Genomic DNA, 143,709 nt, shown 5'->3' with positions numbered 1-143,709 from the left:
GGTTTTCTTTAAACAAACAGCGGTCATGCATCACCCTTCTATAATCCTTCTCTTTACCCCAGCAGCCCGTGTGGAGTGGGCACTGAGCTCCTTCTTGTTGGGAGGCACTGAACCAAGTTGAAAGATTGAGCAGGTCCTCCTGTCTTAAGTTTTCCCAGTGGTGTCTCCCACTCCTTCAGAAGTTATCATCGCCTCCTGCCATTGGAGATATTCAGCCTGATCTAGGATCAGCTCTGGCTAGCTTGGTAGAAAGGCATTTATTACAGGTATTAAATGGCTTACGGAATCATGGAGAAATGGGTTCTACACTATGTTTCCAGGAAGAACCTAGAGCCACCCTCACGGAAATGGCCCAGCAAGAACACTGCTGCCGGGGTGACATTAAGGATGCTGCCTGTGGGGCACCTGGGTGGCTCAGTGGGTTAAGCCTCTGCCTTTGGCTCAGGTCATGATCTCAGGGTCCTGGGATCGAGCCCGACATTGGGCTCTCTGCTCAGCAGGGAGCCTGCTTCCCCCCTCTCACTCTCTCTGCCTGCCTTTCTGCCTAGTTGTGATCTCTGTCAAATAAATAAATAAAATCTTTAAAAAAAAAAAAAAAAAAGATGTGCCTGTGAAACTGGAAGCAGCTGTCACAGCTGCTGGCTTGAGACCACATACATCAGGAAATTGGGTGTCACGTGACCTGCCCCTGTCCCCAAGTACCCTGCTTACAGATTCAAGGCTTGCACCAACGTGAGAGATCAGCCAGACTTAGATCACATCCAGAACCTAGCTTTCGGGGAGGCTGGGAAAAATCCTTAAATTTGTAGTCTAGGGCTCCTGGGTGACTCCGTTGGTTAAGTGTCTGACTCTTGGTTTTGGCTCAGGTCACGATCTCCACGTCATGAGATCCAGCCCAGAGTGGGGCTCCACACTCAGCATGAAGTCGGCACGAGACTCTCCCTCCCTCAATCCCTCCTCCAGCTTGCACATCTCTCTCTCTCTCAAAGAAAATGAATAGATAAATAAACCTTTTTTGAAAAAGAAAAAAAAAAAAAGGCTTGTAGTCCCTGCAATACGGAAAAGCTGCTGGAAGAGGGTTGAAGGAGATTTTGAATGTGCAAGTCGTGGTGCTCATCACACCACGTCTCAGAGGAGCCAGATTTAAATGAGAGCCGCGCTTTCGAAAGCCTTCCAGCTCTCACTTCAGCTTTCGCAAACCCTGTACTTTCTGTATTTATTTTGTGCAGAATCGACTCCCAGGCCACAAGCTTTTGTTTCTTTAGTTTCTTCTAAAATATCTTTTTCTTCTGGGTGAGCTCCTCTTCTGGTTTGGGAAAAACCTTCTCTTTTTCAGTAAGGATCATCATCTCAGCATGGCAGGGAGAGCTCATGGCTGGGTTCGTTTGACCAGGAGCCCCATAAGTTCTACGCTGCAACTTTGGGGCTTTGTGCACTTGGATGTGCTCAGTGACTAGAGAATCTACCTCTAAATCCTTAAGTTCAGCATTACGCTATGCATTTTTAAGCACACGTGGTAAAAATCCAGCACTACTTTTGAGCCTTCCAAGCCTGTGCCCAGTCCCACTGTTTGGCCCAGACACACCTGCCAGGTCCACCACTATAGCAATGGAATGGCACACGTGGCTTCTGCAAAGTGACATCTTTCAGATACCTGGTGGCTTCTCAGATATGCATGCCCTTGATGGCCTGGGCAGTTTCATGTGGGTTCTTAAAGTGAGCACGAAGATTTGAACCTCTTGATTTGCATGATTTTGTAGGGTTTTCTGGGTCAAGTGACTGGCAAACCATTTTCAGAGATCACCTGAGGCCACTTAGGGGAAGCTGAAAACCCTGTATGTATCTAGTGCTGCATTTCTTGTCTTTGGTCTTTTCTCTGCCAAGAGTGAAACCACCGTATTTCTCCATTTCTTCCGCATTTCATCAAAGCATGTTCCCTTCTGTTTATCTGTTCTCTATGTTAGGAATATAGAAGCTATATAAAGACAAGTTCATCAAAGGTGAGCTTTGTCAGAACTCAGGGCTGTGTAACGTACATACACATGCTTATCATACAAATGTTTTTCTCATTGAGTTCCTCTGTCAGGCAGTCGCTCCAGACTGCTTTGAAGAGGTTTAAAAGGGAGCATAAGAAATGCAGCTGGGGGGCGCCTGGGTGGCTCAGTGGGTTAGGCCTCTGCCTTCTGCTCAGGTTGTAATCTCAGGGTCCTTTAGAAAAAAAAAAAAAGAAAGAAAGAAAGAAATGCAGCTGGAATGAGCTACATTGAGCATCTAGCTTAAGGACCAGAGGGGAGTAGATGTTTCAAACCTCCCTGGACCTTTATTATTTTCTGTGACTAACTGAACAGCTAATTACAGCTCTCTAATTATCTTTGGACTTTCTTTACCTTAAGCTGATTTCACAATCAGGATTTGTCTAGATCGACCTCCGAGGCTTGGGATTTTGTCTGAGTTTTAATGTTTTCCTGGTGCAGGGCACAGGGGAACCCCCAGACTGTTGTCCAAAGTGATTGTGCACCCCCTCAAAAACAAAACAAAACAAAATAAACCCAAACAAAAACAAAAAAAGCAAAGTGCCATTTTGCCATTTTTGCCATTTTCTGTTCCAGCCAGCAGTACATGCAGTGTTTTAAATTCTCCACATTGTTATCTGACTTTTTTATTCTAACCATCCTACTGGATATGAAGTGGTATCTCATCCTAGTGTAGATTTGCATTTCCTTGGTGACTAATGATGTTGAGTGTCTTTTCATGAGCTTATTGGCCATCTGTCTGTTTTCTTTGGAAAAACGTATATTCATATCATTTGCCCATTTTAAGTTATGAGTTGGGTTAGTCTTTTTAGTATTGACTTGTAAAAGTTCTTTACATGTTCTAGATCTAAGGATTTTTAAAATTATTTATTTGACACAGAGAGAGAGATCATAATTAGGCAGAGTGAGGCAGGCAGAGAGAGGGGGGAAGCAGGCTCCCTGCTGAGCAGAGAGCCCGATTCAGGGCCTGATCCGAAGACCCTGAGATCATGACCTGAGCCATAGGCAGAGGCTTAACACACTGAGCCACCCTGGCGCCCCTAGATGCAAGTTTTTTTTAATCACATAAATGATTTATAAATATTTTCTCCATTCTGTGAGTTTTTTCATTTTCCTGATAATATCCCTCAAGGCTCAAAAGTTTTAAATTTTGATAAACGCCAATTGATCTATTTCTTCTCTTTGCTGCTTTTGTTACTCAGGGTTTTGGTATCATATCTAAGAACTGGCAAGTCAAAAGTCACAAAGATTTACTCCTATGTTACCTTTTAAGAATTTTATAGTTTTGTCTCTTACATTTTTTAAAGATTTTATTCTTTTTTTTAAAAATATTTTATTTATTTATTTGACAGACAGAGAAATCACAAGTAGGCAGAGAGGCAGGCAGAGAGAGAGGGGGAAGCAGGCTCCCCGAAGAGCAGAGAGCCAGATGCGGGGCTCCATCCCAGGACCTTGAGATCACAACCTGAGCTGAAGGCAGAGGCCTAACCCACTGAGCCACCCAGGTGCCCCTAAAGATTTTATCCTTATGTAATCTCTACCCCCAACAAGGGTCTCAAATTTTAAAACCTGAGATCAAGAGTCACATGCTCTACCAACTGAGACAACCATGCACCCCACCTCTTACATTTTAGGTCTTTGACGTGGATGGAACTAGAGGACATTATGCTAAGTGAAACAAGTCAATCAGAGAAAGACAATTATCATATGATCTCACTCATGTGGAATTTAAGAAACAAAACAGAGGCACATAGGGGAAGGGAGGGAAAAAAAAAACAAGATGAAATCAGGGAGGGAGACAAACCATAAAAAAACTCTTAATCATAGGAAACAAACAGGGTTGCTGGAGGGGAGGGGGTTGGGGAGATGGGGTAAATGGGGCATTAAGGAGGTCACATGATATAATGAGCCCTGGGTATTATATATAAGTGGTGAATCACTGAAGTCTACTTCTGAAACTAATAATACACTGCATGTTAATTAATTGGATTTAAATAAAATAAAGTTTTATGGACCATTTCCTTATACCACACACAAAATAGACTCAAAATGAATGAAAGACCTCAATGTGAGAAAGGAATCCATCAAAATCCTTGAGGAGAACATAGGCAATGACCTCTTCAACCTCAGCCTCAGCAACTTCTTCTTAGAAACATTGCCAAAGGCAAGGGAAGCAAGGGCAAAAATGAACTATTGGGACTTCATCAAGATCAAAGCTTTTGCACAGCAAAGGAAACAGTCAACAACACCAAAAGACAGCTGACAGAATGGGAGAAGATATTTACAAATGACATATCAGATAAAAGGCTGGTATCCAAAATCTGTAAAGAACTTATCAAACTCAACACCCAAAGAACAAATAATCCAATCAAGAAAAGGGCAGGAGACCTGAACAGACATTTCTGCAAGGAAGACATCCAAATGGCCAATAGACACATGAAAAAGTGCTCAACGTCACTCAGCATCAGGGAAATACAAATCAGAACCACAATGAGATACCACTTCACAGCAGCCAAAATGGCTAAAATTAGTAAGTCAGGAAATGACAGATGTTGGCAAGGATGCAGAGAAAGGGGAACCTTCCTAGACTGTTGGTGGGAATGCAAGCTGGTGTAGCCACTCTGGAAAACAGTATGGAGGATCCTCAAAATGTTGAAAGTAGAACTACCCTATGACCCAGGAATTGCACTACTGGGTATTTACCCTAAAGATACAAATGTAGTGATCTGAAGGGGCACGTGCACCCAAATGTTTATAATAGCAATGTCCACAATAGCCAAACTATGGAAAGAATCTAGATGCCCATCAACAGATGAATGGATAAAGATGTGGCATATATACACAATGGGATACTATGAAGCTGTGGAAAACCCTGAAGTCTTGCCATTTGCAATGACATGGATGGAACTAAAGGGTATTATGCTAAGTGAAATAAGTCAATCAGAGAAAGACAATTATCATGTGATCTCAAAGATATGAGGAATTTGAGAGGCAGGGCAGGGGTCATGGCAGGTGGGGGGGGGAATGAAACAAGATGATATTGGGAGGGAGACAAACCATAAGATATTCTTAATCTCAGGAAACAAACAGGGTTGCTGTGGAGTTGGGAAGGGGAGGGTTAGGGTGGCTGGGTTATGGATATTGGGGAGGGTTTGTACTATGGTGAATGCTGTGAATTGTGTAAGACTGATGATTCACAGACCTGTATCCCTGAAGCAAATAATAAAAAAATTAAAAAATAAAGGATATCTTAGTTGCTCCAGTAAATAAATAAATAAAATAAAGTTTAAAAAAAAAAAAAACACCTAACTGAACCACAAACATACAAACAAACGCCCAAACCACTTTAGGTCTTTGATTTATTGAAGTTAATTTTTGTAATGATGTGAGATTAGGGTCCAATCTCATTCTTTTGCATGTGGGTACTATTGTTCCAGAACTATTTGTTGAAAGAAGCTCTCTTTCCCATTGAATAGTGTCAGCACCTTGTTGAAAATTATTTGACCATAAATAAGTGGGTTTATATCTGGACTCTCAATTCTGTTCCATTCATCTATGTGTCTATTATAATGCTGGACCACACTGGCTTGATTATTGCTACTCTGTAGCAAATTTTGAACAGGGGAAGCGCGAGTCCTCCAACTTTGTTCTTTTTTGGCTCTTTAGGGTTCCATGTGAGTTTTAGGATCAGCTTATCAATTTCTACAAAGAAGCCAACTGGGATTCTGATGGTGATTATGTTAATCTGTAGGTCAATTTGGGGAGTACTACCATCTTAACATATTAGGTCTTCTGCTTCTTGGAAATGGAATATTCTTCCATTTATTTAGAGGTTCTTTAGTTGTTTCAAACAATGTATTATAATTTTTAAAGCATAGGTCTTACACTTCTTTTGTTAGATTTATTCCCAAGTGTTTTATTCTTCTGGTAGTATTATAAATGGAATTGTTCTCTTAATTCCACTTTTGGATTGTTCATCGATAAGTGTATAGAAATTCAATTGATTTTTTATATTGATTGTACAACTTTGACAAACTTGTTTAATACTTCTAATAGTTTCTAATTATTGCTGCAGTTTATTTTTTTTTTAAGTATTTAGTGAACAGATAGTATAATATTAGTTTCAGGAGTGGGATTTCATGAGTCATCAGTTACCTATAACACCCAGTGTTCATCACAAGTGCCCTCCTCAATACACATCACCCATTTAGCCTATCCCTCACCCACTTCTCCTCCAACAACCCTAGTGTGTTCTGTATAGTTCAGAATCACTGCAGTTTAAAATTTGCTTTCTGTTGTACTTATTACTAATTCATGCACAGATTCTGGTAGAGCTTCAAAACTCCCTCTAATATGGCCAGATAAATCAGAAATCACTCTTGCCCCAGTTTTGTTTTGTTTTTACTGAAATATCCCTGGTTTTGACCACTAATGGCTTGGGTGACCCTAACCCTAGTACCTGTCATTCTGGGATTTCCCTTTGTAAATATCTTGGGACTTTTTCCTTTTTGGATCCTATGTTTTCTTTATCTTGGCTAATTGCCTCATTTGGTGTGCAGTACATAATCCATTGGCCTCCTGAGAAAGTATACATGAGAGGGAAATTTTTTTGAGACTCAATTTGTTCAAAATCTCTATCTCTTACCTTCCACAAGACAGGTTACTTGGGAATGTAAAATTCTACATTGGAAATAACTTCCCATAGAATTTTGAAGACACTATTCTATAGTCTTTTAGCCTTTTTTTAAAAAAGGTTTTATTTTGTCAGAGAGAGAGAGAGAGACAGAGAGCACAAGCAGAGGGAGTGGCAGACAGAGGGAGAAGCAGGCTCTCCACTGAGCAAGGAGCCCAGGGTAGGACTCCGTCCCAAGGCCCTGGGATCATGACCTGAGCCAAAAGGAGACTTTTTTTTTTTTTTTTCAGTGTTCCAAGACTCATTGTTTATGCACCACATCCAGTGCTCCATGCAATACATGCCTTCCTTAATACCCACCACCAGGCTCACCCAACCCCCCACCCCACGCCCCTCCAAATCCCTCAGTTTGTTTCTCAGTGTTCACAGTTTCTTATGGTTTGTCTTCCCCTCCTATTTTCACCAACTCACTTCTCCTCTCCTTCTCCCAATGTCCTCCATGGTATTCCTTATGCTCCACAAGTAAGTGAGACCATATGATAATTGACTCTCTCTGCTTGACTTATTTCACTCAGCATAATCTCCTCCAGACCCATCCAATTGATACAAAAGTTGGATATTCATCCTTTCTGATGGAGGCATAATATTCCATTATATATATGGACCATATCTTCAAAGGCAGACATTTAACTGACTGAGCCACCCAGGCGTCCCTTCAGTCTTCTAGCTTTTAAAGTTAATGCTGAAAGTCCAACGTCAGTTTGAGTCCTGATTTTCTTTATGCATCTAAGTTTTTCCTCTATAGCAGCTTTTAGCATCCTCTATTAGTCATTGTTTAGAAATGTCAGGAACGGGTGCTTTGATACAGGTGTTCTCTTCTTCATTCTTTTGATGACTACTTGGGAGGCTATTTCAATGTAGAAACTCACACTTTCCAGTTCCGTGAAGTTTTCTTATATAATTTCTTTGCTTTTTTTCTCTGTCTTTCTGGAGAGAATAGACTATTATTGATCATTTTACTTGCAGCTATTTCTTTTAGTTTTTTCCATAATACAGAAATGATAGTCTGTTATACTATAGGGCTATTACTTTTTCATAGGTTTCATAATTTAATATTCATACTGTCAGAGCACACAACCATTAAATACTTGGTCTTCCTTAAATATATCAATTATTCTTAGAACCACATGTAAGTATATATTCAGTGATCAACATCAGTTAGGCCTTATGCTGATGTCATTTTCATTATTTTTGTTGTCCAAAGATAAATCTTTAGATTAGGATTTCTCAGGAAGAGTTCATGGCAACCACATTTCCTTATTCTTAAATGCTCATAGCCGTATGCCTACAGAGTTCAACTTGGCTAATTATTAAATCCTTGGCTCATTTTCTTCCTTGAGTGTTTTAAATATGTATCCCACTGTCTGGGAAAAATAGTAAACTACTGTTGAAAAGTCTGCCGACAGTCTGATTATTTTCCCTTACGAATGACCTCATCTTTTTGCCTTTTCTTTCTTTCTTTTTAAAGCTCATTTGTCTTACTGGTATATGTCTTGGTGTTATCCATTCCAGGTAACTTGTCCTAGGTATGCTCTATGCCATTTAAATATGCCGGTTTAAGTCTTCCTTCAGATGTAGTTTCACAGGGTGCCTGGGTGGCTCAGATGGATAAGTGTCTGCCTTCAGCTTGGGTCATGATCCCAGGGTCCTGGGATTGAGTCCCACATCCCGGCTCAGCAGGGAGCCCGCTTCCCCCCTCCACTGCTCCCCCTGTTTGTACTCTTTCTCTCTCTCTCTCTCAAATAAATAAATAAGATCTTAAAAAAAAAAAAGTAGTAGTTTTATGAACTAAAGGTTTTAGTATTTGCTTTGAGTTTCTTCTTCAAGAAATCCCCTTTCTTCAGGGAATCCCAAACATGTTGGTTTATCTTTGCCTATCATCTATTTATATCTCCCACTTTCTAATTTTTTTTGTAGGACATTTTAAATGTCTGCAAATTCTTTTGTATTCCTCCCTTTAAGGGGTAGAACCTAGTTTCCCTTACCTTGTGTGAGGGCTGGACTTAGTGACTCACTTTTAACGAATAGAATATGTTAGAGTGCATGATGAGCGACTGGGTCACCACAGGCCTCACAGCTTTCTCCTTGCTCTCATTCACGAGTCATGTGCTCTGGCAAGCCAGCTGCCATTTTGTGAGAACACATCAAGCCAGCCCCATGAAGGGGCCCGCATGGTGTACCTTAGGAGAGAGAGTGGGCCAGGACTGCTTCCCTAGCTCTGTGGCTAGTCTATTATTATTTTAGAGTTAGACATGGACGCTTGGGTGACTCAGGCAGTGAAGCTTTTGCCTTCAGCTCAGGCCATGATCCTGGGGTCCTGGGATCGAGTCCCACATCGGGCTCCCTGCCTGGTAGAGAGTCTGCATCCCCCTCTCCCTCTGCTGCTCTCTCCCTCCCTTTCTGTCAAATAAATAAATAAAGTCTTTACAAAAAAAATAAAGAGTTAAACAATATTGCCTTGTGCTTTCTGAAACTAGTTTTTCTGCCTCCTCCCCCACTTTACCTGGATCTTCTCTTGCTTTTGCCCACAATGTCTCTGTGCTGCTTCATTTAGATTCCACCCCAGCAGACTCTCCTCTGAGAGGGACTTTGTTCTGCAAAAGAGATTCCATTGGTTAGTGCTGAGGCTTAATAGGGCCAAACAGCCCCATATAATCTAACCTTTCTTTTGCCTTCACCCCTAGGAACCCCTTTCCAGTTCTAGCACCACTCCCCAAAAAGTTCAATTAGCTTTCAATGCTGAGTGTGGACATTTAGATTTTGGGATAAATACCTTTGGCAGTTTTGATAATGAGTTTATGGGCACTCAGTGCCACCAGAAGATCCTAGCTTTGCCTGCTTTCTACTATCTCCTGCCACTTGCTGATATCATGTGGGTCTTGCTGCTGTCAGTTAATCAGCCCTCTCCTTGTACTTGGGAATTCACAGGATACCTTATTAATTTCATAGTAGGTCACTCTTATGCACTTGTGGTGGTGGTGGCTATTGCTGGAGGATTAGGTAGATTCAAAATGATACCACTTTATTCTTGCACAGAAAGTATCACTTTCTTAATTTCTAGAAGGTCTTCTCTTCTCTGGATTTTCCCTTTCTTACATCTGGTTCTTGGTTTATGGACCCTCCATCAACACTTCACTCTCTAAGTACAATAGTGAGTTTTAAAAAATCTTTTATTCTCCCTACATTGTCCTTATTCTAATTTCCCTTTTTCTTATTGTTTCTGCATCTCATTTTCATGACAGTCTTCCCTCCACTATCTTGAGATCTTTGGCCCTTGAAGCATATATAGAATTGGGCATTTTTTTTTTTTTAAGATTTTATTTATTTGACAGAGATCACAAGTAAGCAGAGAGGCAGGCAGAGAGAGAGAGGAGGAAGCAGGCTCCCTGCTGAGCAGATAGCCCGATGTGGGACTCGATCCCAGGACCCTGAGATCATGACCTGAGCCGAAGGCAGCGGCTTAACCCACTGAGCCACCCAGGCGCCCGAATTGGGCATTTTTTTAGGAGCTCTGTGTATATATGTAGGACTTCTCAGTAAGTGAACATCTCTGTAATTGCTTGGTAGAGGCAAATTTATGTAGTTAAAGGACACCGCACAGTCAGTATTGGTTTCCTTAGATTGGTGTCCTCCCATATGCTGCTATGGGGTGGGGGAAGGGGAGGTTCAAGCTTGGTTGCCAGTGTGTTATTAGAGGAACCGAAGGGGAAGTTGTCACTGTTCAATACACAGACCTTACTCAACTTCCCTATCCAAAAAGGTACTCAAAACATGACCAGTGTCTGAGTCCAGATCTTCAATGTTTCAAACTGTCCTGAAAATAAACTTTCTATCTTCTGCCAGGGTAGGGAAGAGGTCATCTCTGTCTGCCCTGGTGTGAGAAATAAAATTTATTTATTTATTCTTGAGAGTGGGAGAGAAGGTGAGAAAGCATGCGAGCACGAGTGGGGGTGGGGGTGCAAGGGGGAGGTGCAGAAGGAGAAGCAGATTCCCTGGTGAGCAGAGACCCGATGTGGGACTCAGTCCCAGGACCCTGGGATCATGACCTGAGCTAAAGGCAGATGCTTAGTGGACTGAGCCACCCGGGCAGAAATAAAATTTAATTGTTTAGGTGGGGACACCAGGCTGCTCGGTCAGCAGAGCATGCAATTCTTGATCCCGGGTTTATGGGATCAATGTAGAGATTACTTAAAAGTAAACTCTTAAAAAGAAAAAAAAAAACAAACTTCTTACAATTTTTAACTAATCACTCTGTTCTCAGTCCACCCATACTCACCTCTTCCTTCAGAGTTACCTGGTACAATTATTGGTTCATTTACTGAGTCTGTTGGTATACTGAAATTTTTAAAAAATTTGTTCCTCAGCACTTACATGCACTTAACTATAAAATCAGTTAAATTCTTCCTTACCCTCTCTAGATTCCAAAATTTTGTTGACATCTAGCCTGTTGTCATCATCCTTAGAGATTTATGAAGTGGTTTAGAAAAAAAAAATCGCTTAATTATTATTTAAGTGGGGTTCAAAAGGAGTGCAGGCAAATACTATTTATCTCTGCCATACTTTTAATAAATTCCATTTCTGCTTAAACTGAGAATAGTAGTACTAACAATAATGCTAGAAATATATTTACAATAATGTGTTTTCTAGAGAAGAGTTCTGAGTAAGTCTCAACTAAGACCATCAGATATATAACTCAAGACCCTGCATGCCACCATAATACTTTTGAAACAATTACCTAGGATTTTTACTTTATACTCATGAAAATATATTTAGGCATGGATATTAAAAAATCATATCATATCACACTTGTACATACATAAGGAAAATAAAAGCTGAAATTAAGGTGCGTCTAAAACTTCCTTACATTTAGTGTTCTAGTTCTCTGTATCATATATATAAAATATATATATTATTACGTAAAGTTTAAAACCCCCTTATTACGTAAAGTTTACCGTATTAACCATTTTTTAAAGATTTTATTTTAAAGCAATCTCTATATCCAATGAGGGGCTTGAACCCACAACTCCAAGATCAAGAGTTGCATGCTCTACCAACTGAATCAGCCAAGTGCCCCTCATCTTAACCATTTTTAAAGGTACAGTTCAGTAGTTTTAAATATATTCGTATTGTTGTGCAACCTATCTCCAGAACTTTGTCATCTTATAAAACTCTGTACCCATTAAACAACTTTTCATTTTCCCCTCCACTCTGTCCATGGTAACCACCGTTCTATTTTCTGTCTCTATGAATTTGACTATATTCCCCCCACCCCCACCCCATAAGTGGAATCACACTGCCTTTGTCTTTTTGCGACTGGTTTATTTCACTTAGTATAATGTCTTTAAGGTTTATTCATGTTGTTGCATGTGTCAGGACTTCCCTCTTAGTGAAGCACCTTTTGTCGAGAAAGAATGATGCATTTCCCTTTAACAAGCATCAGGGAAAATATGATTCACTCTGAAACACTGGGTCAGAAACGTTAAGTAATGTTAAGCCCAAACCTGAGGATGGAAAAGGAAGAAAAGGCATTTCTCATTTTAAATATAAATAAATAAATACAGCTTAGATGCAAGAAAACAACATGCCAACTGCATATTATCCTTGGAGTTTCATGGCAAATAACCTTATCTAGTGATAATATAGTACACATCCAAATAATAACTGCTCAATTAATGTTGTTAAGTCAAATTGAAGTGCCAGCCCAGTTTTCCTAAAGGCCTCTTAAATGAATGTGTCTGATCCTAGAAAAAGAGACAAAGCCCAGTTTTCAGCGGCTGTAGTCTGGTTGTTGTGTTGTGATCTGCAAATTTCCCAATTCTGCTTCCAGGCTTTGCCTTCACACTGTAAAACCCAGTGCAGGGACAAGGGGAAAATGGAAGGTTGTGTAAGCCTGAGTTGGTACGGGAAGCTGGAGTACTTGTTCAAGTTTGTATATAAAGAGGAATTTCCGGAACACATTCTGGAAAAAAAGAAAAAGCAAAAAGATGTTTTTAGAGTGAGCATGGTAACCTACTTCTTACCCACTGTATGTTAAGTAATGTGCAAATGCTTTCTGCTTGGCACTCACACGTCTGCCTTCCTTATACTTGGTCCTTTTCTACCTCCCCAGCTTCCTGTCTGTTGTTTCTTACCCTTGCCTTTCTCTTCTTTCTGCCTTCCCCTCCCCCATCCCCTCCAACTTCTGTTTCCTCTTCTGTCCCCAGAGTCCTGAATCCTGCATCCTGGGTTGTATCTTGCCTCCCCCACCCCCCAACACCGCCCTTCCCATTCTGCTCACAAGTGTGCTCCTCCTCAGAGGACCTGGAGGGGCCTCCCAAGCTGGGTGGGGTTTCACTTGGGTAAATTACCACATCCTGGAACACCATCCAGCAGTGTTTTCTTAAGACTTGGGAATTGAAGTCAGCTTATTTAGTGGAAGAAAAAGTGAAACCATTTAGTGGGATGACACTCCAGAGAAGGGCTGTGTCCACCAAAATCTGCAATTGCATGACAATGACCATGGAGGTAAATCTTGGAGGGGGAGGCCAGAGGACCAACCAAAGGACAAGGGCCCCTGAGGTGACGGTGGAATCAGGATGGGATGGCCAGGGCTGCTGGTTGTGGCTGGGTTCATTGCCAGAGGTCTCTTTTTCTTTCCCACCCAACCCACTGAGGCTAGGTCAGCTGTGGGCCTGCAGCGGGGGGCTACTGTTTGGTTCCATTGCTGTGTTCCTGGGTAAACCTGGGCTGCCCCCTGCTCTCATTTGAAAAGAAAATGCAAAAAGCAAAAGATGCCCAATTGTGACTTCTAAAATTTTAGTGCTCCAGGTCTATAGAATATTGAGATTCCCTAGCATGGAAGGGGGCTCTCCAAGGTCATTTTTTGGAGCCCCTGTGCAAAATGTTCTTGAGTCCTTCTAGAACATACTATTACAGAAAGACCTATTTTATAGGAAGAAGCCATGAACATTGTAATTTCAAAAATACCTATTAGGGGAGTGCCTGGGTGGCTCAGTCATTAAGCATCTGCCTTTGGCTTGGGTCATGGTCCCAGGGTCCCTGGGATCGAGCCCTGCATGGAGCCCTATATGGAGCCCCACATTGGGCTCCCTACCTAGCAGGAAGCCTGCTTTTCTCTCTCCCACTCCCCCTGCTTATATTCCCTCTCTTGCTGTCTCTCTCTCTCTCTGTCAAATAAATAATAAAATCTTAAAAAAAAAAAAAAATAGGTCCTGTCCCAAGGACAGGATCTAAATTTTATTAACGAAATCTAAAATTCTAGGAGTGGGATAGGGATGGGGTAACTGGGTGCTGGACATTAAGGAGGGCACAGGATGTAATGAGCACCGGGTGTTGTATGAGACTGATGAATCACTGAACTCTACAAAACTAATAATATACTATATGGTAATTAATTGAATTTAAATTTTTTTAAATGTCCCCCAAAATCTAAAATGCCATTGGCAGTTCAAGTATTTAACCCTCTCTTAAAATGTAGGCAAATCCCAGGAGGGACAATAGATAGACCCTTATGACTCTTTAGCCTCAAATCACACCAGACCCACTCCTTACCTCCATCTCCACATCTTTTGCTCCAGGAAGATCAGAATTCACTGCTGGAGCCAACCCCAGGCTTTTCCCAGCCTTTATTTTTGGAGACTTTTGAGCTTGTTTTTTTCTGCCTGGACCACTCTTCCCTCTCTTCTCTTTTTAGCTAACTCCCCAGGCTAAAAACCCGGGCTCCAAGTCTGTTCTAGGAGGCAGGCGCAGTCCATCGGAGCCTTCCCTGACTTCCTTGGTCCCTCCTCCCGGGCAGCCCTTAGCCCAGTGTGTTCTCCGACTTACAGGTTAAGCCTCCATCAAAGACAGGAGCTATGTCTTGCTCCTCATGGACTCTCCCATCTAGAGCTGCATCTGACCCAGAGTAGGCTCTGTTTATGGAGTGAGTGAAAGTTTTACTGCCAATGTGTTTTCCATGGGGGAACCGAGGGGGGCTGGAGTGGAAAAAGGGAAGATGCCAGAAGAAAAAGCAGCAGTGTGCGGAGAAAGGAGCCTGGGCTCACTGAAGGCAAACTCTTCCTGGGCAGCAATTCTGCAAAGGGCCAGACAGTTGAGAGGTGTGCTAAATCCTCTTTTACTGTCGTCCCTTTGAAGGTAACTGTAATTGACAGCTGAAATTTCAACTGTATTGACACATCTGATGCATTTGCCCAAGTGGTTTTTAATGACCCGTATCTCACATAATAAAATAGGGCAAAGTTAAAAACCAAGTTTGCTTTAGATTTGTATCTGCCACCATCTGTTGGTTCCCGGATCCTGGGTTACGTCATTCTTATTTTTACATTAAACATTACCAGTAGTAAAAACAAAGGAAAGGGGGAAATAAAAACTCATGCAGGGAAATTCTGATTTCACACAGGCTTGACAGAGTCTTTTTCTTCTCAGTAATCCTAGAAACAGAAAACAACAGGAAGATGTCTTACTGAGACAGGCCCCCTTCAACTTGACCATGAGTCAAACACAGAAGAAGAATTCCTCAAATGGAGAAACTAAACCCCGGACCTCATTTCTCAACAGATTCCTTAGGAGCTCAAAATTCATGTCCTCCAAACCTGAAAGCCGAACAGAGAGCAATGACCTTGAAACAACTGATTTCCAACCCGGCAACGAGGCACAGAAAACAGCCACCTTAGATACTGGTAAACTTCTGACTGCTCTTACTTCTTTAATTTTTAGAATAATGCTTTCTCCTAAAGAGACTGTATGGGTTAAACTAAAACTAATCTGAGTCTCTATTCTAAGCGTTTACTACGTGACTTAAATGCTTTAAATATTTTGCTAATTTGACTTTTAATGATCAAAAGTAACACTACTGGAAGGTATAGAGAAGATACCTTGTTTCCTTTCATTCTAACACAAAGGATTCTTTCTTCAAGATTCTTTTAGTCTTTTGTTCATATGCATGCATTTATGGCCAGTCAGGCAGTCAACAAACCTGGAGTCACTACCTTTTGTATGACAGCTACTGTTGTGTTACAAATGCGGCCACAGAGAAACAGGACCTTGTGTACACAAAGAACCGAATGCACACACTTTCAGTGTGATAAGTGACCGGAAGAAAAATACGGCAGGCTAAGGAGACAGAGGATGGATGGGGTCCTACTTTAGATGGGATTGTGGGGAAAGAGTCTCGGATTTGGTGGCATTTGAGCAGAGGTCTGGATAAAGTAAGCCAAGGAAAATGGAGGAATAAAGCCAGTCACGTGGACGTCAATGGCAACAGGTTCCCAGGCAAAGGGACCTGTAAATGCAACGGCCCAAGGTGGGACTGGGCCTGGCATGCTTGAGAGTGAGCCCAAGGTCGGGGGTGCTGAAGCAAGAGGAGTGAGGAGAGAGGACAAGAGCAGGAGGACGGTCATGGAGGTGCCTGGGGGCCAGAGCAGGCAATTTTTACACTTATAATAGCTTACAAATCCCTCTTGAGCTTACATGGATCTGTGATATTACTTCTGCAACATACGATTATATTGCTTAAGCCTAGCATGGCAGACATGCATAAAATGATGTTCATATGCCACCTTTAACAGCTATTCCATGCATATGCCATAACTACTTAAGCTCCTTTTTTGTCCTTCAGTGACTATTTTTGTCTTTCCCTCTTGCTTATACCTGGCTTCATTGTATTTCAGCCTTTTTTTTTTTTTTTTAAGATTTTATTTGACAGAGAGAGAGATCACAAGTAGGCAGAGAAGCAAGCAGAGAGAGAGGAGGAAGCATGCTCCCCACTGAGCAGAGAGCCTGATGCAGGGCTTGATCCCAGGACCCTGAGATCATGACCTGAGCCGAAGGCAGAGGCTTAACCCACTGAACCACCCAGGTGCCCTTCAGCCTTTTTAAAAAATATAAATTCTTAGAACAGAGATTATAGATTCAAGGGTTATGAAAATAAATAGTGCCAAATCTCTCCCTAAAGCTATATGTCATACACAATACCATTGGCATATTATTAGATTAAGTGTATTTTTTAAACATCTTAAACTTCTTATGCAAACATACACAGCAGTAGAGAGAATAGTCTAAAACAAGTCTCGAAGGAGTCCCCATGATCACTTCCCCCATCAGTGATCAACCCATGGCCAATCTTTCATTTATACCTACCTTTAATTCTGTCCAGTTATTTGCATCAAATACCAAAAATAATATCAATTTATGTGAAAGTCAATTAAGTTTATATTTAAATATATTTTGGAAATAGGAAGTTAAAGTCTACTTTAAAAAAAAAAAAAAAAGGACAACCTGTATCACAAGATTGTTGATACTTGTTCTAAAATAGGAAACAAAGCTTCGGGAACCTGGGTCATGAATGCCACAACCATGATGAAATTGACCGTGCAAGGCCAGGCACTGGTTATCCTGGCTGTGCAACACTGGCCACTCAACCTTGCATGGCTTCTCCATTTCCATTTCTCCCCAAATTCAGTGGCTCCTGCAGTCATGTCAATTCTGCCCTCAAATGGCTCTGAGAACTGGTTCCTCCTCTCTATTGCTGTTCTGGCTTTCACTGTTTTTTGCCCAGACTGCTGGGACAGCTTCCTAACTAGTTTTCCTATTTCTGGTCCAGCTCTCTGGCCAGCTTGTCCTCCACTCTGCCACGGCTTGCTCTCTCTAAATCACAGACATGATGTCTTTCACCTGCTTCAAATCTTTCCCCAAGTCTCTCTTGCCTTGGAGAGAGTCTACACTCCCAAGCACGGTCTTCAGGGTGCTTATGATCAGATGGACCTCTCTTCGTGTCCTCTGCCTTCCCCCAACCTCATGTTCATCCTCTACTCCTGACATTGAGATTCACTTGCAGTTTCCTGAACTGGCCATACATATTCTTTCAAAGGGGTTCCCTGGGCTTATAAAGACCTTCCCTTATGTCACCATGCTGCTTCTGCACCCCTCCTCCACTTATCTCTCCCTCATGTCCACCCACCTGGTTGACTCTCCCTCTCCCTTAAGGTGTAATTCATGTATCCCTTCCTCTTGAAAGCTTGCCAAGACCTGTCCTGGGACCTGAGGTACTTATTGTCATACCATGTGTTCCCAGGTACCCTCCACACACCTCCACCATTGCATGTCTCCTCTGTGCGGTGGGCATGGCTTTCGTGTTTATCTCTTCCATTAGACAGGTAGCTCCTTAAAAACAGGAACTTGTTATCTTGGTTCCCTGTACAGTGCCACCCATGTTACAAATGTGTAATCTGTTTTATGAAACCACTGGGATTCTTGGTTGTTCATAAGCAAGAAACCAACCCTTACAGATGTAGGTCGGAAAGAACTTAATGTGAAGATACTGCTTAGCTCACAAGATCACGTGGAGAAGGCAAAATCTTGGTTCAGCAGTAAAACAGCCAGGAAAAGTCTCTTAATCACTCCACAGAACTGCTCACATGTGACAACTTTGTCCTCCTCATGGCATGTCAGTCATCCTACCTCAGCCAATGGGGAGCAGTTCTGACTCAACTGTTTTATGTCTTGAGCTGTGACATTTGCTATCCTTTAAGGAAATGGGTTTATGTATTAAAAAAATGATATGTGTGGTCTGCAAGGACATGTCCAAGGACCTCACAAATTGGTACTTGTATTTATACTTGGGAGTTTGATAAAGATTTATCATGTTGACTTATTTTGGTCATTAAGGAGTTTAAAGCTAATATTCATTCATTCATTCAATTATCTGTGCATTCAACAAATATTAATAGAATACCTCTCACATAACAGGCACTGCAGAGTCCCATCTCCCTTGGGAGGCCCCAGTAAATGAGAAGTGAACCAGGCAGGAATTATAGTATCTCTTTCCAGACGAGTAAACCGAGGCTCAGAGAAGTTCAGTGACTTGCTCACCTGAGGGACCCATGATTTGAACCAGGTCTTCCATTCATGCTATCTTAGACCTGCCAGTCATATCCAGGATTACAGAGTGCCCAAGTAGGATGCGGTATGAGAAGAGATTCCTGAAACTGTCAATTGGTAGGTCACTGCTGGTGACCTTTGAGAAACAATTTGTTGGGATAGGTGATTGTGGTCACCAGAACATAGAGGGTTAATTGGCAAATGGGGTGACGTGGGACCAGCAAGCCCAAACCACCCTTTCCAAACATTTGACAGTAATCATTTCCTAATGATGGACCAAACAGTAGCTTGAGAAAACAGAAGCTTTGGTTAAGCTGGAACTTGAGCATGATTGTAGGTTGAGCCTATGGAGATAAAAAGCTCAAAAACAGAAGGGAGAAAGCATCAGATAGCACACACAGAGATTTTTTTAACATAGAAACTCTAACACAAACATTCATATAATGGACTTTGGAGCAGACCGTTCTGGGTTCAAATTCTGACTTGCTACTTACTAATTGACAGGCTCTCTGTGTCTCGTGTTCCAAACCTATGAAATAGTGTGATTGTGACTCCTTGCATGAAGTTTACACAAAACATCCTGTACCCATTGGCACATAAATGTTAGTCTCCCAGGGTGCCTGGGTGGCTCAGTGGGTTAAAGCCTCTGCCTTCGGCTTGGGTCATGATCCCAGGGTCCTGGGATCGAGCCCCACATCGGGCTCTCTGCTCTGCAGGGAGCCTGCTTCCTCCCCTCTCTCTGCCTGCCTCTCTGTCTACTTGTGATCTCTGTCAAATAAATAAAATCTTAAAAAAAAAAATGTTAGTCCCCCACTCACCACTCTCTTCTGCTCCACCCCAAATTAGAATTGCCAGATAGAATACATGCAATATTTGGGACATACCTTTACTGAGCAATGATTCCTTGTTTACTTGAAGTTTAAATTTTTCTGTTTCTTGAAGTTTCTGTTTTTCCTAAATCTGGCAATCCTGCCCAAAATAAAATGCGATCTATCCAATCAATGCACAATGCAACTGGAAGGCCAGAGTGAATCGCAAAATGGTGGATGGTGCTGCCTCCTACTGGCATAGTGTGGTAACACCAACCATCCTGCAAAGATGAACGCAGTATAGGTGTTCTCTTAAAAACAGCCAGCCAGTGGTGATGGTGGACATCCCAGCCGGGTTCCTGACCTTAGCGGAAAAGCTCTCAGTTTTTCCCCATTGAAAATTATATTTGCTGTGGGTTTTTCATAGATGGCTTTGATGATATTGAGGTATGTACCCTCTATCCCTACACTGTGAAGAGTTTTGATCAAGAAAGGATGCTGGGGGCGCCTGGGTGGCTCAGTGGGTTAAGCCGCTGCCTTCAGCTCAGGTCATGATCTCGGGGTCCTGGGATCAAGTCCCGCATCGGGCTCTCTGCTCAGCGGGGAGCCTGCTTCCCTCTCTCTCTCTCTGCCTGCCTCTCCATCTACTTGTGGTTTCTCTCTGTCAAATAAATAAATAAAATCTTTAAAAAAAAAGAAAGGATGCTGTACTTTGTCAAATGCTTTTTCAGCATTTATTGAAAGTATCACATGGTTCTTTTTCTTTCTTTTATTAATGTATTGTATCACATTGATTGGTTTGCGGATGTTGAACCAAACTTGCACCCAGGAATAAATCCCACTTGGTCATAGTGAATAATTCTTTTAATATACTGTCTGATCCTATTGGCTAGTTACTTTGGTGAGAATTTTTGCATCTGCGTTCATCAAGGATATTGGTTTATAACTCTCCTTTTTCATGAGGTCTTTGTGTGGGTTCGGGATCAAGGTAATGCTGGCCTCATAAAATGAGTTTGGAAGTTTTCCTTCCATTTCTATTTTTTGGAACCGTTTCAGGGGAATAGGTATTAGTTCTTCTTTAAACATTTGGTAGAATTCCCTTGGGAAGCCATCTGGCCCTAGACTCTTGTTTGTTGGGAGATCTTTGATGGCTGCTTCAATCTGCTTCCTGGTTATGGGTCTGTTCAGGTTTTCTTTTTCTTTCTTTCTTTCTTTTTTTTTTTTTTTAACATTTTATTTATTTATTTGACAGACTGAGATCATAAGTAGGCAGAGAGGCAGGCAGAGAGAGAGGAGGAAGCAGGCTCCCTGCCGAGCAGAGAGCCCTATGTGGGGCTCCATCCCAGGATGCTGGGATCATGACCTGAACTGAAGGCAGAGGCTTTAACCCACTGAGCCACCCAGGCGCCCCCTGTTCTGGTTTTCTATCATAGTATTAGAAGTCCTAGCCTCAGCAATCAGACAACAAAAAGAAGTAAAAAGCATCCAAGTTGGCAAAGAAGAAGTCAAATTCTCACTCTTTGGAGATGATATGAAACTTTATGTGTAAAACCCAAACTCCACTCCAAAACTGCTAGAACTCATATACGAATTCAGTAAAGTGTCAGGATATAAAAATCAATGCACAGACATCAGTTGCATTTCTATGCACCAACAGCAAGACAGAAGAAAGAGAAATTAAGGAGTCAATCGCATTTACAATTGCACCCAAAACCACAAGATACCTAGAAAAAAACTTAACCAAAGAGGCAAAGAATCTGTATTCAGGAAACTATAAAGTACTCATGAAAGAAATTGAGAAAGACACAAAGAAATGAAAAATCATTCCATGCTCATGGATTAGAAAAAAAATATTGAGAAAGTGTCTTTGCTACCTAAAGCAATCTACACATTTAACACAATCCCTATCAAAATACCATCAATTTTTTTCAAAGAAATGGAACAAATAATCCTAAGATTTGTATGGAACCAGAAAAGACCCCAAATAGCCAGAGGAATGTTGAAAAGGAAAACCAAAGTTGGCAGCATCATGATTCCAGACTTCAAGCTCTATTAAAAAGCTGTAATAATCAAGACAGTATGGTACTGGCACAAAAATTGACACATAGACCAGTGGAACAGAATAGAGAACCCAGAAATGAACCCTCAACTCTATGGACAACTAATCTTCGACAAAGCAGGAAAGAATGTCCAGTGGAAGAAAGACAGTCTCTTCAGCAAATGGTGTTGGGAAAATTGGACAGCCACATGCCGAAGAATGAAACTGGACCATTTCCTTATACCAGACACAAAATAGACTCAAAATGGATGAAAGACCTCAATGTGAGAAAGGAATCCATCAAAATCCTTAAGGAGAACACAGACAGTGACCTCTTCGACCTCAGCCGCAGCAACTTCTTTCTAGAAACATCGCCAAAGGCAAGGGAAGTAAGGGCAAAAATGAACTATTGGGATTTCATCAAGATCAAAAGCTTTTGCACAGCAAAAGAAAGAGTCAACAACACCAAAAGACAACTGACAGACTGGGAGAAGATATTTACAAATGACATATCAGATAAAAGGTTAGTATCCAAAATCTATAAAAAACTTATCAAACTCAACACCCAAAGAACAAATAATCCAGTTAAGAAAAGGGCAGAAGACATGAACAGACATTTCTGTAAGGAAGATATCCAAATGGCCAACAGACACATGAAAAAGTGCTCAGCATCATTCAGCATCAGGGAAATACAAATCAGAACCACAATGAGATACCACTTCACAGCAGCCAAAATGGCTAAAATTAATAAGTCAGGAAACAACAGATGTTGGCGAGGATGCAGAGAAAGGGGAACCCTCCTACACTGTTGGTGGGAATGCAAGCTGGTGCAGCCACTCTGGAAAACAGTATGGAGATTCCTCAAAAAGTTGAAAATAGAGCTACCCTATGACCCAGGAATCACACTACTGGGTGTTTACCCTAAAGATACAAACGTAGTGATCTGAAGGGACACCTGCACCCAAATGTTTATAATAGCAATGTCCACAATAGCCAAACTATGGAAAGAACATAAATGTCCATCAACAGATGAATGGATCAAGAAGATGTGGTATATATACACAATGGAATACTATGCAGCCATCAAAAAAATGAAATCTTCCCATTTGCCACGATGTGGATGGAACTAGAGGGTATCAGGCTAAGCAAAATAAGTCAGAGAAAGACAATTATCATATGATCTCCCTGATATGAGGAATTTGAGAGGCAGGGCGAGGGGTCTTGGGGGATAAGGAGGGAAAAAATGAAACAAGATGGGATTGGGAGGGAGACAAACCATAAGAAACTCTTAATCTCACAAAACATATATAGGGTTGCTGGAGGGTGGAGGGGGGTATAGAGTGGCTGGATGATGGATGTTGGGGAGGGTATGTACTAAGGTGAGTACTGTGAATGGTGTAAGCCTGTACACAGACCTGTACCCCTGAAGCAGATAATACCTTATATGTCAATAAAAATAAATAAATAAAAATAAAATTCAAGTTGCCTTAAAAAAAAAAAAAACAGCCAGTGAATGAGAGACATTGGGGAGGGTATGTACTATGGTGAGTGCTGTAAATTGTGTAAGACTGGTGATTCACAGACCTGTACCCATGAAACAAATAATATATTACGTGTCAATAAAAAATCATAGCCAGCCAGCAAACACACTGCAGAGGAGAAGTAGAGTTTGTGTTCCTCTCCTAATATTTAAGTCTAGGCTGATTACTACTGAAATCCTACTATTAATTTTCACTGGTACCAATACATTTCTCTTTAGCTATGTGGTTTTGTACTTCGTAAAGGTTAGAAGAGTATCACTGCATATTTGGAACTTACACTTTCATTGTGGATTCCAGTGTACTCTTTTTATGTTTTAAATTTTACATTTTCATCTACAAAACCTCCTTAAAGTCACTGTCAGTACCTGCATATTTGTTTTTCCTTACAAAAGTATGATGTGTTTTATATGTGTCTTTTTTTTTTTTAAGATTTTATTTATTTATTTGACAGAGAACACAAGTAGGCAGAAAGGCAGGCAGAGAGAGAGAGAGAGAGAGGCAGGCTCTGCACTGAGCAGAGAGCCCGATGCGGGGCTCGATCCCAGGGTCCTGGGATCATGACCCGGGCCGAAGGCAGAGGCTTCAACCCGCTGAGCCACCCAGGCGCCCCTAAATGTGTCTTAAGTGCTGACACATACTGGGACATAATAGGTGTTCAATGAAACTAAAGTTTTTCTTAGCTTAATGTTCGCCTTAGCCCAGCATTAGTACAGAGGAACTTGATAAGAGGGCCACATAAGTCGTCTCTCATAACAAGAAGGACAAATGAGGCTTTTGGGGTGTATTCGCTGGCAGGGGTGGAGAAAAGCTCTCCCAGCCACTCCGCCCTCTGGATCTGTCAATTGAATGGTCTAGGAGCCGCGTTTCATTGGCTCCCGTAGCCAATGAAGCTCCAGGCGGGTGAGGGCAGGTGACTGCAATGCTTCCCTTTCCTCACTGGTTTGGTCAAATACCTGTATTCCCCACCTGGCGTGCACCAGGCTGCCCGTCCCTTAAAGGGTGTGCTAACAAGTTCGCTACTTTGTCCAGGAAGACAACCGTTTCTACATGCTGACAAGCTCCTGTCAGGCGGTAAAGGAAAAGCACCTGAGTCCTCAGTTTCCTTGCCAGAAGAGGGTCACTGCAGTGATCAGTGTCCAGCACTTGGAGGCAGGACAGTGGTGAAGTTCTGTCTCTGCTTAGCGCTTCCCTTCTGGGCGGAGGTTTGCTCAGGACTGTTGTTAGTCTTGTTGACTTGTCTTATTGCCATCACTGTGCCTCTTTATCACGGTCTCACTCAGGGCACGTTCTTCTTTATTCTCACCATGTAGCTCAGCCTCTCACTTCAGAAATGGAATGTGGACCCAGCATGGAGGAAAAGGAGCAGTTCCTGCAGAAGCTGGGCAGAACAGCCGTGGACAAGTGTCTAGATCTGAACAACTGCAGGCTGACGGCGGCCGACTTGAGGGAAGCGGGTCTGTAAGAGCCGGCACGCACGGAGGGCCACGGGTGCCCTCGGGTTGCCACCGGCGGGCAAAACACGCTCATTACTCACCTGGCAACCCCGGGTCTCAGGGTGGCCCCAGACAACTCGGGAATAGCAGCTGCACCACTTTTTTTTTTTTTTTTTTTTAAACAAGTTAATTGATCCTTCCTCAAGCTTCAAAGATTTGAGCCAAGTGTAGGAGGAAGGTTCCTTTGTCTGTCAGTTCTCCCTGAGCATTTCACCTCCCCTACTGCTGGCTCCTTACTCCCTGAAAAACATTTGTCTCGCCCACAGCATGAGATATAAACTCTTGCAGCCCGTCCATGAAGCCCGAGCCCTGCTGGGTGCGTAGTTATGAGAGAGGAGCCGCCAGCAGTCTTTGCTCACAACCTACACGCTCAGCAGCGTGAGCGGCAGCTGCCACACGGAAGCAGCAGTCTGGTTGCAAAGGTGCCCCTCCCCACACAATTATGACCACCTTTCTTTCCCTTTTTCTTAGAGACCTTAAGCCCAGCCTTCCCTCAAACTAGTTGTGTCTCCCAGCACAGAGGTATCAAAAGAACTGGATCGTGAGTGAGCGGTCCTTGACCATTTTAACGGAAATCCATGTCATTACATTTTGGCCACTGTCTTCAGCGAGAACCTACCCTTGTCTGTGTTTCCAGATGCCCGTGTGTCAGAATCACTCGCAAAGTTTGTGTTCACTTGGTTTCAACCCAGACCACTGACCTGGAGTCTCGGAGAGCGGGCCCCAGCAATCTTGTTTTTAATTTTTTTTTTCCTTCTTCGTGTGTTCAGTGACTTCTCTGCTCGATAAAGTTAGGATTTGGGTAAACAAGTTGAAATTGAAGGCTAGTAGAAAAAAAGCAAAAACAAATTTCACTCCTAAGCCTGGCCTCAGAATATTGGACACTGCTGTGCCTTAAACTGTAAGAGCTCAGCTTGCTACTTCTGACTGCTGCCCTGAACCTTCAAGATAGATATTTAAAAGCAAATACTCAAAGATTCTTTGCCTGCTCCAGGTTGGCATTTCTACTCTTGAGTATCATTGCTTCAGGACACAGAGACAGCCTTAGCGAATCTTTATCACAGACAGTAAGGTCACTGTTAATGGGCAATGGCAGATACTCAGAGAAGGTTCTGGTCAGGCTTTGTGCCAGTCTAAACCTCCACATATTGGTCTATTTAAATATAATGGGAGCTTTCTAAGGTGGTGACACCCAGGAAGTCATGATCTAAAAGAAGGGGTAACATGGACCCCCAATCTCGGCAATCCTGGCCAACGGAGCAGTCCTCCAGCTTTCAGCCCAAGGATCCAATAGGATGAAGGGGTGAGGAATTATTTTTGCAAAATAAAGGACTAGTATGCATATCACAGCAGCAGTGGTAGTTAACAGTAGAATTACCATTTCTGCTACAATAAAGGAGCTTCTATGCTATGAAATCTTATGAAGATACCACTACATTTTTGGAGCGCATTTATTTGGCAGAAATAGGAAATATCCTAGGAAATAGGAAATACAAAAGTCATTCTTCCCAATTGCATGGCTGAGGGACCCCTGCTTTGCTGAAGGCCAGTATGGCCACCGCTCCTTCGTGTAATTACGTATGCAACCCTGTATATCCTCTTGTTCATTTCCAGTTGCTTTGCTGCCTCTTCTCCCAGACTTGGAAAAACTGGATATTTCCTGGAATGATTCTGTAGGCGGAAACCTCCATTCAGTTACACAGCACCTGCATCTCCTCAGCAAGTTAAAAATCCTGAGGCTGGGAAGTTGCAGACTTACCACGGATGATGTGCAAGCCCTGGGTATGGTCAATGTTTCACTGGAAGCGGCTCTGAAGTGTCAAGGGCAAACTCCCTGGGTCACCCCCACCCCCCAGGTGCTTGTGAATGAGAGCGCCTGGATGATCTAGCACTTGCAAAACTCCAGTACACTTGCAGCCTGTACCTACTAGCACTGTAGTAAGCCCCAGGACAGAGTAGGGAACAAGGCTGGCCAGAAAGACATCTGCTCTCAATGGAGATAGTTTGTCAAATTTGCTTACTCTCAGTCTGCTAATTGTCTGTAAAATTGAGGAGTTGGAGTAGATAATGATTATTTTCCGATCCCAAAATAATCTCTTCTATTTTTCCATTCCCATCTTTAAAAAATGGATCAAAACAAGATCTTTAAACTAAAAGCAATGGTTTAAATAGAACTAGGGCCTCAATTAAGTTAATTTATATACTGGACACAGAATGTAGGATAAAATTTGTCACTCTATTAACCCAACTCTTTATACGATCCTTGCTGGTTTCAGATGCCATTCAGATTTTTAAATATTCTTTTGGTCTGAAGTTTCTTATTTCAGCGACTATTTTGATCATTTACATCTCTGCAAAAAATCTCTGTAAAAACAACACAGTTCACGTCAAATGTCCTCTCTCTAATCCCTCTGTAGGAAATCAGGGTCATTTGACGCCCCCTGGCCCACCCTTCCTTTAGCTGAGAAACACCACATAAGTGGCCACGTGTTAGTTCACATTCTAGCCCCCCATCTAACTAGTCTTGTGACCATGGACAATTATTTAAACTTCCTAAGCCTCAGCTTTCTAGCTTTCTTTTCTCTGAAATGGGTTGGATATCTACCTCAAAAAACTATTGTGAGGATTAAATAATTTCTATGAAGCACTTACTACATGCCTGGCGCATAGTACATGCTCAGTAATGGGGAGGTCCGCCTTTCAGTACTCCCTCATTCGAAATTGACTTTCAGTGGTTTGATGTGGTGAGTTGAGCCCCACTGGTTAGCAGCTGATTATTATGTAGCAGGCTGCAAATTTAACTCACTGCTACTCAGGGGTGAAAAGAAAATGTAGTTTCTCTATTTTCTGTGATTTATCTAAATTTTGTTCATGATCTTCCAACATTAAGAAATGGGGAAATGGGGGGGCACCTGGGTGGCTCAGTGGGTTAAAGCCTCTGCCTTCGGCTCAAGTCATGATCCCAGGGTCCTGGGATCAAGCCCCACATCGGGCTCTCTGCTCAGTGGGGAGCCTGCTTTCTCCTCTCTCTTTCTGCCTGCCTCTCTGCCTACTTGTGATCTGTCTGTCAAATAAATAAATAAATAAAATTTAAAAAAAAAAAAACGAAATGGGGAAATGGGAATTTCTGCCCTGGAACTCATTCCAAACTTACCTGGTTCAGGAGAGAAGCTACATCCTTGTTGCCGTGATGTTTTATAACCCGCTCCCTCTCCCAGACTCCTTCTCCTCTCTGGAAGGGCTTCTGCATCTTCTCCCATAAGAAGGGACCTTCCTTAGTATTGAGGGCAGATGTGGTACAGGGAGAATAAACGGTTTAATGAAAAGAGACCATAAATCAGGGGGCACGCCAATGTTATCATACCTGTTACAATTGCTGAGTGTAGGATGATCGATGATGGCTCCCCCGTACCATGTACACAGCAGACATGGCTGATCAGTCCTGCACTCTCTGTCCCTGATGCTGAGGAGGGCTTCCAGGTATAGAAAGCCACCCCAGCTGACTGGCGATGGCACACACAATGGCACCTGGGCTGAGAGAACATGCATTTTAACATGAGGCTCCTGGACTCCCAAAACCTCAGTCCACACAAAGAATGGTCAGTGGCAGAAGTCCAAGGCCAGTAGTGGACCGTGGAGGAGAGGCTTCTAGACACAGGGGACTTTCCATTACTCTTAATCATTCAGTGTGGAGATTGACTCCGCACATCGAGGAAGTGCGTTTTCCATGTGTGTGCCTCTCTGCCCTGTTCTACCCGGGACAGTAGAAGTTATTCCTAAGGCTGCTTTACCTGGTCGCTTCCCTGCTCTCCGCCAGCCTCCATTCCAGCCCTTAGATGCTTTCCACCCTTTTCTCACTGCACCCTCCTCCACTCTCCAGGGCTGCACGGCTATTACGAGCTGCTAGCATCTTGTGCTTAATTACTGATTCTCTCTAGGGCTCGGTTCAGTTGTATATTCTTGATGTCTAATTGAGCTTTGCCCCCACGGTGGCAGGTGCCCTGCTTGGCCTCTCCTCATCCTCTGGTCCAGCTTCCCAGTGATGCTGACCCCAGACAAGGTGGATGAGAGAAAGCAGTTGGAATAGTACACGTATTTACTACCACAAAACCAACTCCACGAAACCACCCTACTGACAGGTGGGATTTTCTGGACAATGATTTTTGTACAGAGGTCCGGCTTTGGAACCTTGGAGGGACTAGAATCACTGAGCCTCTAAATACAGGGGCTCAGCCTGCTGGGACCAGGCAAGAACTGGGTCTACTCTGTTCTTTGGCACCTGACCAGTCCCTGGCTCAGCCATTATCATTCCATAAATAACATTTGTGCTGATTTTGAGGCAGACTCCCTGCTTTTCAGATTAGCAATCGACCCAATATTTGGGCTGTTTTGTAACAGGAGAAGCACTCGGGGGCATAACTGACCTGCAGGAGCTGAACTTGTCCTGGAACAGTGAAGTGGGGGGGAACTTGCCTCTGACCCTCCAGAATTTCCAAGAAGGGAGCAAGATACAAACGCTTGAGCTTGTGGATTGTGACCTCACATCTGAAGATGGGGCATTTGTGGGTAAGTGGAATTTGGAAGGGTCCTTCCCAGAAAACAAATGTGAAGATGCCCATGAGCAGACAGTCTGAGGGTCAAAGGGTCAAAGTTGGCTGTGCTTTATCTCTCCCTAAGTTGGAAGAAGGGCTCATTATACCCCTGGGATCACATGAGGCCGCCCTCCCCCTCCTGCCCCAACAGTCACACCCTGCATTTTTATTGAGTTGCTCTTCTCATTTGGATTCACTTCCCTCTAGGTCAGTTGCTACCCATGATGCAAAATCTCGAAGTCCTTGACCTTTCCCTTAACAGAAATATCGGTGCCAGTCTGAACAGTATTGCTCAGGGATTACGAAGTACCTCAAATCTGAAAGTACTGAAGTTGCACTCATGTGGGCTATCACAAGAGGGTGTCAAACTGCTGGGTGAGTTAGCAATGACTGGGATTTTTCTGTACATACGTAATTTTAGTTTATATTTAATTTTTTTAAGTTTTTAGGAAATTCAACTAAATATACACAGAGGTTATGTTGGGGCAGGAGATTATAGGTAATTTAAATCTTCTTTGTTTTATTCTTTTCTAACTCTTTTACAATAAGCATATACTTTCATGAGTCTAAAGATAACCTCTTAAGATGGCTGACTCTGAAAAGGCCAGGATATTCCGGGTTTGAGAGAGACACTGGGCAAAAGAAAAGTTATGTGCTAAGAAAGTTCTCCATTTTTCTCTTTTGAAAATGTCAACATTATTTTATGCTCGGTAGTAGGAAGGAATTGGTACTGATAAAAAGAAAGCTTTAGTGGCATCTGTAGGGAGAACATGACATGAAATTTTGTGTTCCCCTTCGACTTACAGAGCCTATAATATCCTTTTCACTGGCAGTTTGAATAAGTCTAAAATTCTGTGAAATGCCAATGCGCCAGTGTAGGAGGACGAGAATGAGCCATTGGAGGGTTCCACTGAAGCCATTGGCAGTCAACGCAGATCACGGGGTGTTGGTTGGGCGGGGGGGTGTTTGAAGCCACTGTCAAGTCCAGAGAGGGCCAGATGGTAGGAAGTCTAAAGTTCTTCCCTCATCTTGTCTTTTCTCAACTTGGTGTATTTTCACCATCTCCCTTCTATACACCTGCCCCCTTGCCTGCCCTACACCTGCCTTCCACCTTCTAGCCTGTCAGAATGGGACTTTTGATTTTCTCTTTTAGATGCTGCTTTTAGGTACTTGGGTGGACTGAGGAAATTAGACCTTTCCTGCAACAGGGATCTGGGTGGAGGTTTTGAAGACTCATCAGCTCTGCTGGCCACGCTGGAGCATCTAGAAGTTTTGGATCTTCACCAGTGCTCTCTCACGGCCAATGACGTGGTGTCTCTGAGTAAGTGTGAACAAAAGAGTCAAGGAAGGACTTTTGGAACCTCAGTATATGTTTGGAACTTGGCTAATTTAAGGTGTCTCCTTAAACTTACTTAAACTTAACAAAAGCACCAAACCATAAAACTTCTTTGAATGCCCCAATATTTTATTATGTGCTCAGTAAATATGAGTGAATCTAAATTCCTCCTATACACGTTTGTAAATGATGGATATGGCACTTGGTGGAGAAAATTTTGAATATGTGTTACTGTTTAGAAATGACTCTGTTAGTTACAAAGTTTCTTTCGAACAGGATGTAGAGAGAAGGCCCAAAAGAGGGCACTGCGGCTTTCTGACTAACAAGTGAAGTTAAGCGGCTTTCTGACCAACAAGTGAAGTTAAGCCCCTTGGATACAATGAAATTACACAAGAATTTAGGGTGGTGCATCACGGGTATACATTATAACTTTAGGTGCCTACACTCTTTCCACTGTAGACATAATCCTGTAATTATAACACATAATATATAAATGCAGTTTCCCATAACAAACAGCGCCAAGCGCAGCCTTGCCATTAAGGGGTTTATTCCATCTGTGGCCACAGTAAACTTCCAAAACACCTCCAGGATCTCATCACCAAGGTCTACCGTCTAGACCTGGACCGGGCTGGTTCAGGCCACTGTTATCTTGTGCCCAGACTACTGCGAGTCCAAGTGGTCTCCCTTTTCCTCCTCTGTCATTCTGACTTTGTTACCTAGCCTTCCCCTCCTCGATTCTACCCCAGCCACTTTTCTGTGCTGACCTCCTGTCCTGGGGCCTTTGTCCTTGCTCTTTCTCCAGATCATGGCCCCTCCTGTGTTGGGAGCCCCTTTTGCGTCTCTCCTTCATTAGGTACAGAGGTCTGGCACAGAGTTGGCACCAGGAAATTCTTGTGGAATATGATCGAATGAATGAATCAATTGAAAACAAGAATAAGGGCACCTGGGTGGCTCAGTTGGTTGCTTTCAGCTCAGGTCACAATCCTGGAGTCCTGGGATCAAGTCCCACATTGGGCTCCCTGCTCAGTGGGGGCTCTGCATCTCCTCTCCCCCTGACCTTTCCCCTCTCATGTTCACTTGCTCTCATTCTCTCTCACTCTCTCAAATAAACAAATAAACTAAATCTTTTAAAAACAGCATTTAAAAAAAAAAACAAGAATAAAAAGAATTTTTTAGCTTTCTTTAGTACAATTTGGGAAGGAAAAGACTAAAACAGGTTCTTAGGTCTAACATCTATATTTTAGACCTGCTAAATTACATTTGGGTCTCATGCCTCAATTTGGAAAACAGAGAAAAGTTCAAGGCTTTCATAAAGATTTTTTTTTTAAGATTTTATTTATTTAGGGGGTGCCTGGGTGGCTCAGTGGGTTAGAGCCTCTGCCTTCGGCTCAGGTCATGATCTCAGGATCCTGGGATCGAGTCCCGCATCAGGCTCTCTGCTCAGCAGGGAGCCTGCTTCCTCCTCTCTCTCTGCCTGCCTCTCTGCCTACTTGTGATCTTTCTCTGTCAAATAATTAAATAAAATCTTTTTAAAAATTTAAAAATTAAAAAAAAAAGGTTTTATTTTATTTATTTGACAGACAGCGATCACAAGTAGGCAGAAAGGCAGGCAGAGCGAGAGGAAGGGAAGCAGCTCCCCACTGAGCAGGGAGCCCAATGTGGGGCTCAATCCCATGACCCTGAGATCATGACCTGAGGCGAAGGCAGAGGCTTTAACCCACTGAGCCACCCAGGTGCCCCTTTCATAAAGATTTTAAAGAAACAAAACAAATCTGTTTCTGAGCTCCAGGTGGGGCGAATGGGGTATCACCATCCCCTTTCCTTCTGAGCCTCATACCTGGAGGAGATACCCCTGAATTATCAACAGCCAGATTCCAAAGAATGAATTTTCCTTGTTACAGCCAAAATAAATGAATATCACCTCAGGTCTTCTTACTCAGAAGAAGGTTCCAGGGCTAGAGGGACCTCAGTTGTTACCGCAAGCCTAACAGGGGTTCCGCTTCTCTTACCAAATGTGCCGCCACCAGCACAGGTGAACGGCCCTGGAAAGCTAATGATTATAGAAGAACTGTAACAAAGTGCATCGTTCTCCTACTGTCTAATTTGAAAGAGATGGAAATGAAAATACATTCCATTTATATCTTAGGAGGTTAAATAGCTCACCGTTCTTTTATCTGATCATTCTAGATACTCCAAAGGAATAGAATTACAGGTCGTTTAGCCAACAAATTTTGATTCAAATCATCTAGTTGTACGAGGCACTGTGCCATGGGCTAAGGGAAATTCATAGTCCAGGAGCCTCCATCCGGTAGGGACAGGAATCAACCACCCACACAGTGAAGAGGAAGACACTGTGACATCTGTTGGGACCCCACCTGCCTGCCTGCCTTTCCTTCCTATCCTCTTTCCCTCCTTCCACCAACGTCTGTGCCTCCAGTGTTCTAGATTCTTCCGCATACTCTGGGGAAGAAGCAGGGCTACAGACAAGCTCATCTTCACTGAGGGGGGACAGAAAAACACATAAGCAAAAATGAATAGGGTGACATAATAGTGACCAAGGGCTTCGGTAGCTTAGGGGGCCCTGGAAGGCTCTGCGGAGGTGAGGCAGCCCCACAGAGATCCCACCATACTGACATATACCGAGTTATCTCATCTTCCCAGTGACCCTGTGAAGTTCTGTTGTCGTTCTTACTATGGTGGTAACTGAGGTTCAGAGAAGTTAAGTAACTTTCCTAAAATCACACAGTTCTTTAGCCACAGAGGCATAATTAGGACCCAGTTCTGTCTCCAAGGTCTTTGCTCCTAATGTCTAGCCTGGCGAGAGCCCTGCACACTTGGGGAGCGTGGCTGGTGTGCGTGTGCGTAAGGGAGGGAGACTGTGGGACTGTGGGACCCAAATATCCAGCAGACTCTTCATGAGATGGTGCCTAAAACAATGTCACTGCTGACATTTCCACAGCCCAGGTAATCCCTTTACTCTCCAGTCTTCAAGAGTTGGATTTATCTGCCAACAAGAAGATGGGCAGCTCTTCCGAAAACCTCCTCAGCCGGCTCCGATTTTTACCAGCACTGAAGTCCTTACTCATCAGCAGCTGTGCTCTGGAGAGTGAGACGTTTACCGCCCTGGGTAAGAGAATTCCCCAGATCCCTGCAAGCATGTGCAGTAACACATGAGAACACATACTCCCTACATGGAACTCTCACGGCAAGCCTTTGCCAGAGGCAAGGCTGTGAATTAATAATTTGTCTTCTTTCAGGAAATGTGTTCTCTTAAAAGTATCTTTCTGAAGGCCAGATGAATGATTCTGGCTGATTCGCAAATTTAACATTTTTAAAAGCTAAAGTGTACGTAGCCAACTCTGGAGGTCCATATCCGTGGTAACTTGGGATTTCACCAAGGTGCCAATATAAACTGGATTGCTGGGAGTCTAATGGGGAAAGTGAGGTAATTCCTGGTGTGTGAGTAATTGATGGCCCAGCACCCACTTTCCAACAGAATTCATTGCCTCTCTAGGAATCTGGGCCTGCTTAAAGGTCATAAATACTGTCCAGCCTAGATCAAGGGTCTACAGAATCTGGAATGTCTGCCTCTTCGGGGGCAAGAATATTGTCTACAAGATAGAGGGAGATACTTTTTTAAGATTTTATTTATTTATATGACACACAGAGAGACAGTGAGAAAGAGGGAACATAGACAGGGGGAGTGGGAGAGGGAGAAGCAGGCTTCCCACAGAGCAGGGATCCTGATGTGAGGCCCGATCCCAGGACCCTGGGATCATGACCCAAACTGAAGGCAGATGCTTAACGACTGAGCCACCCAGGCGCCCCTAGAGGGAGATACTTTGAGGCAAATTCACATGGCATCATTCTGCAGAATCCGCCACCCAGGCAGAGCACTTTGGGCATACATTGCTGGATGGGGGTCCCCAACGCCACCTTTAGGTTCAGTGATTCACTAGGAGGACTCACAGGTTTCAGCCTAGAGTTGGATTCACTGTTGGGATTTATTACAACAGAAGGATACAGGTCAAAATTGGCAAAGGGAGAGGCATGTGGCACAAAGAGGAAACCAAGTACAAGCTTCCAAGAGCCCTCCATCTGTGGAATCACACAGGACACGCTTCCTTCGCCCACTGGCTTCTGACAACACATGTGAAGTGATGCCTTCCAGGGAAGCTCACCTGAACCTTCCATCTGGGGCTTTTATTGGTTGTTGACCACACAGGCACCCTCTACTGGCACATCTAGGAATTCCAGAGCACAGAAGGAAAGCTGGTGTTCAGCGTAAGTCATAGAATTTGCAGACACACAGGGGAGGCGCAGCGAGCCACTCTTATTAGGTGAGGAAGGGGTGGAACACATCCAACTACAAGTGCCCACACGCCGCCCAGCCTTGCCAGGAAGTCTTTAGTGGGTGGCAGCCTCAGGCCTGGCAGGTTAACTCTTGCTCTGCACACACGCACGGACTAGAGAGCTTACACTGCGGTGCTTCCTGGACAAGGAGGAAAACAGAGTCCTTCTCTCTGGCTCCCAAGGGTTCTATGTCCGTTGACATTTCTAGGAAAATGAATTGTACCATGGACTAAACAGGAGTTACAATTAATGAAATAAACATATTCTAGTAAGAAAATAAGCTATTTATTAATGCCTGTTAACAGAAATGAATGCATGTAATCCACCCCAAATTCTAAGACCTCTACGTTTAGGGCACACTTGCGGCCTTTCAGCCCAGTACTTTGTTCGGCCCACATAGATTTGGTTCTTGCTGTGAACTGTGCCCACCCCTCCCAGCATCGCTCATCTCCTTGTCCCCATGTCTGGATGGGCGAAATAGCAGATCTGGAGTTCTTAACCTGCGTCAGCAAGTCAGTCTAGAGTTGTGCCTGGGGGAGGGGGCTGTGGACTCCTGAAAACTGATTGCAATTATTTTGTGGGGAAATATGTGGTACATTTTCTGGCTTCAAAGCACCTGGGATTAGGCTGCCTAAAATCAAATTCTGGCTCTAGCTCTTGTGACCTGAGATAGTTAACATCTCTGTGTTTCAGTCTCCTTGTCTGTAAAATGTAAAGTGGAATAATAGTACATACTTCATGGGGTTGTAAGAATTAAATGTGTTGGGACACCTGGATGGCTCCGTCAGTTAAGTGGCTGCCTTTGGCTCAGGTCATGATCCTAGGGTCCTAGGATCGAGTCCCGCATCGGGCCCCTAACCCAGCAGGGAACCTGCTTCTCCCTCTGCCTGCTCTGCCTGCTGTTCCCCCTTCTTGTGCTCTCTCTCTCACTCACTCTGTTAAATAAATAAATAAAAATCTTTTTTAAAAAATTAAATATGTTGATACATGTAAAGTCCTTGGAAAGGTGCCTGGCATATTGTAAATGCCCAGTGAATGTTAGTTGTTAATATTATTGTGGGGAGAGAAACTATAAATTTCATTTACAAAGTAAATTAGATCTTACCACTACCCAATTTAAAAAGACACAATGGCAGCCCACAGCACCTCAGTTAAAATCCACATCCTTCACGGTGTCTAAGAGACCCAGGTGATCCGGCCCTAGTACCTCGGGCCACTGGCCCGTCTCCCCCTCGCTCCCGGAACCAATTTCAGCTGGTTTCTTTCAGTTCCTTCCTGTCACTGAGCTCTCCCTTGTCTCCAGGCCTTCCTGTTCTCTGGATGGAATGCCCCCCACCCTCACCGGCCTCCTTCTCTTTCCTGGGGAGCTCTGACTTCAGATTTCAGCATAAAGGTTCCCTGTTAAGATACCATCTCTTACCTAAATGAGGAACCTCTGTATCTTTTTGGCTTAGGTCATAATCTCAGGGTCATGAGATTAAGCCCTGTGTCAGGCTCCATGCCGGCGGGAGCCTGCTTAAGATTCTCTCTCTCCCTTGCTCTCTGCCCCTCCCCTCCTTACATTCTCATGTTTTCTCCCCCTGGCTTCCCCAAAAAAAAAAAGTCAAATAAACATATAATTCTCCACAACACTTTTATTAGAAGAAAAAGTTCCATTTCTTATTGATAGGTCTCTGTACCATGCAGGTGGGAGGGATTTTCTTATTAGATATCATAAAAGGACATATACTTGCTCCTTGGATGCCTGTTATTCTTTAGAAAGAAGAGTGGAATTAAAGTGTAATTAACTATATCTTAGGAATAGTTGTTTGGGTTAATTTCAACATTAGGGGCAGCTGAGAATTAAGCAGAACCTTTTCAACCTCATTTTAAAATCTCTCCCAAATCCACTAGTTCTCTTCCTCGTCTCTGAAACTGCAGGAAGGTCGACACAAACACATTTGGGTGCTTCAGAGTCTGGAGGAGGCTTGGCCCCATTTCTGAGCTTCTGCTGTGACTAAACACAAGAATATGTAAAATGAGGATGTGCTCCGGAAATCTCAACTAGCTGTCCAAATCCTCTGCTGCTTTCTCCTTCCTAGATGGGAACTAAAGGAGAAAAATCCCAGTTGATAGTGAATTTCACTTAATCAAGTCTTACTTTTCTAAATTTCCAACATTTCTCCCAAATAAAAATAGACAGCATAAGTTGTGGTCATGAATTTCGGGCAGAAGACAACAGTTCCTGTAACTTTCTTATCTCAGTTACGTTACTATGCTGCCCCAGGTTCCTCAGTTGCAGAGGAAATCCTAAAGGATTGCTGTTCTGTTATCAATTTTAGCTGAAGCCTCCGCTTACCTCCCTGCTCTGGAAATATTCGACCTCTCTTGGAATAAATGTATTGGTGGCAACCTGAAGCTGCTTCTGGAAACACTGAAGTTCTTAGCGTCCCTTCGCGTGCTGAGACTGAGCAGCTGTGGCTTGGTGACAGAGGACATGGCACTCCTGGGTTGGTATCCACTGGTCCCACGGCAGTCTCAGCCCTTGGAGCCCAGGGCGCCTGCTGCAGGGGAAGGGTGGCAGGGAGCCGGGCCAGGCCTGTGGTGGACCCTCTTTGCCTCTTCCCTTCTTTCTCTTGGACATCTGCTTAGGAGAGAGCTGGTGGAAACCAACAAGGGCCATTCCCAAGCCAGGAAGACAGAGGAGGGCGTTTCACAAAGGGACAGATGGGCATAGACATGGCGGTGGGGCGTTCCAGCTTCTGCTCCCTGTCTTCCCCGCACAGGGAGGGGAAGGACTGTCCGGGTCTCTTACTCAAACTTCAGTTCCCTCCAGTCTGCCTTCACAAAGTTTTCCCTGTCCACGTGGTACCTGCACTGTTACTTAATTTTTCCTTTATACTGAGTCTTTAACCTAAATGCTTTCATTTAAACAGGAAACTCATCATCACCGTAACTGAAATACAGGAATCACCTCTCATAGACATTAGTACACTGTTGCCAGCTGAAGGCTTTGAATAGAGGTTCATCCTCTCTCTGTTAGAAAAAGGGGAAGAGAGGTCTTTAAGAACATCAATCTGATGCTTTCTCCATGTCAATTTAGAAAGATGGAAAGAGAGTTGAATAAGGAATAAGTTTTGCACTGCAGGATTCCAGGGTATATAATATAATACCTTTCCCAAATCTCCCCTAAAATCGCCTCTGTTATGTCCACTTCCTACTGGGAAATAATGAATTGGAGAGTACATCTGTGTCTCTCCTCTACCCTTGTGCCCACATCCCCAGGACCAAGCAGCCATCCGTCCCCAGATCTCTTAAGTGATGAGCACCCCTCCAAAATTTTTTTTTTTGTGAATAACAAGTTTTACTATATCTGGTTAGCTATTGCCACTTTTATATTGGATTACTTTAACAAATGGATTACTTGGATTACTTTAACAAATGTTCTTTAAGAAATACTTAATCACTTATAGCTTTTTTTCTTTTATAAATAATAACAGTTTCTCAGAGAAAACTACAAAAATATTTCCATAACTTATGATCCTATTACCCGGATTTTTAAAATATCTAATAAGTATAAAATAGTGAAATATAATAATTAGGATACTTGCATGATTGGAAAATTCAAACAATACAAGTAAGTTAAAATGATGCGTGCGATTTGGTTTAAAATACAGTAATATGATCATCTCAAAAATCATATAGTTATCTCAGACATACAAAAAAAGCATCTGACAAGAGTCAATATCCATATGTGATAAAAACTCCAAGAAAAGTGGGATTGGAGGGAATATACCTCAACATGATAAATGTCATCTATGTCAATCCTACGGCTAACGTCATACTCAATGGTGATAAATGGAGAGTTTTTCTCTGAAGTCAGGAACAAGAGAAGGATGTTCACTCTCGCCACTTTTATTCAACATGGTACTGGAGTCCCAGCCACAGCAGTCAGGGAATAAAAGGCATCCAAATTGGTAAGGAGAAGTAAAGCTTTCTCTATGATGCATGATGACATAAAACTATGTCTAGAAAACCCTAAAGGCTCCCCCACAAACTATTAGAACTGCTAAATGAACTCAGTAAAGCTACAAGATACAAAGTCAATTTGCAGAATTCTGTTGCATTTCTATATCTAATAATAAAGCAACAGAAAGAGAAATTTGAGAAAACAATTTCCAATTGTACCCAAAATAATAAAATACCAAGGAGTAACTTAACCAAGGAGGAGAAAGACCCGTACTCTGAAAACTATAGGAGACTGATCAAAGAAATTGAAGATGACATAAACAAATGAAAAGATACTCCATGCTCATGGACTGGGAGAACAAATATTGTTAAATGTCCATACTATCCAAAGCAATCTACAGATTTAATGTAACCCCTATCAAAATATCAACAGCATTTTTCACAGAACTAGAATAATCCTAAAATGTGTATAGAATTACAGAAGATCCCAAGTAGCCAAAACAATCATGAAGAAGAACACAACTGGAGATATCATAATCCCAGATTTTAAGATACACTACAGAGTTGTAGTAATCTAAACAGTTTGGCCCTGGCACAGATACAGACAGACATATAGATCAATGGAACAGAGCAAAGACCCAGGGCAGGAAAAAAAAAATCTTTGCTTATGTGGTCAAGTAATCTACAACAAAGGAAATAAGAATATACAATGGGGAAAAGGCAGTCTCTCAATAACTGGTGCTGGGAAAGCTGAACAACTACATGCAGAAAAATGAGACTAGACCACTCTCTAACACCACACACGAAAGCTCAGAATGGATTAGAGACCTAAATGTGAGACCAGGAACCATAAAACTCATGGAAGAAAACATAGGCAGTGATCTTTTTGACACTGACCTTAACAACATTTTTCTAGATATGTCTCCTCAGACAAGGAAAACCAAAGCAAAATTAAACTCTTGGGACTACACAAAATGAAAAACTTTTGCACAATGAAAGAAAACACCAAAAAACATGAAAAGGCAACTTACTGAATGGGAGAAAATATTTGCAAGTGATAGATTCAGTAAGGCATTAATGTCCAAAATATTTAAAGAATTCAAACAATTCCAAAACCAAAAAATCCAATTTAAAGATGCACAGAGGAACCAGAGAGACATTTTTCTGAAGACGACATGCAGATGGTCAACCAGCCACAGGAAAAGATGCTCAGCATCACTCATCATCAGGGGAATGCAAATCAAAACCACAATGAGGGAGGGCCTGGCTGGCTCAGTAAGTAGAGGGACTCTCGATCTTAGGGGTGTATGTTTGAGCACCACATTGCGCATAGAGAATACTTAAAAATAAAATCTTAAAAACCACAACAATATGAATATCACCTTACACCTGTCAGAATGGCTAAAATCAAAAAGACAAGAAATAGAAAGTCTTGGAGAGGATGTGGAGGAAAAGGAACCCTCCTGCATAGTTGATGGAAATGTAAGTTGGTGCAACCACCCTGGAAAACCATATGGAGGTTCTTCAAAAAATTAAGAATAGAAATAGCACACGATCCAGTAATCCTACCATTGGGTTCTTACCCAAAGAAAACAAAAACACTAATTTGAAAAGATATACACCCCATATGTTTATACCAGCATTAATTATAATATCTAAGATATGGAAGCAACCCAAGTGTCCGCAGATGGATAAATGGGTAGAAAAGAGTGGTACACACACACACACACACGAATATTACTCAACCATAAAAAAGAATGAGATCTGTTTTTTAAGATACATACATTTTATTTATTTATTTTTAAAGTAAGTTTTATGCCCAACATGGGGCTTGAACTCATGACCCAACAATGGGATCAATGGCTCAACAATCTTGAACTTCTGCAGAGCCTTGTGTTCTACAGACTGAGCCATCCAGATGCCCCAAGCATGAGATCCTCCATTTGCAAGAACATGTTGGACCTAGAGGGTATAATCCTAAGTGAAATAAGTCAGAGAAAGACAAATACTATATGGTTTCCTTTATGTGCAGAATCTCAAATGCAAAACAAATGACAAAAAGCAGACTCTTAAATGCAGAGAACAAACTTATCATTAGTTACCAGAGGAGGTGGAAAATGGGTGAAATAGATCAAGAGAACCAAATGGTATAAAAACTTAATAAGTCATGCAGATGAGAAGTATAGCATAGGGAATGCAGTCAACAATACTACAGGATAAATAAGAAAAATAAAGTACAGTTATATCTTAGAGATATTGTGGGTTTGGTTCAACACTACCACAATAGAGCAAATAATGCAAAAAGTCAAGTCGAGTACATTTTCCGGTTTCCCAATACATACAAAGTTATGTGTACACTATACTGTGGTTTATTAAGCATGCCATACATTATGTCTAAAAAAAGAATGTACCTTAGTTAAAAAATACTTTATTGTGGGGTACCTGGGTGGCTCAGTCTGTTCAGTATCTGACTCATGACTTCAGCTCAGGTGATGATGTCAGGGTTATGAGATCGAGCCCCACTGGGCATGGAGCCTGCCTAGGATCGTCTCCCTCCCTTTCCCTCTGATCCTACTGCCTCTAAAAAAATACTTGTTTGCTTAAAAGAGCTAACCATCATCTGAGCTTTCAGCAAATCCTACCACAGATCACCGTAACAAATTAGGCAAAAAATTCAAATATTGTGAGAATTACAAAATATGACATAAAGACACAGAGTGAGCAAATGCTGTTGGAAAAATGGTGCTTGATGCAGAGTTGACCCAAACCTTCAATTTGTTAATTTAATAAAAGCACTATCTGTGAAGCACAGTAAAGTGAAGTACGGTAAAAGGAGGAATGTCTGTACTAAAAAAATAAATAAATAGGTAAACAGAAGGGAAGGATTAGGTGAAACAAGATCGTTGTAATGAAGGTAAGTGTTGAATCTGAATGACAGGGACATGGGAGTTTATGCTCCTATTCAGTCTGTTTTTTTATACCTTTTAAAATTGCCACAATTACATAATAGAAAAAATTATAAAACAGAAAAGCATGCACATTGTCTCTAACAGTTAGGTCTTGAGAATATGGTGAGTAATGTTGCAGAGAGAGGAAGAGACCCACATCAATACGGACACCCACGAACAGAGTGCGGCTCTCGAGTGTATGGAATGCTAAGCTTTCAAATGCACAGTGGACCCAGACCTTGGGCAAGTGAAAACAATGGGGATGGAGCAACCTGCTTGCTCTGGGAGCCAGGACACATGAAGAACTACTGAAAGACCGGGACACACTTACTCCTAAAGGGAGAGAATACGAGGGGAACAGACTGTCGTCCAACACCGCAAGGCTGGTGTGAGGAAGGAGCCAAAGCGTCTGGCTGGCTGCGGAGCGATCAGTGAACATCACCGGAATGCAGAAAGGGACCTGAAGGACGGGGGGCTTCCTCCTGCTGAGAGCCACCCCACTCCGCAGGGGCAACCGGCAAGGGTGCCTCAGGCAGGAGCTAGCTGGTGACCAGTAGAGAAGCCGGAGAGAGAGTCATCTCTGATCATTGATCCAGAGGCTGAATAAGGATGCCTCTAGGGTGGGTCCCTGCCAACTCTGAGATCCCATGCTACTCATGGGACCTCTGTGGTCCATCACTGCATTTGGCTGGCAAGGGGAAGCACATGCTGGCTGCTCTGGGAAGCTCTCCTATCTCAAGTTACTATCTTGAGTGTTACTCAAGTGTTACACTCTTGTTAACTAAGCTAGTTACTATCTAGTGTTACTATCTTTTCTTAGCTTCATCACAAACTATTATCAAGTGCCATTTTAGGTTGTACTGTGATATGTGCTCTTCAAAGGGAAAACTATTCTATGAATTGGAGGTCCCTAAGGCGACTTAGAAATCACCCATGTGTATTTGGCCATGAAAAGTGCTCAGTTAAATATTTGCTGAATGAAGAATGACTGAATGAGCAGTGACCAACTAAACGGTATTAAACAGCAAGATGACAATTTATAAATGGTCCTCAGTTAAGTGAGAGCCATCACTCCTCACATTTCATTAGAGTCTGTAGAAGAGCTGGGACTTTAGTGGAGCCAAGAGCAGGAACTTGACACAAAAGATATTCTTTGGGTTGGGATTTGGAAAGAGAGAGGAAAAAAAAAACTTTCAAGCTGTACTTGGGATGTACAGAGAACAGATTTGGTATTAACCTGATTTCAGATGCCCCGAATAAAGCTGCTAGCTAATAACAAATCATTTCTAATCACCAATCATTACTGATCTTGGAACTGGCAAACAGCCACGGGAGACAGTTTTCTTGTATTTTAGCATTTACTGTGACTTTATTTTTCAGCATCGGTAATACATACAGGTCACCTGGCCAAGTTACAGGAGCTCGACCTGAGCTATAATGACGGCATCTGTGATGCAGGATGGGCCATCTTCTGCCAAAACGTGTGGTTCGTCAAAGAGCTGACCGAGTTGGATATTAGCCTTCGGCCGTCAATTTCTCAAGATTGTGGACAATGGTTTGGACACTTGTTAAATGCTATCACCAAACTTTCCGAGATCACGGAGATAGGAATGAGAAGATGGATCCTCCTCCCTTCACAGAAGGAAGAACTAGAACATTTTTACCAAGATCACAGACACAACATTCACTTTGACCTCGGTGAGGTTCAGCAAGCTGATTTCCCAAGGCTTAACTAAGCTATAAACCATTATCTGGAGGAGGAAAAGAGCAAGAATGAATCTTAGTGTAATTAAAGGAATATCAGCTTCTGGGCTGTTTAATGGGATTCATGTTAATGAAGGTTTTGTAAATATGTATATGGTAATCTGAGGTAAGTACAACTTTACGTTCCAATGGCAAAGATTATGTGTTTCCATGGAGTTTCATTTATTCTGGATATATAGTTCGTAGTTTAGAAGTCCTGCCAAAAATGTTTAGATTCTGGTAATACCTTTCTTCTTGACCTAGAATTTTCTCTGTCTTCTTTTCCCACGTGATAAATATTCTAAATACAAGTGCGTGTGAGTGTGTGTATGTGTAAGTGTGTGCGTGAAATTCTAATGTGAAAGGCACTGGCTATGATAGTTTCATGCTATCTTTACTATTATATGTGTCTTAATGTAATCTATTTGCATTTTTGTCAGAAAGTATACTCTTCCCTGGTTTATTATTTTATGTTCTGGTGCTTTTTATCTCAGATATAAACCATGAACACTAATAATGGTCACAGACACATAAATCTTAGTAAAAAGTGGTCAAAACTTTGAAAACCAGTATCAAAAACACATCTTAATGAAATAAAGTAAAATCTTTTATTGCTAAAATAAAATAACATTAGCTCTGGGTACTTTTTGATAAGGACTATTCTATGTAAAATCTATTTAATTTGTTAAATACAGTTTTTGTCTTGCTCTAAATGATTTTTGAAATTTTTGGTTATTTTTTTGCAGGAGTATGAAACCCATTACACAGCAGAAGTGTTTGTCTGCTTACACACTACTATTCTGAATCACTCTAAGCAAATTATGCTTGGTTTCTTGTTGCTACACTAGTAACTTATATTGCAATTATTGCTTGAAGGACATGTAGAATTTCTTTTTTTGAGATTTTATTTATTTATTTGATGGAGAGAGATCACAAGTAGGCAGAGAGGCAGGCAGAGAAAGAGGAGGAAGCAGGCTCCCCACTGAGCAGAGAGCCCAATGCGGGGCTCGATCCCAGGACCTTGAGATCATGGCCTGAGTGGAAGACAGAGGCTTAACACACTGAGCCACGCAGGCGCCCCCGATATGTAGAATTTGAAATCAGTCAAGGAAGTCATCAGGAACGAGGAGACTTTGGGTGGTATAGATAGGGATGTTTTAGGCAATCATGGTATTCTTCATTTTCTGGGCATTTCCATGAATTCCATGAGCACCTGTGCTCATGTATTTTCATGAACATATGCAAAACCTATGTACAACTAGCCCAAAACCGGAAACAGACCAATATCCTTCAAAGGGTGAATAGTTAGACAAACTATGATACTAGGCGATACCACTCAGCAGTAAACTGATTCATGCAACAATGTGGATGGACTTTGACTTACGCAGAGTAAAAAAGCCAGTAAAAGTAAAAGTAAAAAAGTGTTACATACTATGTGATTCCATTTACATGACATCCTTGAAATAAAACTGTACAGCTGAAAACAGGGTGAGGGATCCAGAGATGGGGTAGACAGTAAGTGTGACTCAAAGTGATGAGGGAGCAGGAGGCTGGCTGAGGACAAAGCAAAAGCTGGTGCCTTGCACCCCCCCCTCATCCTCTCCCCTCCATATGTGTAGCATTCCTCAGGCACCCCTGACTGCCATAAAATGATAAATAGTTAACTTGCTGAGATCACAATCCTGCAAGACAGGAGTCTCCCTCGGTTTGCAAATGTCCTTGAGATTACAACAACCTTGGTTTGCAAATGTCCTTGAGATTACAACAAAGAAATTACCTTATCAATAGCCCAATTTCCAAAGACACAGAACTCAGTTCCTCAAGCCCTAATGTCACCCTCCCCTCCATAAAAAACCGAAGGAGGTGGAGGTAGAAGGAAAAGTAAATAAAGTTAAATTTCTTCTAAACCTAAATCTCATTAACAAGGATGCTTGATAGCAGGAATGTAACATTCCACCAGACTTCCAATTGTCTATACTTGATAGCAACTAAGCCTTCAATATCCTGATAGTATTCTTTGCCCCAATAGCCCTTCTGGACACCCCTTTGTCCTCACCTACCCAACTCCTGTGTATATAACCAGCCACTCCTCACAACCCGGGGCAGCAGCTCTTCCTGCCCACGGGTCCTGTCCCCGTGCTTTAATAAACCACCATTTTGCACCAAAGATGTCTTAAGAATTCTTTCTTTAGTCGTCAGCTCCGAACCTCACCCCACCGAACCTGACTTAGGTTCTGGACTTCATCAAAAGGAGTAACACCTGGAGATTTGTGGTGATGACTATGTAAAGCTTACATGTGACATTAACAATACTGAACTACACACACATACACATGCACACACACAAGTTTACCTACAACCCATAGAATCTGAATAAGCTCAGTTTATGGCACCAATATCAGTTTTCTGGTTTTGGTATCCTATTAGAGTTATGCAAGATGTCAACACTGAGGGAGGGTGAAGCGTGCATGGACCTCCCTGCCTATTTCTTTGGAACTTCCTGTAAGTCTCTATTTCAAAATTAAAAGTTTTAGGGCTGCCTGGCTGGCTCAGTCCAAAGCATATCCGACTCTTGATCTCGGGGTCATGAGTTTGAGCCCCATGTTGGAGGTGAAGATTACTTAAATAAATAAACTTAAAAAGTTTTTTTAAAAGTAGACAGGATGGTACAATGAGCCTCCATTTACCTATCACATGCATCTACAATTAACAACTTAATGCCAATCCTGTTTCATTGGGATCCCCTACACTGACCTCTCCCTGGTATTATTCTGGGGCAGTTCCCAGGCACCATATCATTTCATCCATAAATATTTCAACAAAGTGAGAACCTTTATTTTTGCACATAGTCATGTTTCTATGAATAATTTTAGTGTGGTAGGCCATCTAATTCCTACACATGTTGCTTTCTTAATCCAACAGAGTTCATTACCTCAGTTCGTTATAGAATTATTTCCTGTTTTTCTTTGCAGTTTTTCCTTTTACATCCTTTTTTCCTTTCTTATCTTTTGGAGAATTCTTTCCTTTCTTCAGCACTTTTTGCAGTTCTTCAAACCTCCCCAATCCTTTCCGGATCCTTATGCCACGCCACCATGCCTGAATCTGAAAACAAGATAAACCCAGAAAGCATCAGCTGGTATCACTCAAGACCGGGGATGGTTAGCTCTTCATTCCGGTATGTAGTTTTAAAGATGTGAAGAATGGAATGTCATTAGAATGCCACACCTTATTTTCTCTTTTAAGTGGCCATTCTGGCAAACGTAAAAACAACAACAACAAATCAGTGCTTTTATGCCCCAGGCACTGCTGTAGACCTTCAGGGAACAGCAGTTAAATGCCAATGTCCCCGACCTCACCTTGCAGCGAGAAGAGACAATAAACCAGGAAGGTATGATTTCGTAGATGCCAGTAGACGCCACAGAGACAACAGTGCACAGTATGGGGAGTCGGGAGTGCCTGCACCCGCCCTCCCTCTCCTCACTGGACTGCCGGGCTCCTGCCTACAGCCAGCACCCATTCCTTCCAAGGCCCTGTGCCCTCCCACCTACTCAGAAACATCCCTCCCCTCGGTAGGCTCTGAACCTCCCCGGGCCTCCCCACTTCTCCCAGGATAAAAGCTCAAGTCCTTACAACGGGCTTACAAGGGCCACTCGGATCTGATCCCTTCCTCTTAACTGAAAGGACCTCTCTCTCTCCTTCCCCTTGCTCGCTCAGCTCCGGCGGGCTGGCTCACAGTCAGCCACACCCCACACAACCCCACCTCCCGGCTCTTGCTTTTGCTGCTGCTTCTGCCTGGAAAGCTCTTTCCAATACTCAGATGGCTTAATCTCCAGTTCTCCAAGTATTTCCTCAATTGTCATCATGGCTGTGGACTGAACTGTCTCTTTCCATCCGCAGCTCATATTGAAAGTCCTAACCCCCGCCGTGGGGTGCCTGGGTGGCTCAGGGGGTTAAACCCAGGGTCCTGGGATCGAGCCCCACATCGGGCTCTCTGCTCAGCCGAGAGCCTGCTTCCCTTCCTCACTCTCTGCCTGCCTCTCTGCCTACTTGTGATCTCTGTCTTTCAAATAAATAAAATCTTAAAAAAAAAAAAAAGAAAAGAAAAAGAAAAAGAAAGAAAGTCCTAACCCCCAATGTCATTGTCTTTGGAGGTGGGCCTTTTGGAGGTAATTAGGCTTGATGTGGTCATTATGGGGTCTTCAAAACGGGATTAATGCTCTTATGAAAGACAACACACAACTTAGTCTTCTGTCTCATGAAGGCACAGCAAGAAGACTGCCACGTGTGAGGAAAGAGAGCTCTCACCAGTGTCCGTCCGACTGATGAGGGAGCAGGAGGCTGGTTGAGGACAAAGCAAAAGCTGGCGCCTTGCACCCCCTCTTCACCCTTTCCCCTCCATAAGTGTAGCATCCCTCAGGCAGCCCTGACTGCCAGGAACAATAAGCAAATAGTTAACTTGCAGAGCTCACAATCCTGCTAGACAGGAGTCTCCCTTGGCTTACAAATGTTCTAAATCTCACTAACAAAGACGATTGATAGTAGGATTGTGAGACCCCACCAAAAAGTCTCCCAAAGATCTTAATGTTAATGGCTGGTCTAAAGACAACATTGATCCAGCAGCAAGGGCAAGGCCTCCGGCAGGCCTGGAACATCCTGGCACCTTGTAGGCCCTCTTTAGCATATGAAAACTCCACTGACACCTCCCTTCCCCTCACCTTCCCCCAACAGCAGGGTACATAACCTGCCATCCCTCACAACCCGGGGCAGCAGCTCTTCCTGCCCACGGGTCCTGTCCCCGTGCTTTAATAAACCACCATTTTGCACCAAAGATGTCTCAAGAATTCTTTCTTGGTCATCGGCTCCGGACCTCAGCCCACCAAACCTCACCTAGGTTCTAGAACTTCATCACGACCACACTGGCCCCCTAATCCTGGACTTCCCACCTCTAGCACTGTGAGAAAATGTCTGTTGTTTGAGCCATCCAGTGTATGGTATATTGTTATGGTAGCCAGAGCTGACTAAGACAGTCATTTTTCCAATGAGGCCTGCTCTGACCATCTCATTTAAATCGAACCCTCCCCCCCGACCCCCCAGCCCACTCAACACACACATGACTTCTGGCAACCTCAGTTCCCCTTAGCTTGAGCTTTTTCCAATGCCACATATCACTTTCTAACAGACTATATAATTTTCTGTTTTATATTTCATGTTTTTATTTTCATGATATTAGACTTTAAGCAATATGAGGAAAGAAAAATTTGTTTTGTTCACTGATGTATTTCCAGTACCTAAAAAAGTGCCTGGCACCTAGCAGAAGCTCGGTAAGTATTTTCTAAATGAATGAATGAGGTGGTTGGGGGATGCTGTTCTATATAAGATGGATCAAGGGCAGGTATGAGGATATTTGAGCAAGGACTGAACTAAGTGAGGGCCGGGGTCTTGTCCATATTCGGGAGACGCATCTCTGGGCAGAGGGAGGAGCAGGCCTGGACTTTGGGAAAACACCAAGAATCTGTTTATGATGTGAAAATGGGTTGGAGGATATGGGAGAGTGAGAGCAGCCACACAGGAGTTCAGGGGGTGATTTTCCAGGGGAACAGTATTGCCCTCTAGAGGCATTCTAGGCATTTTCCGGGCTTTTTGATGTCTTGAGGTTTAGCCATCTTCAATGGTCTGACACACGCCCCAGGGCACACTTTCCCAGGGTGTGAACACTTGGATAGTCCAGCGGCAGTCCATTTCCAGAGCTTCAACTTCCACCCCTGCCCACAATGTATCTGCCTAGGAACTAGGCTGCTGGTTCTCCATTCCCACCCTGCTTCCTGGCTGCCCCTCTGGCACACCTCTCGGCCACCCGAATCTGACTGGGGTGTGTGGCCCTGGACTCCAAAGACCTCTGGGACACCACAAAAACCAGACAATACAAAATAGTAGTATCAGAAAAACAAAACATACGAACAAACAACAATAACATAAAACAGACTCTTATAAAGAACTGTTGGTTGTGGTGGGGAGGGATGGTTAGATGAGTGGAAGAGCTGATGGGCTGAAGAAGTACAAACTTCCAGGGGCACCTGGGTGGCTCAGTGGGTTAAGCCTCTGCCTTCGGCTTGGGTCATGATCTCAGGGTCCTGGGATTGAGCCCCGCATGGGGCTCTCTGCTCAGCAGGGAGCCTGCTTCCTCCTCTCTCTCTGTCTGCCTCTCTGCCTACATGTAATGTCTGTCTGTCAAATAAATAAACACAATCTTTAAAAAAAAAAAAAAAAGTAACTCCCTCTTGAGTAATCTACCTGAAGTCTTTGCAGTTATGAAATATTTCATTAAAAAAAAAAAAGAAGTACAAACTTCCAGTTATAAAGGAAGTCATGGAGATGAAAAGTACAGCGTACAGGAACACAGTCAATAATACTGTAATGATGTCATATGGTGACAGATGGGGACTACACTTGGGGTAAGCGTTGTGCAATGCACAGAATTCTCAAGTCAGTATGTTATGCACCTGAAACTAAAATAACATTGTATGTCAATTATATTTCAATAATAAAAGACTAGCAGTATTGATGTTGGCCCTAGGGACTAGGTAACCAATTCTTTTCTAAGGCAAATGGTTCCCAGCTCTTTGCCTTCAAGGAAATTGAAAGACCTGTTGATTTGCCAGCCAAGAGCCCACTATCTGATTTTTGGGGATATAAATCTGGAAGAAGTTCAGAGATGTGTGAAACATTACCATTTAAAATGAAATAATATAGGCACATACAAAAAAAATTCTTCCATTCTTGTAACTAATCTATGTAAATAAGGTTTCTCAGCGTTTCATCTGCAAAATGAAAAATAGGAATAGAACTGATATCAATCCTGTCTCATTCTAGCAATAACTAACAATTATACAGGGATATATAAACTATATCAGAGAAGTCTCACATTTGTGTATGTATTTTCCCCAAATCCTCTAGGTCAAATAATTAAATACCAAAATTTGTAATGGATTTTATAGTGTTTTGGTCAATTTTATACCACTAATAATTGTAATATGACTTAATCAGGACATTAAAAACCCTATGATCAAATAAAAATATTTTAATTTTAAAACTTAATTAGTATAAATATTTGTGCTGCCTAAAAGTATGAAAGGAGATCTATAAATGACTTAAAGTTATATATATAAAACATTAAGCTCAATTCTTTGTTTTTTTAAAGATTTTATTTATTTATTTGACAGACAGAAATCACAAGTGGGCAGAGAGGCAGGCAGAGAGAGAGGGGGAAGCAGGCTCCTCAGAGAGCCTGATGCGGGGCTCAATTCCAGGACCCTGAGATCATGACCTGAGCCGAAGGCAGAGGCTTTAACCCACTGAGCCACCCACATGCCCCTAAGCTCAGTTCTTAAGGGAAAGTGAAATAGAAATACATGTTCAAGAAGAAAAAGAAAGAATATAAAATTTCTGCCTTGGGGACACCTGGGTGGCTCAAGCCTGACTGGGGGTTTTGGCCCAGGTCACCATCTCATGGGTTGTGGGACTAAGCCCAGCCACTGGTTCTGGGCTGGGAACCCAGCATGAAGTCTGCTTAAGAGATTCTTTCTCCCTCTTCCTCTGCCCCACCCCCACTCAGTGCGCATGTGCATGCACGCACGTGTGTGTGTGTGTGTGTGTGTGTGTGTGTGTGTGTGTATGCACGTGCACGCGCGGGATCCTAAAAAAAATTCTGGCTATAAGAGCTCGCTCGTGAATTTTGTAAATTGATGTGACTGACATATCGAATCATAATGGTATTTAGATTCCACTGGGTACGTTTAAAATACTGATCTAAGAGCTCTATTTTAAGATGTCAATATTTAAAACTCGCTAAAAAGTAAATCCTTTGCAATAATTTAAACTTAGTGGCAAAAGAATTTAAACATCAATTTCAAAATGTGCAAGAGGGTACATGATTTTTCAAAACACTTTTGGGAAGTATCCAAAAAGTATTATATTCATTCTTCCAGTGTAGCCATTCTTGAGTATATACATATTAAAATAAATATTTTAATATAAATTATTTTCCTTTCTTACAGGTTTTGGTAGGTCATATTATCTGAGTTAAATTTCAGAAGAGTAAAGAAGGTATCACATACTATTTAGCATAAAAGAGAGGGTGTTAGGTTTGATATGGTTGAGAGCCTTTGCCAGAAGAGGGTCTTGCAAAGTAAAGACTGACTCTTGCTTCAGGTGAAAAAGAGAATCATGGACTTCAGTAGAGTAGTGATAAGATCTCACCTGTGTTTTAACTGCACTGGTCTGACAACTGAGTGGAAGGTATACTGTAAGGGGAGCAGGTGTGAAAGTGGGGATACTAGTTGGAGGACTAGGGTGGTCATCGAGGTGTGAGACAATGGGGGCTTGGATCAAATGCATAATGTATACTGAATCCTGACGGACACAGGCCTGGCCTAGCCGGGGGTAGCCTATTATCTCCATGGGCTAGAGGGGCAAGGAGGAGATGACAATGTCCTTTGACCCCGTCACCCTCATTCCCCCATCCCCCACTTTAAAGGCTCTTTGCCCTTTGATCCAGAGCAGAACTCTGGTTCCCACAGCCCTGCTCCACAAATACTTTCATTTCTAATTTTTCAAGCCTTATCTTAGCAACTTTGGGAATATAAGCTTTTCAGTCCAGTGAACAATCCAAGAATTTTAGGGATTGGAAGTTTGGGTTTTTCCACCTCTCTGCTGTCTTAACTGGCAAAGAGATGAAGAACGAAAATGCAAAAATGCCAAGAAGATGTTCAAAGATCCTCTTGCTTAATTCTGAGGATATAAAGGAAATAAGAGGGTTTACTCTTGACAAGGACAAGGTATAGATGTGTAAAGAGCAGCCCCGGCATGGTATGTAATATCTTTACCACTGGCCCTTCTCCAAAGCAGCTGTGAATGTGCTATCCAGAGTTTTTTACCTTGGTTGCCATTATCTTCATGTTTCTTTTTTTCTTAAAGTGTGCCCATATAGCCTGGATGCCTTCAGTATACACTTCTTTTGGGGGGTCCTCTAGGGGGTTGTCCACCAGTGTCAAAACCTTTAGATTTGCTAGATTATCCAAATTCTCTGGAAGACAGGTGATCAAGTTGTCCTCAAGCAGTAATTCTTTCAAAGCTGAAACAATTTGTTTTTAATGACAGATTTGTCTTAAGAAGAGGCAAAGTCAACCTGTGCATTCTTTAGTCCAGTTACTTTGAAATGTGTGTCTCCTGCTGTGTCATCTAACAAAAGACACATTTAATGAGGCAAACCAAGTTCTCTTCCTTATAACAATTCAAAGTTGTTAGAGCCAGTGTATATAAGTATGAGAGACAGAAACAGTACACACACAAAAAAGGTGACAATGTTTCAGTCCTCCAGGGACCAAGGACAGGATGAAAATGCATGGTCAGGTGCATTACTAAGGAGTACTGCATGCTCATCCCTGACTTTAAACTATGGCAAAAAACATTTTTTTAAATTTGGTCCTACGAAAAGCTCAGCAAAAGGCTGTTAAATGGATGGATAAATGGACACTCGTAAGATAAAGAATGATTTAGCCTAGCGTGAAATGTTTGGGTGTTTAAATACGGGTCATAACTGATTCTTCATGCCAGTCATACAGCTCCAAAAGTCCTTCCTTGCTGATTTCACCACTCTGGGTCAACGCTTTTCCTTTAAGTGACTTAGTGACCTAAAGCAAACTCCAAATTCTAGCATGTAGTAGGTAGGCAATAAAGTATGGTCATTGGTATGATGACTATATGGGCGAATGCTAATTTTCTTAGCCATTGCTATTTACTTCTCTGTTCAGTTCCCAATAAACCTTTGTGAGGTTCTTAGCTGTACTAATCAGGAGCCTGGCCTTCCCTGTCTGGCTAGGGAGACCTGAGAGGAGGTGATGGGGTCGGGCTAAGCTCTCTAAACTGAGATTGGTCTTTAGTGAATGGAGGAAATGGGAACTGCGTCATTATGGGACATGCTGGCCTCACAGTCCACCAGGCTGGGCATCTACCAAGACTCCTCACCTTGTGCCTGGCAAATGGAATCCGGAAGTTGTTTAAGGCAGTTGTGACGGCAGTCGAGAACTTCCAGGTTAGGCATTGTTCCCAAGGATGTGGGCAGGTACTCCAGATGATTGTTCTCTATATACAGCTCTTTAAGACTCTGAAAAACATGAGAGTACACCATGATGATCTTTACACTGATGAAAGAATGAAAATAACCACAATCACTGGAGAGTTCCCATACTCTTTCAATGGGGGATACTATGCATTGGGATCAAGGGAAAAACATATTTATTTAAAGAACCATCACCTAAACAAAAAATTATTTTTGAGTAAAACCGTTAGACATGGTTCCCAGTTTTGCAGGGATAAGAGTTTGTTTCGCACAAACTTTATGGAGAGATAGTTGTGATAATTTAACTATATATATCATTTGCTCCCTTTCAACAGCTAATTATCTGCAGCAGTTGATAACGAACTGAAATTGTGTCAAGTATCAATCTAACATTGCCCAGGTTTGAAGTAGCCAAATGTACAGGTAATGAGTTAGCTATTTTGAAATCCTCTGGGCAAAAATGTAATGTTTGCATCTCACCCGAAGATTTCAGGGAGTGTTATGTGGCCTGTCAAGGAGCCAGATGATGAGAAGAATTCTGAACACAGGACAAAGTAATGGAGAATCAGGAACAGGACCTCCGTGTCACAGGTGAGAAGTACCTGGGCTACACACGCTGTCATTCAGGTCCAGGATGGGAGGTCATGCTGTGGCCGGCATCTACTTTATCCTTAGTAAGAGTTCAGTACCACAAACATGGAAAAAAAATTCTCAATTCTTTATGCATACATTAAGACACAGGGTAAGGCTACCTTGAATGAAGTTACCTTGTTGCTTTGTCAGGATTTAGCACAGGGCTGCGGACCCATCTCCACAGGAACCCAGGACAATGTTAAATATACCCTGATTGGCTGGCCACCATGCAGAAAGGGAGGTCACCTTGACCCATCCAAAATGCAGGCACCTAGACATGTCATCTGTATGACACTTTAACTTAAAAAAGTACAATTTTCAGGGGCCTCTTACAACAAGGTAGTAATCAAATGGAAAGTGGTTCCATGGCTCAATTGCTGCAAATAAAACATGCCAAACAGCACAGTGGAGAGGAGTATGGCATGGCATAACTTCTTGGCTATGTTCTTTGAGCATGGACCCAGCAGCTCAGGAAAACAGTGTTAGAGTGACTACTTGTTCACGGTTGGAAATCTAGTCGGGGATGATTCCACAGGCAGCCTATGTGGGGACACCACCGTGTTTTCTCAGTCTCGGCCAACTTAAGGAATCAGTGGGCAGGAACAGCTTTGCCTACTCGTCTGGGGAAGAGGCTTACCTGTAGTTTACTAATGTGTTCTGGCAAAGAGGTGAACTTGGCTCCTTGGTCTTGCCCGATGTATAATTTCTCTAAAGATTCTAAAGAAAAGATTTCTTCTGGAAATGAAAGGAACTGATTTCCTGTTAATCCAAGCATCTTCAGCTTTGAAAGTGAGCCGAAGTCTGGCGGTAACTACAAGTATTCCAAAAAGGTAAGTTTCATGTCAAGATTATTTTCAACAGTAAGATAATAAATGGGGTTTTTAGTTTTGAGGCCCATTGATAAACATAAAGCAGAGCAATTTAGCAATTCCTGCAGAAGAGAAGTTGGCACACGTGTCTGCATATAGAGTATTTATATGGGTAGATCTAATGTCTGGAGTCCCACTCTTTCCCCGAGCCTCTCTGCTCCTCACTTTTAGGCACTGCTTGAAATTGAAGCAATTTTTAACCTAATTCATTGCAAATTTTTGAACTGCAATGTAGCTTGACACTCCTGAAAAAGTACTGAAGTTTTTAGTGTAATATTGCAACTATAATCTGAGTAAGTTCAGTTATTACATCTGTTCAGTTGAAGAACATGACCTCTCATCCTGAAAGGCTTTAAGTCAGCAATTTAGAAACTTCAGCTGAGATCTCAGTGTGGGGTACTTGGGAGGCTCAGTTGGTTAAGTGTCTCCTTTTAGCTCAGGTGGTGATCTCAGAGTCCTGGGGTGGAGCCCCATGTCAGGCTGCCTGCTCAGTGGGGAGTCTGCTTCTCCCTCTCCCTCTCCCCCTCCCCTGCTCCTTCTCTCTCTCTCTCTCTCTTACTCTCTCCCTCTCAAATAAATAAATAAAATCTTAAAAGAAAAGAAATCTCAATTGGAAGCAAACAACAAAGACTGTCGAGATTTTATCTTGTCATATTCTGCCCCCCAATGAACACCAAGGCTTATGTGCCCTTTGTAGGTATTAGGTAACCACTTTCCAGACTCCCAGACTGTCAGGCTTGGAAGGCTTTCCAAAGGTCATCTATTCCAATCCTTTAATAGGATGGTTGAATATATTTCACAGCTAGCCATCCAACATACATTTCAAAGACCACCTCCTGGAATGAAAAACTCATTACTTGGATGGAGACCTCTAATCATCAGATTTCCTTCTCCTGTCAAGCCAAAATTTGTGTCACTATTATGTTCACTTATTGGTCTCTTTCTGGCCCCCTGGAACCACATGGAAAAATCTCATTCTTAAAATGTGACAGTCTGCCTATTGATTACATTACAGAGACACCTACTTTCTTATAGGAAAAAAAAAGCCCAGCTATATGTATCAACAGCTTTCTTCACTCACTTTGAACCACCTTCATCTGGCTTTACTCCTAATGGGGAAATCATTCCTCACATTTGCCTGTCCTGAGCCCTGGTTTCTCCTCCCCCCATTCTTCTCTTCTTCATGAGAATGATAAGAATTTACAGTTCAAGTCAGCCTGCTCTTTCCATAGATGGGGAGACAGACAAATAATTGGGAAGTAGGTCAAAAGAAACGTCCTAGAAGAATCACATAATAGTAAGTCTCACACACCTGCAATCTTTTATATTTTTCTCTTTATTGTGTAGGGTGAGTGCTCATTTTCCTAAAAATGCTATAAAATGTTCATAGTTTTATTTATTTTTCAATCAGAGGAAGTCAATCTCCCGAGAAACGGTCGTTTAAGCTTTCCTTCTTGGTTGTTTCAAGATTCTTCATCAGGCACTTAGATCCCTTTAATACAAAGCATCAGCATCAATGCAGTTCAAAATAATAGGAAAAAGGTTTTCAATCTAGCCCCTTTATTATAGCCTAGTAATTTCCCTCTTAGTGCTGTTCAGTTAGCTCATAGGTTTAGTTTTTCTTTTTCAAAGCACACTGAATGTTTAAAGATTTTTTTTTAACATACTCAAGATCCAATAATTAATCCCGTCATAGTCACATTAAAGTGTAGTGGGAATAAATCTGGATGTACAGAAAACCTACAGAGTGTCAAATGAGGACAATCATTAGGGATGCTCTAACCAAGCTTTTGTCATTTTGACGTTGAGTTGTCCCTTAACAGAAGATGGACCAGACAAATAAAATCCATCTAGATACAACTGAAAGTCAGCTACTTTTGCATCCACCTAGACAAGAAAAAACTACTGGCCAGGCTCCAAGAGCAAGCAACCCATCAGGAAAGTCTTCGGGGGAGGAGAGGTAAGCAGCTGGCTTAAAAGTCATGTGTCATTTTATTTATTTATTTATTTTAAAGATTTTATTTATCCATTTGACAGAGATAAGTCACAAGTAGACAGAGAGGCAGGCAGAGAGAGAGAGAGCGAAGCAGGCTCCCTCTGAGCAGAGAGCCCGATGCGGGACTCGATCCCAGGACCCTGAGATCATGACCTGAGCGGAAGGCAGCAGCTTAACCCACTGAGTCACCCAGGCGCCCCCATGTGTCATTTTAAAGAGAAATGGACTGGGAGGGTAATTACTGCAGGAATTAGCATAATAGGAAATGAGAGAAGACCAAAAACCACAGAAATACCATCATAAGAACTGAAGAATAACAAGCAATGGGACACAGAGATTTTCACATTCAATATGATAATATTGAACACATCCACATTTCAGCCAACTTGACTTGAGGTAAAACATGGTGTCGGATGAGGCTTATGTTTGTTAAGGTGCCGTTTGTGTGTGATTCCCTCTTCTATTCTGACCTCTGAAAATGTTTCCCAGGAAAGGATTAGGTATCATTCAGGACTCAGCAGGAATTAAGTCTGTACATTATACTTCCCAAGGGTACTTCATATATTGAGCCTTTCACTCCCACGTAGAACTGGACACACTTTTTCCACTGTAAAAGGAACTTCTTACCCCAGTGTTGGAATAGCTGGGGGGTGGTGGTGGGGTGGGGAGATGGCCTCTAAAAAACCTCTAAAATCCTCCAAAGTGGGTTGCTACTGAAGTAGAGATTAAGCCCTAGATTCTCTTCATAAATCCTAAATTAGCATCAGAATTGTTACTTCCGGAAAGGCTGTTTTAAAACTATAGCAACTAGGAAAAACAACAACAGCACTCCCCACAAAGTTCTAAATTAAAAAGCGAGTAAGAGCTTAAACAAAAACACCCCCAACAAACACTTAAGACCTAGGACTAGTATAAAGTATGGTGAGCACAGGAGATCTGTGCCCACGGCCAGGAAAAGCAGACCTATTATTTGATACAGTCGTGGATTTCCAAATCTCTTGCTTTCTCCCTCCACAGTTGTAGCAGAACTCACTGTTCTTCTTAATTTTCAAATATTAAAAATAACAAAACAAATACCTGTGCATGCACCATCCAAACCATTTGTTAATAAGATGAAATGTGCATCAACTAGACTCAAATAAGAATTTTTAAGGAAACAAAATGAAATTCTGCAATTAAAACAGAGCTCCCCTGAAATCCCCTCCTCATTTCCTTGACTTCCTTCCTCTTCCCAGAGGCAGCCACTATTAAGAATTCAGCCTGGGGGTACCTGGGTGGCTCAGTGGATTAAAGCCTCTGCCTTTGGCTCAGGTCATGATCCCAGGGTCCTGGAATAGAGCCCCACATCGGGCTCTCTGCTCCGCGGAGAGCCTGCTTCCTCCTCTCTCTCTCTCTGCCTGCCTCTCTGCCTACTTGTGATCTCTCTCTGTCAAATAAATAAATAAAATCTTAAAAGAAAAAAGAAAAAAAAGAATTCAGCGTGTTTTTTTCTAGCTTATATGTTTTACCCTTTTATTGCATATATACAGATCCACAACGTATGTGTTGTGTGTGTATGTATGGAGTTTGTGTGATTAAGAATTTATAAATAGCGTCAGGTTCTGCAGTTTGTTTTCCTGCTTAAGAAACGTCACAATTTTGAGATCTGCCCTGGCACATGGGTTAGATTATTGTATAGTTTTTAAATTTACGAATATAGCACAATCTGTGTGCTCACGGCTCTAGCGACAGATTTAGATTGACTCCCGTGCTTCCTTACTGTCAACAGTGCTCTGCCCGACCTTTGTGAACGTGCCACCCTGCACACGTGGGAGAGAGTTTCTTTGGGGACTGTTTTGCAGTTCACCATGAGGGGAGCATCAAGGCCTGAGGTTGTACGTGCCGGAAAAAACCCTGCCCTGTGAGGAACCCCAGTTAGGGGGTGGTCTTGGTTCAGAACACAGCTCCCGGGACCCAGCCGCTCTGGGTTGAAACTCGGCTCTGTCTCGTGCAGGCGTGTGGCCTCGGCAAAGTAGTTACCGCCGCCTGTGCCTCGCCCTCCCCGCGTGTCACTGAGGATAACAGCGCCCACGTCAAAATGAGGACACGAGCACCGGCCCAGGGGCGGGAAAAGCCCTTGCGGAAGCGCAGTGACAGCCACGAAGGGACTCAGTACCTGCCATATTTTATTATCATCCAGCGCCAGGACTTCCAGGTTCTTGAGCGCCGCGATCTCCGCCGGACAGCGTTCCAGATGGTTCTGGCTGAGATCCAGGAAGCGCAGGCTGACCAGGCGCCGGAAGGAGCGCCGCAGCCCCCGCAGGCCGGTGTTGCACAGGTAGAGCAGGTGCATCGAGGTCCACTTGCAGACGAGGCGCGGCACCTTCTCCAGGTGGTTGCCGCTCAGCCCGATCTCCGTCATCCCCACCAGCTCCGCCAGGGTGTGCGGGATCGAGTGGAGGTGGTTGTAGGACAAATCCAGCACCGACAGCTGGCTGCAGTGGCCCAGCGCCTCGGGGAGAACGGTTAGGCTGTTATAAGCTAGGTAGAACTTCTGCAACCTCTTCAGGTTCCCAATCTCTTCGGGGACGACGGCGAGTTTGTTCTCGTCCAGGTCAATGATCTCCAGGCTGGTGAGAACACAGAGCTCCGCGGGAAACACCTCCAGCTGGTTTTGCTTCAGGTAGATCTCCCTCAGTTTGGTCTGGTTCACCAGTTCCTTGGGCAGAGAGCGGAGGTGGTTGCCGCTCAGCCCGAGCAGCTCGAGGTGGTGCAGGAATTTGCAGATGACGATGGGGATCTCGGCCAGGCCAGTGTGGTAGAGGCGCAGCTCGCGCAGGCGGCGCAGGCCGCTGAGGACCGGAAGGGACGAGGACAGGAGCGGGTTGTGGCTCAGGTCCAGGCCCTCCAAGCTGCCCAGCTTGCCCAGCTCTGGGCACAGCTCGCTCAGCTTGTTCCTGTTCAGATAGAGGATCCGGACGTTCCTTAAACCCTGGATGCCCGGGGGGATTGCTTCAATCTGGTTGTTTTCCAGATGCGCTTCTTCTAATTCTTCTAACTGCAAGATCTCTGATGGGATGGTAGTCAGGCTCCGATTCGAAGCATCAATAAAAAATGTTCTAGCAGAGGCCTGTTGTGGATCATCTTTCAGATGAATTCTAGATGCGCCACCTACTGATTTTATAATGTCATTTGACATTGTGCTGAGGGAAGTTCAAGTAGTCAAAATCTGAAATACTGGGAAAAGAATGAAAAGATCCGTTTACTGCCAGGGGATTCCATATCCTTAAGACAGATTAAGTTTAGTTAAGTTTAGTTAATGGGCTTGACATTCTAACGTGGCATAAAATGTAGGTTTCTGTGTTTCATGTTGGGAGACGAATTCAAGTAGACATTCCTTCTAACAGGTTGACTTACATGAAAAGAAAAAAGATAGTCTCATTTTAAAAAATCCCTATCTTGACTCTATTTTCAGGTAGAATGGAGAAGATTGTAAAAAGTTTTCTCCTACCATAAACACAGAGAGAACACTAGGAAAAAATAATATTTTAAAATGTTGCTTACTTCCCCCCCCACCCGCAAAGCCACCAGAGAATTGTGGACGCAAAGAAGACCAAAAGAATTAAATTCTAGAGATGGACTACCCCTTCCTAAGGAAGGAGAGACCAGTGGGCACTTTGATGCCTGGTGGCATTTTCAACTTTGGGGACCGGCAGACAGAGAAGCCAGTCTTCCATATTCACAGACAAAGGAACTTCTTGAGACAAGGAGAAGTGGAGAGACTTTATGGTCTTAGATCCCTAAGCCTGGCTGGCGGGTAGGGACTTAAATCCTTGAGCAAGATATCTGAAATTGCCTCAAATTGAAAGGAACTACAGCAGCAATCTAGAAAGAAATTAAATGAGAAGTATATGATGTCCGTAGATTAAAACACTCAGTGTTAAAATGTTCATGTATTCCCCAAGTTGATCTTTTGTTTCAGTACAATCTCAATCAAAATCTCAATAGGTGGGGCGCCTGGGTGGCTCAGTGGGGTCATGATCTCAGGGTCCTGGGATCAAGCCCCACATTGGGCTCTCTGCTCAGCAGGGAGCCTGCTTCCCCCCCCCCCTCTCTGCCTGCCTCTCTGCCTGCTTGTGATCTCTGTCTGAGAAATAAATAAATAAAATCTTTTAAAAAAAAATTAAAAAAAAAAATCTCAATAGGCAGGGTACCTGGGTAGCCCAGTGGGTTAAAGCCACTGCCTTCCGCTCACATCATGATCTCAGGGTCCTAGGATCAAGCCCTGCTTCAGGCTCTCTGCTCAGCAGGGAGTCTGCTTCTCTTCCTCCTTCTGCCTACTTGTGATCTCTCTCTGTCAAATAAATAAATAAAATATTTAATTTTTAAAAATATTAATGGGCTTTTTTTTTCTTTTTTGGTGGAATAGGCTGATTCTAAAATTTATATGAAAATGCAAAGAACGTAGAATTGCAGAAGACAAACTTGAATAATAATAAAATTGGCAGACTTGCACTACTGGATTTATAAGTCTTATAAACCTAAGGTGTTAATATTATATTACAGAAGACTAAGTACTTGGTCATTAACCTATGCACACCACCCCCAAAGCCTAAGAAGAAAGGCAGAAAAGATGAGGAGATGATGATGGCCTGGTTGATAGTAGCATCTTTGACTTGCCTTCTAGGCTGGGGGCTTTCCGGCTGAGTACTGGGCTTCTCCTCCCACACAGGGGCCTAGGCCCTAGATGGAGGGGATGTGCTTCGAGCCCCACACTTACAATCACTGCGCCTTGCAACATAAAATATGTGGTTTAGATTCTCATTACTATATGCCTAGCCTCCAACAGAGTTCTGGGACAGTGCTGTTCTCTGTTATTTAAAGAAGGGACAAGATTTACCATGTAATGGTAAGGGTAACACCCTTTGCTTTGATAAAAATTTCTGGGAAACCCAAATCCCAGGAAAAATGTTTAAGTCTCCTCTCAAGTAATACGAGATGAAGACCCATATAAACTTCAGACTTGAGTGGAAAACTTTCATAAGCAAGCAACTTTAGATTTTTGGCCCGGGCAAGGGAGAATCTTAAACAACTCAGACCATAATAAAGGCAAGATTCTAGGTGTGATGTTGTGATATAATAATAAATACATATTTGGTCTTTGTTCCCAAGTTCCTGATACACGAGCTTCTAAAACCTTTAGTGTTTTCTGAGGGGTTGGAGAGAAGCGTCTCTTGTTATTCATAATAAGCCCCATTCAACCCACTTGAGTCCATACTAATGAGGTCACTCTCCTTAGGCCCCCAGATTGCCTCGGGAGGGGGCCTGGCTGCCAGAGGAACCATCCATGTGATGAGAGGGGTGGAACTTTCAGTCCCAGTCCAGGACCTCAAGAAGAGGCGACTGGGAGAGAGGCTGGAGGTTGGGTTAATCACCAATGACCTTTGATTTAATCAACCCTGCTTCCAGAATGGAACCTCTATAACCCTAAACAACGGGGTTGGGAGAGCTTTTGAGTTGGTGAGCACATCAAGGTGCCGGAAGGGTAATGTGTCCAGAGAAGGTATAGAAGCTCTGTGCCCTCTCCTCATACCCTCTCTTCCCCACATGCATCTCTTCTATTTGGCTGTTCGTGAACCGTAGTTTTTAGAACATAGCAATAACAGTAAGTAAAATTGTTTGGGTTCTATGAACCTTTAAAGCAAATTGTTGAAATTCAGGAGAGAGCTGTGGGTACCCCCAATCTGTAGTCCACTGGTACTGGTGACAACCTGGGACTGTGGCTGGTATCTGAGACGGGAAGCAGTCTTATGGGACTGAGCTCTCAAGGTGTATGGTGGGCACTAACTCTGCGTGTGTAGTGTCAGAACCAAACCTTAGGACACCTACTTGGCGTCTGCAGAGAACTGGAGACTGGCTTGTTTGGAAAACCCGCAGTTGGTGTCAGGTGTTTGGTAAGTAGAAACTTCCAAATTAGTACTAGGATACGGAGATGTTTGGTATGTTAAGAGAAATAGAAGGGAAAAAGTCTATAATCTGATAATGAGCTCTGAAAGTCTTGTAGAGTGAAGTCTTCCAAGCACGGGTCCACCCGCAGGTAAAAGAGACCTTAGAGAAACATTCGTCTGCCAGAATTGTTAGTCGTGTTCATGGTGTCCCCCCATCCCTGCTGTCACCAAATTATTGATCTGAAATAGCTTCTTGGGACTTGTTTTCTTTAAATAGGCTCAGACGGGTATTTTACCCATTTTCAAAAATGTTTCTACCCTTCATTCCCCTACAGGTACCACCAAGCTATAGATCTAGTAATTCCTAGGCAAAACCTTTTTTTTCTTTTCTTTTAGAATGTGGTTTTTCGAATTATTGTCTTGCACAATGAAGGAGGTTTGAGGTCCTATCTATTACTAATCAGATACCTTTTTGTCTCATCAGGTAATAAAAATGTAAACTTTTCAGACCACTCACTCTTTTATCCATGGGCCAAATAATTTTTTAATAACACTATTTTTTCCGCCTGCATATTTAGTACCTAAGCAGCACACATGTGTGAGCAACACCGGAAGCCAGCACTTCAGATACTCGTCAGAAAATTCAACCAGGAATTTGCTCTAACACTTTCTAGCAGCTCAGTTGAGCCTTCTGGTACCTGGGGAAAAATAACTAATGAATGTGTTAAATATTAATTCTCCCAGATCCTTGGAGTTGTCTCCATGTTAGCAGGAAACAACTTACCTAGACCCTATTATCTGTGTTTCCTCAAGACAGGAGGATTGTAATTATGAAAACTCGTGCTGTTGGCTTTTTAAATAGTTACAATAAAAGAAACATTTGAAAAATACTTCCAGATTTTTTTAAATAAAACTATAATCGAAGACCTATTAAGTTACTTATATAAAGATACACCTACTAAACCTTCCTACTATAAGGTGCCAGAGAAATATAAATGCTGCCTTTTATAGAGGAATGGGGACTCCAAACCCTCATATATTCTCTTTGGTTCTGACTTCTGGAAAGCTGAAGTTCAAGTTTGACTTCCACTCTGGGTTCTTGACACCTAAGCACCAGTGAATCCACTTAAGTCTCCTTGAAGCCAGCTCAGCAACATGTTTCCCCACCTCCTATCCCCTCCCCACCAGTCAGTGATTCTCAAGGGGAGGGTTTTAAAAAATTATATCCCTTCTCCATCTGGAAATCATTGGATTAATGAAAAAATGTGCTGATGGTGGGGCACCTGGGTGGCTCAGTAGGTTAAGGCCTCTGCCTTCGGCTCAGGTCATGATCTCAGGGTCCTGGGATCAAGCCCCGCATTGGGCTCTCTGCTCAGCAGGGAGACTGCTTCCTCCTCTCTCTCTGCCGGCTTCTCTGCCTGCTTGTGATCTCTCTCTGTCAAATAAATAAATAAAATCTTTAAAAAAAAAAAATGTGCTGATGGAAAGGAGTTGTACATATGGTCAGTTTTTTGTTGTTGCTGTTTTTTTGACCATCCTATGTGATATGCCGTTTGAAGAGCTGTAGTTCGCAGCACAGATGCTATTATTTTTTGGTTTTGTTTTTTGCTAAGGTGGATAAGGAGAACAGTGTTTTAAGTGCTGTTTGTCTAGCTAAAAGCAGCTCTTTTCTGTTTTTTCTGTTCTGACAGTGTTTTCTAGTTACTCTCTAGAACAAAAGGGTGATTGGCACTTCTTGTTCCCTTAGAAGAGTATCCCTCCCTTCCCCTAGAGCAGTAATTAATAAATCCTGAACCTTCCTTTACTTTCCTCCACTTAACTCCAAATACTCTGAAAGGGGTTGGGAGGGTATGCTAAATTGTGCGCACACTCATGCTTTAGTATTTCAAGCTACCTCTTGGCTTTGTTGGTAGAACATGGGGTAAGTGAAAATATTTTCTATTCATGTTTAACCTGAAATAATTCAAGTGATGCTTAAAATCTGGGCTACACTTGGTGTGAAGAGGCCCCGCCTTGCCTAGCAGAGTTTCTTAGCAGTGGACTCGTGTTCTGGAATTGCCTAGTGGGGTAGATTCAGGGACAGAGGTTCTGGACATTTTTGTTTTCACTGTGTTCAGATACGTCTTGGTTTCACCTTGAGGGGCACCCTTCTTTCACCCAGGCAAGGAGTCTCTGCTTGGCTCCAGAGCGCTCTCCAGGGGCCCTTCAGCTGCTTCCTCTGGGGTCTGTGGTAACCACAAACAGAAGACCTTTCCTTCCCTCCTTCCTCTTTTTCTCTCTCCCACATCCAAGTATCTGAGCATGTTGCCTGTAACTGTGGCTGGGTTTTGTCCCCTCCTCCTCCCTTCCCCAAGTCCAGCCTCAGCTGGATCTTCTCTCAGCTGGGATACTGCAACTGCTTCAGACCTCACCTCCCCCAGGTCCTGTCAAATCCACCCTCCACCTGCTGCTCCCTATCTGAGGGCTTCCGGCATCCTTGTCCCATAACAGCTTGCCGCTCAGAGGATGCGCAAGGGCTTCACGTGGGTCCGACCCTGCCTGCCTGCCTCCCACCCTGTACTCCTCTGGGCGGCCCCAAGTACCAGCGCGTCTCCAGCACCTACCAAGCTGTTCCGCCCTGGGGCGGATTCACTGGGACTACTTAGGAAGTTACCTCTTACAGAAAGCCCTCCCTGATATCCCTGCCCCTCGCCCCGCCACTCCCCCACCAAGACTATCTACATACCCCTTTAAGCTCCCTTAGCTCCGTGCCTAATCCGTGCTGGTGCTACTCTCTGCTACTGCCCGTGACCGCCGCAGGTATGTACACACTTTGGGGAGGAGACTGTGTCATAATCGTCTTTGTAGCCCGGCCCCTAGCCCATCAGCCGTGCTCCCTGAAACCTCAAGAACGTCCCTCTGCAGAGGAGCCAGAGCACCCTCCCTCTGTGTGTTTTTAACCCAGGTCTAGGGGATCCGGAGCCAGAGGGGGTGACCAAGGAACTTCCGTTGCTTTGGCAATCGCAGCCTGCCCTGAGGCCCACATGGGTAATGGCAGGGGATGCGCAGCCGGCGGGAGGTGGCGCTCAGGGTCTGGCGCTCAGCCCAGCCCAGAAGCAGCAGGTGTGTGGCCGGGGACTGCGCAGGCGCCTGCGCGCCGTCGTCATGCCAACGCTTCCGCGGCGGCCCAGGGGTGAAGAGGAATATGTGGGACCCGGGGAAGGAGGCCGCGGGGGCCGGGCCTGGGTTCCCCACTCCCGTACCCACTACAACCCCTAATCCGTTCTCGGCCCCCGCGGACGGTAGTGGTAAGAAATCGGATGTCCTCCGGCGCCCGCCGGGCCCACGGGAAGTGCGGGAGGCGGCTCCGGCCCCTGCGGCAGGGTCGCCGGCACAGCCCGTTCCTCCCAGCGGGCCGCCGGCTCGAGGCGGTGTGGCCGGCGGGCGCCCCCGGGAACCTCAGCTGCGGCCAGAACTTTGGGGCCCCCAAATGTGGGTGGGAAGGGAGCCCAAGTTCCCCCGATGAGTCCGCCCTTCACACTAGCCATCGTCCTGGAGGAAGGTGTGTCTGTTGCTTTACCCTCATCAGAGTCTCCGGGAAAGTTCTGGGGCCCTTTATTGGTGGAAGTTCCAGAAAGCAGGGCCTAGGTGGGCCAGAGGGCCTTGAGACCGTTCTGACTTGGCATCTCTATGTCCCCTCCGTTTTAAGCTATTTCTGCAACCGTGAATGATCTCGAGCAAATTAAGCATAGCCTGCACGTCCCTCGTCTGGCCACCATTTCCATTGTGGATGCTTGTGTTAATGTGCCTGTAGATACGGAACTGCGCTAGAACACTTACCTATTCCTCACTGCATCCTTGAGATGCGCGCCGTGCTCTGCTTTTAGCATAAGAGGAAATTTAAGATGGGAGAATTAGGGTAACTTGTTCAAAGTCACACAGCTGATCCTGGGCAACCACCCCAGTCTGACTCACTCCCAACCCTTGGATTTTCTGGTATTTGGCTGTTCCAGTACAGAAGGGCATAGGGGACCACCTCCAAAATGAGCCTTCTCTTTAGAAAATTTAAAACGTGCTGCCAGGTAAAAAATACTTGGAATACAAGAAAAATGACATTTGAGTTAGATTCTTTATATTTTCTTGTGTAACTGGTTAGTCTTAGTTTTAGCTTTACAATTTGAAGATGGATTTATTATTCTCCCCTAAGATGAATACAGGAAATAAATTTTTGGTACCATAAAATCCTGACATACAACATGAAAGAGCATAGCAAAAAATTTTAAGTACTTTAAATCCATGGTTAGGTAGGAAAATAAGAATTTTCTTTTCTTTCCTTTTCCTTTCCTATTCTCCCCCCCCCCCCCCTTTAAAAAAGGTTTTATCTATTTATTTGCAAGAGAGAGCACAAGCTGAGGAGAGAGACAGAGGGAGGAAACAGACTCCTAGCTGAGCAGGGACCCCAAAGTGGGGCCGGACCCCAGGATTGTGACCTGAGGTACAGTCAGATGCTTAACCCACTGAGCCACCCAGGAGCTCTTAAGAATTTTCCTGTAACTTTCTTTAGCTATATTTAGCTTGTAGTCTAAGATTCCTTCCCTCAGAGAAACATGAGTTCTAAGTCTTGACACATTTCTTGGGTACATCTTGGGTGTGGTGTAGCCAGCTGAGGGCAGGCCCTGACTCAGATTCTCAGGCCAGTCTTCACTTTTTAATACTAAGGAAGGTAGTAGCCAGAAGGGAGAAAAGAAGCCTCCTGGGAGCCCAGCTCCAACAAGTAAATTTGTTACAGATCAATTTGCTGTGTTGTCTGTGGAGAATGCTAAAGTAGCATTTTGTAGCTTGAACTCCATGTGAACCATGGTCACATAAGTCTGGGAAACGGAATATTTTTATTCTCTCTTCTCTCCAGGCCCAACAATTTGAAGTTTTTGTGCCCTTGAGTGTTGTAAATGTCCTGAGAAGTGTTATAGAGGTTTGTTTAGCTTTAAGTTAGAACTTCCCAAATGTATTTGACAATAAAATCTATTCTATTTAGAACATGTTTGATCATCTCACGAAAGATTTGTATTCTGAAGAACACAGTTTGGGAAATATTGTGCTAAAATGTTATTTAGATTCATGGAAATTTCCTAAAATAAGGAAGGGTTTTTTATATGCATCAACCCATAAGACAGGAAATTCTGTTGACATTAAAATTTTTCTGAGACTGACATGGGAAAACTCAATGTTAACTGAAAAGATATAGAACTGTACTGAAAAATTCCGATTTTTAAAAAAAAGGGTAATATGTACATAGTTGAGAAAAACAATAAGAAGGAAATACCCAGAGACCTTAATTGTAATGGTTCTTTAACATGGGATTGCTGATATTTATTTCCTTTCGATATTGAAATTTCAACTTGTCTGGAATAAGTGGGTTAAATTAATTTTTTAAAAGCTGATTTAAAAGAAAACTATTAAGAAAAGTTTAGTGCTTCCATTTTCAATGTAATGTTCCTCATTTTAAATCTTTTTCTGCAAGTTTGTTTAGCAAACTCTTGAGTTCATACAGTGCAGAAATCTCAGCCAAGTACATCTCTTGAGATGCAGAAACTCAAGAGGCTGGCTCCTGAAGACCCCAAGTTGGTTGAGTAGTGAGATCTCTGAGCACAGATTTTTATTTTTATTTTTTTATTTTATTGGTTTTTTTTTTTTTAAGAGACCTGTACAGGGGCACCTGGGTGGCTCAGTGGCTTAAGCATCTGCCTTCGGCTCAGGTCATAATCTCAGGGTCCTGGGATCAAGCACTGCATCGGGCTCTCTGCTCGGTGGGGAGTTTGCTTTTCCTTTTCTCTCTGCCTGCCTTTCTGCCTGCTTGTGATCTCTGTCAAATAAATAAATAAAATCTTAAAAAAAAAAAAAAAGACCTATACAAAAGATAAGACAGAAAACAAAGATAGTGGTAGGTGCTTCTAAGAAGAGGAACAACATCACTTCTACCCCCAGAAGGCTTGGGTCTTCCAAAGATCCTTGTAAATTAATATCCAAAACAGTAAGACCATTAAGGAAAGCTTCAGGCGTAACAGAGGAAGGAGATTTCAACTCCTGCTTTGTTTCTATCATCTTTATTAAGGACTGAACAGAGAAAAACAACCTTTACAAAGAGGAAGTGAAAGGCCAGGGTAGGTGAAGAGCTTCTCTGAGTCTGGCCTCAACTCAGTTTTAGGAGGAACCAACAGAGCTGTAGTCAAAGATGCCATCAAAGTGCATGTGTAGAGGGTATCCAGGGAGCCTTGGGGACTCACGGATTTTTCAGATCCTTTTTGAGTTTAGATCCTCTGATTAAAATGTTTTTATTTGATTAAAATAAAAAATAAAATTTAAATAAAATTTTATTTTAAATATTTTTATATTTTTAATAATTTTTATTTTTAATAAAATAAAAATAAAAATTTTTTATTTGACGTCCTGATAAGAAAATGTGAGTCTCCTAACCCAGTGTGGTAGAGTGGAAAGAGGCTTTGGAGTCTGTCTGTTTTTATACTCTACCCTTATTAGCTGTATGATTTTGGCAAAATCTTTAATTTCTCTGAATATCCTTTTCCTCTGCTACCAGGATGTTAGTTCTTTGTGTCACTTGCAAGTTAGTGTCTGCCTAGCCTCAGTGGGTGTTTCTATGGCCCTGCTTCTCCAAACAGCATTTTTATTCCCCCTAATTCCTTCTATTTTCTTCCTTTCTCTAGTCTTAATTCTTTTGCCCTTTCTTCCTCACTCCTGACTCTATACATACACATTCGTATCTTTGAAGAAGTGTAATTTTTAGGGAGGGGAAGGAGTAGGGACAGGAAAGGTCCTGATATCATTTATATGTGATGAAGAGTAATGCACTTATTTTTCAAAAGCTCCAGAAGTTACTGGCCATCTCCAGGAAACTTACTATAATCTCTGTATGGAAAAGTCCCAGAAAATTAATACTTTTATATTGCATATACTCCAAGAAGTCGATGAAGAACTCGAAAAGGGGTAAGGAAGACAAATACTTGATTACAAAGTAGTATTCACTGACCTCCTTCTGTATGAGAATCCTGGAATACTGAGTGATTTGTTTAAAGTGATTTGTACATGGCTTTTAAAACAGATCTACCTTTTGATTTAGAACAGTGTCTGATGGACACTGTTAGCTGGTCTTGGAGGTAGCAGAGTACACAAGGAAAAACAGTAGACCAGTGGCCTCCAAGTCTAGCCTTCAGATTTGTCCTGAGCTCCTGGGAGCTGGATTTATTTGTGAAAATATTGAAGTCTTTGATGTGATTACCTATCAGGAGGAGTGTGTGTATGTGTGTGTGTGTGTGTGTGTGTGTGAGAGAGAGAGAGAGAGAGAATAAAATTATATACTATAGAAGTGTTTACAAAATCTATTGAATATTCAGTCGTCTTAAGTTACTTGATATAAATCTATATTGTGATACATACTTGGTTTCAGTAAATGCTATTCATGATGTTACTGTTTATATAGGGGGAAAATACTTCTATTTCTTTAGTGGGTTTCTTTTTTGCATTTTAATAGGTCAGAAGGAATCACATTAAATATTGCTGGTAACAGTCGCTTAATGCCAGAAGAAAGAGTAACAGGCAAAGATTTTTGGATTCTTTTCAGAATTTTAAAGAAGAGTCCATATATCAGTGGTATATGTCTCCTTAAAAATCATTACCTCTTAATTTTCCTGATTTTAATTATTCAGTATAAGGAATATCAGCCTCTATTCATCTGTTCATGTGTTCTTCAGGTTTGGATGTTAGATATAACCTCATAAGTGATGTTGGTGCATACTATGCTGCAAGACTGCTTCAGGTATTTTACTACAAAATCTTGTTAGTTCTTTTTGTTTTCTTCCAGGAGTCAGTTAAGAGCCAGTACTTTTTCTTTGAAAATGTACGTGGTTTGAGTACCTCAAGTCCGCTAAGTTAATAACCCTTTATTGCAGACTTCTTTGAAGATGCCCATGCTAAAATGCTGCCTTGTGGCTGCATTTCATTTAAGAGAGACAGTGGGGTCCAAAAAAAAAGAAAGAAAAAAGAAAAAAAGTGTGGTCCACCAATCAGAGTAGGTGTACTTTAAGAAAAGGCTTTGTTTCAACCTCAGAAGATTGGCAAATATAGGTGTATGTTTGTATTTTCAGTTAAAATGTTTAAAGCAGCATTATCATTATTGTTTAAATTGGCTTTTTAAGTTCCTAACTACTTTCCCCAATCGCTAAATATGCTTCTAATGAGCTTAAAAATGATCTTAAAATTCTCATTTCCATGAGGGGCACCTGAGTGGCTCCGTCCTTAAGCATCTGCCTTCAGCTCAGGTCATGATTCCTGTGTCCTGGATAGAGCCCTTGTGTTCCTTCTCTTGCTGTGTATCCCTCTGTTAAATAAATAAAATCATAAAAAAAAATTTCTCCTATCCATGAGATGGCACACAGCACAAGGACAGAGTGAAGATTAAGAAATATGAACTAATTCTCAGCAATTACAAAAATATTGCAAAAATCACCAAATGTTTCTTAAGTTTTCTTAATTCTCTTTGCAGTGAAACCACCTAGTCTAGCGGCACACACAAAATGCTAGTCTTGCAAAATGTCCAGGGTCCTGACCTTGCACTATATTTACAACACTTGAAATAAACTGAAAACCCACTTGTGTATTTGTTATTGGTAGATTGCTGGTAACTAGAGCTTCTAAGTCATCTTTTGCAAACTTGTACACTGTGGTTAAATAAAGGGCATTCATACTTTGAATAATTGATCAAAATAGAATAGTCTTTTTCTTTCACTTACATTGCAATTATGTTTAAATGAGCATGATGTTTCCCACAGCCCACCCCACCCCAATTGTAGCTTCTTTTGTTGGACTTTGAGATTTTCTGTTACAAAGATTTTCTTTGGAGGTAAATTCTTTTACTTAAATAAAGCAGTGTCTGTATTTTTTTCCCCCTAATAATTACATACGTAATAGCTTCTTTTCTCTTATTATAGAAGCAACATAAACTCGTTTACTTAAACCTTATGTTTAACGATATTGGGCCAGAAGGTGGAGAACTGATTGCTAAAGCACTACATGTAAGCATTTATATACCTCAGACATTTTCTTTTGGCATTTTAACTTCTGATAGCTTGTAATTAACCAAAATGTTATTGTGAACTCATTGTGCAAATGTCTGTTTTTATTACACTTTAATTTATTAAAATGTAATATTACATGAGCATTTTTAAATTCATTTTTAAAAAGCTTTAAGATACTTAGCATACATAAGAACTTACTTTTTCTCCATCAAAATTTACCTTTAAGATTTTTGTTCAGTGGGTTTTTGTACATTCAGAATGGCATGACCATCACTGTTTTTAGAACATTTCATCCCCGAAAGAAACCGTGTACATATTAGCAGTCCTTCTCTATGCTTCTTTCACCCTCCCAGCCCCTGGCAGTCACTAATCTGTGTTCCATCTAATAGATTGCCTATTCTGGACATTTCACATAAATGGAATCTTAAAATATGTGGTCTCCTATGACTGGCTTAATGCTTTCAAGGTTCATCTGTATTGTAACATACTTGATTCTTATTGCCAAATAATATTCCATTGTTTAGATATATCCTATTCATCCATCAGTTAAGGACATTTAGGTTTCCACTTTTTGTCTACAATAATGTACTATGAATATTTGCACATTTTTTGTGTGCATGTTTTCAGTTTTCTTGGGTGTATACCTAGAAATGTAACTGCTAGATCATTTGGCAACTGTTCAACTGTTTTCCAAACTGCCTTTTTACAAGTCCAGCACTGTAGGAGTGTCCTCGTTTCTCTACATCCAGCACTTGTTACTGTCTTCTTGATTTTAGCCATCCTAGTAGATATGCAGGGGTTTTTTGGATTTGATTTGCATTCCCATCATGAATAATGATGCTTAGCATCTTTTCATATGGCATTGTTTTGAAAAAATGTCTGTTCAAAGCCCATGTCTAGTTGTCTTTTTAAATGCTAAGAGTAGTCTGTATGTTCTGGATATAAAGTCTCTCATACATGATCTGCAAATGTTTTCTGTCATTCTGTGGATTGCCTTTTCACTTCCTTCATGGCATCCTTTGAAGCACAAAATTAATTTTGATAAAGTTCAGCTTTTTTCCTTTGTGCTTTTGGTGTTATATCTAAGGCCTTGCCTATCTAAAAATCATTAAGATTCATATTTGCATATTCTAAGTGTGTTTTTAGCTCCTTTGTTTAGTTCTTTGATCCATTTTGAGTTAATTTTTGTATATGGTATGAGGTAGGAGTCTAATTTCATTCTTTTGCATGTGGATATCCAGTTGTCCCAACACTATTTAAGATTATTCCTCCCCCATTAATTTTCTTGATGCCCTTGTCAAAAATTTATTACAAACAGTTTATTTCTCTGCTCTTCATTCTATTCTTTTAAAATGTATGTCTGTCCTTATGTCAGTCCCACACAATCTTGATTACTGTAGTTTGTAGTCAAGTTTTGAAGTCAAGAAGTGAGTCCTTTTTGTTGTTTCAAGATGTGTTGGATCTTCTGGGTCCTTTGCATTTTCATATGAATTTTAAGACCAGTTTATCAATTTCTGCAAGAAAAACAAGGATTTTTTTTTTAAAGATTTTATTTATTTGACAAATCACAAGTAGGCAGAGAGAGGGAGAAGCAGTAGTCTCCCTGCTGAGCAGAGAGCCCAATGCTCGGCTCGATCCCAGGATCCTGAGATCATGACCTGAGCTGAAGGCAGAGGCTTTAACCCACTGAGCTACCCAGGTGCCCCCCAAAAACAAGGATTTTGAGAGAGTTGCTTTCAATCTTTAGAAAATTTGGGTAGTACTGTCATCCTAACAGTATTGTCTTCTGATTCATGACGTGGGATGTGTTTTCATTTATTTGTATCTTTCACTTCCTTCAACAGTGGTTTTTTAATTTTTTTTTTTAAAGATTTTATTTACTTGACAGAGATCACAAGTAGGCAGAGAGGCAGACAGAGAGAGAGGAGGAAGCAGGTTCCCTGCGGTGCAGAGAGCCTGATGATTTGGGGCTCGATTCCAGGACCCTGGGATCATGACCTGAGCCAAAGGCAGAGGCTTTAACCTGCTGAGCCACCCAGGCGCCCCCCACAGTGGTTTGTTTTTAATGTACAGGTCTTGATTTTGCTAAATTTATTCCTAATACTTTATTCTTTTTGATGCTACTACAAATGGGACAGTCTTCTTTTTTTAATATTTTATTTATTTGACAGATACAACAAAAGAGGGAACACAAGCAGGGGGAGTGGGAGAGGGAAAAGCAAGCTTCCCGCTGAGCAAGGAGCCCCATGCGGGGCTCAATCTCAGGACAACAGCATCATGACCTAAGCCGAAGGCAGATGCTTAACTGACTGAGGCACCCAGGTGCCCCTAAATGGGAGTCTTAATTTCAGTTTTGGATTGTTCATTGCTAGTGTGTAGAAATACAATTGATTTTATATATTGGTGTTGTGTCCTGTAGTCTTGCTGAACACATTAGTTCTAACAACTTTTTTAGGTGGATTCCTTAGAATTTTCCATATATGATATCCTGTTACATGCAGACATAGTTTTCTTCTCCAATGTGGGTGCCTTTTTTTCTTTTCCTTGCCTAACTGCCTCATCTGGAACCTGCAGTACACTGTTAAATGGCAGTATTAACAGTGGACCTCCTTGCCTTCTTCCTGTTCTTAAGGGGTTTCAGTTATTTGCAGCTATGTCCTCTACCATTTATTAGGACACTGAAATGTCTAATTTTCTTTGTGAAAGGATTATCAAGAGTGGAATGAGAGGAGTTAAACTTCGCAAGTGTCTGAAGAATTACATTCCTTTAAAAGTGATACAGGGAGAATATAAAGTGATTGCTTAATAGGTATAGGGTCTCCTTTGTTGGGGGTGAGGGGGGTTGAAGTGTTTTCGAAACTAGCTAGGTGATGGTTGTATAACATGGTGAATTTATTAAAAACCAGTGAATTGTATATTTTAAAATGGTTTACTTTGGGTTATGTGAATTTTACCTCAAAAAAAAGGTGGTATAATTTTCTTAAAAACGAATCTATAGATTTCTCAATGAAAGGAAAACTTATAAAATCTGCTTCGTTTACTGAGCATGTTTCCTGGGCATTCTTTCCAGTAAAAAATTAAACCAGATTTTTATCTTATTGGGAAACTAAATGTTACCTTTAAGGAATATCCTATTCTATCTCCATGAAACCATGAAAACTTGAGTCTGCAAATAGTAAAAGTCTGCTGTAATCAAGAAAAAAATTTGTGGAATACAAATTTAATGAAGTTTTTATTCTTTTTCTTTTCAGAAGAATACAACTCTGAAATACCTAAGAATGACTGGAAACAAGATTGAAAATAAAGGTGGAATGTTTTTTGCTGCAATGCTACAAATTAATTCATCTTTAGAAAAATTAGATTTGGGTGACTGTGACCTGGTAAGTAAAATGGTTGAGAAAAATCACCCATGTACTGCATCAATCTTTTTGGAAATAGGATAAGGAATTGTTGAAGAGATCAGCTAAATGAGAGTCTTATGACTGATTAAGCTTGTCCCTAATATCAAATATCAGGGAATTTTTTTTGTTTGTTTTGCTTTGCTTTTACTATTAGGCATATCAATGTTATTAATAAGATTGTATTAAATAATACTATAGAGGAATAACTAGAATAAAATTCTTCCTAAGCTTCTATCTATAACACTTCTTAACTTATACAGGAGTTTTTGAGAAAAAAAATTTAATTGAAAAACGCTACTTCATTAGAAAGCCTATATTCTAGTTGGTAAAACATCAAAAAGAAAAGTGCTACAAAGATAGCTAAGTACTCTGTCTGGTAGGAGGTAATCTGCATAATAGCACAGTCGTCTAATATCTGAGGAACTACCTTGGAGAGGGTCCATGGCAGAACATCCCAGGCAGGGGTCCAGCACACACAGACTCTAAGATAGTGGTACCCTGACTACGGTACGGGTAGCACAGCTATTACAGATAGAGGTAATTTTACTACTCATGTATTTATTTTTGCAGATGCTCTATTTTGAGGAATTAGTTTTCCATTTATGGTAGTGATAGAACTTTAAAGTGGGAAAAGTAAATTGACTTAATAGAAAACTATTAAGTAAACAGTAAAACTGGTATTATAATATGGCAAAAATCATGAGTGGTACATGAATAATGAAAGGCTGAGTCTGGCAGGTTTAGGACCTGAAAAGCCCTGAAAAGCCAGAGTGGCTAGTCAGAGTATCTCAAAGTGTGGGTGAGAGGTGTGCAGAGGCCAGATCAAGCAGTGCTGTATGGGTTGTGGGTCAAGGCCAGGGGAAAAAGGAATTGAGTTCTAAATACATCTATGAGATGTATTTAAGACTTTGAGGGGTGATGTGATTTGATTTGTCCTTAAAAAAAAAAAAAAAAAAAAAGATCACTCTGGTTTCTGTGGGGAATTAGAGGGTAGCAAGAAGCTCGCTGACCACTTCAAGTTATGGTCCAGGTGGGTTAAAAGGACTGGGGATGGGTGGTGGCACACAGATGGGTTAATCTGAGATGTCTTTTAGAGACCATCTCTAAGACTTACTGATTAATTGGATGGGACGGTGAGTAGACTGGTGAAGTGGAGGCCCAGGTTTCCTAGTGTTACAGCTGGGGGTGTGTGGTGGTGTCCAACACAGAAATCAGGGAGAATTCGGCCCTTCCAATAAGGTATTTCCACTGCACACACGCACTGAAAGTAACAAGTATGCACATAAAAGAATGCTTTCACAAGGTCTGTTCTAAGTAGTGTAGAACCCTAGCTGAGATCTGCTTGTGTGTCTGGGTATCCGAGGTCAGAAACACACAGAAACTTAAGGACTCAGGAGCAAACCAAGAGGTGAATGTCCTAAGAAATAGATACTGAAACTTTAAGAAACTCCCTGTGCATGTTATAGATTTTAGGGCAGAGAGAAAAGAACATAGTAACAATTTACTTCTGAGTTTGACCAAACTATAATTCAGGGTTTACAGTTCTGACAGATAAATAAAATCTTAAAATAGTTTATTTCTCTGAATCTAGATTACTGGTTTTGAAATAGGGAGATTATATACTTTGTCAGCTCCTTAACGAATTTACTATTTCTAGGGAATGCAAAGTGTGATAGCATTTGCTACAGTCCTAACGCAAAACCAAACAATTAAGGGAATAAACCTAAACCGACCTATACTGTATGGTGAACAGGTATGTATTCAAAGTGATGACAGCTAATATTATTACATGTGAAAAAAACGAAGGCACTATTTACTGAAGGTTATTTCAAGGTTAATATTTTTAGAATTTACTGTATTTACAAAGAACTTATTTGAAGAAAAACTGAGTTAAATTATGATTTTAGATGTTTATTTAAGCAGTAAACAGGTCTTTTTTTTCTTTCTTGTAAACTCAGATTAACGGTGAGTAAACCTGTAAAGAGGCAGAGTAGTCAAGACGGAAACAATTATTAAAGTTTTAAAGGCTGTGAATTTTGTTATATTACTATCACTAAACTGCTTTGAAATCATGAGTAACAATGGCAGAATGTGTATGAAGAGCAGCCTGGGAAGTCTGGACTTGATCCTATAGGTAAGCTGCACTCTGGAGACAAAATGGTAGTTGCTTTCAAGGCTTCTCCTTGTTCTTTAACATTCTTTTAGAAGTGGCAGACAAGGTTCTCAGATTGAGGACATGAGATCTGAAGGCTAAATTAAAATGTTCTGATTAAAGCCTTGAGGAAATAAGTATGTTAAACTATGTGAAATCACATTAGAAACACCATTCCTCTTTTAAGTGTGTTGAGTGGTGTCATTTTTCCCAAATCGGAGAATAGTTAAGAGAAGCCCAAGGTCTTTCTCAGGTGCAGGCTCTTGCTCTTAGCCCAGTGCTTCTAGCAGTCAGCTAAACTCCAGGCTGCTTTCTTTTCCTCTCCGAGGCAGGCACTCTCTGTCCCTCTGAGTCCTAGTTTCTTCAGTGGCTGTGGAGTAGAGTCCTTCTGGGTTTCTTCATACTTTGCTGTTCCCAAACATAAGCCTGCAAACCTATTCCATTTCACTATCTGGGGAGCATGGAAAGATACTGATGCCAGGTGCCATCCTAAGCAAACTGTCAAAGTTGATAAATGATCTAAAAACACTATTTCTTATTTTAGTTCCCTTCCTTAATAAGGGTGGTCCCTCAACCAAATTTCTTGATCTAAAAAAAAAAAAACAATCAAAGCATAAAACACAAACATGTATCCTGGTTCCAGGCACCATGCAGAGCAACACTGGACCCCCTAAGTGGTCAGTTTGCATTTGTTAAGATCCCAAACTATAGCTTCCCTTTGGGCCTTTTTCAGTGTCAGCAATAATTTAAATAAATCAGATACAGGATTATAGACTACTGAACAATAAAAAATGCTTTATAGTGTCCTATAGATCAGTTATTTTATGCCAGGTACTTTTTTGTTAATTGTGAGGGAAGTATAATTTTACCTACCTTACAGAAAAGGAAACAGACTTAGCTGGATGAAATCATTTGCCCAAAGGCAGGCAGCTAGTATAGAGCTAGTATTTGGACAGTTTTCTCATAAAGCTCATATACCTTTATTACAACTCATGTACTATCTGCTACTGCTACATGATTTAACTTTTGTAGTTTTTCTCAGTTATTATGTAGAAGTACATAATTTGAGCATACATAGATATCCATGTTCGTGATCAGCATTTCCAGTGACTGTAAAACTTACAAATACAGCAATCTGTGGACGCCTGGGTGGCTCAGTCGGTTAAACATCAGACTCTTCATCTCAGCTAAGGTCTTAATCTCAGGGTCATGAGTTCAAGCCCTGCATTGGGCTCCTTGCTGGGCATGGAGCTTACTTACAAAGAAAAAAAGCAGCAATCAAGTAAGAGGACTTCTTACCATAAAATACTGACCCATTCATTTTAAGACCTACTTTGACTTTGTTAAAAAAAAAAAAAAAAAGTGCTTGGTATTCAAATCCTCATTGATGTTATATACTTTTTGCCTTGGAAGGAGCTAGAGTTTGGAATTAAAAATAAGTCTTCCAGTGACTGGAAAATGTATTTAGAGATTTGGGATGATTATAAAAAGGAAGAATTGGATATCACAGGACTGAGTGTATTTTTAAAATAGAACCAACATTTGAGAAATGGCTTTGTATTTTTTAAGATTTTATTTATTTGACAGACGGAGATCCCAAGTAGGCAGAGAAGCAGGCAGAGAGAGGGAGGATGCAGGCTCCCTGCTGAGCAGAGCCCGATAGGGGGCTTGATCCCAGGACCCTGGGATCATGACCTGAGCCGAGGGCAGAGGCTTTAACCCACTGAGCCACCCAGGCACCCCGAGAAATGGCTTTGTATTTTATCCATAAAGAGTGGAGATCAAGAGTAAAGTTCAGGAACATATGGGTATAAGAAACATCTGGAGATTCTTGAAAGGACAACAGTAAGGGAGCTTAATATGTGCAATATATCATGGGGCCAATCACCCCCGCCCAACCCTTCTGGAGTGATTGTTTAGAACAGACTTTTTTACACCAGCCTATTTACCTCACTTAGTCACTGTACTTTCCAAGTGCCTGCTGCTGGTTTTTAAAATGATAAAGTATCATTTGTGGCAAAAGTGATTTTTCTTAAAAACCGAGCCAAAGCAAATACAAATTATAGGCTAATAGTCTCAACTGGTATCTTTTTAAAACGCTAATTTAAGGGGGCGCCTGGGTAGCTCAGTGGGTTAAGCGTCTGCCTTCGGCTCGGGTCATGGTCTCAGGGTCCTGATCGAGCCCCATGTCAGGCTCTGCTCAGTGGAGAACCTGCTTCCCCCTTCTCTCTCTGCCTACCTCTCTACCTATTTGTGAGCTCTGTCAAATAAATAAAATCTAAAAAAAAAAAGAAAAAGCTAATTTAAGTAACTTAGCATATATTTGGTACAGCTTCAAATGTACAGCTTCAAAACTGTATTTTAGAAGATTTTACCTATTTTTAGGAAGAATCCACAGTTCATCTAGGCCACATGTTGAAAGAAAATCACTGCCTTGTTGAACTACATGTGTGTAAGCATAATATAAAAAACTGTGGTATAAAACAGTTATGTGACGCACTGTATCTGAACAGAAGCCTACGCTACCTTGATGTCAGCTGGTAAGTGATAATACATTAGAAGTCCTGGGAATAATCTATGTAAATATTCATGATACAGAGGCTATATTGTTAAGACAGTAATTCCTAAGATCAGAAGATATAATCATTGTTGTCAACTTTTTGTACTAAGCTTTAGTATCTAGTTTATACTGATTATTTTATCTCAACAGTGTGAATGGAGCATTTAATCATGAGTAAACCAGAATGGAGCAACATTTTATAGCAAATTTTCATTACCTTTTTGGAAACTGAGTGATTAAAATCTTTTACTAACCTAGAAAAATAATGTTCTATACAACAATTCTGAGGCATGTTAATCTCTATGAATAAAAGAATACTTCATATTTTCAAATGTAACCATGTATTCTTCCCTTCCCAGCAATAAAATAACTTGTGACGGAACGGTGTTTTTGGCTGACGTACTGAAAAGCAATACTACCCTGGAAGTACTGGATCTTTCTTTTAACAGAATAGAAAATGCAGGAGCAAAGCATCTCAGTGAAACTCTTGCTTCACACAACAGGAGTCTTAGAGCGTTAGTATGGTTTTGTATTTAATCAAGAGAAAAACTTAAACTTTTAAAATACTAACTTCAAGGGGCACCTGGGTGGCTCAGTGGGTTAAAGCTTCTGCCTTCGGCTCAGGTCGTGATCCCAGGGTCCTGGGATCGAGCCCCACATCGGGCTCTCTGCTTAGTGGGGAGCCTGCTTCCTCTCTGCCTACTTGTGATCTCTGTCAAATAAATAAATCTTTAAAAAAAAAAAAAAACTGACATCAATCCCCTTAAAACCCAAGATTCATGATGAAATATGAAAAATTTCTAAGCTGACATATTGACATTTGAGAGAGAGAATGAGAGAGAAAGAGAACGAGAGGAGAGAGGTCAGCGGGAGAAGCAGACTCCCTGCAGAGCAGGGAGCCGGATGTGGGACTTGATCCCGGGACTCCGGATCATGACCTGAGCCAAAGGCAGTTGCTTAACCAACTGAGCCACCCAAGCACCGTAGCATTATTATTTTTTTTTAAAGATTTTTATTTATTTATTTGACAGACAGAGATCACAAGTAGGCAGAGAGACAGGCAGAGGGGTGGGGGGGAAGCAGGCTCCCTGCTGAGCAGAGAGCCCGATGTGGGGCTCCAGGACCCTGGGATCATGACCTGAGCAGAAGGCAGAGGCTTTAACCCACTGAGCCACCCAGGCGCCCCAGTTAGCATTCTTCTTTAGTATCTTTACTTTCTAAGATTTTACACAATAAAATAAATGTTGTTGGCTAACTTATGCATCTTCTTTGTGTAAGTATGTATTGGTTTCCAGGGTTATTACTTCTTGTTTCTGATAGGTTGTCAGTAGTCAGCAACAACATACAGGGAGAAGGACTGGTTGCACTTTCACAGTCAATGAAAACAAATCCCACACTCTCGAATGTTTACATTTGGGGAAACAAATTTGATGAGGCTACATGTGTGGTAAGTCTTTTTTTTTTTCTTCCTTCACTAAAGGCTTTTCCTGGGGTCTTCTCTATAGTATTGGGCATTTACAGGTGGCCTTGGAAATTATTCCAAAATGTAGTAAGACACTTCAGTTTTGATAAATTTTAACGTAAGTCCTAAAAACTAAGCACTGGAAAGTTTTGTGGTTTAAATAGAAGGCAACGAATACCACATATTAATATAGAGATCAATGAATTATGCAATCCCAATTCCTCTAAAAAAATATTTTAAAAACCAGAACTATTGATTTATTCTAAAAAAGGTTTTTTTTTATTTTAGAATGGTAAAAGGCAGAGGGAGAAGCAGGCTCCCCGCTGAGCATTGATTGGGACTCGATCCCAGGACGCTGGGATCATGACCTGAGCTGAAGGCAGCCGCTTAACCAACTGAGCCACCCAGGTGTCCCAGATTTATTCTAAATTTGATGTAGCACAATCTCCAGTCTGTTGCCCAATAATTAAACCAAGACATGGAATTTGGAGACCTAGTCTTTTATGTTGCTTTTAGGTTGCTTATGTAAACACAGCCCTTGATACCACTTGCAAAACAAAAAGCATTGTAACAAATAGTTTTTATTTGGAAAGAATGAAGATGCTAAAATTCTCAATTTGCAAAAAGACTATCCAAAATTCCACCTCCAAAAAGAGTAATAAAATATACTATTTAAACCCTTGATTTCAGAAAAAGATCATATTCTACACACTAGAATGAGTTTGGAATAATAAGCCTAAGCAGAAAACAGCTAAAATTTTAAATTTTTTACTGTCTATATATCTTTCTCTATACTCACAATCTTATTAACCAACCATTTTAACATGTTTGTATGATACCCTTACAAAGATACCAATGATCCATTAGTGATATACAAAGAAAATTCTACAGTGAAGACAGAATTAGGCTACAGCCAGGTCAGCATCTGATACTACAGAAATTGTCTTAGCCTCAATCTATAAATTAGCTTCAGGGAGTTCATGAACTCCATACAGCCATATGCCAAAATCTGGTTGCATATTTTCCTGTGAAATGGGTCCCTGGCTATCATCAAATTTTCAAGGCATACACAACCCCTTCCTCCCTCACTTACAAACCCCCATGCAGGACATGAAAATTTTGACAATGAGACCTTTGGCCCACAAAATCTGTAATACAGAGAACTGTTAATTCTGGGAGCCATAAAACAAAATACTTCAAAACTTAGAAGTAACTTTTTCAAAATTATAATTATGTGAAATTAAGTGAATAAAAATTGTATGTAAAAAACATACTAAAATTTAGTATTTACTCAGAATATTTTAAACTGAAAATCAGCACAGCTAATCTGAAAATTGCAATTAGCTTATTCATTTTATGGAAATTAGACAATTTTCTTAATGACAGGTCTCTCTTTTCTTAAAAATCATAGGCTTATTCAGACTTAATTCAAACGGGCCGTCTAAAACCAGACAATACAGATGTGGAGCCATTTGTGGTGGATGGACATATGTATCTTGCAGAAGTCTCCAATGGCCTTAAAAAGCATTACTACTGGAGACCAATTTATGGAGAAGCTTGCACAAACTCACCTAATGCAGGTTTTACTCTTGTACCAGTAGGTGGACATCTATGAAAAACAAGCTCTGAAATTTTCACATTACTTGTCTTATGTTAATATTTTATTGCCTATTAAATTCTTAAATTAGAACATCTTACCTTTTATACATTTGAAAAAAATGATTATATTAAAATGACTTTGTATAACTGTCCACTGTGGAAAAACAGTATCATTGTTTTAAAAGAAATTTTACAGGAGAGGGAAGATGGCAGAGTAGGAGAATCCTAAATTCACCGCCTCCCTCCACCCCGGCCACACATGGTGGCAACTGCTGCATGTACTGCTTCTCACTCTGAAAACTACCTGACGGGTGGCAGAACAGATCATCTACAGCTAGGTGAAGATCATCCACAGCTAGGTGTAGCAAGGTCACATCAAAAGCGCAGGAGGTACAGAGCTGCCATCTGCCATTGGTAATGAAACTCCTGGAGTGACTACTCACAAAGGTGAGGGACATCACAGGCGAGGAGCGACCCCACAATGGACACCCTTGGCCCTGAGAACTTGCACTAGTAAGACCAGTCTCCATAATGTCTGGCTTTGAAAATCAGTGTGGCTTAACTCCAGAAGAGCTGGAGGGCTGCAAGAAACCAAGTCTTTAGAAGTCAACACATTAAATAACTTGGCCCAAGACAGAGCATAGAAGCAGCAGTTTGAAAAGTGCCTGGGGTACATCTGAGAGAGATTTATCAACTAGTTTTAGGATGTGTACAGGAGGGGCAGGAATCTATAGGAGATAAACAGGAGCTTTCCCCAGGCTTGAAAGTGCTGGTGGGTGCCATTTTTCTTGTCCTCTCCCAGCCTAGACAGTCAGACACTTGTAGAAGCGAGTTCTGACATTCTCCCCCTACCTTGCTAGCATTGTGTGCCCTGCCCTTCCAACCTGCCCACTGTGATAGGCACATTTCCTGCCCTAGGGAGTGAGGAGCTAACCCCATATACCAGTGCACATGCAGATGCTGTAGCTGTGCTTCTCAGCTGCCTCTAGAGCCCTACCCCTCAGTGTGTCTGCAGCAGTTACAGACTCTCATTCCAGACAGCAAGCCCACAAGGGCTGCAACCAGGTCTCACAGCCACCCACACAGGAAATCAGCACTGCCTACAAGTGAGCCCAGAGCAGGCAATGCGGACCACCGCAGACAGGCTGAGTGCTGGCCCAGTCTGCATGATGTAGAGATGACTAGGGCTTATTAGCCAGCTGTGCAGCAGACAAGCCCTGCCCACCAGTGTGCCCTCAACACTACAGGATGATCACTGTAGACGGTAGGGCAGAGGGCTAGCATCATCCACCAGCATGCCAGCATCCATCATAGCTCAACCTCAATAAATTCTGGTGACCAGAGAGGGCCATGTTACAGGTAACTACAGGAACGTTCCACACAAGGCCACTACTTTCAAGACCAAGAGAAGCAGCTGACTTATGTAATTCACAGAAACACATAATGAGGAGACACAGGAATACGTTCCAAATGAAAGAAGGCAAAACCACCGAAAAAGAGATCAGCAATATGCCTGATAGAGTTCAAGGTAATGGTCAGAAAGATACTCACCAGACTTGAGAGAAGAGTGGCTGAACTCAGAACTAGTCAGAGGTGAAGAATGTAATAACTAAAATTAAAAATGGGCTAGAGGAAATCAGTGGATTAGAAGATACAGAAGAATCAATCAGTGATCTGGAAGACAGGGTAATGGAAAACATTCAAGCTCAACAGTAAAAATAAAAAATGAGAATAGGTTAAAGTATCTCTGTGACTTATCAAGTACATGAAGATTTGCATTATGGGATCCCAGAAGGAGATGAGAGAAGGGGGACAGAAAGCTTATTTGAAGAAATAACAGCTGAAAACTTCCTTAATCTGGGGAGGAAACTGACCTCTAGGTGCAAGAGGCAAGAAGAGTCTTAAAATGAACCCAGGGAGGTCCACACCAAGACACATAATTAAAATGACAAAAATTAAAGAGAAAGTCCCAAAAGCAAGAGAAAAGCAATTACATATATACATGGGAAACCCCATAAGGCTATCAGCTCATTTTCAGCAGGACGCTATAGACCAGAAGGGCATGGCATCATCAAAGCGCTGAAAGAAAAAAGCAAAACAAAACCTCTGCAACCAAGAATACTTTATCCAGCAAGATTATCACTCAGAATTGAAGGGAAGAGTGTGTCCCAGACAAACAAAAGTTAAAGGAGTTCATCACCCCTAAACTAGCTTTACAAGAAATGTTAAAGGAGATTATCTAAGTGGAAAGAAAAGGCCACAGTGGAAGAAAATTAGGAGAAAATTTCACAGTAAAAGCAAACATATAGTTAAGGTAGTAGATCAATCACTTAGAAACCTAGTAAGGAGGTTAAAATAAAAGTAGTAAAATCAATTTTATCTATAAAAACTAGTCAAGGGATACACAAAAAGAGGTAAAATATGACCTCATATACCTAAAACATGGAGGGGGGAATCAAACTTAGGTGCTCTTAGAGAACTTAAGAGACCATGATCTCAAAATAGACTGCTATACACAGGGTGTTATATATGAACCCCAGGGTAACAACAAAGCAAAAACCTCTAACAGATACACAAGAAGAGAAAGGAATTCAAGCAGGACACTAAAGAAAACCATCAATCACAAGGGAAGAGAGAATTACAGAAACAACCAGTAAACAACAAAATGCTAGTAAGTACATACCTATCAATAATTAACTTTAAATGTTGGATGTTTAAATGACTGGATGGGGGCGCCTGGGTGGTTCAGTGGGTTAAGCCGCTGCCTTCGGCTCAGGTCATGATCTCAGGGTCCTGGGATCGAGCCCCCCATCGGGCTCTCTGCTCAGCAGGGAGCCTGCTTCCCTCTCTCTCTCTGCCTGCCTTTCCGACTACTTGTGATTTCTCTGTCAAATAAATAAATAAAATCTTAAAAAAAATTAAAAAAAAATAAATGACTGGATGGCTCAGTCATTAGGCATCTGCCTTTGGCTCAGGTCATGATCCCAGGGTCCTGGGATCCAACCCCTCACAAGGCTCTCTGCTCAGTAAGGAGCCTGCTTTCTCCCTCTCCCTCTGCCTGCTGCTCCCCATACTTGTGCTCACTGTCAAATAAATAAATAAAATCTTAAGTAAATAAATGAATGAATAAATGTAAATGGACTAAATGCTCCAAGGAAAAGATATAAGGTGACTGAAAGGATAAAATAGCAAGGCCCATCTATATACTGCCTACAAGAGACATCAGCCCTAAACATGCATACAGACTGAAAGTGAAGGGATGGAGGGGTGCCTGGGTGACTCAGTAGATTAAGTGTCTGCCTTCAGCTCAGATCATGATCCCAGGGTCCTAGGATAGAGCCCCACATTGGGCCCCCTGCTCAGCGGGGAGTCTGCTTCTCCCTCTCCCACCATCCCTTCCCTCTGCTTGTACATGTTCTCTCTCAAATGAAAAAATAAAATCCTAAAAAAAAAAAAAAAGAAGAGATGGAAAAAGATATTCCATGCAAATGAAGCGGGGGGGGGGATGGGATACCAATACTAATTATTAGGTAAAATAGACTTTAAAAAAAAGACTGTAAGGAGACAAAAAAGGTCATTGAACAATGATAAAAGGATCAGTTCATTAAGAGTATATAATAATTACAAATACTATGCATCCAACATAGGAGCACCATATAGATATATAAAGCAAATATTAACAGACATAAAGAGAGAAATTGACAATAACACAGTAATAGTAGGGGGCTTTAACACATGCTTACGTCAATGGATAGATCACTCAGACAGTAAATCAAACCGTGGCTTTGAATGTCACATTAGACCAGGTAGACTTAACAGATACACACAGAATTTTCCACCCCAAAACAGCAGAATGTCTATTCAAGTGCACATGGTATATTCTCCAGAACAGATCACAGGGCAGACCATAAAACAAGTCTAAGAACAATGAAATCCTATCAAGCATCTTTTACCACTATAAGAGTATGAAACTAGAAAGAGATCAATTATAAGAAAACTGAATGAAAAACAAAATAACTGGAAGCTAAATAACAGATTACTAAAGCAACCAATGGATCAACAAAGAAACAAAGAGGAAATCAAAACATACTTGGAGACAAACAGAAATGGAAACACTACAGTTCAAAATCTTCAGCACACAGCAAAAGTATTTCCAAGAGGGAAATTTATAATGATATAGGCCTACTTCAAGAAACAAGAACATTTTAAACAATCTAACCTTATATCTAAGGAACCAGAAAAAGAAGAATCAACAAAGCCCAAATAAATGAAATAGAGACTAAAAAAACAACAGAGAAGATGAATGAGACCAAGAGCTGTTTCTCTGAAAAGATAAACAAAATTGGTAAAACTTCAGCCAGAAGTTTTAATCAAGAACTCAAAATCAGAAATGAAAGACGAGTTAAAACTGACACCATAAAAATATCAAAAGCCGAATTATAAACCAACTGAGCCACCCAGGCGTCCCCAGCCAGAAGTTACAAAAAAAAATCAGAAATGAAAGACGAGCCAACAAAAATGCACAACCCAAAACAATTACAAAAAAACTAAAAGAAACAATCTTCTGAGTCAGGAGGAAACAGAAAATCTGGAGAGACCAATTACTAGTAACAAAATTGGACCAATAATAAAAAACTCCCAATAAAGCTAGGATCAGAGAGCTTCACAGATGAACTCTACCAGACATTTAAAGAAGAGTTAATACCTATCCTCAAGCTATCCCAAAAAACAGAAGAGGGAGAAATTCTTCAAAATTCATTTTACAAGGCCAGCATTACCTTGATACCAAAACAAACTACAAAACAAACAAACAAATCTATAGGCCAATTATCCTTGATGAACATAAAAGCATAAAACTCAACCAAGTATTAGTGAACAGAATTAAAAAATACATTAAAAGGATCATTCACTATACTCAAGTCATATTTATTCCAGGGATGCAAAGACGGTTTAATACCTGCAAATCACTGATGTGATCTACATTTACAAAATGGATAAAAGTGTTATGACCACTGCAGTAGATGCAGAAAAAGAATGACAAAATTGAACATTCACTGATAAAAACTATCAAAGTGGGCACAAAAGGAACATCCCTCAACATAATGAAAGACATATATGATAAGCCCAAAGCTAACATCACAATGGTAAAAAAGCTGAAAGCTCTGCCCTTAAGGTCAGAAATAAGGATGTCCAAACTTTCACTACTTTTATTCAATATTGTACCAGAGGTCCTAGGTATAGCACTCAGACAAGAAAAATAAAAGGTGCCCAAATTGGTAAGGAAGAAGTAAACCATCACTGTTTGCAGAGACACAGGCTATATATAGAAAACTCTAAAGACTCCACCAAAAAAATTATTAGAATAAATGAATTCAGTAAGTTGCAGGATACAAAATACAAAGATCTGCTGCATTCCTGTACACTAATAACAAAACAGCAGAAAGGGAAATTAACAACCCTATGTAAAACTGTATCAAAAAGAGTAAAATACTGAGATGCCTGTTTAGCTCAGAAAAACATGTGACTCTTGATCTTGGGGTTGTGAGTTTGAGCACCATGCTGGGTGTAGAGCTTTCTTAAAAACATTAATAAAGTTAAAAAAAAAAAAAAAACACAACTGATGAATGAAACTGAGGACAACACAAATGGAAAGATATCCTGTACTCAAGGATTAGAAGATGTAATATTGTTAAAATGTTAAAACAGACTCAAAGAAGACAAACTAGCGGTTGCCAGAGGGGAGGGAGATGAGAGTTTAGACAAAATAGGTGAAAGGGATTAAGAAGTAAAAATTTCCAAACTTATTAAAATAAGTGAAGAAAATGAAAAACTACAGCACAGAGAACATATTCATTAATATTTTAGTAACATGGTACAGTGACAGATGATAATCATACTTATCATAGTGAGCACTCTGTAATGTATATAATTGTTGGATTACTGTGTTGTAACTCTGAAACTACTATGTCAACTACATATCAATTAAAAAATTAAAAAAAAAAGACTGGGGGGGGGAAAGATTAGAGGCTAAAATTTTAGCCATGGAGAAAAAAAAAAAGAATCAAGGAATTAAACCAATATGCTTTTAAAAACAAAATATCATTAAGTAGTAAAATAGCATAAAAAGGAAAAGCCATTATAGGTATCCTAACTGACAGTTGTCATGAAGTGGTAAAAAAGGCTCAGGTGGCAGAATCCAAGGGAATTTCAGGCGGTTCAGAGTTGAAAAGGTATTTTATATAACTTATTTAGATAATAATGATTGTTGATACAATTTTGCAAACACAGGGAAATATATAGAAACACATATAAATGCATGCTTTTTTTTTTTTAAGATTTTATTTTTTATTTGACAGACAGAGATCACAAGCAGGCAGAGAGGCAGGCAGAGAGAGAGAGGAAGGGAAGCAGGCTCCCTGCCAAGCAGAGAGCCCGAAGTGGGGCTCAATCCCAGAACCCGGGATCATGACCTGATCCGAAGGCAGAGGCTTAACGCACCGAGCCACCTAGTGTCCCTAAATGTATGCTTTTTAAACAAGTCAGTAATGCCAGTGAACTTTTTAAGATCACTCTCTTTTAGAAGATGCCAGTAAGATTTTAATGATTTGATGGCAAATTACTGTTGTCTATGGCCAATCTTGTTTTCAAATTAAGATTCCTATGAGGAGGCAACAAACACTATGATGCTTTGATTACAGACCTATATTCACAAATTTATTCACACATGCCAAGATGATGCTTCACCGGAATGATTTACTCGTCAAAGTGTGAAAAAAAGACATGTGGGCAGTTTTAAAAGGTTACTTTAAATTATGCTTAGGTCCTACAGTCTAAAAGAAACTACCATCTATCTCTAAAGGTCTACAGGGAGGAGGTGGAATAAAGGTGGTGGTCAACTTTACATAGTTGTCAAAATACCAGCCTTCACTTAAAAGTACTGTGAATTCTTCAAGCTGTATTTATTTTTTTAAAAATTAGCATATCAAAAAAAATCACATCTGTCCACTCCTTTAGTAGATTAAACACTTAAGATCAGTAACCCCTACCCACTATTTAATGAGTTTTGAAGGTTTACAGGTATTTCCTTGTATTTGGCACCTAACACCATGTTCCTATACTCCCTGGGGGGAATGAAGGGTGGGCACAGAGGGTAGTGGTGGTTACATAAGGGGAAGAACATCTAATAAACTGTTCAGGCATTATTTTCACTTAATGTTATAGAGTTACTGAGCCAGAAAAGACCTAAATGCCTTACCAAATCCATTCTCATGCTTTCAGAGATGAATGTGAATCACCCAGGACAGGACAGATGGTTGCTATCAGGATGAGTCTGTGCTGAAAAACAAAATCTTAAAACATCTGGAATTGGCTGAAAAATACATACTCTACAGTTCATATTAACTATGTGTGAAATGGATTTCAAGTTGTTGGTATTTTTTTTAGATAAATATAGTTTATATGTTATATCAAAGAAAATTACCACAATCTGATCATGGAATTTTACAAATAATATGACCTTCCACTGATGTGAAAATCACATAAAGATCTGCCATTGTTTACAGTGGAACTAACAAAGCTATACTTTATAGACTATGGAATTCTATAAATGACATTATGTATCCTGACACTTAAACTGACTGATTTTACTAGTTACTGATTTTACTTATTAGGTTTTACCAAACCTTACTTGGCAACATTCTATGTGTTCAAATCTTATTTTATTTCCATTTTAAGATCTCTGCTTTGCAGATATAAAGACTGGTTGTTTTTTAGAGAGTTCTTTTACATTATCACATGTTGAGTAGTCTAGAACTAAATATCTGTATCTAAAAAGGCAATATATCCCAGGAAAATCAAATGTACTTGTACTGTAAAAATTGCAATAGGAAATGAATAAAATTTTTTCTTTTAATCAAATTTGAAAATCTGCAGAATTCAATGGATGCAATAAAACCACGCTATAGAAAAAAAAAAAAGGAACATTTTAAACAACTGTCATTACATTTGTAAGACATTAAGGTGGTGAGGAAATGTTACTCCTAGACATTAGAGATCCAATTAATTCAGATTTAAGTAACAATTAATATGACAAACTTCTTATACTTAAATATCTGTCCAGAGAGTTAAGGAGAATTTGTTAAACTACAGATGCTAAGTCGGCATTTTTAAAGCATGGAACATCAGAACCACTCAGGCAAATGTTAAAATTACAGATTCATAGAGTCAGACCTACTGAATCAGAACTTCAGGTGACAGTCTGGGGAATCTGCATTTTTACAATCCAGGTCTTTAGGCTTATTAAAGTTTAAAAATCAATACTCTAGTTTTTTCATTCTTCAAATTCATTTTTTAATATGTACTTTTTAAAATGTACGTACAAAAAGTACACAAATCTTTTTTAAGAAGCCTCCATGCCCAGCGTGGAGCCCAATATTCGACTTGAACTCACTACTCAGACATCAGAGCCTGTGCTCAGGGCCCAAGCTGAGATCAAGAGTTGGGTGTTTAAACGAATGACCCACTCAGGCACCCCTTGAAAAGTACACAAATCTTAACTGAACAGGTAAACGAGTTACCACAAAGCTAACCCACCCATGTCAGCCATGACCTAGATAAAGATAGTAAATGCCACATGTTTAAAGAAGCTCTTCCAAACTTCTTCCAAAAAACACCACTCTCTTGCCTTCTAACATCACAAGTAGTTTTGCCTGCTTTTGAATTTTATATAAACTGAATCTTAGCAGAATACACTGTCTGACTTCTTTTGAACAACATTAACGGGATTCATTCATGTTTAATGTAGCAACAGTCCATCTTTTATTGCTTTGAAGTATCTGTAATATGCTGGGTAGTAGAGGAGTTTATAGGATTCTGGAATGAGATGGCCTCTCATCAGGCTAAGCAGGGCACAGTCACATGAAAGTAAATCTTGGTAATGAGATTTGTTTGTCCAAGCTAATCTTTGTTCTTCTGTGGTATGGAGGGGACCCAAGAGTTTCTATATTCTCTCAAAGGGAAACTCAGAAGGTAGCTGAGTAGGAAGAAAGCTCATGAATGGGGAAAAAAAGGGGGGGGGACTTATTTTGAGCCTGCAGGAAGGTAGCACAGGCGAAACCTGCATCCTGATCTATACCGGCCTGCTTGAGACAGAGCTGCAGAAGTGTGAGAGTTCTCCACATTTCTTGGAACTAAGATGAGGCCAACTCAGTCAAGAACTACCGGTATTTGACCAAGCTAGGAAAAACCTGATCGCATATTTCACAAGCTGTGGCCTACTGCATCAGAGGCCAGTAGGATGCCCAGAGTATGAAGAACTGAAGACGTTGTCTTCCCTGATAACATTGTATCACGTTAAGTCCCCTTCATATACCTGGACACCAGTTTAAAGAGGAGACGAAGGATAGAAATAAGAGCATTTTCCCAAAAGTTTAAGCATTACCTCAAAATCTTATAAATTGTATCTCCTTTTTATCAAACTAAGTTTTAAACTGGCTCAAAAGTTAATTTTTTCCTGACTTCCCATGGGGTATGAGCTCAAGAGGAAAGAAATTCAAGTTGTCAGAAACTCCACTTCCTCTGCACACCTGAACTGTAGTGAGTAAATCTGCAACCATATAAGTTTCCTTCCACTTTCAAGATCAGGCTCGAAAATACAGCCTCTGATTACAGTGTTGCAAATCATATTATGCTGATCATTTTAGTGTTTGAGATGTGAAAACAAATAATAATGTGCTTTGTATTTTTTACATATTTGACAAAAAATGATCCTGCACCACACTGCTTTTCAGCTAAATAGTAGTATTCAATGTCTTAACTACTCAAACCATATCCACCTAACTTCTACTCCTGCTATTAATACAACTGCCTTCTCCAAGGGTCATCATGCCCCCATTACCCAACCCAAAGTTGTCTTTGATTTGCAGCCTATTTCATTTCTCTGTACTGTATGACCAGTACAAAACACTTGCCTTCTTAAAACTTGCACTACCCTGGTGTTCTTCTACTTTTTAATCTCCTTTTTCATCTTTTGCTCGTTTTTTAAAAGGAGGGTCCACACCCAGTGTGGAGCCAAAGCGGGTCTTAAACTTACAACCCTGAGATCAAGGCCTGAACTGAGATCAAAAGTGAGATGCTTAACTGAGCCACCCAGGCACTCCTATCTTTTGCTCGTTCTTTAAATGTATTTCCCCAAAGATTTTTTTAGCTTTTGTTCTTTACCATATCCCAGGGCTGCCTTAATCATTTCTATTGCAGTAATTATTAGCCTTATGCTACAAGATCCGTATCCCTAGCTTTAACCTCTCCTAGATTTGGGGCTCCATTTCCAAGTACTGCTAGACATTTTCACAAGGCTATTGTACCACCAACCAAATTCAGTGCATCTAAAATAAAGTCTTCTCTGCCATAAACCTCTTCCTTATCTTCCCTATCACAGTTAATGGCATCACCACCTTCTTAATCATTAAGGATCAAAACTTAAGGTGTCTCGGGGCACCTGGGTGGCTCAATGGGTTTTAAACCCTCTGCCTTCGGCTCAGGTCATGATCCCAGAGTCCTGGAATCGAGCCCCACATTGGGCTCTCTGCTCCAGGGGGAGCCTGCTTCCTCCACTCTTTCTCTGCCTGCCTCTCTGTCTACTTGTGATCTCTGTCTGTCAAATAAACAAATAAAAATGTTAAAACAAAACAAAACAAAATTTAAGGTGTCTAAGTCAGGGTTAACCGCAAGGAAAAGAAACAGATTCAAGACTGTCTAAGAAAAGGGGGATTTACTGTGTGGATGTAACAGGAAAAAATAACTGGCACCCAGGGGATAAGGAAATAAAGCATAAAGCTATGCCAGCTCAAGAATGGGACTGCAAAGCCAGACACCAAGGCCACACCAATCTCTCACAGGCAATCAGTGGCTTGGTTCTGTGAACCTATTTCATTCCCTTGCTTCACTCTATAGATTAGCTTTCTCTGCTTATTCATCATTTCCTTTATATTTCGATTAGCTTCACACTGGTCCAGTTCTAAATTATCTTTTCACTTACACGTATGCCAAAACATAACAGTCTCTGAATTTCAGAGCTCAAATTATTGAGAATCTAACTAGCTCAGTCAGACTTAAGAACTGTTTCTCCCTGGTAAGGTGTTCAATTAAGCTCTGGACATTGATATGGAGTCATATATTATAAATGTGGCTGTCTAATCCTCTAATCCCTGCCCTTCAGCAGTCAACTGTGCTTGGGTGTGTGAGATTATAGGAGTTACAAACCTAGTTGTTCAATCCTACTCCTTCAGCACAGGTTAAGGACAGAGGACTATTTCATGTAAGATGGTGTAGGCATAGCGCTGGATATGTCTTTGACTCCTATCTCCTCCCGGTTTCATACTTTCTTCATTTGGCCTATTTCAGTTAGCTGTGTGCACATTCCTTCCCATCACCATCATCCATCTCTTCTGGTTTGTCTATGCAGGGGAACAATGGTCCTTTTTCTGTCCATTCAACTCTCACTGACTGCTCCGTAGTTCCTTCCTTGTCTTCCCCCCATTAACACTTGACATTCTGCCTTGTTTTACTGACATTATAGTCACGTCTGTCTTTCCCATTTGACTTAAAGGTGGCATTTATCTTATCTTTGTTAGGTTTATGTATCCTGATCTCAATTTTCCAGTATCTGAAATACTGGCCAGACATTTTAATCCAAGTAGATGTTCACATCCATGATGTTTACTTTAGTATATTCTTCTTGAAATTAAACACCCTATTTCTAGATCGTTATTATGTCTACCTGATAATCACCAAATTCCTTAAGCAAATATACCAAATCTCTCTTGAATGAATGGAGCAGGGGTCGCAGAGAATCAAAGAGTAACCATATCACTGTCTCAAGAAATTAATGTTCCAGTAACTAAATCTCCATACTGTTCATAAATAATGAGTAAAAATGTAGAATTTACTAGGCGGTATTTCCAGGTAAATTCTAAAGACTCAAAAATCTGAGTATAAAATGGAAATTTCTATCAAGAGCTTCAATTTTAAATGCTTCCCAAAAGAAAACCAAGAAACATTTAGGCTATCAGTTCTCAAAATCTGGTTACATTAAAAGACCCGTGGAGATTTTCTAGCATGTACATCCCAAAGGCCTAAGGAGGGGTGGGGCTTGGCTAGTATTATTTTTAAAATGTTTCTGATATGCATCAAATGTCAGAACAGTTATTCTAGGATAATTTTAAAAAACAAGAACATGTACATTGTCTTTATAAATGTACATTTCAACTACTCTCATTTGTACAATTTCAGCAGAACTGAAACATACAGAAGTAATAAACTTTTACAAGAGAACAGATGGAACCTTTTCTTTAAAAAAATTTTTTCTAAAAGTTGTCTATCAAAATCAATCTATAAAATTAAACATAAAACAAATACCATTTAAAAACAGCAAAAAATCATTTATATATAATCTATGGTTTCTTTTTTAAAATTCTACAGTCTAACAATACAGTAGAAATAATCTAATACATACAAAATTATTTTAGAAAATAATTTCTCAGTAAGATCTTCAACATCCTAAACAGACTTTCAAAAATGTAGTCATATTTAATTAAGAATAGACTTCCACAAACTGTATTGTAACAAATATATTTAAAAATGGGCATAATTAAAATGGTAATTATGAGTGTTAGGATGATACCAGATACAACTGAAATATATCCACATTATGATAAAGAAGAGTATAGCATTATGAGAAGAATGAAAAGACAGGAACCTCAGCCTTTGAGACTTACTATATGTAACTATGGAAGAACACCAAGCCATGTCAATTTAAAATAGAATTATTTTAGCTATGAAGCAGATAGCGTGATGAAGAAAAAGCACAATAAATCAACCTTAGCCATTCCAATCCAGTAATATTAAAAATAATAAGTTTGAAGACTAGTTTATGTAAATGCTAACTACCATCATATTAGTGGAAATTTGGTAACTACTGCTCTCATAAAATTTTGAAATCACTGTAGATTTTGAAATTTTATTCATTAGATGCTTGGATTAATGAAGATGTGAATTAAATATAACCTCTCCATTTCAGCAGACTTCTTAAAGAGGCTGAGTCTTTTAATTTTCTTTAATTTCTTCACATTCCAATAAATTCCTATTGAATTTAAGCCAGAATAGATTAGTTGAACATTTTGTAACTTTGTAAATTGTATTTAAACCAGTATATTAATACACAAGCATAATTAGATTTCTTCGATAAATTATTAAATACTAAGCTTGATGTCTATTATACAAAGGCAACAGTTCAAAGTCTATTCAGTTAAGTCAGTCCCACTGGTGGCAATCCATTGTGAAAATGCTGACTGTGTTGGGAAATGGTCACAATCTCCACAAGAATTAAGGAGTTTTACTATATCCTCTTCTAGTTGGTTCCTCTGACTAAGATGCCAGAGAAAATACAATTAAAGAAATCAATACCCAAAACCTCACATTAAATTTATTATAGGTGTAATTTAAAGTCAGAAAACAAATAAGCCACAGCTAAAGCAATGGCAGAAATAAGAAATAATGTCACCATGGTGTTTGATCGGCAGTATAGGAATTGACTCTGTGAAACTGATAATTTAATGTCCAAAGATTAGGCAATAAAATAAATCAATTATGTGGGAAAAGTGGAATGGGGAAGACTGGTAGTGAATATTAGAATGATATTCTATTTTCTACATTCAGCAGGAAGGAAAGAGACTACTGTGAAATTATGACAACAGCCAAATGTTATGGTTTAATTTATAAAATTTTAAAACTCAAAACTCACAGAAAACTTAAATATAAAATAGTTAATAAACTGGCTTTCTGGTAACTCAAATGTTTACTTATAATTGAAGCTGGTTTCTTAACTCTCTTTGTAATTATTATGTGTCAATTCAGAGGCCAAGTGATTTAGAGTATGCATTAAGTTTATATTTAAAAAATTTCCTTTTAGAGCTTAGTATTTTAAAAAGATTATAACAGGTGTAAGAGAGGCTTATCAAAAATTTTCAAAACTCAGTATATTTTCCTCATCGCCAGTAATCTAGAAACCTATTAAAACATAACCTGAATCACATTTTTAAACTGTCTTTTAACAAGGTAAAAAAATCAAATGATCTATTCAAAACTCATTTTGCAAAAGTAGTCTAGGATAACTCAGTTATTGAGTCAAAAGTACTGAAGCTTGCTTTTCTCCAGAATACTGAATTCTAAAAGAACAAAAACGTACATACAGTTTTCTAGCTTTTAAGAAAAACACTTTTTAAAATTCATTAGAAAAGTTACCTCCAATGGAATATATTAAATAGCACAAGTCTTTCAGTACCTAAACTCTCTTAAGTAGAAATATGAAAATTTACTTCCCCCCCAGAATTTATGTATTGATCTATGGGGCTGGGTGACTGCAACATTCTTGGCCGGATACTATCCTGGATTTTGCTTAAAATTTTGAGGGAAAAAAGAAAACTAAAAAATCCCACAGGTCAAAACTGACTCATATAAATGGAAAGACTCCACTTCAATAATGAAAGGCAATTTAAAAATGCAAAATAAACATGAATTAAGGCAGCTCTAAAAGAAAATATAACTTACCCATGCAAAATAGTACTACTACAGTATAATTCACTCCTTAACACGCTGTGTTTATAATCTAGACATAAAAGCTAAAAATCAAAACAAGCGTTGCAGTTACGATGCAGCATCAGGTGTTTACTTCAGTGAATGAAAAATAATGGTCACAACTCAAATGAATGGTAATTTAATATGAACATATGCACCTTACCAGAGATGTTTATGTTTACTACCAGAGACGTCTTAGCAATTCCATATTCCTCACAAAGTCAGTATAACTGCTGTAAAAAAATCAACTGCGGTTCTGAATACCCATTCACAGTTGATCTCAACAATGTATCTGATGTAGGAGACTGATTATCTGTGACAGGCAGAAGGATATGGTGGTCCTCAGTTCCAAGTGGAAGAGATAGTGGTAAAGTCATATCAGAAGGTTTCACATCCAATGTTTCTGATAACGGACTTTTTTGTATAGAATCTTGTTCACTCAAGGGATGATCCTCTATACTAGAATCCAGAACTTTATCTGCACCTAAAATAGAGGGAAACAAATTTAGGCTATCTTTGAAAACAAAACAAAACCCCACAGACTAAATCTGCTTACCATTTCAGAACATTGCATTCCAACCTCCACACCTTTTACTCATGCTGTTTCTCTTACACTGATTCACATTCATCATCTATTCAAATCCAATAGGGGCCTCAAGCCTAGGTTCAAGCACAAACTTGAAATTAAAATGGACTTAACTGTTCTAGACTAGGGTGAGCTGTTATCTATTTTATCACTCGCTTGTCAATTTTTCATGTGCCACCTTGCGATATCTCTCTTACTGCTACTGATCATTCTACTTCAGTATGCCCTGAATTCTCAACCAGACTATAAATTCCTTAAGGGTATAGATCAAGTTATGCTTCCCTAATTCCTTAAAAGTACTTAATAATAGTGCTATATACATAATAAATTTGTTTGCTGAACATATTAATTAGTTCATACTATTCTCTGAGTTCAAGTTCAGAGGTATGGCACTTTTGTTTATTTCCAGAAGTGAGAAATTTAGCTCCACTTAGGGAGTGATTATCACCCTGACCATGATACACTTTTGACTTCAAATTTTCCCTCAGCTTTATCATACTCCTGTCACTCCAAAGTACTTACATGATTTCAATCTCCCGGTCTTCATTAGACAAAACTGCCTATTAACTTTCATAAAACTGTACTTCTCTGTTCTTGCCAAACCACTCTTCAGTTCAACCAGCCAAGAATGTAACCTGCACTTCCCAACGACTCCTCTTACAATGCTCTCTCTGCCTGAGACAAATGCTCTTTTTCCTATCTCCATCCTTCAACCTTCAAGTTCCCTAGAATTAAGCCTTTCCAAAACTTATCACAGAAAGACTTTATCTCTTCTTTGACACTTTTGTATCTCTATAATACCCTACATTTTATCTTGTAATCACAGTTATTTAGCTTTCTGGTCTCCCACACTAGACTGCAAATTCTTTGAGGACTAAGAATGTGCCTTGTTCAACTTCATGTATCTTGCAGTAATGTGTACTTTGGAGGTAGAGGCATTTTGTGTTTGTTCAATTAACAACACTGCAGTTTTCAGAAGTTACTGACTTAATCCTTATTATATTTCTATTCACCATCAGACTTGTTAACATCTCTACACACTGAAGAAGCCTAGTATTTTGTTTCTAATCATGACAAACACAGTAAAACTTTTTCAAAGATTTATTTTAAGCAACAGACTTAAAGTTTTATAGTCTATCCTTCCATTTCTATGTAACAATTTGGGGCTACCTATTCCCCTATTTATATCTTTCTATTATATTCCTTCTTATAGGTCTCTGGATTAGGGCTCATGATGCCCTTTTCTTCACATAACTATAGTTATTCCCAGGTAACCCAGACTCTAGTATGGAGAATAGTGATACATACATATATATATGTTTTTTATATTCTTTCACTCTTGAAACTCCATAAATCAGGTTTTTAAGAGGAAATATCTCAAGTATTGTTTATTAGAAAGTCAATTTGGAAAGAAATTCTTAGTGAACTTATCTACAAATTATGAAGCTCCCTTCCTAATATGGGTATACCTAATTTTCAAAAATATATACCTAATTTAAGCTGTCAAAATGTGCATCTCAAAATTTTAGGAATAGCACCAATATGAGAGCACCAAATTTTTATAAAACACAAACATTTACCGGAATGGACTTTTGTTTTGTGCTTCTTTAAATTTTTAATATCTGTGTAAGAATTTCCACATAATTCGCAGATAAATGGCCTTTCTCCTGAAAAGCAAGTTAAAAAGTTTAAGCTCAATATCTTAGAAGCTGCTAAGACAAAAATATCAATGCCTATGAACAAAGTGCAAACACTACTATACTGTTTAAATTTAGTTTTAAATGATCTTTTTAATCACTTGGTTATAATACAGTGAAATGAAAACTTCTATACATACTAGGCACTCCTTTACTTTATTACACAAAGCATCCCCATTTCTGGGAAAATGGAGCATGTTTATTAACAGAAATTTAATTACGCTTTTAATTCTATTAGACATTTAGTGAGTGCGAGTTATCTGCCAGACCCTAAGAGGAACAGCTAAGGGAAAAAAGTGTAATTATGGTTTCTGCTTTCTGGCAGCTTACAAATTAGAAAATCCTTTAAAAATGGTGACAGAATAAAATGCTACAAAATTGTAATTCCTCTGAAATAAGAACTGTTCAATGCTTTATAAACAAAGAGCGTGAGAAAATAGATGCTTATTAAATGTCTACTAGGTGCTCACATTACTCTAGATAGGAATCGTGAGGAATAATTTTAAAAATAAAAAATCACAACAGTATATTTTCACTTTTGATTTCATTTCAAAATGGCATTTTCCTTTAAGTTAATTTGTTCCATATTTTCTTCATACTACACAATACTATTACAAAAAACATGTCAATGCTAAGTTCATTCTGAAAACCTGCTTACTGAACGCTATTTGATAAGAAAATATATTATCTTGATATTATCTATTCCTTTTCATTTTTTGGTATACCTGTGCAACTTAATCCAAATTAATCTAAAAACTATTATTATCTGGCATATTAGAAAGTCTATACAATTCTAGACCAAATTTAATTAATACTACTTCAAATAACTAAAAAAAAAAAACCAAAGCAAGTAAAGTTAATATTTATACATTACTATAGGTAGAGTATGACTAGATACCATATAGTCCATAATGGTTTTAAAAGTCAAGGTTTACATAAAAAGAAATTAGAGAGAACCAAAAATAATACGTTCTCCCTAAACACAGACCTGTATGGGATCGAAAGTGTTTGTTGAGCTCTCCTGAGGAAATAAAACTTTTCCCACAAATACCACATATGTATGGTTTTTCACCTAGATGGAAAATAAAAGATAGCGAAGTGGTGTACTATACCAATATAATATTTATCAATTACAATAATCTAAAGTAACCTGAATTTAAATTAAAACCTCTTTATATATTGTATTTTAGAGGTATCTTCAGTGTGAACCTACTTAGATGAACATTAGTAATTATTTTACACTGTTCATGTAACCTGATGCTTTTCATATAATAAAACTTGATTTCTGCAAAATTCTTCCAGTAGACTAGAGTTGGGCAAGAAGTTCAATTTTTATATGATTACAAACATATGATTAAAAATTCATCAATCCATTACTTTCATTCTTGCTTTCTACTATATTAAGAAGAGTAAGATTATTTAGGAAAGATCTGTTTTTAAAGGTACCCTATCAAAACTGAAAATAAACTTTGAGTATGATTTGCTTCAAAACTGATACTCTGCCTCTGAAGTATCCATTTAAATTGCAAATCATAGAATGTCTGCATAGGAAAAGTCCTAAGAAGTCATAAAAATCTATGTTCTACCTAAACCCACCCTCACCCCATAATTTCACTCTACAGTTTTACCCAAGAAAAGTAAAACAGAGGCTAAGGAGTTTTTCTAAGGTCATAAAATATAACTCAAGTTTATATACTGTCAAAACTACCTGATTTTAATGTACACAAGTTAAATGATAAAAAAAATTCCAACCACCATTATTACTCTAAAAAATAAATCTGCTTTAATAGCTAGTATTTATGTGAAAACCACAAACACAAAAAGCTTCAACAAGCACAAACGCAACAGATATACAACACAAAGTCTATAATCTATTTTCCTTAAGGGCTCAATTTCCCTTTTTCTTTCTTTTATTTACAGCTTTTCCTTATTTTAAACATCTGTCAAATTCTTACCTGTATGTTTTCGAGAATGAGTGATAAGAGAACTAGAGACAGCAAATGCCTTCCCACAAGTATCACACACATAAGGCTTTTCTCCAGTATGCCTACGAACATGATAGGTCAGTGTGCTGGCTTGAGCAAATCTCTGTCCGCACCTATCACAGACATATGGCTTCTCTCCACTATGCTTCCTATTCATAAATAAATATAAAGTTATAGGCTGGTAAGTAAAACAATTTGGGCCAGTCTCTGCAATAAACATCTTTCATACAGTTTTCACGCAGTATTTTATTTCATCTTAACAGACCAAAAATACTATTTAAAATTAATAGTTTCAATGTAAACTGTCAAAAATAAATGTTTTGGTTGTTATCAAAAAACCTGTTCTAAAATTAGTTAACAAAAAATTGTGCCAAGCAATGAGGTATCACCTCACACCAGTCAGAATGGCTAAAATTAACAAGTCAGGAAACAACAGATGTTGGCAAGGACGCGGATAAAGGGGAACCCTCCCACGCTGTTGGTGGGAATGCAAGCTGGTGCAGCCACTCTGGAAAACAGTATGGAGGTTCCTCAAAAAGTTGAAAATAGAGCTACTCTACGACCCAGCAATCATACTACTGGGTATTTACTCCAAAGATACAAATGTAGTTATCCGAAGGGGCACGTGCACCCAAATGTTCATAGCAGCAATGTCCACAATAGCCAAACTATGAAAAGAGCCTAGATGTCCATCAACAGATGAATGGATAAAGAAGATGTGGTGTATATATATATACACAATACTCTGTAGCCATCAAAAAATCTGAAGTCCTGCCATTTGCAACGACATGGATGAACTAAAGGGTATTATGTTAAGTAAAATAAGTCAATCAAAGAAAGACAATTATCATATGATCTCCCTGATATAAGGAATTTGAGAGGCACGGCAGAGTCTTGGGGGGTAGGGAGGGGAAAAAAATGAAACAGGATGGGACCGGGGAGGGAGACAAACCATAAGAGACTCTTAGGAAACAAACTGGGTGGGGGACAGATAGGGTGGCTGGGTTATGGACATTGGGGAGGGTATGTGCTATGTTGAGTGCTGTGAATTGTGTAAGCCTGATGATTCACAGACCTGTACCCCTGGGACAAATAATACATTATATGTTAATAAAAAAAAATTGTCATCATCTTTATATGGTTGTCAAGTATGCTCCTAATACCACAGGCAATTATTTTCACTTGTCCATTCATGCCTTTTTTTTTTTTATAGATTTTATTTATTTATTTGACAGAGTTAAAGAGGGAACACAAGCATGGGGAATGGGAGAGGGAGAAGCAGCAGGTCTCAATTCCAGCACCCCAAGATCATGACCTGAGCTGAAGGCAATCACTTAACAACTGAACCGTCCAGCCGCCACTCACTCACTCTTTAAAACTCTTTCCTTAGCCGATGTCCTTGCTTCCTGTTTTACTGAGAAAGTTTAAGCAATCAGAAGAAAATTTCCACCATCCCAACTCTCCACCTATAGAGGTACTCATGTATTTGCTGTTCTTTTCTTAACTCTAACATGAAGGTGACCCTTCATCTGAACTCAACTACTCCTATTTGCATAATGAAGATACTATCCTATCCCCCATTCCTACTCAGTATCACTCCTGTATTTTCCTCCACCATTCAGTTTTCCCATCCCATTGTATCACAGCATAAATATACTGAAGTCTTCAATCTTTAAAAAAAAAAAAAAAAAGACCCCTGACCTCTTTTGCTCCTCCATTTCTCTGCTCCCCTTTATCAAAAATTTGAGTCTCCAACTGTATTTCCACTTTCTTATCTACTATTCTCTACTAGTCTCTGCTAACATTGCTTTTGTTAAGAGCACTGCTGACCTCTCACTCTACTAAATTCAACTGAATTCTTAGTCTTTACCTCCCTATCCTCAGAATTTGACAGAGCTGACTGCTCCCTTCTGGAATAATTTCCTTCACTTGGATTCCAGGGAAGTCTACTCTTGGTTTTCCTCCCAGACTGGCTGTTCCTTCCTAGTCACCTCTGGGTGACTCTGACTCAGTCCTCTGGTATCTTTTCTATCCACATTCATTCCCCTGGTGACCTCATTCATGTTATAGCCCTAAATACTATCAATACACTGAAGACTCCCAAATTTGTACCTTCAGCTCAAAACCAGATTTACATAACCAATGTATATCTCCATTCAGATGTCTAATAATCACCTCAAATTTAACATGTTTGGATCTCCAGTCCCTCCTAAACTGCTCTAGCCACAAATTTCCATTTCAGTTAATATTAATTCTATCTAAGGCTTGGGTCTGTAAGCCTCAGAATTATCTTTGATTCCACTCTTCTTTCCTCCTTTCATACCCAACATCCAATCTGCAGCAAAATCTGTTGTTCTACCTTTAAAGGTATGTCTAGAATCTGACAATTACTTATCTCTTCCACAGTTACCACTTTGGCCTGTATCATTATCACTCTGACTTGGATTTTATCTATAGCTTCTTAACTGGTAACTTTGCTCCCATTCTTGCAATCTTACATTCTTTTTCTAATATTGCAGCCAGAGTCATATCCGTCAAATGTAAACAAGATATATTACTTACTTTTCAATCTCAAGAGTAAAAGCTTTATAATGACCTACAAAATCTTATACAATCTAGATGCCCTATCACCATTCTAATCTTATGTCTCTCCCTTATTTATTCCTCTCCAGTCACTATGGCTTCCTTCTGGTTCCTTGACTATGTTAAGAAAATTTAATGGTGGAGCCACAATTAGAACTCTGTCCTGAGTGCTAATAAAGTAGGCTATTCCAAAGACTACGGTGAATAACAGACTCAAAGACCAAACAACTCATTGTTTTGTTTTTTACCTTGCATGAATCTTGAGATTGCTAGAAGTTGCAAACTGTAAATTGCATACATCACATTTATAAGGTTTTTCCTCACCATGATGCATACGACTATGGAAGACCAGCTGGCATTTCTGAGCAAATCCTTTATCACACAATTCACATTTGTATGGCTTCTCACCTAAAAGAACAAGCAAATAAAATTTATATTTAAAAGGAGATATTGTTTGAGCTGCTTGAACCACATAAGCTTTCAAAAGAGTTCATCAACAGTACTATTTTCAGTATTCAGAAAATGTTAACTGCTAATAGTAAAAAAAAACAAATGGGATTTTTTTCCGGATTGTCTATTGAAAACATTAGTAGAATTAAAAGAAATCAGTGTTCTCATTTCATAATAGTGAAAGGTGATCAATGAGAGAATTGAATCTTAAAATGTACAAATCTAAGTGTACTGACAAAGGTTAACACAGGGGCTGAGGAATGAATGTGTGTGTAATTCTAAGAAACATGTTCAGAAGTTGACACTCTAGGAAGCAGAAGGTAAGATGGTTGGCGAAGTCTGAGAATTGTCCTGAGTTGTAACTACTTTTTATCAGTTCTCTTAATCTGTTTGTTAAATACTTAGCATGCTAGAATCAAGTTTGTGTTTATTGTAACTATGAGAGAAAATGGCACAAAGACCTCAAACATTAGGACTTCAGAGTGATCAGCAGCAATAAAACAAATAACCATTAAATACTTGGTCACAATTACAAATAAATTTTCAACAATCTAACATGCATTTGTGAATGCAAGTATATACCAAATGTTGGTCAAAAACAGTCAACACTGCTTATTAATATGTTCTGTACAAAGATGTTATTTCAATATAAAAGCAATTTTATCTCCCACAAACCAGTCTTACCTGTATGAGTTCTTACATGCGTTTTCAGCTGGTTACACTGGGTAAATGCCTTTCCACACAAGTGGCAGACATAAGGTTTAACTCCTTTATGTATTCTCATATGCCTTCTCAAGCTGCTGGCTTCTGAGAACATTTTCCCACATGTGTTACACATTGGCTTGGCCTTGGAATACCTCTGATCCAGCTCTTCCCCAGAGCTCTCCAGCTCGTAAGAATTCTTGACACTGGCTATGTTAGACATAGAGTGTTCCTTTAGAGCACAGTTGGGTTGTGATTTTCCACGTTTCCGTTTCACTGTAACAGTCTGCACAATATCTTGTGCTGGAAAAGTATTTTCCACAACTGACGTCAACTCGAGTTCTGAATTATCATTTCTTTGTGAAACTTGATCTATTACAGGTGTGGATACTTTATTTGCATCTAAGAATAATTCAACAGACGCGTTCTCTAAAATGTCACTGGGATATTGCACTGTTTTATTCTGTCCTGTTTTCTGGGAGTTGAAGGCCTTCTTCTTCTTTTTAGTTTGAGATGACTTCTTTGCTAAAGCCCCTTGTTTAGGATTGGCCTGAACTAAATCTGTAGACAGTTCTGATTTTTCCCGACTGTTATAATCTCGTAAAGTAAGGAGACAAGTCTGTTGATTCAATTCAATGTTTCCAGTAATACTAGATATCTCTGTAGAAGAAGGATTAGCAATAAAAGCAAAATCTTCCATCTTTATTTTACATTTAGTGACCACCTCTTCCACCTTGAGATAGTCAGCAGCCTGGTGAATTTCTTTAACATTCCAACTGTAAGGAAACAAGGCTAAATGACAATATTCTGAACAAAGAAAAGCTATTTGTGAAAACAGAGCTGCACATAAATTTCAATGTCTTTTAAAAACCTAATGCAGCAAAATGATGAAAAAGGCATAACTAAAAGAACAAATTTACAAAAATTCATTCACTCATTCAGAATAACGTGTAGGCAAAAATCTCCAGTTTTGCAACTTGAAAAGATGTAAACAATTCGTTACATACTACATTATGTACCACTATGAGAAAATAAGATGTTAAATAATAACTGTGTGTTTTAAAAAATACTGGCAACACAAAAAGTAGCTGTTGGCAACTTATTGCCTCCTCTCATTCATCCTGAGGCCTATTCGGATACAACCATCTTTTGTGGACTGACAACAGCGAGTCTAAAAAATTACTTCCTGTCATCTTTCTATGCTCCCCTGTGAGGGACCTTAACTGTGCTTCTGAAACTTTCTCATGCCTGTTGAGTCACCCAGGTATCTTGTTAAATGTAGATTCAGATTCTGTGGGGAGGTCTGTGGTGGGGCCTAAGTGTCTGCGTTTCTAATATACCTGCTGGTGATGCCAATGCTGCTGGTTTACTGATTATACTTGGAAGGAACAAGGATTTAGAATGCACTTAGCTCTAACAATCCTCGTGTGTGTGTGTGACTCAACTCATGTTAGTTGGAGAGTCTGTCATTACTAGAATTATATAAAAAGACTTAAGTTTGGGGCGCCTGGGTGGCTCAGTGGGTTAAGCCGCTGCCTTCGGCTCAGGTCATGATCTCAGGGTCCTGGGATCGAGTCCCGCATCGGGCTCTCTGCTCAGCAGGGAGCCTGCTTCCCTGCCTCTCTCTCTGCCTGCCTCTCCATCTACTTGTGATTTCTGTCAAATAAATAAATAAAATCTTTAAAAAAAAAAAAAGACTTAAGTTCACCCAGTTCAACATTCCAGTCAATATTTACTAAGCATCTATCATGTGTGGTCCACTAAGAGGGATATTTAGAAATATCAGATAGTCCCTGCCCTTCAGAAGTTTATATTGCAAAGAAAAATTGTTTAATTTCTCTAGTACTGGCTCTGGCATTACAAGGTGAATTCATCACGGTAAGTCAGGACATTTAGGCACTTTGATTTTCTTAGCTATAAAATCTGAGAGTTGAGGGGTGCCTGGGTGGCTCAGTTGGTTAAATGTCTGCCTTCAGCTCAGGTCATGATCCTGAAAACCTGGAAGAGAGCCCCACATATGGCTCCCTGCTCAGCAGGGAGCCTGCTTCTCCCTCTTCCTCTGTGCTCTCTCCTTCCATCCCTCAAATAAATAAACAAAACCTTCATTTAAAAAAAATTGAGAGTTGGGGCACCTGGGTGGCTCAGTGGGTTAAGGCCTCTGCCTTCGACTCAGGTCATGATCCCAGGGTCCTGGGTTGAGCCCTGCATTGGGATCTTTGCTCAGCGGCAAGCCTGCTTCACCACCCCCTCCCCCACCGCCTGCCTCTCTGCCTGCTTGTGAGCTCTGTCAAATAAATAAATAAAATCTTAAAAAAAAAATCTGAGAATTGAGTAACTACTAATATAAAAATATGACCCTTTTAAGTATCTGCAAATAAATATACATACACACACAGAAACACACCCTCCAAGCAAACTTACTACTTGCCATTTCCCCCAAATAATATTAAACTATTCAGAAAAAAAATGTATTTTCCCTGTCCCCTCTTCATTATACATATAAACCAGAAAATGGTTTTAGTCACAGCTGATTAATATATAGTGCTATTAATACATCTTTAAAAAAAGTAAAATTTGAAATTAAAAATTAACTAGTGTCATAAATCACTCAGGTCTTCGAACATATACTACAATATCTATAGATCTCTATCCATTTTCTCATCATCTAATGAAAACTTCTTTCTTTCAAGTGCCACCTGTATGTTTCTTCTTTTTTTTTTTTATTTAAGAAATTTGTCGGGCGCCTGGGTGGCTCAGTGGGTTAAGCCGCTGCCTTCGGCTCAGGTCATGATCTCAGGGTCCTGGGATCGAGTCCCGCATCGGGCTCCCTGCTGAGCAGAGAGCCCGCTTCCCTCTCTTCTCTCTCTCTGCCTGCCTCTCCATCTATTTGTGATTTCTCTCTGTCAAATAAGAAATTTGTTAGAGAGTGAGAACAAGCAGGAGAGGCAGGCAAAAGCAGGCTCCCTGCTGAGCAAAGAGCCCAATGTAGAGCTCAGTTCCAGGACCTGGGTGTCCCTGTTTCTTCTTTTTTAATTTAACATTACACTGGCTTTTTAAAAATTGCCTTTCGTTATATATATAATCATTTTTCAGCTCATTACAAATTAAGTAGGTTGATAGGCCAGTTTGGAAACCTAATCACAAGTTTAGGGAACATTTTATTTTCTGGGAAAATATACCCTGAGTTCCTAAACATACTATAAACTCTTGGAATATAACCTACTTGCAAATGGAGTCTTTTCCCTAGATAAGAAAACATTACCTAAAGACTTCTTATGTCCCTCAGTTGTAATTTTGGAATATATAACAAATGATCTTTATAATGAAGTTAATTCTCTATTTGCAAAGATAAAGCACAAATGCTCCAAATATAAACACAATCTTGTTCATCTTTTATACAAAGTATTTTGTTTTTGCCACATATACAGTAGCATTAACACTTTCTAAAAATGTTATGCTTTTCCTTAAGCATGTTTATTAATTTTGTTACAGTCTATTATTAAATTATAATAAATGAGAAATACCACTAGAACAAAACCAAATTTATCACTCATTATACTAAGGCCTCCAATTATAATTGTGACTTAGTGTTCCATAAAATGAACCACCAAACACATAACAAGGTCTGGTAGCATTTAAGCCCAATACAAATTGGCACATTAATTGTTCAGTACTGATACAGTATTTCATACCAATTATTCATCTATTTCATAGACAGCCTATAATCTCAGTTACGGTTAAGAGAACCAATCAGCATCTGTTCACATCAATAACTGCTTTTGTTTACAAGCATGAAGTTACAGTGCTTGCAAACTTGCTTTCATCTTTTAAACAGTCACTGAAAGTCATTTAACTACACAGTGCCAGATATATGGCTAAACACTTTACATGAACAGTTCATTTAATTCTTAGGACATGTCTATGCAATCCGTAATAATTCATTTTACATACAAATGAAGGCTAAGAGGTCCAAAAAAAGCTAACTTGTACAAGATCACAGTGTGTTAAAACTACGATTTGATCAAGGAAATCTGGCTCATGAGTCCACTTAATTCTTTATTTTTTTTTCCACTAAATTTAATCACTAAGTTATATACAGACTTTCTACTTTTGATGTAAGCCTTCTCACATCTGTGGCTGGGCTCAAACAACTAGTTCCCAGGAAAGGTATGTACCAAAAATTCTTAATTTGAAATTAAAAATTAACTAGTGTCATAAATCACTCAGATCTTCAAACATATACTACAATATCTATAGATCTCTATCCATTTGCCAAGAGCAAAAATTCTGGCTCTTTTCACATTGGTCCTTTGCATGAAGGCTCAAAGTAAGATGCTCTTCAGTGTGTTCAAATCAATTCAAGATTGTTCTGGAAAAGTTAATTGAGAAAGGGAAACTACTAAATTGAAGATCAACCCAAATTCACTAGTTTTATGGTTATTTTATATTACATATTCTAAATATTTAAGTAAGAGGCACCTGTAGAGTCAACTATTCAGTAAGTTTAAATAATCTGTCATGTGGGTCAATCTATGACACTGGTCTGTTCCTTTAATCAATTCATATAGAACTGACTCAAAGATGTCATCACCCCAAAATTTAAAAATAATTCCAAACAGTACAAATGTTTTCTTTTCAAAAGGATTAAGGAACATCCTGCTTCTAGCTTTTTAAAGAATAAGCTGCAATGTAAAACAGAGAGAGGGATTCTGCTTACTGTGTTATGTGTATATATATAGTGTATATATATAGAGAGAGATCATCTAGAAAAGAATGAATGAATATTTAATCGAAATGTTAACAATGATTATCAGTGGGTGGCAGAATTTCAGGTGTTTCCTTTTGGCTTCTTTCCTAATTCTCCAAAAATTGTGGAGTTAAAGGAAGAGGAGAGTAGAAAAGGGTAGATAAATGAAACTAATGTTCATCAGGAGGAGGGCCTTCAAGTAAATCCTTGATCTTTACAGTAACACCAAGGTAGTTATTACCATCTCACTTTTACAGATGGGGAAACTGAGGCCTTCAGAGGTTGTATCTTGCTCAGAGACACAGTGACTGACAGGATAGACCTAACTCTAAAGCCCATAATATTTTCATGTCAGATTATGATCTAGTCATGTTCACACTTTCCTAAGAGATAAAGAAAACAGGAGTAATTTGATAGGTTTCTCTTCCACCTCCACATTTCCCTCCACAACTAATAAATGCATTAGTATTAAACTTAATTATGTAGTTCACTATGCATGGGAGACACACAGCACCTACATTATCAAATTCCTCAGAATCTACTTCTTGTTAGTGCAGTGAGAGCATTAAACATTTCAAAAAAGCATTCTAGCACCTCAGATCTGATTTAAGCATTAGCACTGATAGCTTTACAGAGATAACAGGAACCACTGCCATTTACGCTCCAAGGAAATTATTTTCCTGAAACAAGATCAGGAAGAGGTCCTGCACATTGCTATCTATGGTTAGAAATGGGAGTATTACCAAATGAACAGAGGCTTATCCTTCTTTCTTCATCTATACTCCCTTACCTCCACCACCATAAGAGGTAGGGGATAGAGTGAGAGAGGGAAAAGAGCAGAGGTACAAAAAGACCAAAGAAACTGGAATTCACTTAGAATTCATTGTATATGTTCCTCATGTTTTCATAACTGAAATCACAGGCTTTATTTCAGTAGATAAATCAAATGTGTCAGAAACAAAGCTTTAATCTTATTAACGCCTGTGCCTTTTGTGCTTAAGAAATGCAGTCTGTTCACCCCAAATCAGTAATACTGACTTCTTTATTAAAAACAACAATAGTATTGTACACATGACTATAAGAAGACTCCAAGTTAAGGGACTGAATGGAAAAAATACAAGTCTACTTTATCCCCACAGAATGCTGACTAGCTTTTATAAGTGAAAATAAAATGTGTACTTTACCTGTCAAGATTTAAAGTTCCTGTGTATATGAACTCCAACAGTTTCTGAAATCCATCAGCCTTCACCTGACTCTGATCAAGGAACACATTGTTCTCAGAAGTGCTTCTGTAGATTGCACCAAAATACTCACTAAATGAGGCAAGCACATTCCTATGAGCTTTAAACTGGAATTCCCCAATCACCACAGTGCAGTCACAAAGAAAACCTGCTTCCCGCTGTTTGTTCAGTCTCTCTAAAAGGTGCTCACAGTGGTGCGAATACTGCATTTTGGTATCAGAATGGAATTTTACCCTTGTTCTAAAAGACAAAAAGAAATAGCAAGTCAGTAACCCTAAGTTTTCATCAAACATCTCACCCAAGCAATTGGTAAGGGGAGAAGGGACATGGGACAGAACATGGACAAAAACAAAGTCAGTTCTCATTTACTGCCTCCCCCAACGAAAATTCTTATCAAACAGAATAGTTTAAAATGCTGAAGGGTAAGTTCCTGTCTATGTTACATCTTGGACAACTAACACAATCCTTGGGTCACATAAATAAATGGCGATATATGAAAACACTTGCATGACCTGAAAAAAAGCACCGCAAAATTTCACGCTTTTGCAGAAATAGAACCTTCAGACTTTCAAGCTCAGTTCGCACGCACATGCTGGGGAAAAAAGACAACAAACCACTAAGAAATGACCCCCTTTGAACAGATGGCGAAAAAACACGGTACGAGTTCTTTAAAATTGCTCTCAAATCACTAAAGCAGTTTGTTTCCCTAGTGCACAGCTGCTTTAAAACGCCAAGTGGGTACCCAGGCGCGGAGAAAGAGCAGAGCCAAGAGTTGTCAAGGTTCCGTCACTCGCCCGGAGGAAGCCACACCCCCTTTCTTCCCACTTCTCCATTCCCGACCGCAACGGAGAGTGACAACCAAAGCCAACGTCTCCCGGCTTGTGCCGCACTGCCCTTCGCCCAGCTCCCACTACCTCCAGTTCCCACAGCAGAGGTTGTGGCCAAGGCCAACATCGGGCTGCCTCCTCGAGCTTTCCACGTTAATACCTTCTCCCCGACCTGAACTGGAACTCCAAAAAGAGTGCCCTCCGATGGCCCAGGGTCTAGAGAGTGGGACTGGCAATCTAAGGGGTGAAAAAAGAACTCACCTAATGCAAACCAAAGGGGAACAGTTTCTTCACGCTCTCTCCGCCATCTTGGAAGGACGTCACCGCGCCCCGCTCCGCTTCTTCCTTTTTTCTCTACGGAGACATCATATCCGGCCCGGGCATTCCACGGAAACGCAGGAGGCTCTGGGACTGTGGAGGTCCGAGCCTGGCGAGGACCGGCCAGTGTGGTCCGGAAATTCCACTCCTCAGCATACTAGGGCCCCCGGCGAAACCGCAAACGTCATGAATACGGGACTTAAGGCTTTTTCACAGCGCCGCGCTTGTCTTCCTCATTCTGAACATTGTGGTCGGCCGTCGGCATCTCTTCGACGGCCCGCGGTTGGGCTGCACCTCTCCGAGGCCCTCTTTCCAGGAGCCAGAGTGTGCACTGCATGCTGGGGCTTGTAGTTCCTCTTCTTCTCCCATCATCCTCCCCTTCCTCGGGACCCCGCGAGTGCAGGCAGCTTGTGTACTTAGGCTCCTGGCCATGGGAGATTTTCAAGCTGAGACAGATCACCCCTTTTCAGTTTACGTACCCGAAAGCTCTTGGGACCCCCCTGGGTTTGGTTTGCATCAGCCGACTGCAGCTTAGTTTCCAGGATATCCTTATCTGTTACAAGTCTGAGATGCAGCAAAGCGGAGCAAAGCAGTAGGGTACACTGGGCACGCGCAACATTGCAGGAAGGTGGGCTTTATACCGGAAGAGGTTCTGCGTCTGGACCAGGAAAATTTTAATATAGTGATTTACATCGGATGCAGATTTTGTACAGTGAAGGAAAAGGATGCCAGATATCTGCGTAACATACAAACGTTAATATGTTAGTTAATATGTTAATATGTTAGGGTGAATTTTTCCCTAGTTTTTGGTGGGCGTCATAAGCCTCAGAAAAACAAAACTTCATTTTTTCTTGTTAAAAGTTGTGTCAGGGGCGCCTGGGTGACTCAGTCGTTAGGCGTCTGCCTTCAGCTCAAGTCCTGGTCCCAGGGTCCTGGGATCGAGCTCCGCATCGGGCTTCCTGCCCGGCGGGAAACCTGCATTCCCTCTTCTACTCCCCCAGCTCCCGTTCCTGTCCTGGCTGTTTCTCTGCCAAATAAATAAAATACTAAAAAAAAAAAAAAAAGTAGTGTCAGGACTTTAGGATATTTACTTATGATTTCGTTTTAAAGGACAGCAACTGGAATTTATTCGTTTCTTCCGAGATTTTTCCAATTACATTGTTTCCTCTTTAGCTTCTTTTCTCTCGTCTGTAAAAATCATATTTGTGGATAAAGTCACTATCATTATGTTTATAACAGGAAAAAGCTGAGTTGGGTTCTTGATTTCATCTTTCTTATTTCTTTTATATTTTGTCGGAACCCTTTTCAGTAGAAATAGTTATGAGTCTACCAGGTGTTAAGCGTGACACCAACTATGCATAGTATGAGTAATATATGGTCTCTTGGCGTTTAGGGGAATTTGCAATCTGAAGGGGAGAACTAATGGAAAATTAAATAACTTGTAATACAAAGAATGCTCAGGAGACAACAGGGCTAACAGTTTTTAACACCGTGTTTGCGCTCCTCTCTAGGTTGTACATTACATTATTTATCAGTAGTTGTTTGGGAGTTGAAAATTTTTTTTTCTAATTTTGAAACATTTCTGCGTCTCCAGTGGTCAGTGAAAACATTTGCTGAATAAAATAACCAAGGTGAAAGTTCAAATTTATACTGTTCCACAAGTTTGTATTTAGATTGTCTTTTAGAAAGCTAGATTGGTAAAAGTGACACGGCCCTGTTTGAGGAAACCCGGTAGTAAAGAAAAATGTACAGCACTTGTTTCCGCCCGGTTTCGAACCGGGGACCTTTCGCGTGTTAGGCGAACGTGATAACCACTACACTACGGAAACTTCGCTGGCTTGTCAGCTTCAGAATGGCCTAGATATGGATGTAGTTCCATGGACTTCCCGGCACTTAAAGCAGTACTAAGGTAGCTTTTATAGAAAAAAATACAAACAAACAGAAAAGGAAAAATGACTACGCTTTTAATTGTGTGATGCTGAAAGTATTTTGAAAGTTGGAATTTGCGTGCGATCCCCCCTCCGCGCCCCCTCCCGCCCCTGGCCCCTAGGGACGGACCGCTGCAGAAACCTAGCACTGGCTCCTTGCACTTCCTTTTGGTACACTCTCTTCTGTGGGAAAGAAATGTTTTATTTGGCATTCTCTCCCCGCCACGCAGTGCTGAGAAGCCCGGGGCAAGTGCGGGGCTTCGTTGGAGTCCCCCTTCTTGCAGTGGTCTGCAGCAGCAAATGCCACCTCTGTTACTTAGTAACTTGACCCTTCCAGCCTCTGGTGGAAGGACGGGCTTTTTTGAATTTCCTCCCCTGCTCTCATAGACCAACCAGAGGTCCGAACTTGCCTACTTTAAAATTCTCTACACAGTGTGTAGAATTAAGGGGATTAAAAAAAATCAAACACCAAGATGCACTTTTTGGCACTCAGTGTACTTAAATTATTCTAATCTTGCACTTCACATGACCGAGGGAATATCGCTTTTCTTGTAAACAGGCAGGCACGTCCTTATGCCTAAAAATCAAGTATTTTTAGGAAATGAGAATGACCTTACATATCACACAAGGGATAACCAGCTGAGATTCTTAAAAATCAATCAATCAATCAAAAAAAAAAAAAAAAAAGCAAGACTCTACCATTTTGGTTTTGAGTACATTTTGCTTAGAAACTGCAGGAAAGGGGCGCCTGGGTGGCTCAGTGGGTTAAGCCGCTGCCTTCGGCTCAGGTCATGATCTCAGGGTCCTGGAATCGAGTCCCGCATCGGGCTCTCTGCTCGGCAGGGAGCCTGCTTCCCTCTCTCTCTGCCTGCTTCTCCATCTACTTGTGATTTCTCTCTGTCAAATAAATAAATAAAATCTTTAAAAAAAAAAAAAAAAAAAACTGCAGGAAAGAAACACAACAAAGTATTTGCCCATCATATAGAAACAATAATAAAAGTATATAAAACCCACTTTTTTTTTCTTTCAAGATTTTATTTAAATTCAAGTTAGTTTACATATATTATAGTATCAGTTTCAGGGGCAGAATTTAGTGATTCATCTGTTGCACATAACACCCAGTGCTCATTATATCACGTGCCCTTAATGCCCATCACCCAATTATCCCATCCCTCCCCCGCCCAGCACCTCTCAGTTTGTTTCCTATATTTAAGAGTCTTAAGGTTTGCTTCCCTGTCTTTACCTTATTTCATTTTTCCTTCCCTTCCCCTTTGTTCATCTGTATAAAACCCACGTTAAATCACAGCATTTTTTTCCTTTTTCTTTTCATAAGCTTCTGAAATTCAGCTTCTTCGACAACTTTCCCCTGTTTCTCTCCACCTTTTCCTACTTTCAAGGGCACATTCCAGAGCTTTCCATGGACAGATGCCTATTAGGCGGAATTTAAAGCCTTTGGAAAAGAAAATTGTTTTCATGGCCCACCCAGGTATTAGAGAAAGCCACTTGTAAAGGGCTAGATTTGTATCTTCAGGGAAGAAAGTTGGGTTTTCCTGATACTGGCATCCCTGGATTCCATGGGGTGGCAAGTGACCCAGCCCCTGTGAGAGGCAATCAGTGGGCAGTACTTTGGAAAGTCAATGGGCCAGGCCTCTCCCTGCCCCCTGCGCGCCCTGGCCAGGGCGCAGGCCTAGTGGGGCAGGCGGGCCTTTGTGACGCGACGTTCCTGGCGGTGGGTCTGTTAACTCTGTCCAGGGCCTGTGTCCCGCACTTTCCGCCCCACTGGCGCAGCCCACAGGCAGGGTGGCCGGTGTGGCCAGGCGACAGGAGGCAGCGGCGGCATGAGCTACTACCAGCTACCAGTGGTGATCGACAACGGCTCGGGAATGATCAAGGCGGGCCTGGCTGGCTCGCGGGAACCCCAGTTTGTATACCCGAATATTATCGGCCGAGCCAAAGGCCAGAACTGGGAGGCCAAGAGCGCGCTAGAACTGTGTGTGGGCGATGAGGCGCAGGAAAGAAGACACTCACTGTCCATCAGGTATGGCCTTCTCCCAGCAGGCAGGACCCACTAGGGGTAGGGGGAATCCAGATGAGGGGCTCAAAGTTGCCAGGATATGGAAACGAGGAACAGGAAAGTTTCAGCCCGCTGGTGCAGGCCACAAATCTCCAAGGAGTGCTAAACATCCAAGAGTGAACATCACTTGCTCTTGGTTTCTAAACAGATGTATTCAAATGTATAAAGTTATTCATAAAATATAAGTTCATTAAGAATATCACTTAATTCATAGTACCCTCATCATGTGGGTTTCTTTAATTAATTGATTTTAAAACTATACTATTATGTAAAGATTCCCTGATTTTTTAAAAATGATTTTTGTGGGGGCGCCTGGGTGTCTCAGATGTTAAGCATCTGCCTCCCACTGGGGTCATGATCCTGGTCCGGGGATCAGCCCTTCATCGGGCTCCCTGATCCCAGGGAAGCCTGCTTCTCGCTCTCCCACTCCCCATGCTGTGTTCTCTCTCTGGCTGTGTCTCTCTCTGCCAAATAAATAAAATCTTTAAAAAAAAAAAAAAGGATTATTTGTCTTCTAAAGGTGGGAAAAATGGAAATCAACAAAAATTGCGGAGGAAGAGAGTAGCTATGCTAACTGTTGCTGGCAGTTACCTTTTCTGACTGGCTGTCACTGCCCTAGAAAAATTAAAAGCTGTCATTGTAAAAAAACAAAAACAAACAACAAAAAACAAAATAGCAAAACCTGCTGCCATTTATCTTATTGCTTTTCCTACAGCTATCCAGTGGAGCGTGGTCTGGTTACTTCCTGGGGAGACATGGAAATCATGTGGAAGCATATCTATGATCATAATCTGAAGCTAAAGGCCTGTGATGGCCCAGTCTTGATTACCGAGCCAGCACTGAACCCACTGGTGAACCGGCAACAGATCACTGAAGTGTTTTTTGAGCATTTGCAGGTTCCTGCCTTCTATATGTGCATCCAAGGGGTGCTTGCTCTCTTTGCCGCTGGCTTCACAACTGGCTTTGTGTTGAATTCAGGTGCTGGGGTGACCCAGTGTGTGCCCATCTTCGAGGGTTACTGTCTGCCTCATGGCGTCCAGCAGCTAGATCTGGCAGGCCTTGACCTCACCAACTACCTCATGATGCTGTTGAAGGACCATGGCATCATGTTGCTTAGTACTGCAGACAGAAAGATTGTTGCAGACATTAAGGAAACCTCTTGTTATGTGGTAATGAACTATGAAGAGGAAATGGCCAAGAATCCTGAGTTTGTAGAGAAAGTTTACCACCTGCCTGATGGAAAGATGATCAAGCTCCAGGACCAGCTCTTTCATTGTCCAGAGGCCCTCTTCTCTCCACATCTTATGAACCTTGATACCCCTGGCATCGATAAGTTGTGTTTCAGCAGCATAATGAAATGCGATACGGACCTGAGGAATTCGTTTTTCTCTAATATTGTCCTTGCTGGGGGATCAACCTCTTTCCCTGGTTTGGACAAGCGGCTAGTTAAAGATATAGCAAATATGGTACCTGCCAATACGCCAGTGCAGGTTACAGCTCCCCCAGAAAGGAAACTGTCAGTGTGGATGGGAGGCTCTATTCTTGCATCCCTGTCTGCCTTCCAGGACATGTGGATCACCGAGGCCGAGTTTAAAGAAGTTGGACCCAACATAGTACATCAAAGATGCTTCTGAATACAGATGAAATGGTTAGAAAAAAATGTTTTGAGTATTTGTGACAGAAAACTGTATATTATAAGTACCTGGGGGAACAGGAAGTATTTGAATTATTGGACTGTCCATGTCTCTTGCATTTCTATGTTGGGGGAAAATAATGGTAAAGTAAACCATTGAGTAGAGCCAAATTAAATGCTAGAGGAAACTATTCTTGACCTTGGAGATCTTGTACTTCCTTTGGAAAAAGAACAATTTGTAGTACAACATGTGTGCCAAATGAGTGATATAGATTTAAGTTTGTTAAGGTTTATGGAAAGAAGGTGGTTGTGAGGAAAGATTTTATAGCAAAGGTATGCCATCATGAATGGGGTGGCATTAGAATGGGTGTGTGGTAGAGGAGGAGGAAGAGGGCAGATATCCAGAAAAGCATAATGGAAAAGAGCCAGGGTCTCCGGACGAGAATGAACAAAGCATATTCAAAACACGCTTACCAGACTGGTGGTAGTGAAACGAAGGTCTCACAGGGAACAGGCTAAGAACAAGACTTTGTGTTAAATGTCCCATAGACAGAGGGGAATAATTAAAGACAAAAAGCAAGAGACACAGGAAATTAAGATGAATGTGGTTGTAGTTTGGAAGATAAATTGGACTGGGAAGGCCCTGGAGATTTGATCAGTTAATTTATTAGTCTAGATATAAAGTAGTCAAGTTTTATACTCAAGATTATAGGCAATAGGAATTAAAAAGAAGAAATTGCAAAAAACTGACAAGTCTTGGTGTCAAATTAGATATGAATGGTAGAAGAAAGGTGTAAAATGACCTGTATTCCTGATAATGATGGCACTATTAACATAAGTATTTCATATCTGCTCTATACACTGCACTGTGCTAAGTGCAATGAATGCTCAATTAGGAGTCAGAGCCTTTCCTTAAGAAGCCAGCAGTCTAGTATTAGAGGTGAAATTTTTACCTTAATTATAGTAATACTGGATAGAAGTGATTTAATGTTCTCAGAGAAATATGAAATGCTCTGGGGCTCAACGGAGGGAAATACCTTGAAGGCTCATGGTAGACTTTTCTAGTAGACTTAGGTTTGGGGCTGGGCTTGAAAGACAGCTGGAACTGAAACCCAATGCAATGCCCTTTCCTCAGAATTTAGGGACAGCCTATATGGATTTCGGTCCAGGCTCTACCACCTACCAACTGCACCACAATTTGAAGATCAATTTCTTCATCCATAAAGTGGGGCTGCTGATCTCTGTCCGTCTCACAGGGTCATTGTGGGGTTCAAATGGGATAATGTCCCTAGAGATATTTTCAAAATACAATAAAAGGTTTTCTTATAGAATTAGATAACTTATAGGTCCAACTCAGATGCTACTTCCTCCACGCAGCCAAAATTCATTTTGTACTCCAGCATATTGCATTACTTGTACTTCTATTGACCACTTAATTTATGCAGCCTTACTTGGTTTGCTTGTCTTTCTCCTGCACTAGCTATGTTCTTAGAAGTTAGGGATTGCAGAATTTCCCTTTTCATCTCTATCTCCCTCCCTGATGCTCTCTATGGTGCACTCCCGGTAAGTATGTAGAGATTTAGAACTGACCAGAAGCATACTCTGGGCAGTGGGAACGTTAGTGCAAAGGTTCCAAGGTGTAAAAACAATGGGCACATTGTACAAGTAGCAGTAAGTAGACCTGAGTCAAGCATTTGTGAAGAGATGCATTTTGTTCCTTGGTACTTCTCTCCCACTTTAGTGATTGTAGGCAAACCTAGATTGGAAAGTGTGGAAAATAATTCTCTGAGGGCAGTTTGAACAGTTGATGCTGCACTCACTAGATTCAAAATCACTGTAGAGAGCATGAACTCACTTTTCACTTTAGAATTCTTTTTTTTTTTTTTTAAAGATTTTATTTATTTATTTGACAGAGAGAAATCACAAGTAGATGGAGAGGCAGGCAGAGAGAGAGAGGGAAGCAGGCTTCTCCGCTGAGCAGAGAGCCCGATGCGGGACTCGATCCCAGGACTCTGAGATCATGACCTGAGCCGAAGGCAGCGGCTTAACCCACTGAGCCACCCAGGCGCCCTTCACTTTAGAATTCTTAAAGTGCTTTTTTTTTTTCTAAAAGAAAATAAGGCTACCTAATTATCTGACTTCAACTTTGACATCCCAGAGAGATGGGCAAGACAAGTCTTATTACCATTTTACAAATTAAGAAATTGAGATTTAAACAGGTTAGTAGTTTAGACTTAAGTTTAAAGTGATCCCAAAGTAGCTTGCTACATTAGGCAGGCCAACGATCCTTAAGCATGGTCTCAGGTAGTTAACCCAACCACCAATCTGGACTATTCTGTACTGACTTCAGCCTCTAACATGGGGTCATAGATGATCCTTCTCAAATAATCTAGGGATAGAGAATAAAATTAGAAAATCACGTTTGTATTTTCCCCGCCCTTACAATCTTTGGAAACCGATGCCCCTAACATTTAGCTTTTCTCTCAGATTGACGTGTCCACAGCGACAGCTCCCCAGAATTCACCCAATGCAACATGAATTCAACAATCAGGATCTGCCAGTTGTATGTAAAACAGTATTACACCGGCTATTATGGAAACCCGCTACAACTTATGGTGGATTGTTTTTTTAAACTAGTCACAATATTAAAGCAAAGTCAACGACTGAGAAGCTTTTATTCGTAATAAAAGGTAGATTCCATCCTGAATGTTAAAATTAAGAACGAAGTAGTTATACTTAATAAAACCCACTCTTTGTTCAAGGAGAAGTTGGAAGAGCGGCATTCTAATGAGAGAGGAGCAGGGTAGGAACTCCAAGGCGGTCCAAGGAGCTGCGCCAATATTCTGGTTTAGTCAAGGCTGTCCGAGAATCTATTTTCTTAAAGATCTCTAACAAATGTGAGTTACGAATCCCTGTTCTGTTTCCCCGGCCCTAAAATTTTTCTGTGAACTCCACTTTTTAAGATGGTTGAGCGCACCGTGTCCGGTCCGTAGGGGATGGAAAACGGAGCCGGGATTTACTGCAACTTTCCACTTCTGAAGCACGGACGGAAAAAAACAACACACACGCTCCCTAAGGAACGTGGAGGAGGGGCGCGAGGGTCCGCATGGCAGGAAATAGAACTTGGCGGGGGATGGTGGGGGGAGTGCCGAGGCCGGCTCCGGCTCTCGCGAGAGCCGAGACAGGGGCTCCGGCCAATCGGCGCGGGCCGCGGCCGCTCCCTTTATAGGGAGACGCGGCCGGGTGCAGTTCGGGTTGCGGAGGGTGGGCTCGGGAGGGGTGGCGGTCATTTTCTGTCTAACCCTAACTGAAACGGGCGTAGGCGCTGCGCTTTTGTTCCCCGCACGCTGTTTTTCTCGCTGACTTTCAGCGGGCGGAAAAGCCTTGGCCTACTGCCACACACCATCCAGTTTGGAGCAAACAAAAAATGTCAGCGGCTGGCCTGCTCGCCCCTCCCGGGAGCCTGCGGCGACTCGCCCGCTTAGCCCCCGCATCCCGCCTGGAGGCCGCGGTCGGCCCGGGGCTTCTCCGGAGGCACCCATTGCCGTCGCGAAGAGTTGGGCTCTGTCAGCCGCGGGACCCTTGGGGGCCAAGGGCGAGGCTCTGGCCGCAGGGAGAGAAACGGAGCGGGTCCCCTCGCGCGGTGCGCTTCCCTGAGCTGTGGGACTTGCACCCGGGACTAGGCTCACACACACGCCGCCTGCAGAGGGTCTGCTGGAGGCCCGCAGTCGACTTTCCCACGGGAAGGGGTTGTGGGCACTCCTTTTGTGCGCTTCGGTCTCCCTTTCCCCATCAGTGGTGGGCCTGTGGATCCCCAGACCTGCGGGCTGGTGGACCAGGATGCGTGCAGATTGGTAGAAAGATAGGTGGAAGGGCATTGAGCCAAGCAGCTAGCTAGCCATTCTTTTGCAGGATTTTTGTCTTAATGCCCCACATCAGGTTTTGTTGCGCATTTATATTTCACGTATTTTCTGCTCTGCGGATTTTGAACTTTCTGCCATAATAAAAGATTTCTCTGTGTCCTCAATCGGGTGCGAGATTTTTAAACATTTCGTAAGCATTTGTTAACTAAAACTAGTGTGTTGTCAAAACATGAAAATTGCGTTCATAAATGGTGGTTGCGTTTGACTTTTCTTCTGCCTCTGGATGCGAAGTGTTAGGTGGTGACAAACAAAGAAGTTTACAAAGAAATACATTCCCTGCCCCCACTGAATCTGGTGGTCTTCCAGAAAAAATAAGTTGGTGGCCCACTAGGTTAAAAGAAACCACCTACAGGCCCTTTTGCCCACTCATCCCCAAAAGCTAATTCCTAATTACAGGTTTACGTACTGGATTCTTCCCAAATCTGTGCCTTCACCTCCTTAAGAGGGCTATTCTGTGGTCAGTTACTGGGAGAGATAATAGCCAGCGGCGTGCTGGCTTACAAAGGCAAATGATCCGGGTGATACCCATCTCAAATCTGACATGACAATGGGAACAGTAAGTCAGGAGGACCAGGTCAGCAAATTTGTAAATGTGTATGTCAGCCCATTACCCAAAATAGGACCCTCGGTGTTGTCTAACACAGTTTTTAACCCTATTAAAGGAAAATGAGAAATGGGATATGGGAAAAAACTGAAATTCACTGTTGCTGGTAATGTTCTCTAAGTAAAATGAAAAAAAATTCCCCAGTCAGCATAGTTTTGTGGAAAGGACACAAGGTGAGTAACCAAGTGAAGTCTAGTTCTGATTTTTTAGATTCTTGAAGTACCTAAGCATCACTAAGTTTCCTTTTACTCAGAAGTTGATCTTTGAAGTCCCTTGAAGTTTGTCTGGGTTCCTTGAACTAAAAATAAGTCTTTTGTTCCTGCTCCCTCTAGTGGTACTTTAGCTTCTCCACATCCATAAAATTGGTGGTGTTATGAGGCCTGAGGCAAGGATGGCCATCTACTGGGAATGTTTTTAGCTCATTTTTAAAAAAGGAAATGTAATTGAATAAATATAATTAAAAAATAAGTCCACAGCTGTTTTTTTGTTGTTGTTGTTGTTCTCATATTTAAAGTCCTCCCTCTGGCTAGTATCTTGTAAACATTCCAAAGGAAAGGTCTTCTTAGTATTATAAACACTTGACTTATTTATTCTATTTTGGCAAAATGATTCTCTTAAGTTACATAGTTTTGGAGTAAGAAGCAGCCATCAAGTTCATTCAATAAGAAAATTTACATGGAAACCTTTTGTAGATAATTATGGCAAATGTAACTTAACTGCTACAGATTTAAATCCCTCTAGCAGATAAAGAAACTGGTGCTTAAATGGGTTTAGGTGACTTGCCTAATTAATTATTTGCAGAGTTGGGACCAGCAACAAGACCTCCCAACTTAAAGTTCAGTCTTCTGTTTACTATGTGGCATCTTACTGCTGCATTGGTTTGGCTGGGAGGAATGACTAGCATTAACTCCACCATCACTTGCTGGTTTAAAATAAAATAGCATCCTTAATGGTTAGTTGCCTGTGAGCTTAGTTTCCATCCCCACCCCCACTCCCTCCATGGTGTCTTTGATGTGATTTTGTGCTGTAAAGTCCCTTGTGTGTGTCACTATTTTACAAGTACAGTTATCTGTATCATTTATGGTACTTAGGTTCTGTGAAGTCATCATAAACACTGAATTAGGGAATACTGAACCATTTCTGTCAGGGAAAATAAAGAATTTAGTTTCTGTGAGCCTCTGGTCACAACATCTTCATTAACTGATTAATACATAATCTTGTTTTATGTGTGTTTCTGTTTGAAGAACTGTATTAGTATACTCTATATTGTTGACTTACTATTTTTAATATATTATTTAATATATGTTGTTAATTCATTAACACTCAACTCATGTTAACACTATAATCATGCCTGTACAAAGCTTATCTGGCACACTATTTTCTCTTTAGGTCATACCAGAGTTTTCTTGTACTTGGGAACACGGGATAGCACTTGAACACTATGCTTGAGGGTCGTTTTAAATGGCAAAATCATTAAGAAAAAAGCACAAAAATCCAAAAATAGTGCCACTAAATAGAACACAAAAAGGGAAGTTAGTTACAGTGTTCTTTTGGAACAAGAATGTATAGTGTCACTTTGGCCTCAGTGGGGAACATTCATAATCAGGTGACTCAAATTTTTCACTGCCCTGCACATGTTTGTGATGACTGATTCTGGCATTACAAATTTTAGTGAGTAGATGAATTCCAAATAGGAAATTCACAAATACTGAGATCAACTCAAGGGCTGTTTGTGACACCTGTACCTGAGAGAGATTAGAAGTGTCCCCATGGCCACTGAAGTAGATGGGACTTGTTTCACGCCTTTTATGTTCTTTAAACAAGTGATTTACAAAGGGAGAAGGAGTATGTAAAGTTTGAAAATAACGACACTTGTCCCACTTACTTTCATTGAATGATGTTGAATTTCAAAGAATAAAGGAGGATGTGAGAATTTTATGCTCATGAAGGAAGCTATAGCTTTGAAAATACTGAGAAACCTAGGTTTTGGTTTGTCTTTAGAATGAGAGTCTTCTTTTGTAAGTTCCTGGGTGGGCTATTGTTGACTCTGAAAATGACGCAATATTATATTTAGCTTGTCCTGGTTCTGCAGTCAAAAATGTCATGCTAGCCTGGCTCAAGACATAGGAGACACGTACATGGTACAGGCATGCATATGTGTGCACATGTGCCCAGCCTCATAGAAAGTGTAGAGGAGGAGAAGTTTGCAGTAGAGAATGAAATGAGGTAATTGTCATTCCTTCGTGATTTATTCCTTGAAGTTAATTTGTGTGATGCAGTAAAAACAGCCAGGCCTAGGCCAGAGTTTGCGAATTTAAATGTTTGCATGAAGGAAACAAAGGAGCAATTCACTCCAATAAGAAAACAGAGAGGAGGGAGATGGCAGGAAGCATGAGTCCCTTCTAAAGGGGGCAGCAGCTTTATGGGAATGGAGGCAGAAAGTTGCCGAGATGTTAGGGGAGGACGACACATTTAGTATTTTATGTGAACACAGATTTTTAAATGTTGGTAGCTTGTGTGAAATAGAATTTAAATATTGCATGGGTTTCTAAGTAATTTGGCTAGTCTTTGTTTCTGAGTTGTGGGGAGAAGTTTTTATACCCTTGGAATTCCCCGAGTGGTAGGAGTGCCTTTCTTGTTCATGGCGGGCCCCTCACAGTTTGTGAGGTGGCTAATAGTATGAGGTGACTCAGTCCGGGCCTGTTCATGCCCGGAAGAACAAACATGGGGTTATCAGTCCAGCCTCCTGGGAAGGGGGGAGGGGTAGACTGGGTGGGCAGAGACTGATACATGATTTAGCTGATCAAACTGATATAATGAAACCCCAGTAGAAACTCTGGACACATTGATACTTGAATAAACTTTCCTGATTTGTAATAATCTGTCTTGTCACATAGCAATGAGTTGGGAGAATAAGTCCCTGAGGACCCAGGAGAGGACAATGGAAACTCCACATCTGGGACCCTCCCAGACCTCACTCTATGCATCTTTCCTTCTTACTGGTCCCAATTTGAATTCCTTTGCTACGATAAGACTGTAATTATAAGTATTGAATTTTCCTGAGTTCTGGGAGTTATCCTACCAAATTTTCAGACTTGAAAACCCCTAAATTTGTAGCCAGCAGCTTAGAAGGGAAGGTGGCCTGGGACCCTCAAACTTGTCGCTTGTATCTGATGTAAAGGCAGACTTGTGGAGGACTGTGCCTTTTTAACCTGTGAAGTCTGGCCAAACTTGGGTCGTTGGTGTCAGAAGTCATTGCAATGGGCCAATCGAAAAGCCTTTTGAGGTAAAATCTCTCCCATCATAGGCTAATTTATGTCCTTTGACCTAGGCAAATTCCCCAGTACCAGAGGTCAGTTAGGTATTCCCTAGAAGTGTAGGGGTTTGGGCCATCCCACCAGTTCAAGGTCTACCCAGGATAATTGAATTTGAGAAGAAGTTTTGCTGTTGGTATCTATTATAGGCCCTTGGGTATATTGCTGGAGACAGAAATTTCAAAATTAAACTTAAATAATATTCTGAAATAGTAATGCTACTCCTTCCCCCATATATAGGGCCTATGGTATTTTCCCCAGTGTTCTGCCTGAGGGATGGGCCTATTGTCCCTCAGTGTCCATTCTGTCAGATCCTGGTAGGACCGTGAGCAGGCTTCCACCATCACTTGGTGGAATTGAGTCCATTTTCTCTCTCCTATTCCACTTTCCTGGTTAACTCTCCCCTCCTAGAAAGTTATCAGTGTTCAGTGTCTTCATTTGTGTTGCCTCAAATTCTAATTTCTTCCTGGAGAGAAAAAGGAAACAGGAAGAAAGGGTATCATTGTGGTCAAGCATTTTTATTTAGCCTGTGTTCTGACCTCGCTAGGAGATTAGTGTAAGGCACCCCATTTCAGATGCCACGTCTGTTGAGTGGATATATTAAGACTTACCTGGAACAGTGTTACCTAAGAGAAGAGAAGTAGGCCTTATTCTCTTACTTTGCAAAGAACAATTTTATAGCACTTGACTGGGAGTGTTTTGGCTACTCGAGCAGAGAGAGTTTTGATTTGTGTTAGGTGTATAGGTAAGAGATGTGTGGATAAGGAAGGAAATGCTAATGGTTTGAGAGTTTTTTAAATATATTCCTGATGATGAACCTGATGCACGTCTATTATAAGAAATGTTGTTCTCTAGATGTATGTTAGTGTTGTCAAGAAAGTCAGTCTTGTTTCGCATGCTCTAAGGTGGGAGAAAAAAAGCTGAGAATTAACAAATGATTGGTTCTGCTTTTTCCTGGAGTTTTGTAGTAAGTGGGTGTGGCTAGGATCTTCCATCTTTTAGGGAGCTTTTGTAGATAAGGAAGAACTTTACTGTTTGTTCTTTCATTAATGCTAATTTTGAAAAAAAAAAAGTTTCATTGATATTAAGAAAAGCTTTATAAACCCAGTTGTTAAGTGTCGAAACACTGATGACCAGCTGATTTCTCTTGGCTTTTAGTTAAAAAGAAGTCTGTTATATACAAGAAACAAACCAAAAACAAAACCAAAAAAACCAAAGAGTTTATGCAATAATTTAATATGTGTTATTGGGGTGTATATTTAATTTGGAAATAAATATTAAGTCCTAGGAATGCATATAAGAGATTTATGAAATTGAAGAAATGTATACGATTTATTTGCTTTCCTCCCTAATCATAAAACTAAAATATGTTTGTGCATAAAGAGTATTTAAATGAAGAAATAAAATAATCTGGAAAAAAAAAAAGAAATGTTCTCTATGTTTACTATCCTGTATTCTTTTTTTTTTTTATAAATTTTCTTTTTTAAAGATTTTATTTATTTATTTGACAGAGAGAGAGGCAGAGAGAGAGAGAGAGAGAGGAGGAAGCAGGCTCCCCCGCTGAGCAGAGAGCCCGATGCGGGACTCGATCCCAGGACCCTGAGATCATGACCTGAGCCGAAGGCAGTAGCTTTACCCACTGAGCCACCCAGGCACCCCTGTATTCTGTCTTGAGGCCTATACATTTTTACTTTGGTGATATTTATCGGTGTACCCTGGCTGTTGATATAGATCTTTCTTAACTTAAGATGGGGCTATGTCCTGATAACTGCATTGTAAGTTGAAGGTATCATAAATAAAAAATACACTTAATACATCTAACCCAGCAAATATCATAGCTTTCCCTAGCCTACCTTAAATGCGTTCATAATACTTACATTAGCTTACACTTGGGTCATATCTCTAAAGTAAAGCCTATGTTATAATAAAGTGTTGAATATCTGTTATTTGTTGAATACTGTGCAGAAAGTGAAAAAACAGAATGACTATGTATGGATACAGAATGGCTTTAAGTGTATTGGTTGTTCACCCCTGTGATTGTGTGGCTCACTGGGACCTGTGGCTTGCTGTCACCGCCCAGCATCTCGAGAGAGCATCTCACCATATATTGACAGCCCAGGAAAAGATCAAAATTCAAACTTTCAAGTATGGTTTCTACTAGAAGTATCCGTATCGCTTTTGCAGCTTCCTAAAGTAAAAAAGTTGTACGTCGAACCATTGTAAGTCATGGACTGTCTGTATTTATAATGTTAAAATGCATAATTATCGCTATTGAAAGCAATTTTAAGAAAACATCAAAAAATGCAACAATGAAGAAATTAAAAATACTGAATTTTTCATATCAATTTTTGAATGAGGATATTGCAGCTAAAGTGAAAAACATTATACATATCTTTTGCATAAAATAGTTACATTCACCTCACAATCACTTTTTAGAGTGCAAGTAGCTTACCAAAGGACTTATTTTCAACCTTGGAAGAAAAACTCAATTAAAGCTGCAGTTGAACTATAATGGCACCAAAGAGTTCAACTTGACCTCACATGCTAGATGATAATCATCTCTCAAGTGTACAAACAAGGAAGCGTAGTTATCAAAGAATGAGAAATACATTTGTTCAAAGACCATTTACTGCTTTAACAAGAGGTGAAAGCTTGCCAGAAATGTATAAACACCTAACACAGTGCTATTCATAGGCTTAACGTGTTCAAAGACTTGGGGGGCAATTTAAAAATATCTTTGAAGTTGTGAGTATTCATCATCATATCTAATAATGCTTACTTTCTAGAGCCCCTTTCCAAGGAGGGCAAAGCAATTTATCTGACTTATTTTCATGACATCCTTGTGAGATAAGGCAACTACCATTATCTCCCTTTTGCAAATGGAGAAACTGAAACACTGGGAGGTAAAATCACTTGAAGTAGGTCAGTAGCTGGCCCAAGAATTTAAGCACACACATTAAAGCTTTTAATTCCCATTTTAGTTTAACTACAGAAAACTAAACAAAGAATCAAAAAACAAGAATCTCATACTTTTTCTCTCTCTTTTTAAGTTAAAGGATAATTAATGGTCAATCAATTTTTTTCTTGTCAGCTTTGGTTAGGAAAAGGGTCGTTGATCAGGCTTTTCACAATAAGTAGGATCTTATTACATTGGAATGGATGAAATAATTGCAAAGCTATGACGTTCGCTTAACAAATACTTAATGAATAATGGTAATCTGTAACATGTTGCATTGTTCAGGATGTTAAGGTTTCAAAGGTGAAAAACATTCCCCATTTTTAAAGGTCTTCCTGAAGAGAAAGATTATATAAGTAGATTATATATGGCAGTTCAGTATTATTTAAATTTAACTAAATTCTTCATTTTATCCCTCCAATCTATTTCTTCCTCTATTATCCCATCTCTGTAAGTACTACTGCTGTAGGCTCAGTTGCTCAAATCATTAATCTGGCCATTACCCATGACTAGCATTCCCCACATTCCACCATATGCTCTGGTCTATTTTGAAAACATACCCTGAAGCTTTTTAGTCTAATTCGTCTCTTTGCAGGTGGCTGTCAACACCCCTGACTAGCCTCTCTGCTTATCTTGTCCCCTACTCACCACCAAATCATTTTCCAGAATATAAGGGTGATCTCTTTTTTAGATTTTATGTATTTATTATTTGACAGAGGGTGGGGGGCGGGGGAGAGGACAAGCAGGGGGAGAGGCAGGCAGAGGGAAAGGGAGAAGCAGACTCCCTACTGAGCAGGGAGCCCAATGTGGGGGCTCCATCCAAGTCTCTGGGATCGTGACCAGACCCTGAGAACAGGATCTGAACCAAAGGTAGATGCTTAACCCACTGAGCCACCCAGGCGCCCCCAAGGGGTGAGCTTAATTATAGTGCAAATTGAATCATGTTTCTTCTCTCTACAACCCATCAGTGGTTTCACGTTGCATTCACAATAAAATCCAGAATTCTTGTCAAGGTTTTGAAGGAGCTGATCCTTGCTTACCTCCCGACATCATTTTACCCTTCTCCTCTTGCACTGTGCTCCAGCCACTTGGGCCTCCTGCTTTCAAGTTCCCAGGACTTGCCAAGCTCTTTGTCACCTTAGGTTCTCTGCTGAAATTTCCCTGCTCCAGCACTTGCAGTTTGTGGCTACCTTCTCATTCTCATCTCAGCTTAGATACTACTTCCTTGGAAGCCTCTCTGACCTTCTTTTCAAATAGGTTCTCCTTCCTATTATGACCTTATTTGGTTATCTTCATACTATGTTTTCCTCGTTTGTAACAAATTATTTGCCTACGGTCTGCCTTTCGTACCACGCTGTCAAGATAGGAGCAGGGACCACATCATTTACTCATTGATACATCCTTGGTGCCTAATAGGTAATCGTTGCTCAATAATTATTTCTTGAATAAATGAGTGAGTGCTGTCAGGACAGATGACAGACCACTTAAATGTCATTGCTGTGTTTTTTTGTTTTTTGTTTTTTTGTTTTTAAGTTAAGTAATCACTCACCCAATGTGGGGCTCAAACTCACAAACCCAAGATCAAGAGTCACATGCCACTGAGCCAGATAGGCACCCCTCTAATTACATTTTTACCAGCATAGGGGCAAGCGGCTAAGTAGATATCTGCCAAGTAATAATGCCTTTTTTTTTTCCAGTTATAAGGTTAATGTAACAGTATCACAAGAAAAGTTGAGAAGTGGAGAACAATCACATTTCAATAAAACTCAAGTATTATTTGGTGTATTTCTTTCCAATCTCTTTTTAGATGTGTGTTTTACATGATTATATCTGATAGGTACATTTTTACATAATTATTTTCCAAATTCCAAATTCTGCTTTTTTCACTCAGTAATAAATCATAAGCCTTTTTCTGGTGATATTACAGCAACTTCAGATCCATTAGTTAATATTGCTGCTTAATGCTCCATTGAATGGATGTACGAAATCGATATAACATTTTGCCTATTGATGGATACTTAAGTTGTTGTCAATCTTTCCTCTGCTATTGTGAATATTATTATGCACAACATTTGCCATGTTTTTAGATTATCCTCTCAATTACTAAGAGAGCCTGATTAACACGAGGGGTAGTATTTGGTTTGAAGGAGAATCACCCATGCTTGTATAGTGTCTTTGGATAATCCACCTATTTTGCTTTGTCATCCAAAATTTCCCCAAACAGAATTTTTCTTGATCACCATAAACATCTGCTTATGTACAGCATTAGATCTGGCCACAGCTGCAGGCCTTGGGTAAATGTGCAGATTGAGTCACTGAATCTTTCCCAGAGTCTTTCTACTAAAATGAGAGACACATTATACATTCCCTGTCTTATTTCTTCATTCTCTTTCCTATCTTGCTTTCATGGTCAATCAGTTTTAACAAAGCCGGAGATAAGAGCTGACTGGGAGAACAAGATAGGGTGGGGAGTGTGGGAGGGATGAAGGGGGAGAAAGAAAGAGAGGGTGTGGAGGCATGGGGGGGGTGGAGAATGGTTAAAAATGCTAAGTCTGTTTCTCAGAAGGTTTTGTTTGTGGTTCTAAGTTATAGGGACTGAGGAAATGAACACAGAGCCTGGATATGGACATGGACATTCTACTTTATTCTCTCCTCCTGCATTCAGTTGCAGCTATGCATTATAGGTGGAATGGACTGACCCCCGCCTTATCTGGGTGGTTCTGATCCCATCTTCCTTGCCATTGTGATTAGTTCCGGGATGGGTCCAACTGGAACAAGTCCAGCTCTTCACTTTAATGGTTGGGTGAAATTAAGGTCTCTCTCCTTGGATGGGAATGAAGAAGCAAGAACTCAATGTTGCTGCTACTGGTGATTAGAAGGGAAGCCACCGTGAGGACAGAGTCACCGCTTAGAGGCAGAATCCAGAGAAACACAGAGGAGTGGGGGTGGAGCTCCTGATGGACTGTACTTAAAAGTTTGCTCTGCTTCTGGAATTTCCGAACGCATGAACTGATACATCACGTTGTTTAAGCCATTTGAGGTTGAGGTTTTTGTTGCTTCCACTCAGAAGTACCTGTACAGTTGCAGAAGGACTGGCATGACTGCTCTATGATTGCTATCTTGCCAAGTAATCTTACTATGGCCCTGTCCCAGAGAGGGGTGACGGTGGCTTCTGTCCTAGAATGGGATGTTCTCTTCAGCACAGGAGGCCTGCCACAGAGTTTTTGGACCTGCTCTTCTCCCACTTTGTGTTCTCAGGCCCTGGACACAATGATAGGTGGCATTGCCATTTCTGAAGACAGGACTTGCAACTTTTTTTTCTTTTTCTTTCTTTCTTTTTTTTTTTTTTTAAAGATTTTATTTACTTATTTGACACAGAGAGAGAGATCACGAGTAGACAGAGAGGCAGGCAGAGAGGCAGGCAGAGAGAGGAAGGGAAGCAGACTCCCTGCTGAGCAGAGAGCCTGATGCGGGACTTGATCCCATGATCCTGGGATCATGACCTGAGCGGAAGGCAGAGGCTTTAACCCACTGAGCCACCCAGGCGCTCCAGGACTTGCAACTTTCAGATAGTGTATGTTTTTTAAAAAAGATTTTATTTATTTATTTGACAGAGAGAGATGCACAGAGAGAGAGGGAACACAAGTAGAGGGAGTGGGAGAGGGAGAAGCAGGCTTCTTGCTGAAGAGGGAGCCCAATGCCCGGCTCGATCCTAGGATGCTGAGATTATGACCTGACCTGAAGGCAGACACTTAATGCCTGAATCACCCAGGCGCCCCTCATATACTGTATTTGCAAGTAAATGTTCTCCTCTTAGAAAGGTTTTATAACTACCAAATGCCACGGATATGGTTTGTGAAGATTTATAGTATATAATATTTATATAATTTAACATAGACATATTTTATTTTAAAATTGTACAATAGAATTTATAAACATATGAATAATATAATATATCAAATAGCAGAGGCACAGAGGCTGTAATTCTGAGGCAGAAGCAATTAGGACAACAGCCCCAGGCTATTCAGGGATATAGGTCCAAAGGCTAGGAATTTGGAACCACAGGGTGAGCTTGGAGTGTTTGTTCTTGGAGGTGAAAAAAATGGTGTGTGTGGGTGTGCATGAGACACAGCAATGAAAACTCGCAGTTCTCCTGCCCTTCTCCGTCTCCCACTCCCATTCTGTCCTTTCCCCATTACTAGCTCTCACCTTACTCAGCTGGTTGTTTCCAAAAGAGAGATTGACATGAAGGACGTTGTAACCAAAGCAAGAATACCCGTCTAGTTTAATTTTGTCTTAAAGTTAATGTTTTAAGAGTTAATGCATGTTATTGGGTGACTGTCCAAGGTGTTATTCCTGTGATGGAGTAAGTCTTCCTCTGGTATTTTTTTGCAACAAACTGACTCTAGCAAAAAATGGCACTGCTGATGATAATGCTTCTGCGTGGTGACTCCCAAATCAACAGGGCTCCCCTTTGCTGCCAGACATAATGGTGTTCCTTAATCAGAAAGATTGTTTTGGGGGTGCCTGGGTGGCTCAGTGGGTTAAAGCCTCAGCCTTTGGCTCGGGTCGTGATCCCAGGGTCCTGGTATGGAGCCTCACATCTCTCTCTCTCTCTCTGAGTACTCTCTCTCTGAATACTCTCTGAGCCTGCTTCCTCCTCTCTCTCTCTGCCTGCTTCTCTGCCTCCTTGTGATCTCTGTCTGTCAAATAAATAAATAAATAAAATCTTTAAAAAAAAAACAAGAAAGAAAGATTGTTTTGACCTGTTTATTGATGGAATTTTCTCTTATAGTGCAAGATATGGAATTCAAACTGAGTTATATAGAGAGCAAAGGAGAGGAACAGAGGGAATGGTTTGAATTCACCAGTCTCTCTACTTTTCTCCATGCCAAGCTTCACTTTGCCTTTTCCCAGCACTAACTCTGATCTTTCTTGGTTGTTTGGTCTTTGTCTTAGAGATTCAGATGTTGATTTTTTAATAGGGCACAAAGACCCAGCTATATTATTCTCAATTTCACACTATTTATACCAGTATTTCCCAAAGGTGTTCTGTAGGATGTTTGATTATTTTTTTCTGTTTGCTTATTCATGTATTCGTTCATCTAATAAACATTTATTGAGTACCTGTTATGTTAGGTGCTGTTATGTTAGGGAATGCCAGGCACTGGGTGATCAAACCTCAGGGTCCCTGGCAGTAAACTGGAGAAGACACATAGTGACAAGGAAGCCAGCAAATATGTAATTACAGAGTATGAACGAAGTGAACAGGGTGATGGGCTAGGGAGGACTTATGGAGTGGGTGGAGGAAAGAAGTATATGTATTTGGATCATATTTTGTAGGAAGATCTATGAGAGAAATTTCATGAAAAGGATGTGAGAGAGTGGAAGAGAGAACTGGGCATGATTCCAGGTTTCTGGCTTGAGCAAATGGGATAAATACAGATGGGATTTAATAATATGAGGAAAACAGGTTTTTTAGAAAAATCAATGATCCACTGTTTTCTTGTTGAGTGAGATGAGAAATGTCTAAGCGGAAGTATTTATAGAGTTGCCATAAATCCTGGTTTGTATATAAGCAGGGCCTGCTTGTGCCGATCATTTCAGTGTAATAATTATTTTTTTAAAAGATTTTTTTCTTTGTTTATTTGAGAGAGAGAGAGAGGGCAGAGATAGAACCTCAAGCGGACACTGCACGGAGTGCAGAGCCCAACGTTGGGCTCAATCTCAGGATCCTGAGATCATGACCTGAGTTGAAATCAAGAGTCAGACGCTAGACCAGCTGAGTCACCCAGGCATCCTTATTCCAGTGTAATTATTAATCCTGTCCCTTCTTATTCTCAAGAATCCCAGTTTGTGCAATAAATTACAGGGTGATGTATTGTAAGACTAGATTTGGTCAACTGGAGAGGTGTGATATTGCTTATAATAAAAATACATATTGGTCTCCCACCCTATTTCTGGCACAGAGCTCCTAAAACATTTGGAATTTCCTGAGTAATAAGAGTGATAAAGATGTCTTGATATTCTCTAACAAACCCCTTTTAGCCATACCTTAGTTTACATCGATAAGGTAACTTTTGGAGAGCAGCTAAGGATGGGTCTGTTTGTTAGGGGAATCACCAGGTACTTAGGGGTTTGGAGCTTTCAGTCCCCTCTCCTCCCTGACCAGCGTATGAATTTAGAGCCGAGGTCATGTGCAAGGGCTCCTTCTTTCTTCTAATACTCAAATAACTCTTTGTTGAAAATTTGAAAATAATTATTTTATTTTAGTAGCATAAAAACATTATACTATACCTACTATTAATCTGAATTTTATATAGGATAAAATCTAGGGTGAGCAAGATCTTTGACACCCTCCTTTAAGTTATGTCACTTCTGTACTTCCAGCCTCACTATGTCCCAGGTGACTTGTTCTTCTTTCTAACCTTTAGTGGGTGGCAGGAGAGGAGCAATAGCCGTGCTTTCATTTCACTGAAATTTAGAGTATTAGCTTGAGTGTCTTATGGGATTTCTCCTTTGGGAGCTGTCCCACAGTTTGATCTTACTGTTTGAGTATTCTTTTTTTTTTTTTAAAGATTTTATTTATTTATTTGACAGACAGTGATCACGAATAGGCAGAGAGGCAGGCGGGGGGAGGGGGGAGCAGGCTCCCCTGCTGAGCAGAGAGCCCGATGTGGGGCTCGATCCCAGGACCCTGGGATCATGACCTGAGCCGAAGGCAGAGGCTTTAACTTACTAAGCCACCCAGGTGCCCCTAGTATTCTTTTTTTTTTTTAAAGATGTTGTTCTATTATTATTTTTTAAGATGTTATTTTTAAGTAGTTTCTACACCCAACATGGGGCTTGAACTCACATCCCTGAGATCAAGAGTTGCATGCTCTACTTACTGACTGAACCAGCGAGGCACCCCTAGTGCTTGTGTATTCTTAATTTGAAAACCAACTCTTATATTCCAACAGTTATGAGTGTGGTAATGCAGAGACTATGGCTTTACATGTGAAATCTGAATTCACATGTGAATCTGGTGCAGAAAATCAGATTTATTGTCCCTGAAAATAGAAGGAACATTGAATTGAGAGAGGATATCTGGGCTTAAATCTCAATTTTGCCACATAGTTTCTCAGTGACACTGGGTAATCCACTCAACTTTGAACCTGTTTCCTGATCTCTAAAATGAGCTCTGCTCTTTCTAACTCACAAAGATTTCTACAGATTAAATTAGGCAAACCATGTGAGAGTACGCTGCTATGCAAATTTAAGTGACACAACTTCTTTCCTTAAAGAAATATTTTGAGTCATCCCTTCATGTTCTGAAAATGAGAATAAAGGAAATTCATCTATATCCATGCAAGTGGCCTGATACTAATGTTAGGAATCTGGGGCAACGTAGAAAATACAAAGAATGATATACAGAATTTCAATTACTTAGAATTCAACTAACCCAAACCTTTAATTAATCAGGATTAGCTTTTAAATTTTATGATTCTAAACCCCAGAAGAAATTTCTTGGATCTGTCTTATGATTCATCCCGTGGTCCACCCATCTACAGTACGTCACAGCGGGTAAGTGTGAGGACGATGTTGGAGGGAAATGTAGGATGAATGGATCCTTGATGACACTGATGCACTGCTGTCTTTACTTACTCTGGAATCCCCTGCCCCTAGACTTTGTTACATGAGATTATAGATTTCTTTGTTGTTTGAGGCTCCTTCAGTTGGGTTTAACTATTATTTACAACCCAAAGCATGTCAGTATATTTGCCTCTACTCATTTTATATGAGATAATCTTTATTCTCGTTGAAGATAGGCTTTTATGAATCTTTGATCCCTTCCTCACTAGGACAACACCCAAAGCCACAGATCTTCCCAGAAGCAGCACATAGTAGAAAACATAAAAACAAAAGTCCATTCTAGAATGAGACATTTGTCTCCGCACTCACTTCATCTATTCTGTGGAACTCCTGATAATTGACTCTGGTCGTCTGAACTTGGGTGTATCTCTGCCTTTTTTTTTTTTTTTTTGCCTCTGCTGCTGATTTGAGTTTGGCCGTAGATTGTCTAAACCAGGACAGTCTTTACCTATTTTAACCTCATCTTCTCCCACCTTCTCACTTGTATTTGGCCCAGCTCCTCTTTTCTTTACTAGATAACTGCATAATTACATATTTCATCCCTGGGAATCGTTCCTATCCTTACTCAAGCACAGCAGGAAATCATCATTCTAGTGTTTTCATGAAGCTGTTAAAAGATTATGGAAATTTACATGTGAGAGCAAATGGCATCGAAGTCTAGCAGGGTACCTCGTTTCCCAAGTCTCATGGTAGATGATGGCAGTGCTAGATTCAACCCTGAGTCCGTTTGTCTCCAAGTCTCTTTGGCTGCTAGTCATCATGTTTTTTATTTCTTACTTTCAAAACAGGAATAAAATCATACTGAACTTGAAAGAGAAGTCTTATTTAATGTCTTAAAAATCTAAACATACACTTACCATGTGGTCTAGCAATCACACTCCTGGACATTTATCCCAGAGAAATGAAAACTTACGTCTTTACAACAACCTGTACGTAAGTGTGCCGAGCAGCTTTATTTTTGATAGCCCCAAATTGGAAATAACTCAAATGTCCTTTAGTGCGTGAGTGGTTAAAAAAACTGTCCATCGGTACCACGGGGTGTTACTCAAGAAAAGACCAATGATACATACAACAACTTGGACAAATCTCTGGCATTACGCTGAGTAGAACAAGCCAGTCACCCAATGTCAGGTATTGTATGATTCCATTTCCATGACATTCTCTAGCAGAATTACAGAGGTGGAGAACAGATTAGTGGTGGCCAGGAATAAGGATGGTAGAGAAAGGGGAGGGTGTGTGTATCTATAAACTGGTAGCATGGAGGAGATTTTTGTGACATAGTGTCATGTCTTGATTGTATTGGGGTTACATTAAGTCATATGTAATAAAATGACAACTATAGACCTACAGTTATACCAACATCATTTTCCTGGTTTTGATGTTGTGCCATAGTTATGTAAGATGATCCCATTAGGGGTAAGTAGGTGAGTGGTATTTGGGACTTTTTCTTATGAATTGATAATTATCTCAAAATAAAAAGTTAAAAAAACTTTAACTCCGCTCGCCCTTCCTACCCCACTCCCCTAGTCCAGCTTGTCACCCAGCCAGAGACCAGTATAAGGGTCCAGGACTGTCTCAAAATGTAGCCAGATGGCATACCGATTAGTTTTTGAGTTGAAGCTCCTCAGGGAAGAGCTGATGCAGGGACACTCGGACCCTCCTCTGTCCCTGCTTAAAGCAGGAAATATATCTCCATGTGAAAAATACCCCCCTTCCCCCCCGCATTAAGGAGTAAAAAGATTTCTTTACCACCAGAGTTAGGAACTTTAAAGCTGAGAGAGCCGTAGAAACAAACCTGATTACTTTTTAAAAAATCTACTATCTTGGGGCACCTGGGTGGCTCAGTGGTTTAAGCCTCTGCCTTCGGCTCAGGTCATGATCTCAGGGTCCTGGGATTGAGCCCCACATCAGGCTCTGCTCAGCAGGGAGCCTGCTTCTCTCTCTCTTGGCCTGCCTCTCTGCCTACTTGTGATCTCTGTCTGTCAAATAAATAAATAAAATCTTAAAAACAACAACAACAACAACAACACAACAACCCTACTATCTCAGCCTAAATTCTGCTTAGAATTTCTTACTAATTAAAGCTCCCAAACATCTGTTTTCTTTATTCTGTCAACTCCTCACAGATTTATTGTGTCTTCATTTAAAATGTATGGAAACTGCCTGCCCTGGTCATTTCTTTTGGTCTCAATTTCACTATTGGACCTCCATATGTGTATAATAAAACTTTGGCTTTTTTCTCCTGTTGGTCTGTCCCATGTCCATTCCTAAGCCAGTTAGAAGAACCTGTGAAGAGAAAAGGAAATTTCTTCCTCTGGTACATTAGACTCTGTTCTTTCCCTTCCCCCCAAGTGTAAGCAGTCTTGGAGTCCTGTCCACCCGTTCTACTCGTGAGGATGTGTCTTTCTGCCTCCTCCCTGTGTCATACCCCCAGCCTGACCTTCTGCTATAGTTGAAGGTCTGGTTGGCTTCCTATCCATCACCTATCTTTTACAATGCTGGTGACTTCGTTAAAATATGAGTCAGATTTCCTTATTTCCCTGCCCAAGAACTGTCAGTGGCTTCCTGATGCCCACAGCTTCAAATCAACTCTTGCTTGGCAAACAAGAGTCTCAGTTCCTGTTCTCCCCACTTTTTAAGAGCAATAAATATGCATGTATAAATAAATAATTAAATAAATTCATAAATAAATCCTGGAGGTGTCTCCTCCCCATTTTTGGTAGATTAGAAGACAGTGGCTTAGCAAGTCAGAGTGAGTGCACCGGAAGGACGAGCTGACCCCAGTCTGCGGGCTTCAAAGTTTCTCCCTTTCTATCAAGGCCACTCTCTGACCAGGGAGTGTCCAGGGGACATTGCTGTTCCCTGTTTCCTAGAGTATTATGGGGTAGGGCCCCTTTCTCCTGGGATGTTAGCCCTGGGCCATCTGTGCAGGACCTGAGCTGTGGGATAAGGAGAGTTTGGTGACAACGCACACTCCACTACTACTCTGCCTTTCAGCTGTTCTCCCATAACCTTTATTTTATATATCTTCCATGCATATATGACACTTAGGTGTATATGCCTGGAACTACCTACCATTCATGATGCACAGGCCCGCCAAGCATCTGGCATCCTATAACCACCCGTAATTCTCAGCAAGTGTGCCCTCTGCTGGCTCATGCGCTGTGTGGTTTTTACCACCTACACTTTCCCGGTTCCCGCCTTGACCACCAGACAGAAACAGATGTGCTATGGTTCATTTTGACAGAACGCCCCTTCAGCTCTCTGTCAGGGAACTTCCCACATTGTTTCATAAACCCAGTGGTGAGGTTGCTTCCTTCTCGCCTCGCCTAGACTGGGAAGCTCTTTGAAGGATGAGATGGTTTCGAGTGGAGTTTTGTACTTCGGATGCTCGTGGGAGCCTTGCACATGGCTGTTGCTCAGGACACATTTGTTAAATGAGTAAATAACTTGTGACATAGGGCCCGTTAAACAGTGATTACTATCTATAGCAGTGCTGATTATGATGAGAAACCTTAATGAAATCAGCAAGATAAGCCACATGAACCAGAATTGTTGATACAGCAAAATCAATGACCAATACATTAACTCCTCTTCAGACACACACACACACACACACACACACACACACACACAGGCACAGGGCCACGTGAACACACACACGCCTGTATGCACCATACCCAGCACATAGTGTGCAGCCCATTCTCACACTTAGACTAACACACTGCAAGACTGGGGTCTCTGTCCTTTCTTCTCACAGATGTCCCCACTGGGGGTTTGCTCCCCTCCACCTACACATGGTGCTTCACATCTGCTTCTCGAGACTGAGATAGCTGACACGGGACGTAGTGTGGTGCTTAGCTGTTGACAGAGTTAAATAAATATTCCTTAAAGGGAAACCTACTTTTTTATGTGCAAAACCAACTGAATTTCGGCCACCAAATCATGTCCTCTAGCTCAACACCAGCCATCAGAATAAAGACAGGTCATTCTTCACATTGATAGATCTGGAGTCACAGAACTCTCTCTCCTTACTAGTAGGTGAGTTTTAATGTGCTGCATGGATTCTCTGACTCAGATGCATTGCTTTTGTAGTAGCTTTCGGCCCTAAAGGGGCTTTCTTGAAATTTGAACTTAATTATGTACAAGAAAAGCCTAAAGAAGGCTGTGTTAACGACCTTATTTTTCTAAGGAAAATTTATTTATAGCTAAATCTAAAGTTAAAAATTGAGTTAGTCTTATGCATTTCTAATGGCTTTATGAAAAAATAAGGAAAATAAATTAGATCTTAAATTTTGAAGTCAAGATAATGAAAAAGGGTTAACTTACTTATACTTCATCTTTATTATAGTATCTAAAATTGTATGCCAGATGGACACTGATGAAACAATGATTTGCTTTCAACTTCTTTTTTTTTTTTTTTTAAGATTTTATTTATTTATTTGACAGAGAGAGAAAGAGAGAGAGAGAGAGAAAGCACAAGCAGGGGGAGCAGCAGGCAGAGGGAGAAGCAGGCTCCCCGCTGAGCAGGGAGCCTGACTAGGGGACTCCATCTCAGGACCCTGAGATCATAACTTGAGCCAAAGGCAGATGCTTAACTGATTGAGCCACCCAGGCACCCCTCACTTTCAATTTCTAATCTAAAGTGGGAATAATTACACACAGCAATTTTCTGATTTTAGGTAAGAAATTTTCCTGGTTTGTTATATTTTCTATCCTCTTTGGTTTTCAAACTACTTTATGAATACTAAGTAGGTGCATAAGCAAAGAGAAACTATTTTCACAAAGCCATTTTTTTCCCTTTTAAATTTATGATCTGTCAAAACCATAGTAAGGCTGAAAAATTTTGCCTTAGCCATTTTATTTTTTCTCAACAGTAGATGGCAATATCTGTTCACCTGTAGCAACAACCTCAATCACAGTTCTGACCATAGACTTTGATTTTCCCTCTCTCTCCTATAGAGTGGAATCAGTCTATTTAAAACTGTAAAATCGAAAACAGAAGCAGTTTGCATGTCTTTTAAAATTTTGGTTGAAGGGACACAAAAGTATATGAGTAGATGAAAACTATGCCTTCTTTTACTCCAGGGTAGAGGGGCTGGCGGTTCTATGAAAGGCGATTAGATCCTGTGAACAAAGACAGCCTATAGGTAGACAGTCTGAGGCAAGAACAAGAGGTTAAGCTAACAGTTTTTAGCTAGTTCTCTTAAAATTTATGCTTGGATCTTGTTACATACCCATAGAGATTTTTTGCTTATTTAAAAAAAAATTCCAATGTGTGGTTTCGCCTAGAAATTTTTAGGCTTTACATGTTTTTATTTTTTGAGAAATAAAACAAGAAATAAAGAAATAAAACAATGCCAGTTTTGTACCCAATGCCCATGTTTAAGGAAGTAAATGGGGGTCAAAGAAGTAAGTGGGGGGGAGGGTCAAAACTAGAATTCAGGAGAAGCTTCCTTCACATCTGACTCTCCTGATCTCCTCAACCAGAGCAGCTGCATTTTTTTTTTTTTTTTATAAAGTGGATGTCTAAGGTGTGTTTAAAGAAACGGCTCCACAGTTTCAAACATTTCAAAAATGACAATTAATGGCCTATAAAAATAGCTGCTCTACAAGTTATACATCTTTTCTTCTGTGACAGAACAAGAAACAAATCTTTTTTTTTTTTTAAGGGGTAATAGGTAATTGTGTCCTCCTTAACATCTAACATCATCTATGCCCTTGAGAACTCCAGTGTGTGGTATTGTGTGCTATGATGAGAGAAATAGATCGACATACCACAACATTCTAGATTTTACTGTAGGAATTTCCATAATGAGAGTTATCTTTGTTAGAATCTATCTTGAATATGGAACAGTTGGTATTAATTTGATTGTTTCTTGACTATAACTTTTTTTTCAACTATAACTTTTCTGTAACTCTTTTATTTATTCATTTAAAAATAAGTCAGCCTTTTACCAGAATAGTTCCATTGATTGCACAACTGAAACTAATATAAAACTGTATGCTAATTATATTGGAACTGACAAAAAAAGCAATTCCATTGATAGTTGCTCTTTGGAGGACTCTGGATAGGAAAACAGCTGTTTTGGACAGAACTGGGGAGAAGCATGGCAAGATCCTATTACCACATCGCCAAGCAGCAAGCTGTATGCTAAGTACAAAGAAAAATAAAAATAAAAATTGGGGGCATACCTGATGGTATCAGATAGGTCTAGCTTCTGTGACGTCACACTGATCAAGATTTCACACTTTTTCATGGACCACATTAATATCAGGTCAATTTTCATTAAAAAAAAATGACTTAACTTTTTTTTTAAGTTTATGTATTTATTTGACAGAGAGAGAGTGAGAGAGACAGTGAGAGAGGGAACCCAAGCAGGGGGAGTGGGAGAGGGAGAAGTAGGCTTCCTACCGAGCAGGGAGCCCGACGTGGGTCTCTATCCTAGGAGGCTAGGATCACAACCCCAGCTGAAGGCAGATACCTAACAACTGAGCCACCCAGACACCCTAACTTTCCTTGTTTTGATAGTAATGATTAGCCTCTCAGAATAAAAATATCCAATTATAATATATAAAAGGATTATAGTCCTTTTAGATTCTTTTTAAAAAGTAGCTCGTTTTAAGGTAGATTTTAAAAATAATGTTTTGAGGAGTCAAGGAGGAATGAGATACAATCTATTTCTA

At 40.7% G+C, this 143,709-nt stretch overlaps 5 protein-coding genes, 1 non-coding gene and 1 pseudogene across 18 annotated transcripts; 3 read left to right on the top strand and 4 right to left on the bottom strand.

The window, feature by feature from the left end:
* Nucleotides 1-1,791, bottom strand: part of LOC106006197 — a 2,388-nt pseudogene extending 597 nt beyond the window's left edge.
* A 13,325-nt stretch (nt 1,792-15,116) lies between these two features.
* Nucleotides 15,117-44,047, top strand: LRRC31 (leucine rich repeat containing 31). Its single transcript, XM_004756541.3, has 9 exons — nt 15,117-15,404; nt 24,302-24,445; nt 26,099-26,266; nt 28,883-29,050; nt 29,284-29,451; nt 30,230-30,397; nt 33,372-33,539; nt 37,087-37,254; nt 43,042-44,047. Exons 1-9 carry the CDS (start codon nt 15,215-15,217, stop codon nt 43,395-43,397), a joined length of 1,698 nt encoding a protein of 565 aa, XP_004756598.1. The 5' UTR covers nt 15,117-15,214; the 3' UTR covers nt 43,398-44,047.
* A 2,197-nt stretch (nt 44,048-46,244) lies between these two features.
* On the bottom strand, nt 46,245-65,732 carry LRRIQ4 (leucine rich repeats and IQ motif containing 4). The gene is made up of 6 exons (XM_013058302.2): nt 65,672-65,732; nt 59,175-60,235; nt 54,792-54,965; nt 53,428-53,566; nt 52,338-52,534; nt 46,245-46,506 (listed from the first exon to the last, which is right to left on the bottom strand). The coding sequence occupies exons 2-6, from the start codon at nt 60,195-60,197 to the stop codon at nt 46,354-46,356; spliced, it is 1,686 nt and encodes a 561-aa protein (XP_012913756.1). The 5' UTR covers nt 60,198-60,235; nt 65,672-65,732; the 3' UTR covers nt 46,245-46,353.
* Nucleotides 65,733-66,082: 350 nt separating this feature from the next.
* On the top strand, nt 66,083-91,105 carry LRRC34 (leucine rich repeat containing 34). Of its 7 annotated transcripts, none has more exons than XM_045088611.1 (12): nt 66,083-66,233; nt 69,807-69,927; nt 70,472-70,590; nt 70,692-70,756; nt 71,928-72,011; nt 75,266-75,394; nt 77,073-77,168; nt 79,953-80,107; nt 80,487-80,642; nt 81,448-81,574; nt 83,001-83,169; nt 90,467-91,105. In XM_045088611.1, the coding sequence occupies exons 1-12, from the start codon at nt 66,131-66,133 to the stop codon at nt 90,514-90,516; spliced, it is 1,374 nt and encodes a 457-aa protein (XP_044944546.1). In that variant the 5' UTR covers nt 66,083-66,130; the 3' UTR covers nt 90,517-91,105. The 7 variants fall into 7 exon arrangements, with proteins under 7 accessions (XP_044944546.1, XP_044944547.1, XP_044944549.1 ...); XM_045088612.1 differs by having other exon boundaries at nt 83,001-83,186; XM_045088613.1 differs by lacking the exon at nt 66,083-66,233 and adding an exon at nt 66,254-66,487.
* MYNN (myoneurin) lies at nt 69,008-113,560 on the bottom strand. Of its 7 annotated transcripts, XR_006609148.1 has the most exons (10): nt 112,899-113,558; nt 111,754-112,050; nt 105,805-106,598; nt 104,919-105,078; nt 102,058-102,236; nt 101,091-101,174; nt 99,986-100,072; nt 97,983-98,303; nt 90,444-90,523; nt 69,008-73,528 (listed from the first exon to the last, which is right to left on the bottom strand). XR_006609148.1 is itself a non-coding variant. In XM_004756534.3 (8 exons), exons 2-8 carry the CDS (start codon nt 112,017-112,019, stop codon nt 98,041-98,043), a joined length of 1,833 nt encoding a protein of 610 aa, XP_004756591.1. In that variant the 5' UTR covers nt 112,020-112,050; nt 112,899-113,557; the 3' UTR covers nt 97,889-98,040. The 7 variants fall into 7 exon arrangements, 3 of the variants coding, with proteins under 3 accessions (XP_004756591.1, XP_004756592.1, XP_044944545.1); XR_006609146.1 differs by lacking the exon at nt 69,008-73,528 and having other exon boundaries at nt 89,881-90,523; XR_006609147.1 differs by lacking the exons at nt 69,008-73,528; nt 90,444-90,523 and adding an exon at nt 93,797-96,326.
* A 1,151-nt stretch (nt 113,561-114,711) lies between these two features.
* TRNAV-AAC lies at nt 114,712-114,784 on the bottom strand. The gene has a single exon. It is a non-coding gene; the product is annotated as a tRNA-Val (tRNA).
* A 1,812-nt stretch (nt 114,785-116,596) lies between these two features.
* On the top strand, nt 116,597-118,791 carry ACTRT3 (actin related protein T3). The gene is made up of 2 exons (XM_004756533.3): nt 116,597-116,921; nt 117,673-118,791. The coding sequence occupies exons 1-2, from the start codon at nt 116,722-116,724 to the stop codon at nt 118,589-118,591; spliced, it is 1,119 nt and encodes a 372-aa protein (XP_004756590.1). The 5' UTR covers nt 116,597-116,721; the 3' UTR covers nt 118,592-118,791.
* The last annotated feature ends 24,918 nt before the right edge of the window (nt 118,792-143,709 follow it).

Source organism: Mustela putorius, unplaced genomic scaffold (genome assembly GCF_011764305.1).
Source record: "Mustela putorius furo isolate JIRA1106 unplaced genomic scaffold, ASM1176430v1.1 tig00003834_pilon_pilon_pilon, whole genome shotgun sequence".
NCBI classification, from domain to species: Eukaryota; Metazoa; Chordata; class Mammalia; order Carnivora; family Mustelidae; genus Mustela; species Mustela putorius.
The sequence above is the reverse complement of the archived record's forward strand: the minus strand, read 5'-3'. Positions and strand labels throughout refer to the sequence as shown.

Coding starts and splice junctions, on each gene's coding strand:
- LRRC31 (XM_004756541.3), top strand. CDS start 15,215: ATGAGTCAAACACAGAAGAAGAATTCCTCAAATGGAGAAACTAAACCC. Junction 15,405..24,301: donor AACAGCCACCTTAGATACTG/GTAAACTTCTGA, acceptor CTCACCATGTAG/CTCAGCCTCTCACTTCAGAA. Junction 26,267..28,882: donor GGATGATGTGCAAGCCCTGG/GTATGGTCAATG, acceptor GTTTTGTAACAG/GAGAAGCACTCGGGGGCATA.
- LRRIQ4 (XM_013058302.2), bottom strand. CDS start 60,197: ATGTCAAATGACATTATAAAATCAGTAGGTGGCGCATCTAGAATTCAT. Junction 54,966..59,174: donor ATGATAATAAAATATGGCAG/GTACTGAGTCCC, acceptor GAATACTTGTAG/TTACCGCCAGACTTCGGCTC. Junction 53,567..54,791: donor AACACATTAGTAAACTACAG/GTAAGCCTCTTC, acceptor CATGTTTTTCAG/AGTCTTAAAGAGCTGTATAT.
- LRRC34 (XM_045088611.1), top strand. CDS start 66,131: ATGTGGGACCCGGGGAAGGAGGCCGCGGGGGCCGGGCCTGGGTTCCCC. Junction 66,234..69,806: donor GGCCCCCGCGGACGGTAGTG/GTAAGAAATCGG, acceptor ATTTTTCAAAAG/CTCCAGAAGTTACTGGCCAT. Junction 70,591..70,691: donor GAAGAGTCCATATATCAGTG/GTATATGTCTCC, acceptor TGTGTTCTTCAG/GTTTGGATGTTAGATATAAC.
- MYNN (XM_004756534.3), bottom strand. CDS start 112,019: ATGCAGTATTCGCACCACTGTGAGCACCTTTTAGAGAGACTGAACAAA. Junction 106,599..111,753: donor GGAACTTTAAATCTTGACAG/GTAAAGTACACA, acceptor GTTTCCTTACAG/TTGGAATGTTAAAGAAATTC. Junction 101,175..102,057: donor TCATTCTCGAAAACATACAG/GTAAGAATTTGA, acceptor TTTTCCATCTAG/GTGAAAAACCATACATATGT.
- ACTRT3 (XM_004756533.3), top strand. CDS start 116,722: ATGAGCTACTACCAGCTACCAGTGGTGATCGACAACGGCTCGGGAATG. Junction 116,922..117,672: donor AGACACTCACTGTCCATCAG/GTATGGCCTTCT, acceptor CTTTTCCTACAG/CTATCCAGTGGAGCGTGGTC.